The sequence below is a fragment of the Podarcis pityusensis genome (assembly GCF_964106645.2).
Source record: "Podarcis pityusensis genome assembly, chromosome: 10".
Taxonomy (NCBI): Eukaryota; Metazoa; Chordata; class Lepidosauria; order Squamata; family Lacertidae; genus Podarcis; species Podarcis pityusensis.
In genome coordinates, this window is record NC_138035.1 from 71,697,931 (window position 1) to 71,838,558 (window position 140,628).

Sequence of the window (140,628 nt, forward strand, 5' to 3'; positions counted from 1 at the left end):
TTGACCTTCCACTCTATTTCCTGGTTTATCAATTTGGAATATTGTGTTTGATAAAGTTTGATTTCTCTCAGAGTTGGCTGTGACTTCGGGTTTAATCTTAGCTTCTTCTCTAATTCTTTTATTTTGTCCAGAATCTTGTCTTTTTTCTCATTTTGTGTCCTTTTCTTTACAGCATTCTGTTGTATCAAGAATCCCCTCATTACAGCTTTACTTGCGTCCCAGACGATTCTTTTTTCCACCGTAGTATTCATATTTATCTCAAAATAGTCCTTCAAAACTTTTTGGGCCTTCTTGGTAATTTCCTGATCTCTAAGCAAATTGTCATTCATCTTCCATCTAAAAGAGCCGGTTGGTAATAGTGTCATATCCATCTTTACTGCATTATGGTCGGAACAGGTCTTTGGGCAGATTTCCACTTTTCTGGCCTTAGGTGCCAGGCCTCTAGATATCCATATTTGGTCGATTCTTGTCCAGGTCAGTTGGGCTTCAGAAAAGAATGTTCCCTCTCTTCCTAGGGGGTTCTTTGTCCTCCAGATGTCAATCAAATCCATATTGTCTGTCATTTCAAAAAAAGTTTTAGGTAGTCTGCCGTCTTTTGTAACATTTTGACTTTGTGACTTGTCCATGTTAGTTGATACGACCCCATTCATGTCTCCCATCATTATGATGTTGTTATAGTCCAGATAATCCAGCATAGTCTCATGCAACTTCTTGTAGAATTCCGATTTCCCTTCGTTAGGTGCGTAAATTCCTAATATCAAAAGTTTCTCTCCTTGGTGTTGTATCTCAATTGCCAAGATTCTTCCATGTTCATCTTTAAATAAGAATTTGGGTGACAGGCTCTCTTTCGCATATATCACCACACCTCTCTTCTTCACTCTGTCCGAAGATATAAATTCCTGGCCCAATCTTTTATTTATTAACACTTTTCTGTGGAGCCTTGTCACATGTGTTTCCTGTAAACAAATAATGTCCAATTGTTCTTTTTTTAATATATGAAATATTTTCTTCCTTTTTTCCGGAATGTTACAGCCATTTATATTCCAGCTCAACAGTTGCAGAGACATCCTGAATAGATCTGATTATTTTTCAAGGGGTGGTGTCTTATTCACAGGGTCTTCAGGTTCCACAGGTGCCGGTACTGCCGGTACTCCAGGCCCAGAAGGTAGTTCAATTCCTTTTTGGAGGTCCTCTTCGTATGTAGACAGAAATTTGTCTCTCTCTTCCGGTGTTCTAATTTTGACCTTCTTCCCTCTAAAGGTAAAGGATATTCCTTGGGGAAATTCCCACCTAAAAGCAATTGAGTTGCTCCTTAGTAATTTAGCAAGTTCAGAATAGGCGGCTCTGAGGTCCAACAGTTGTCTAGGAATATCTTTGTAGATTTCAATTCTTCTGTCCAAGATGTCCAGTGACTTTCCGTAGTGTAGGCCCAAAATCTTGTCCCTTTCCTCCTTTGATCTCAATGTTATCAGGCAATCTCTGGGCCTCTCCTTTTTTATAAATCTTCCAAGCCTGAAAGCTGACACAATTTTAAAATCCTTTTCCTCTAAATTCCAAAACTTGGAGAATTCTTTAGTTAAGAACTCAGCTAGGTTACCTTCTTCTGCTTCTTGTAGCGACCTAATCCTTAGATTATTCTCACGATTTCGCAGTTCTATCATAGAAAGATAAATCTGATGTTCCCCTACTTGTTTGGTGAGTGGTCTTACCTCTTGTTCTAAGTTTTCTAATTTTTGTCTAGTATCCTCAGCCAATTTCCGATTTTCTGCTGTGGCCTCCGTCAACTGTCCAATTGCCTGTGTGTTCTGTGCAATTTGTTCAGTTAATTTATTTAGGCATTCTGTATTTTGATCAATCTTAGCTGTTTGCTCATCTGCTTTCTTATCCAAAGCTTCCAGTTTTTCATAAATTTTCTCTTCCAATTGTAACTGCTCTATTTCTCCCTCTTTTGCCTGTGGCAGAGCGGCTCCAAGTATTTTCTTTTTCTTTTCCCTATGCCAGAAAAGAGTTAATGTACGGCAGACTCTGATTGGCTGAGGTTCCAGGAAGGGAGTTGAAAAGGAGCGGATTTGGAGAGGCAGGGAGTTTTGGTGGGAGTGTTGGGAGGACGTTTTGGAGCAGGTTGGGATTGAGGTTGGAAGGATAGGTAGGAAGATAGGGAGTGAGAGTTGGTTCTGGGTAGAAATATCCACTCTGAGGAATATATCACAAGCTAGAGAAAGGAGTCTCTGAGCAAGAAGATCAAACCTCTCCAATCTTAAGGAAATCAGCCCTGAGTGCTCACTGGAAGGACAGATCGTGAAGCTGAGGCTCCAATACTTTGGCCACCTCATGAGAAGAGAAGACTCCCTGGAAAAGACCCTGATGTAGGGAAAGATGGAGGGCACAAGGAGAAGGGGATGACAGAGGACGTGATGGTTGGACAGTGTTCTCGAAGCTACCAACATGAGTCTGACCAAACTGCGGAAGGCAGTGGAAGACAGGAGTGCCTGGCGTGCTCTGGTCCAGGGGGTCACGAAGAGTCGGACACGACTAAATGACTAAACAACAACAACAGAAACACCCACTCTGAGGAATATATCACAAACTAGAGAAAGGAGTCTCTGAGCTTAGTGTGAAGGACAGTGTTGTGGTGTCCTGTAAGAATAATTAGGCCAGGAATTAACTGGGAGGCTGAGGTTGAGACAGGAGAAGTAGAAGTTGTAAAGAGACAGTCTACATAGGTCTCATTCCAGTCAGGAGGGGAGAGATTGTTCTAGTAGGAGAAGACTCCCAAACCAGAGATCCCTTGGGTCTGTTACCTGGAAATACTTCAGGAGTAGGGCTGTCTAAGGGGTGTGTAACAGACTGAAAGTACCACCTTATTAAGAACCAAAGTATTAAGTTAAGAACCAAAGTATCAAGTGTGAAACAACTCAGAAAACCTTGAAGTGAAATAACATTGTAAACTGAAGTATCCTCAGTTTTATCCACTTGTGTCATAAACTTCCTTGTTTGACCTGGGAGAAGAGAGGATTGAGGAGGATTGGAAGAAATTTAAGAATTATTTACAAAAACATTGTAATTTGAGCGAATGCTAAATAAGATGCTAGACCAAAATAACTGAGCACCACTAAACTTAGAAGTTTTTTTTTTTAAAGAAAATAAGTAAGACTGTGAAAATTTAACTCCTTTCAAGAACTATAAGATTATGAAACATAGAAGGGATATAAGAATCTAAATAAGATGATAAATTGCTGACAAAATGTTATAACGATGAAAGTGGGAGCGGGACATGTGAGGAAGTCCAAAGAAAATGTGAAACTATGTTAAGACAAATGTTATATTGTTTATTATGTTTATTTCTATTGTAAAACCCAATAAATTGCTTTAAAAAAACAACATAAACTTCCTTGTTAAATAAAACCGTTATTGTTAATTTGAACAAATCCCGCCTGAGACTCCTAATTATTAAGTTTTACCTCATGCAAGTCCCCCACAAGATAATCTGAGGTAGACGGTGGGAATCTTTGGGACTGGTGTTCTGTGAGTTAGGTGCACACTCTATTTTTTTTTAGTGAGAGGACAGGCCCAATGGCGGCAGGGGGAAAAGTGCTGTTGCGCCACCGCAACACCCCCCCCCCAATTCCATGGGCATGTCAAAAGAACCAAAGGTCCCTCGATCCAGAAGATCCAAGCTTCTCCTGATCTGCCCTAGTACACCCTCTTTCTGCCATTACTGCTGTCAGAGCACCCATGGCAGAGCAGCAAGGGTGATGGCGCTTTCTGCAACCGTTATAGGGAAGCTTCCTATCGTCCCTGGAATGCCACCCCCAAGACCATAGGATTGCATTCTTAACTGTTTGCAGTCTATCACATATTGAAAGCCAATATTGCATCTTTCTGCTAGGGAAAACTATGTTCAAAAATAAAAAATGAGCATGAAAATCCATATGAATATTCATGCAAAACTTTTTTAGAGGGTATGCATGGAATTATAATGGGATGAAACAAACATAAGATTGGGAAACTCAGAAATGAAGAGAAACTGAAATCAACAGATGCCACCACCCCTACCTTGCATACAATACCTTACAAGCTATCTCTCAAATGTCTAACACTGCTAAAATCAGCACGTTAGCAAACCCATAATGAAAATGTTTGACTAATCCTTTCCCATCCCTCCTACTATTTTTCCTTTGTTTTGTTGCTGTTGATTTTCATCTTCCATGTTATTGTTCTCTCCCCCCCCCCCTCATCTGTTCTCTTTTCCCCTTCCAGTAAGACTAGTGTCTGGAGCAGAATGGTTGAGCCATAAATGTCAAAATGGGGGGACACGGGTGGCGCTGTGGTCTAAACCACAGAGCCTAGGGCTTGCCGATCAGAAGGTCAGTGGTTCGAATCCCCACAACGGCGTGAGCTGCCGTTGCTCGGTCCCAGCTCCTGCCAACCTAGCAGTTCGAAAGCATGTCAAAGTGCAAGTAGATAAATAGGTACCGCTCCAGCGGGAAGGTAAATGGCATTTCCGTGCGCTGCTCTGGTTCGCCAGAAGCGACTTAGTCATGCTGCCCACATGCCAGCTCCCTCAGACAGCAAAGTGAGATGAGCGCCACAACCCCAGAGTCGTCCGCAACTGGACCTAACAGTCAGGGGGCCCTTTACCTTTAAATGTCAAAATACCTGCCCCCTTCCTACCCTGTCCCCAATTCAACACTTCTCCTGATCCTGGGGCTGCATTTTTCAGATGCATACAGTGAAAACCTATAGGTATCTACTCAGATGTAAGCCCCATTAAATTTAATGGGACTTGCTTCCAGGTAATAATAATAATATCTGTCTCCTGAGAAATCTCTATGTGGGACAAGAAATTACAGTTAGAACTGGATATGGAACAACTGATTGCTTCAAAATTGGGAAAGGAGTACGACAAGGCTGTATATCGTCTCCCTGCTTATTTAACTTATATGCAGAACTCATCATGCGAAAGGCTGGGCTGGATGAATCCCAAACCGGAATTAAGATTGCCGGAAGAAATATCAACAACCTCAGATATGCAGATGACGCAACCTTGATGGCAGAAAGTGAGGAGGAATTAAAGAACCTTTTATTGAGGGTGAAAGAGGAGAGCGCAAAATACGGTCTGAAACTCAACATCAAAAAAACGAAGATCATGGCCACTGGTCCCATCACCTCCTGGCAAATAGAAGGGGAAGAAATGGAGGCAGTGAGAGATTTTACTTTCTTGGGCTCCATGATCACTGCAGATGGTGACAGCAGCCACGAAATTAAAAGACGCCTGCTTCTTGGGAGAAAAGCAATGACAAACCTAGACAGCATCTTAAAAAGTAGAGACATCACCTTGCCAACAAAGATCCATATAGTAAAAACTATGGTTTTCCCAGTAGTGATGTATGGAAGTGAGAGCTGGACCATAAAGAAGGCTGATTGCCGAAGAATTGATGCTTTTGAATTATGGTGCTGGAGGAGACTCTTGAGAGTCCCATGGACTGCAAGAAGATCAAACCTATCTGTTCTTAAGGAAATCAGCCCTGAGTGCTCACTGGAAGGACAGATCGTCAAGCTGAGGCTCCAATACTTTGGCCCCCTCATGAGAAGAGAAGACTCCCTGGAAAAGACCCTGATGTTGGGAAAGATGGAGGGCACAAGGAGAAGGGGACGACGGAGGATGAGATGGTTGGATAGTGTTCTTGAAGCTACCTTGGTTGGATAGTGTTCTTGAAGCTACCTTGGTTGGATAGTGTTCTTGAAGCTACCTTCTTGAAGTTTGACCAAACTGCGGGAGGCAGTGGAAGACAGAAGTGCCTGGCATGCTCTGGTCCATGGGGTCACAAAGAGTCGGACACGACTAAACGACTAAACAACAACAACAACAACAACAACAACAACAACAATAATAATTTATTTATACCCTGCCCATCTGGCTGAGTTTCCCCAGCCACTCTGGGTGGCTCCCAATCGAGTGTTAAAAACAATACAGCATTAAATATTAAAAACTTCCCTAAACAGGGCTGCCTTCAGATGTCTTTTAAAAATAAGACAACTGCTTATTTCCTTGACATCTGAAGGGAGGGTGTTCCACAGGGCGGGCGCCACTACCGAGAAGGCCCTCTGCCTGGTTCCCTGTAACCTGGCTTCTCGCAATGAGGGAACCGCCAGAAGGCCCTCGGAGCTGAACCTCAGTGTCTGGGATGAATGATGGGGGTGGAGATGCTCCTTCAGGTATACAGGACTGAGGTAAAGAATTAAAAAAGAAGTGCAGCCTGAGATTCTCTTGCAAAGGATGACTGAGGCAAAAGCTGAACCATTTGAAATGGGAAAGAAGCACCACAATGAAACAAAATCTGGAAACACTCATCTTAAAACCAAACAGTTCACAATAGGTTTAGGGGAAAGAGGAAGCTGCTATTTTCTTTAATGGTCTGTAAATGAAATGTTTGTAATTTGAAAATCCTGCACTAAGGTGTAAATTACAGAATGACAAAGCAGTCCCTTGAGATATGCAAAGGTCACCATCCTTTTTCATTAGGCGCTCCTATTCTATCAGGAGTTTTTAGGGATGACGTTCCGTCTGTACTTATTGGAGTAACTTCTTTATAAATACACAGCAGCATTGCATCACTCGTACTGGGAGCCAAAATGCGTCTGGGACACAAAAGTGGTTTTCTTTAATGCTTAATTGTTTTACTGTCCCTCATGAAGAAAACCAATGACAGATTACTAAGTATCACTTTTTCAACAGGGAGTCCTTTGTAATCACCATGATCAAAGCATACCATACACACCTTTGGAGAGAGAGAAATTTCTTTCTTTCTTTCTTTCTTTTTCTTTCTTTCTTTCTTTCTTTCTTTCTTTCTTTCTTTCTTTCTTTCTCTCTCTCTCTCTCTCTCTCTCTCTCTCTCTCTTGCTTTCTTGCTTTCTTGCTTGCTTGCTTTGTGTGTGTGTCTATGTATTTATTTATAATCTTTAGACTGAATTAGAGCTGGCAGTAGGTGCTGTGTATGAAACTAAACGTAATGGTATCTGTAATGGTTCTAGGGGTTGCTCGTGCGTAAGCCGGTGCTTATCTCCCCGGCTGGGTGCAAACACCTGGCTGGGTTGCCTAAGTGAACCTTTTCTGTCTGGACAGCCACTCACCCGTGGCTGACTCAATCGCTGGCAGAATCCGTCAGTGGGCGTTTCTTAAACTTCTTCCAGCAAAGAAGCTCTTTGATGCCTAGTCTCCTCCTACTCTCTCTGCGCGAAAGCCTTCTGCACAAGGAGGGCGTGGGCAACGGAGGACCCCTACTCTCCCCGCTGGTCCCAGGCAAGGAGTCATGGGACTGCCTCGCCGCTTCCCCCATCTGCCCCCCTTCTCCACTGGTGCTACGCTGATTCTCTTCCCCCAGAAGATGGGCTGCTTCTCCCAATCCCTGGATGCTCTCTGGAATCCCTCTGGCTTTTGCTCTCTCCCTCCGGCACTGATGGCAGTTCCCTGACAGTATCTGAGGATTCTATTTCAACACTTGTATAAATCTTAAATCACTCTTAAATGAGTGTGCACATGATGCTGTATGGATCATATTTTATGACAGAAACTTTTTGATAAACCAATCCAGTTTACACTTGAAATGATATCAGTTTTCCTAGAAGGTAGCTGAGAGACAAAAATATTTTATAACCACAAGACATTGTACTATGTTTGTGGCAGTGAGGTATCTGATAGCAGGTTGCTTTTTTATTATGTTCAACACCGCACGCATGCATGCATGAGCACACACACAACCCAATGTGTGAATAAATGAATGCATGGTTTCATTATGCACACCTGGTGCAACACTCCCACCTATGTACACTTTGGGACAGATCATCCAATTGACTTTTACACTTGTAAAAATTGTGTGGGATCACTTGGTTGATTTCTTGAAAATCAGTTTTGGGATTCTGTGTGATTTCTACACGTATCCGAGGCAATCATATAACCCATCCTTGTGTAGGTATGGGGAGCTGGGATGAGGGGGAGAAGCTTGTGCACTTCACACATTGGAATGGTTAAGGGAGTAGATATCATCAGAACCAACTCACTGGTTGGCTGAGATGTTGCCTGGTCTTCTCAGTCTAATGACAGAGGGCACAAAGCAATCAGCACAGTTTTGATTATGTGAGAAGGGGCAATTGTTAGTCTGGCTGGTGTTAAGCCTTCCTCCCATGAAGGAGAAGGCAATAGATTGATGGTGAGGGAAGAATCCCAGAAAGAAGGGAACCTATAGAGAGAAATCCCAGTGGAGGTGGGGGGGGGAGGGGGAGAGAGAGAAGGTGCAGAGCATGAACAGAATGATATGCATGAAGCTGCGGAAAGACAGAGATATGAGGGGAAAGACTAATGGATCACAGGCAAGGAAGCAAAAACCAGGCCATTTTTTTCTTAGCTCAAATTGTTTGTTTCCATATGTTGCCATACTTTAGCAAACAGGTCATTAAGGCAAAAATGCAAGCATTATCCTGACAAGAAACAAAATATCTGTATACAATTTAGAAAAGAAGAAATAAAAAAATTAAAGGCACAGGCCTGCTAAGGTTAAGCACTTTGAACTCTAACCAACCGTAACTGGAAAAAGGACGGATGTGTGTAATTCTCCAAGTGAAAGTAGTGAATTTTCTTTTTTTTTAAGTCTAATAAAGCAGATCAGTAGTTGGGTGTCGATTGAGGGTATTTGCTGAGCACCAACATGACAGCGATGGGGGATTGAGGATTGGAGTGATTGTTCTGTGGTATTATGGCACTGGACAAGGCTGTGGTGTAATTCTTGATTTTGTGGGTAAAGTAATGTTATTATTTGTTTTAATATTAAATAAATGTGTTAAGAAAAGAGAAAAGAAAAGAAAAGAAAAGAAAAGAAAAGAAAAGAAAAGAAAAGAAAAGAAAAGAAAGCTTTAACTTTGGCAGAATCATGCGTCAAGTTTAAACAATGGGATAAAATAAATAGGTGCCACACAGGAACTTTGGTCCAGGCTGTCTAGTGACTGAGTCTGGCCGTGTTTGAACAATAATTCACTGTGAAAAGTGAGGGATTTAATCCATTCTTGAAGATGCACTGTGGTGTTGGGACAAAGGTAAGCCAGAGCATTCTCTCCTGCATTGGACAATATTAGGAAAATACATCAGTAAGATGGATGTCTGTCCACTCACACCAATGAGCTACACAAAGGTGCAAGGGTGTGTGTGGAATACGAGTGATTATATCAATAGCTGCAAATGAAAAAGGCCATCAGCAGAAGATTAATTGCTCCACACCCTCTACCCCTAATTGTCCCAAAAAGAAAAGAGAAGAGAGGAACTTCTGTTATTAGTGAAATGCCTGCTAAAGAGTGGGAAAGTTTGGATTCTGCAGCACAACCCAGCATGCCATTGTGAAACCAGGGATTTTCAAAGCTGCAGCTGGGAAGAAAAGGGAGAGGACACCAGAATGCCACTTCGCTGTGTTTCGAGATACACTTTCCCCTGCTGCTGTTCCTACTGGGATTTAGCATTTAGAGTGCCTTTGCCCTGGAGAAAAGTCCATTACATTCCTGCCCCTCTCAACATTCTGATGGTACCTCTACTGCCTGTTCCAATGAGACAATTCAGGAAGAAGTAGGTGCTCCCTGTTCACTTCAGTGAACATTGCACTGGTGCATACCTTTGTGTGCATGGTGCCCGGGGAGGTGCCCCAGTGAGCATGGTGCCCCAGCTCACTGCCATCTCTGCAGCAGGCTCTTCTGTGCTGCCCATGCTGTGAGCCGGAAAGGAGGAATCAGGTCCTGGTAAAAGGTGGTACTTAGGCAAAGGTCAGCCTCTTGCCCCATCAGAGCCAATCGGGGACAGAGCCTGGCAGCAAAGCCGAGGAAGAACTTTAACCCTGTGCTCTCCTCCTAGACTATAAGACTTCAGCACTCAGCTGGTGGGGCTGACAGATTGGGCTGACGGTGATGGGCCTGTAAGCCTGGCAGCTCCATCTTGGTGCCCAGCTTGTGGACTGGGGGTGAGACATCAGTTAGTTAGCAGGTGGGCTGGCCAATAGCCATATCCTTGCACTATGCCATGTCAGACTCTTCTATGCTGTACCCACACGTGGTCATATTCCTTTTGTAAACCACTTTGAGATTTCATTTACAATCAAGCAGGTATATACATTTTATGAAATAAAAGGAATGAATAAATATTTAACCTATCTCATGCCCTGGTGTGTCCACTACTTTTGAACTAATCTCTCATTTGTGTGCAGGGCAGAACACAGGGAGATAAATCAGTATCAACTCCTGTGAACAACCTGTAATTTAGTCTCTAACAGCTATAAAGAAACTCTTTGTTCTAGATCGATTAACATCACTTCCGTTTATGCTTTGGATTCTTTGGAAGAGTACCAGTATATAAGATGTGACAAAGATTCTCTCTTAGTTTTCTTTACAGTGATCTAGTAGAATCATTTTTTCCAGTTTTATCTCTCTGCTTTATGCTCTTCTGAAGAGATGCTAATATCTATGTGGTCAGAATAGTTATTGGGTTAAATCCTCCCCCTGCTGGTACATAGATGCAATTAGCTAATACCAGGCAGCATGGAAACAATGAAATGCCAAACACTCCATCTGTCCCTGTTAATCAGGGCAAGCCCCCGTTGCACAAGTGTCTCTATTTTCATCTGTGAAATACTGGGAGGTATGAAATGCAAAAGGAAAATGAACTTTCTAAAGTATACTTATTTGTCCTTCGGTCATAATTCCTTACTTTTAAGAAGAATGCTGGCAGAGAGTGGGAGTTGGCAGTAGGAATCTTCCTCAGGTGGAGCAGAGATGGCTATGACATGTGCCATAGGAACAGGATAAGGCCCATGATTTATAGCTCACCTTTCAAACCCAGTGGATTTTGCAAGGCAGCTTGCATAAATACCTTCAACAACTTAACATCACTATATTTATTTAAAAGATAAAACTGTTTCATTAGGTTTTGTATCAATCTTTATGTACTTCGTACCTTGCAAAATGAAAAGCAGCACTAATCAAGTTTATCCAGGTTTATCCATCAAAAGTCTTTCTTTGAAAGCATAATAACTGGCTTCTCCTAAAGTCAGAGAGAGGGGAAATTGCTGGGAGGAGCTCCATACCTTTACTGAGGACAAAGTGTTAAACCCAGCTGGGCAGCAGCAAAGCTTACCAGAGTGGTGAAGCCCCTTCTGCACCCACAGCCCCAGTCCTCACTCTGGCCAGGAAAAGCAGGTGCTTTTGGTCTGGAAGCTCCACGCCTGACACAGCAAAGAGGCACTGCTGCAGCTTGTGCATTGCTGGGCTGGCTTAGACTCCAGCGGATCCTTGGCAGTCCTGACTCTGTCCCCTCCCCACTTCCAAGATGGGGGTTTATACTAGCTGCTGGTGGTGATGGCTTCTGCACATCCATGCTTTCAAGGAGCACAGCAGGGATCTCAGTCCCCCTGCCTGCAGAGCCAGGTGCAATCAGGCAAAACTGGGAAGAAGGACCACTTCTTCTCATCCAAATTCCTGACAGTGTTTGGATTGCTTTGCTCTGTGAGTTCATAAGTCACCTGAGATTTGAACCATTGCTTCCTTCAATTCAAGGTCTTGGTTGAAAGACAGAGAAGCTAACATAGCAAAGAATATAGGAAGCTGCCTTATCCCAAGTTGGACCATTGGATTGTCTAGCTCAGTAGCGTCCACACCGACTTGCAGTGGCTCTCTGGAGTTTCAGACAGGGATCTCTTCTAGACTTACCAGGAGATTCCAGGGATTGAACCTGGGACCTTCCACATGCCAAGCCAGGGCTCTACCACTGAGCCACAGCCCTTCCCCACAGCTTCCTTTTCACACTTGTGGAAGGTGACTATGGCAAAGGAGTCACTTATGGCTTTAACTTCCAATGGTGTTTACCCAGCATAACTTCTCAGATGCTTCGGCTGTAGCCACTCCCTTGATGAATATCCATCATCACCACACATTGCAAAGTGGAATTTGGCACAACCATGTAGATACATTTTACCCCATATTGAACATCAAAAAAGGAGCAGTGTGGGGGGACCACACAATGTGAAAGGGCCTTGGTTTCCCTCCCCCCTTCTCCACATTGTCCTTCTGGTTCTTTTGCCCATGCTCCCCTCCACAGACGGTTATGCCTCTACAGTTGTGTGAAACATTACCACCCGGATTCTATGGGTCCCTGGTAAAAATGAGAAAGAACAGGAAAACATTCCCAAAGTATTAGATAGCTGAGGAGAAATAGTGAGAAGGTGCAAAATGCGTAACAGGATTATAGCTCATAATGTGCAAATGCTACACATTCCAGCCTGCTCATTAAACAACCGGCCTCAGAAAGTGGGTGGAAATTATCTTTCTGGGTCAACTCTCCAGTAGCAAGCTGTTGAAGCGGAGAGAGAGAGAGAGCACAGCCTGTGTGAGAATCACAATAATATATATTTATTGTTCATTTTTACAGGGAGAAAAACTTGTCTTGACTTGGAGAGCCCATTTGTTGACCACAGGAAGTGGTGGTTTTGTTGTGCAGGTTTGATGTATGAAAATGTGTGTGTTGGTGACATGGGGTTGAGGCAGGGAGAAGAGCGAGTTTTAGCTATTAAAGCACAACTTGGTATTTCAGTACCCTTTAATGATCCACAAGTGATGGAAGGAATAGTAAAGACTGAGGCAAGTGTTGACATAAATAAACAGAAAACATTAAAATGAATGGACTGTATTAAGAGACTGCAACATTTACATGATCCTCCAAGGCAGATGATCTCCCAGTAACCCAATTCACTAGCCACAGTTCAGCATTTCAGGAGAATCCATCTATTAAGCAGAAGGCTTTCATATATAGCAGGAGTAGCCAACACAGAGCCCTCTAGATTCCACCAACCCTGTCATGCAAGCTGTGACTGATGGAGGCTGGGGCCCAAAAGCGCTGGAGGTTGCCACATTGACTAGCCTTGATGTATGGTAAGGCTGTGCATTGGCAGTGTGTATCCTGAATAATGAAGCAAATTCTGTAGCTATGGAGCAGGCTTTCACATTCTAGAATCAGACTGTTAGCAAGGTGTGTTGAGGCAGACCAGGAAGTCCTCAGTCTTCAGAGTAAACGCCCAACCTGCCCCCCTTTTCTGAGAAATGAACCTAAGATGACTGAGATCAAGGGGGACTGGCTGTAGAGTGGATAGATGGGGGGTGGTGATGATGATGATGATGATGATGATAATTTATACCCTGCCCATCTGGCTGGGTTTCCCAAGCCACTATGCACTGCTCCCAACAGAATTAAAAGCACAATAGAACGTCAAACATTAAAAACTTCCCTAAACAGGGCTGCCTTCAGATGTCTTCTAAAAGTCAGATAGTTGTTTTTTCCCCTGACATCTGTTGGGAGAGCATTCCACAGGGTGGGTGCCACTACCGAGAAGGCCCTCTGCCTGGTTCCCTATAACCTCATTTCTCACAGGGAGGGAACCGCCAGAAGGCCCTCGGAGCTGGACCTCAATGTCTGGGCTGAATGATGGGGGTGGAGATGTTCCTTCATGTATACTGGGCCGAGGCCATTTAGGGCTTTCAAGGTCAGCACCAACACTTTGAATTGTGCTCGGAAATGTACTGGGATCCAATGCAGGTCTTTCAGGACCGGTGTTATGTGGTCTCGGTGGCCGCTCCCAGTCACCAGTCTAGCTGCCGCATTCTGAATTAGTTGTAGTTTCTGGGTCACCTTCAAAGGTAGCCCCACATAGAGCACATTGCAGTAGCCCAAGATTTGAAGCACAGGTCTACCTTTTAATATGAGTGAATTATTTTCCCAGTGTGATCCAATCACAGTAATTTGGAGGAGAGAATTTGAAGTAAATAAGCAGAGTTCTTCATGTGGATTATCATTCTCCTCAACGTTTTGGCTGCAAGAGCAGGGCATAAGTGGTAGTCAGACAATTGAGATGGTCTGCTTCTTTCCCAGCCATTATTTTCCCGAACAAACAGATCAAAGTCATGCCCCTCTTTCTTTTATATTCACAAAGGATAAAGGCAGCTGGTGAGGGGGGGAAACTGACTTTTCCTCTCAATTTTTATAATGAAGGTAAAATAACCTAACACAATAGCACTTACTCCTATTTGTCTGAACTTTGCCAGATTTCTCACCCAGGGGTACCTCCTTCATGCCCTCAGGTTTCAAAGTGATCCCCCAAAATATTAAGGGAGGGAATAGGATTTCTATTTACACAGAGAGAGGCACAGGTAATGTCTGCCCTTGAAGGAGAAATGCTATACCTATCTTTCTGAAATTTAGAAGACTTCATCTTCTCAGAAGGGGTGACTATGGCTGCAATTTGTGTCCAATTCTGGCGGGGGGGGGGGGGACAGAGACTCTTTCTTAAAAAAAAAGAAGATAAATGTCCCCTGCATGAAAATCCTTGGGTGATCTGCCAGAAATTTGGCAGTTTTAACCCTCTCTTAAGGAATCCCTTTGCCTGCAAATTTCAACCACTAGCGTAAAAGGGGAAACAAAAGGCAGAGCCATCTTTACATGCCCATTATAGTCAACAGAGCTTCAGATTTAAGAAATCAGATGGAGACCCAGAAGAGTCAATTGACTCAGAGGAGATGTGAATGCCACAGATATAAGACAACTCTTGTGGTTGCTGCCTACTCATAATATATAGATAATCAACAGCATTTTTTAAGCAGATATTGTAACTAAAAATGCCAATTAGTATATATTATTTATTTTTAAGCATTCTCCATTCATTTCCTGCAATGGGATAAACCAGAGTTATCAAAACATAAGGCCCACAGCATTCATCAAAATACTGAGCCATCTTAAGGACTCAAAAAGTGACGCTCTTAGCAGGAGAAAGGGAATGATTCACCAAAGGCACCAACCTTGTGGTGTAACAGTTAATATCTAGAAATAAAATTGCTTAGGGTCAAAGCCAGCTGGAAGTTGCATCATTCCCTGATTTGAAAGCCCCTCCCTTGATCCCGATATAATTGCAGAGATTAGTCAGTAGGGAACAAAACTGCAAAGTCCTCAAAGCACACCAGTGCAATGTGTGCATGTATGATTAAAAAACACTTCTGGAAGAATAAAAGAGCAGTGAAAGGGAGGTTCCAATTAAATGCAGCTTTTAAAATAAAATAAAATAAAATAAAAAACACTTCTGGTTATCATGCATAAACCTCACTGGGCGTCAGTGCTCTGAAGTAGGCAAAGTAGGCAACTAAGAGAGAACTCGGGGCCAGCTTTAGTATTAGGCAGCATGAAGCAACCACTCCAGGTGGCAGATTCTGGGGGCAGCAGCAGCACCTTGACTGTATTATTCTTTTGGGGGACAGAGTTGTATGTCGTGGGGCGCTCAACGCCATAAGTACCTGCTGCTGTCATATCCAGCAAAGGGCACTACCATACCACCAACATTAAAATAAGATCCAGCTGCCATTCTGGTCAGCTTCTGCACCATGACTGGGGCTCCTTTTTGCCCTTCACCACACATGGAGTCATAACCCAAAGTTGTTGTGACCTTCAGTGAGAAAGAAGCTATGTACATTACCATATGTTCCTTGTAGGAAAGGCACAAAGACAAACAATTATACATTATGACATGCTTCATGCCACCTGTTCAATACATTAGGCATACAAATTCATTAAAAACATTTCCAGCCCATGCAGACTTTTGCCTTCTATGGATTTTCCAGCTGATGAGTTATTGAGGGCGGGGAAAACAAATGGAAATGCTCATCTAACTTTAACAGTCTTGGGATGTTTAGCAATTGCTGGCAAAGTGATTTCCAAAATTGAAGGATTGCTATGTATGTACAACAGCCCTTCAGCTTATGCTTTCCAACCATGCAGCTACAAGCTCAATTACAACTACAGTAGTAAAACACTGAGGAGGAAAACAGTGTCAATTAGCTAAGGCTTGTAACCACCAGGTCATGCATAATGTAGTTTTTTGGATGCATCAGGGGAGAACAAAACCATGCAAGTGCACCCACTTGTGGCAAATCTCATTAAACCGAAAGATGGCTGGAATGAAGTTGCCATTGCCTAGGAAGTCTAACATATTTATTAATTCCTCCCTCTGCGCACAAGCGATGCTGGCATCTCATGACCCCGTAATGACTTAAGTGAGTCTTGCGTTTCTATCACTTTTTAATTCTTATCCAGGAATGCTTCTGATATTGCTTTTGGGCTGTTACAAAGCATTTGCCATTTGTGGCTGGGTGGATTCATTTGTCTTTGTGCTTCCTTTGTTGCGGCTCTCCTTTCTCATTCTGAGATATATCCTGCATTTGAGAAAGTTAGGATCCTTGCCCCAGAAGCATAAGAACAGGAGTAATACCTTCCCGAAACAGCCTAGGGACCAGAGGTGGATTTAGGGTAGTGTGACTAGTTCCTTGGTGCTGAGCTGAGGGAGGAGAGGGCAGTGGTGAGCAGCCAGCCCTCCTGCTTGCCCCTGGGCTCTCCTGCACTGATCGGACCCTCCCCCAGAAAATCCCTTTTATTTGGGACATTTTGGATTGCTGAGCAGCGGATGGCACAGAGCATGCACCCCAATTTGCTTGCACCAATCAGCTTGTTCTGCCATCACTGGAGGAGGAGGCTGCCAGATTTTGTCCTTGCACATATTACCTAAGTCTGCCCCTGTAGGCACCATCTAGTCCAGCCTTCTACTGGGTTGCCAGCTACCTCTGAGCTAGGACAAGCAAGGCATGAAGATGGTGAGAAGGAAGCTGGTTTGTACGAAAAAGGCCATTGAACCACCCAGCCTACCCTAGGAGGAGCCAAAATGGTGCTCTTCACATGCGACTGGATGTCAGCTCCCACCAGCACCAGCTCGCATGGCCAATGGGCAGGGATGTTGGGAGTTGTGGCCTGACACATCAGAGAGCAACCATGTTGGTGACCCCTGGTCTCTGCTGACTGACAGCAGCTGTCTGAGGTTTCAGAAAGGGATGTCTCGCAATGCTACCTAGAGATTAATTGGTTTTATTACAATAGTTGCAGGCCACCTCTTAGGGCTCTCCCTCCCAAGGCAGAATCCAACGTATAAATTCACAATATAAAGATCAACAACAAATCTAAAAGTATAAACCACCGTAAGGATACAATTCATGGACAAGAATCAGCAACGGCACTGATCACAGTCAACCCAGTAAGAACATTAAAACCAAATAAATAATTATAAACTACCTCAGCACTGCATTTACACAGCCACCCAATAAAATCCTGATTTAAGAAGAGGCCCTTGTAAACAAATGGGTCTTTAGGGTCCACTTAAAGGCCTGCAGTGATGGGGTCAGGCATATTTCAAAGAAAATCACCCCTGCTCCTAAGTTGTGATTTGACAAGGGAGGGAGGGAAGCCGCTCTTGGCACCAGGAATTGCTGCTGCTGCTTTACTGCACAAACACACACCCAATTTAAATGACAAAGAAATCATAAATGTTACATGTATATACAGGCATTCAGTATATTAGCTACTTTGCCTATATACACATATGCAGTATGATGGTGCTGAAATATTAAAATTAATTAGTTAATTAATACTCTCCTGGTAGCTCTTCCTTTTCACCATCATTCTTGCTCCCTGAAGCTTTTCTTTAGTGTTGGGGCTGCGAATTCATTGGACTACAGCTTCCATCATCCCTGAAAATTGGCTATGCAGACTGGGGCTGATGGGAGTTGGAGTCAAACAATACTTGCATTGGAGCTGGGTAAATAGATTGCAGTGCTGTGCAAAGAGAAATAGTCTGGTGCAGTGATGGCCAAACTCAGCCCTCCAGATGTTTTGGGGCCACAATTCCCACCATCCCTAACCACTGGTTCTGTTAGCTAGGGATGATGGGAGTTGTAGTCTCAAAACATCTGGAGTTTGGCCACCACTGGTCTAGTGAGACCACTGGTTGAAAGGATAAAGAAAACTTAAGATTTATTAGAATCATAGAATCATAGAGTTGGAAGAGGCCACAAGGGCCATCGAGTCCAACCCCCTGCCAAGCAGGACACACCATCAGAGCACTCCTGACATATGGTTGTCAAGCCTCTGCTTAAAGACCTCCAAAGAAGGAGACTCCACCACACTCCTTGGCAGCAAATTCCACTGTCGAACAGCTCTTACTTGCCATTATTCATGGCAAACAAAGCCATTCTGAATAAAGGTTTTGCAAGATGGAGTCAAGAAGTTAACACCACATGCTAACTCATACTGACTCTGGCTGAGCCTGGAGAAGCAGCAGGAAGGAAGTAAAGCCTGAAATGGCATGATCGACTTTACCACCAAGCAGTTACATATCAGTGAGGATGAAGAACAGGTTGCTTTTCTGTCTGTAGCCCCCTATTGGTTCCGGTAAAGGTACAGGGATCCCTGACCATTAGGTTCAGTCGTGACCGACTCTGGGGTTACGGCGCTCATCTCGCTTTACTGGCTGAGGGAGCCGGCGTACAGCTTCCGGGTCCTGTGGCCAGCATGACTAAGCCGCTTCTGGCGAACCAGAGCAGCGCACGGAAACGCCGTTTACCTTCCCACTGGAGCGGTACCTATTTCTCTACTTGCACTTTGATGTGCTTTCGAACTGCTAGGTGGGCAGGAGCAGGGACCAGGCAATGGGAGTTCACCCCGTCGTGGGGATTCGAACCACCGACCTTCTGATCAGCAAGTCCTAGGCTTTGTGGTTTAACCCACAGCGCCACCCACTGGTTCAGGTAGCTTATTGCAAACATTGTTGCTGTACTCCCAACTATCTGGAGGGCCACAGGTTCCCCACCCCAGCTTTAGTCCTTTGCTTCCTACATGACCTGCCTAAGATTACAAGCGTAGGGCATTCACTCAAAATGCATGCCTTCCTTAAATTTTTGTCCAATCAGATCTAGTTTCTCAGAGCTGCAGGTAGCTAGTATTGAATTGTGGGGAGGGGGGATCTACAAGGTGGTTTGGACAATCCATTTTGGATGAATCGAGCTGTGTCAACTAATTTGATTGTTCTTGATGAGAAACATGCAAGCTGGCAGTTTAAAAAGATTCTGGAAGACCATTTCAAAGGTCTTTGGGCGAGCAAAAAACCCTTTTCATGCAGCAGTAACAGGAATCTATCATCTTGGAACTGTGTAAGGTATTTCCCCTGAGGAAAGGAGTCTAAATTATCTCCAGAGAGGGAGTGTTTCACTTTCAAAAATTATAGCCAAATGGGAAAGTTGACCAAGTTCAAGTAAAACATGGGAGAGGGGCTTGTCTCATCATGTTATCTTGCTTTGTAAAGGTAATGAAAGTTTGCTTGAAATATTTGGCATGCCTAATAGTTAACATGAAACAGAAAGACTGTCAGTTTTTTCTCTTAAAAAAAGAACCTGCTTTGAAGAACAAGTTTCAAGCATTGGATTCCACCTTACAAGGTTCTCATCATCGGTTTGTGGTGTCACCAAAATCATTTTAAAAGGTTTCACTTTGAAAGCACAGGTGTCATTACTCTAACAAATGGCTGTTAACTAAGGAACGGATGGACCCACCTGTTTCTGTTCCATATCAGTTGTGCATGCATTCAAATACGGCCTGTTCCATCCCATTTTGTAGATTTACAAGAGCAGTACACACATGGGTTTTTCTAGTGTACAAAATAAGTGTTAATGGGTTGGGGTGTATGGGGTGTTAGGGGAGAAGTAGTACCCCTGGTGGGGGGCACGTTATGCTCCTTCTGGGGTAGTTTGTCCTCTTTTGGTCCCATCCTGCACTCAGTTCTCACTGTGACTCCTAGAAGCTGGGTGGATCTGTTAATTTCAGCTTCTTTCAATTTCACATTTTGCCAATTCTGTTTCCTGATCATCTTTTGGGTCCTAAAGCATACCCAATCCTTCTCTGGCTTTTCCCTCCTCCTGAGTATTAAAATCCTCTAGCTATCAAGTCAACACATTTCTTTGGCTCTGGACGTCTTGCCAGGCTTAGCCCCACCTCCAGAGGAGCGTCTGCTGGATTCTCTATGTGGGGTAATCAGAGGTGCCATGCAAGGTGTGTTTGGGGCTGGATACTTTGTGCTGTTTGACTATGACAGAGGGGTCCTCAGGGTCCACAGTAGCAATGGAGATCTCTGTGGAGTCCTACACTTCTTCCTCAGATGAGGTTCCCTTGGAGTTATGGTTGGGTTTGACTCTTGCATAGACTGAGGAGCAAATTCCAGAGTCAGAAGTTTTGTAAGACCGAACAGAATCCTCTTGGCCCTTTATGTCCCCTGATCCCTACTGAACTGGTAGTTGCAGTACCACCTTCTAACCATCTGAAGCATCACAGAGAGAAGGCCAGATGTTCTTCCTTCCCACAAACTGTTCAATAAGCATCCCTCAGCTAGGCTCCCCAGCTTAAGACCTTCTGCTACCCAAAAGGGGGGCTTAACATATCTTTCTATTTTTCATCATTTGTATTTTAATTATCAGGATTTGCTGAACATATGAGCATGACTTTCTAATCAACTATGTCTCCCCTCTTTGCCTCATTTGTCATACATAGGTACTTCATTTTGCTACTCACTGAGCTCATTTCTTAGCCCCTACTTGTATACTAAGGCTTAACTTGAACTTTAGAACCTTAGGAGTATTTATTAGCTTTAAGAAGCCATATGTTTTATAACCCCTTCTTGTTAGGTCATACTTTTCCCCCTTAGTACAGATTCTGAGCTGGCCCTCAGATTTAAGATTCCTTACAGCTATCAGATTGCACCCAGAGTGGAAAAAGCCATGCAATTATTGGGTGTTACTCATTAATGGGAATTCAAATGGCGACTGTTAACAGTCTATAACACCAGGAAGTAGGGCGTGTGTTTTTCCATGAGTCATAAAAAGAAAGAGTCTCAGTTACCACACGACTTTCCTTTCACTTCCAGTGTGACAGTTTATGTCTGGGTCAGTTTATTATTGCAAGGAGAATCTGCATACTAGCTGCAAAGTGCTTGACCAAGAGGATTTAGAAAAGGGGAAAAAAATAAACACTTGCAATTAAAAGATTCAGACCCATTAAAGAAGTCATACTACATTATGCATTTAAACAAACAAGCAAAAAATGTTTAAAAGCACTTCAGGGCAAGATTGTGTCCAGTGAAGGCTCTTAGTTCCATTTAAAATGACAGAACACACATGGATTAGTCCAGCGTATAAAATCAGTGTTAATGGGTTGACTACAGGGAACTTGTTCTTTAGCTATTTTAGCCTCCTAAAATGAATGACTTGTTGGATGTCCTTGTCCTCCCCCCCCCCGCCCCCAATGAATGAAAGCACCATTATAGGTTTCTCAAACGGTTTTCATCAAAAAGCATCACAAAGTGTGTGCTATGGAGCTCATTATTCCTACAGCATAGTTACCAGATGCTTCACAAACTTTATCTAGGGATGCATGAATCTGTAGATTTTGGCTTCTCTCAGTTTCTCATTTGGTCCATTCTTCAGTTCTCCAAATTTTCACAGGTTGTTCATTTTAACTATATTTAAAATGATTCATGAAAAGTCATCAACCTTTTATGCATATTTTTGTATTTGCTTTTGCCTAATATACACATTTTCTGCAAATCAGTTTTCCTAATATAGTGCAGTTTTGTATGTTATGTATTTTTATGTATGCTTAACCCCCTAGTGTTTGCTTTTTTGTATACCTTACTTGGCTAGAGAACTGCATTGCAAAGTCCAGAGAACTGTGAGTTTTGAAAGATGGCTGTATTTTGGTTTGTGAAAGTGCAAACTTGGCAGACTTGTCAAACAGATTTCTCCCTCACACCTCTCCTTACCTCACAAACAATCATGTGAAATAGGTAGCTGAAAATTCCATTTTAAAGACTGGACTTGCTCACATCATTTGATCATGGTGACTGGCAAGCAAGGGCCAGCCATCACATAGACATAACATATCAGAGATAAAACTTTCACATGAAGTATGCCAGTTTTTTCACTTCTGACCCGCCCCCCTAAAAAACCCCCTGCTTTGAGAAACAAGCTGCAATCATTCGAATCCACCATATAGGGATCTCATCATCAATTTATGGTGCCACCAAAATCATTTTAAAGCAGTGGCAAAACGAGGGGGATTTAGCTGGAAATTTTGCCCCCGATGAAGCATCCAGTGGGTGCCATTGAAACTCTGAGCTTCCCAGCCAACCTGGGATGAGCCTGGACTGCCCAGCCATGCTGCTCCATAGCTCTAAAGCAATGTGCTTTTGGCTTTCTCAGCTCCCTCATGTGCCTCCTTGGCTGCAGGCAGCGCCCTCTGTCCCTCCAGGGCTCCTTAGCTGGGGCAGCTATTTCTCTCCCTGCACCCCAGAATTGGCACTACTTCAGACTAGTGACATGAATGTGCTAGCCTACTTTCATGGTGGATTAGACCAGGAGTAGGCAACCTAAGGCCTGGGGTCGCCTTCTAAATCTGGCCCACGGACGGTCTGGGAATCAGCAATATAGTCCAAAAATATAGTCCGGCCCACCACATGGTCTGAAGGACGGTGGACCGGCCCATGGCTGAAAAAGGTTGCTGACCCCTGGATTAGACTATTGATCACTGCTACAGTTGGTTTCATATTGTCAGGAAAGGACTTAGGGATATGCTTAAATGGACTAGTGAATTGAGATCCTTTGGAGGGGAAGTCCTGATTTAACTGCTGCATAAATGAGGAAAGAGCAGAATATGGTCTCCAAGAATCCACAAAGTTAGCCACAATATGTAATCTGTTCAGGAAAACCTGTAAATGGGCCCTGGTAAATCCCTTCCAAAGTATAACCAAACTCTTCTGAGTGCAATAGAGAGGGGGGAAATGTGTCGGACTTTTTCAGCTCTGCCAAAGAAACATTTAGAACCGCTTTAGAGTGTATTTACAAGCCAAGGCCAATAGCAAAACTTCCCCACTCTGCAGTGTATACAGACAGCATCATCTGGCCTGAGTTTATGTGTCCAGACAAGTGATGACAGATTGTTACAATTAAACACAAATGGTAGTTAGATGGAGGAGAAAGAAGAGAAAATAGTTGGCCAAATTCTGTAGACGCAAGTAACTCTGCACGTGGGTGGTGGGTGTTGACACAATCACCCCTTGCTAGGATTCAGCTCTGCTTTCTATTGGTTTCCCTTTTCATATCCACATTCTTTCATATCCATCTCTTTGATTTGTAAGTGCTGAGGGCTGCATTTACTTCTCAGCAACCTTCTAGGGAACACAAACCAATAATGGGCAGGACCAGATGGGAACATGGGTAAAGCAGCACATGTGAATTCTACCTTTGTACAGTAGACTAGATTCAACACTCTCTCAGTCCTCCATCCAGGGAAGCAAGCAGCATTCACAGAATTCAGGGACACTTTCCAACCAGGCAAAACCACTCAAAGAGGAGGCAACTGGAAAGGGGATGCAACACAGGAGACTCTCAGGTGCAACAGAGAGAGGTTCCCCACATCTTTAAAAACAAACACACACACACACACCAAAAGAATGCAAATCAGTCATCAATCCAGGACTATACACTGCACCAATTTCCTAATATTGTAAGCCAGGGGTTGGCAACCTAAGGCCCATAGGCCACAAGCGACCCACAGGGGTCGTTTAACCGGCCCCTGAACTGCCCCCGAACCGAGCCACCCACTTGGCAAGTCCCTGCACACTGCGCTAAACCAGCATAGCGCGGTGCGGGGACTTGCTTCTGCGGTGCCAGAAATCGCATCTGCGCAGACGACGGAAATCCAGCCCATGGACGGATCTCCGCTGGAGTGACCCGGCCCAGGCGAGGTAAACCTTGCTGACCCCTGTCGTAAGCTGTTGATCATATCAGAAAGACTGTGAATTTGAGGAAGTCTAGAAAGATAAAAGGAAAAGAATATTAATTTTTTTCCAAGGGACTGATCAAAGAGAGAAGATGATGTTTAAGACCTCACTACTGTGGAATGAAAACTTACAGCTAGAAACAGAATGAAATGTTGTTAAAACTGATGCTCAATCCACTGGGATTCAAATCAGAGGAAATCAATTGCTTTTTGTCAACTGCTATTCTCTTAACTATTGATTTCAGTTCAGTTTTCCCATGTACCACACAATTGAGTGTGATTTCACCATTCAGATTAAATGACTTTAAATGCACCTAAGGGTTGGGACTTAAATGTTTTTGCATACTGAATCACTTTAAAAACTACCAGAACCAGAAGCCACAGAAATATTAGCATGCACTGCATAAATATTACACCTTTGTATACTGTGCAGGTATGAATGTACCTGCTTTTGAGCAGAAACTCTGTTATAAACGAAGGGCTATGTTCACAATTGGCCAACCTTCTTCTGCCCCGCGCTCTCATATGCACATGCAAACGCACAGAAAGAGGCAGGCAGACCCTTCTCTCTGGTTGGATCATAACCCTCTCTCACCCCTGCCTACTCTATTTATTTGTTTTGCTGCCACTGGAAGAATCAATATGGTCTTGCAGTGGGTGGTGGTGGTTTTGGGGGTCTAATAATAATAATAATAATAATAATAATAATAATAATAATAATACTTTATTTATATCCCGCCCTCCCCAGCCAAAGCCGGGTTCAGAGCAGCTAACAACAGTAAAAATAGCACAGTTTACATAAAATCACAGTCAATTAATTGAAATACATTCTAAAATCAATTCAGAATCAAATTAATGGCAACCATTGGACTAGAGTTCTATGAGGATTACAGAAGGAGGGGGTCAGACTGTGCCTTGGCCAGAGGCCTGGTGGAACAGCTCTGTCTTGCAGGCCCTGCAGAAAGATGTCAAATCCCGCAGGGCCCTAATCTCTTGTGACAGAACGTTCCACCAGATCGGGGCCATGGCCGAAAAAGCCCTGGCTCTGTTTGAGGCCAGCCTAACCTCCCTGTGGCCCAGGATCTCCAAGGTCTTTTTATTTGAAGACCGTAAGGTCCTCCGTGGAACATACCAGGAGAGGTGGTCCCGTAGGTATGAGAGTCCTGGCCGCATAGGGCTCTAAAGGTTGAAACTAGCACCTTAAACCTGATCCTGTACTCCACCGGGAGCCAGTGCAGCTGGTATAGCACCGGGTGAATGTGATATATAAAGCCACTCTTGTTGCAAACATTACACTTTTTCCACTGCATTGTTTCTCATATAATTAGCACACCATTGCTTTTCTTCTCATCTGGCTGGCCCAGATGAACTTCATGGCTGAATCCAGACCACATTGGTATGGAGCTAGGCTAGAGGGAAAGTGCCTGAAGCAGTAGATTATGGGGGGGAGGTGTGGGATTATTCAGATCAGCTCACTTGTGCGCTCCTTTTGATATTAAAACCAATCCCCACTTTATATCTGAACTAGACAAATTGTGTCTAGTTTTACCCTTAGCTATACTTTCAAAATTGGTCATGCTGGGAAATGATCTCAGTTATTCAAGGGCCCACTTGGACAGAGTGCTGAAGACATTTCCTCAACCAACAGCTGCCAGTTGGCTTAATCTAAACATTCTGACCTGGAAACACTGTGGGCAGCAAACCATAGAGAGAGCAAGCGCAGATCTCACACAAATCATGATCAAAGTGGAGGACTACATAATTTCTAGTTCTTGTTTATGCTACTTGGTGAATGCAGCATGCAAGATCTTACACTTCCTTGCCTGAAAATGCAATAGTGGTAGAAGAGCCATCTTAAAGCTGACAGAATCTTTCCCCACAGAGGATCACAGGGGTTAAACTGCAACACACATGACTTTGTAGTGGGAAATGATGCTGGCCTTTCTACTGTGAAGAACATGACCTTTAAAGGTGTTTCAACATATTTCAAATAAAGAAACAATACTAAAAAGCAATATAATGGCATTTAAATAAACAATAAAATAAATTGTAATCCATTTTAATTTACACAAATTTTAATATAAATTAAATAATATGCTATGGGTATCATTCAGCTAATAGACACATTGAAATGAATAAATATGACTTAGCTGCATTGATTTCAGTATATGAAATCAGTTGAATACCACCCTATAATTCCCTTGCCATGTCACTGAATATGGAAATCATATTCAGCAAAGGCTTCTGAGATTACCCTAAGCACTACCCTCCCTCTTTCAAGGATATGCTTCCAGCCATAAGAAATAGAAGCATGTTGAGTTCAAAACTGTGTCCCTGAGCAGCTAAGTTCTGCACCTCCTGTGACTCCATCTGTGCTTTTATAAACTCATGGTATACTGTACACATTGTGCTGCCTAAAGATGCAATACAATAAAGTAGCCTTCATATGATTCCTTGTGGAAGATAGCTACTGGAATAGCATTCATGCTGGCTTGCAATAGTTCCACAACAGGACAACTCCAAAGAATTAAGGCCTTCTGTTTAGGCCCTTTTCCAAGGAACTTTTTTTACACTTCTATTCATATAAAGCGGCAATTCCACACATTTTTTTCCTTTCCCAATCCTTCCCAGGCCCTCTTCCAAATGATTTCTTCCATCCGACCCTTCCCACTTCTATAATCAATGCAAAAAAAGTTTCTTTGACTCAACAGGCTTAATCAATTCCTGAAATGAATTTCAAATAGGCAGGAAGGATCATAGTTCAGCAATGCATTATGAACACTGAGCATTGTAGTCTGGCACTGTCTCCCTCGCTTCTCCACTTGAAGGGCCCAGTGGCAAGCTAACCATCTATTTATAAAGAAGAATGCTTTGATATATTTGAACAGCTCAAGTTTTAACACAGTTTTGGCCCATATTCCCCATTAATATGAAATATACTTAGAAAATCTATCCTGACATTTTTATGAATGGAGCCCTTTGTTGAGCTTTAGCTCTGAGACATTATTTATGGATTTTGCTTAACGTTTCTGGGAAGTTGATTGAGCCAGGTATCATTTATTATTTTTTTATTTTTTTAAAAAAACATTCCTTGTGACCAGCAAGATTCCTGGAATGTGACAGTTTATAAATTACTTTCAGCTTTGTAAAACAAATGACATCTTAATTGGAAACAACACTTTTTCCCCAATATATTGTGACGGAATCCTATACATGTATACTCATAAGTACCAATTGGATCTAAGTGCTTTAGGATTTAGGATTACAGCCTCCGTCTCTCTAAGTTTTCTGTTTAAATGTTAGACAATGGAAAATGGCCATGTTGTGCCATTGAAAATACTAGATTATTCCCCTAACCCCAAGAAAGAGATATGCTGCCCCAAGAGAGGTTTAACAGCAGTGATCAGAATATTTCATCTGTTTCTCTTTAACCCCACTACATATCTGAAGTCATAACCAAACTGAAAGGGATATGAAGTAGGAAGAAATCTAAGTCTCACACTCCATGCATACTGCTATGATCAGGAGACCTATTGTTCTATTGTTTTTCAATTCTCCCTCCCATTGTGTGTGTGATTTTAATTTAAAGGCTTCACTAAAAGGGCATTGGGGTCAGCTAGATTCCCCCCCCATAAAAGTGAATTGAGGGGGGACAACGACAATGAACCCTGCGCATTCAACTGTAATTTAATTCCACAACAAGTACTTTCTGTGAGTGAAGAAAGTCAAAATACGGATGTGTTAATGATTGTTGTTGTAATTTTAAAAAATGCCTTGAGGTATTTTTCTAGGGGGGAAATTGTGGGTAAATATCAAGGTATATAAGACCCCCTAGGAATGAACATTAATAATGCTGATTCCAGTAGGCAGCCCTTCAAAGATGGGAGAGACAAAACTCATAAACTGATGAGAGAATTCTCTTAGGCTGCATCCGAACTTTTTGGATATTTAATGCAAAGTGGAAATGGTAGCATTGTGGGCTCTTTCCTGGTCTTGGACCCCTATCAAACACCCATCCTTTCTACCTTCTGACTGTCATGATTACATATCCCAGATACCATTCCTGTATAGTTGTACCCTGTGCTACAAAAATATACCATAATAAAATTTCTTATTTAAAAATGAAAGATTAAATGGAGCTTTTGTCAAGTACACCTCATCAAAAGTACATTTCTTAAAACTTTAATTAAGGTCAGATTGTTTAAATTTGATTACAGTCAGGTTAGCTAAATGCTTTTTTAAAAACAAGTTTAGAAGGCTTAAGATCTTGCATGTCATTAAATTTAGTTGTCAAGACAGTAGCCACCAAATGGTCTTGTCCTGATCTTGAAAAGTAGTCCACAGGGCAGCACCATGGAGAGGTCCAAGTGAGCAGTTCACTCCCATTAATCCTAAAACTGAATTGAAGCATTGTATGCCTCCGGGGCCAGATCTCCCTTTTCAGGCTTAGCCCTTCTCAAGGGATGGAAATCTAAAGGGACAGGACTCTGCCTTGGAGTCTATAACCCTTTGAACTCTTGGACAAGTCTCTCAAACACTTGTTGCCTGTGCTGACAAATGGCAACAGATCCTTGGAAAGTGCAGGCTCTGAGGGCATGGACTTCTGAGGGTTCCAGTTCAAGAGTTCCTGGGTCAAGGGTACGTGATCCAAAAGGCTTGGGTTCTGGTTCATACCTGGTCATGGCGCTGGGGTCTGGGTTGGTTTTCGGAATCTCTGGCTCTTGTGAGGCTGGTCCATAGGATCTGGCTCTCTGCCCATCTGAGACAAATCCCGAATTTTTGCTCAGGGTGGTGACACAAATAAAGGAAAACGTGGAATTTATCCACATGCATACACATGGGTTTCTCTACACTTTTCTGAATCTAGCCCATTGTTCTCACCAGCTGAGCATATGATATGTACTATTGCTGATGTTCCCACTGGTGTTATGGATGCTCAACTCAAGCTGCTGGGTTGGCAGGCAGAAAGTGAATGCAAGGCACCCATCTGAACACTCAGTTTGTGTTGCAGCTAGAGATAATGATGATGTCAGTTTCAGTTTTCTTGGTTTCTAATTTTCCAATCTTAAGTTCTGTTCTCCACAATTCAACTTCAGTTTGCAATTTTTTTTAAAAGGCACCATGAAAATTAACCAGCCTTTTGGTGCAAATATATCTTAATATAAACATTTATGCATGCAATTTCGCCTAATATATGCACTTTTGCAAAGCAATTTCCTGTAATATAATGCATTTGTGTATGTTATTATCACTAATACATGCATTTAAATGCACACTTTATTGTAGCAGATGCTTTTTGTGCACATTGCTTCACTGGAGAAATGCACTGCAGAATTCAGAGAAGTGTGAATTTTGACGGATGGCTGTATTTCACTTCACATTGCTGCAGAAAATATAAATTTGATAAAATGGCCTTTAAATGTGAACTGGATCAAAATTCTCCACCACCCCTACTTACAGCTTGGAATATGTGTATGGAAGCCAGCTTATTGGGGCATGGTGAGGTTGCACACCTGCAGTGTTGGAATAAACATTAGCTCAGTTGGCATGAGATTCTTAATCTCAGGGTTGTGGGTTCAAGGTCCACGTTGGGCAAAAGATTCCTGCATTGCAGAGGGTTGGACTAGATGACCATTGGGATCCCTTCCAACTCTATAATGCTATTATTCTAATACTCCTTGGGGTTGGAGGAAGATACTGAGTCAGGAAACATAAATGGCCATTAGTCCAGCAAACCAGCTTGGGCAACTCTTGACTATGGGCTATGCAACTAATTATTGACATTTTGGAGAAAATTAAATACATCCCTGTTCACCAAGGCTGAAATATATTGTTCCTGGCAACACTGAACTTATTAGTTACAAAATAATAATAATAATAATAATAATTTTTGTTTGTTTGTTTGTATGTATGTATATATATGTGTGTATGTGTGTGTGTATTTTATAAAAAAAATGTATAGTTTGGCTTGTTTATTGTTTTGCAGCCTGCACTTCCTTGGGAAGACTGGTGGGATAGAACACTAACAAATAAATAAATACCTCTTGGAATAAGCTGTGTCTTTAATTTTTTTAGGGTGAATTTAGTTGGGTGTGCATGAAAAGGGCTCAGAGTCAATCTGAAATGTCAGAGGGAAAACACTCGGAATATCAAATTTGCTGCGATAAGATAACCTCGCTGTACAGCCGTGCGAAAATATTTTTTTTAATTCTGGCATTCACCCTTCAATCAGTCTATCTCTGCACACATTTTTATTTAATCATCCCCAGCTGGAAGATTGGCTGTTGCTCCTTGCCTTTCCCCTGCCTCTGCCATTCTCCCCCTGACAAAGACTTTCCTCATACCGTTTGTTATTTCAGTTTAAAATGGCAAGACAGCTATCTTACAGTTAAGCACTTAGGGCCCATGTTCTGTTGACCTCACTCCCCATGTGAGTTGTTCCATGGCTGTGATGTACAGGAACCTACTGGGACTGGTCTCAGAGAACAGTGAGTGCTGAGGTTCAAGCCAGTCCTGTGGGGGTTTTGTTTTCTGGAAGTAAAGGTAAAGGACCCTTGGATGTTTAAGTCTAGTCAAAGACTTAAGACTTATGGGGTTGCAGTGTTCATCTAGCTTCAGGCTGAGGGAGCCAGGAAAGCACCACCTTCTGGGCCATTCAAATCCGCATAATGGTGGTGAGCTCCCATCGCTCTGCCCCAACTTACCTTACCTGCGATGGGAAGGTAAATGGCATTTCCATGCGCTCTGGTTTCCATCACGGTGTCCCATTGCACCAGAAGCAGTTTAGTTAGTTATGTTGGCCACATGACATGGAAAGCTGTCTGTGGACAAACGCCGGCTCCCTCAGCCTGAAAGTGAGATGAGCGCCACATCCCCATAGACGCCTTTGACTGGACTTAACCGCACAGGGGTCCTTTACCTTTCTATTTTTTACCTACGCTTGTGAAACATGGACCAACACCATAAACACCATCTCCAACTCCTCGAAAGATTCCATCAACGTTGTCTCCGAAAAATTCTACATATCACTTGGGAAGACAGGAGAACGAATGTCAGTGTACTGGAAGAAGCACAGATCACGAGTGTTGAAGCAATGATTCTTCAACATCAACTTCGCTGGACTGGTCATGTTGTTTGGATGCCTTATTGTCATCTTCCAAAGCAGCTACTCTATTCCGAACTTAAAAATGGAAAGCGTAATGCTGGTGGTCAACAAAAGGTTTAAAGATTCTCTCAAGGCAAATCTTAAAAAATGTAGTATAAACACAGACAATTGGGAAACACTGGCCTGCAAGCACTCCAATTGGAGAACAGCCGTTACCAAAGATGTCATGGGCTTCGAAGACACTCGAACTCAGGACAAAAGGGATAAACGTGCTAAGAGGAAGGCATGCTTGGCAAACCCTCACCATGATCAACTCCCGCCCGGAAACCTATGTCCCCACTGTAGTGGATCCAGAATTGTGTGGATTGTGTGGATCCAGAATTGGCCTCCACAGTCACCTACAGACTCACTGTTTAGTTGATATGTTTCTTTCTTCTTCTTCTTTGTAGTAAAGTACACTGGTTTATTTAGTTGTACAGACTCACTGTTAAGAAGACACTGTTCATTGAAGACAATCTTACTTGGCTATGAGTGTTAGAGGAGGAGGAGGAGGAGGAGGAGGAGGAGGAGGAGGAGGAGGAGGAAGAAGAAGAAGAAGAAGAAGAAGAAGAAGAAGAAGAAGAAGAAGAAGACACACAATATAAATGGACAACCCCCAATACACAATTCAACTACCACACACAATTTATTGTAGCTTTTCTACAACTAGGAATGAAAATAAGGATGCTTGTACATTCTTTTTTCTGTTAAAGCTCCCCAAACAAAGGTGTAAATTGCCTTGGGAGGTGAGACTGTCTCTTATCAAACTTATTTCTAAACCTATTGAAAGGCTCAGAGGTCAACATCACTCATCCAGAGAACAGAAAAGACTTTCAACTTTAATGTAGAACAACATTGCTGTTAAAAAATAATGGGGTGAACCCAAAGGGTGCATACATTTCTGGAACTAAGAGGTTCAGGAAGAAAAATAATTTGATGCTGTTAGCATCAAAGAAGCAGAGAAACAAAAATGTAACTAAATCATTCAGCAATCTGAATTTCATTGCCACAATGGGAACATATAAAGATTCTTTAATGATTCCCATTACCTTTTCTCTTCCCAATATACTACTGTTATTTCTCTAGGAATTATAGTAGCTGCTTAGATCTGACAGTACTAATAGATCTCAAGATAGAAAGCCTGTTTGCCTATGAGATTTGGGAGCCAAGCTCTGAAAGAAGTTTGGCAGTACTTTTCCGATTGACACAGTCTGGGGCTGGTTACAGCACACGTACCGAACAACAGCATTTAGCCGACAGCTACCACATTCTCCACTGAGTGCAACAATAAGGGAGCCAACTTGAACACTGTGACTGCAACCCGCGAAAATCAATACAGAGATTTCTTTCTCTGTGTGCTTCCACCCCCTGTAACACATGTGGCATGGATGAGATCACCTGCTGCTCGGGAGTGGGAGGTCTCTGCAGGAAACACAAGTCCAGTTGCCTTGTTTGTTTTCCCAGAGAAAGTCATCCTTTGGAATTACAACAAAGCCAGCACAGCGTGGCTTTTACAGCATGCGCCGCACGACACAATAAAAATGCCTGGGAATGTGATCTGCGGGAATAGGCTTGGAGCAGCTTGCGAAAAGCAGTTCAGAGCAGCTAGGCCAAGGGTTGCATTAGCAACCATGAAATGCCAACTTGGGAGGATGAAAGTTGGAATGCAGGCAAGAATGTTTATTCCCACGTTGTCTTATCTTGGCAATGAAGAGCGGCAAAGGTCATTTCGTATCTCCTTTGGCCATCTGGCATTTTAGCACACTGCTGTGGGGCTTGGAACCTCGGTCACCAGCAATCGCTTCATATGTGTTGGGTAGATTCTGTTAAATATTTCTTGGATTGCTCAAGCCCAACCTATACACTCTGCGAGAAGAGTAGTGGAGCCCCTGCTCCAAACCACATCTCCTTGTGAGAGAAAATGTATGACACGTAACATCACTGCAGTCAGCATTTTCCCATCCCATGGCGAGCGGCAGGCAATGAAGCTGTGTGGGAGATGTGATGGAGTCTTTTCACACATCTTCTTCCAGTAGCTGAGGTGGAAGTGATTTAGAACAGAATTGTCAAGTCCGGGCTTGTTTTTCATGCATCCCTAGATGCAGGTACATGAAACAGAAGATGTACAGTATTCTAGAATCATAGAATCGTAGAACTGGAGAGTTGGAAGGGACCCAAGGGTCATCTAGTCCAACCCCCTGCAATGCAGGAATCTCAGCTAAAGCAAGTAGTTTGGCATTTGCCAACCTGGTGCCCTCCATCAGCTCCAATCAGTCCCAGCCCAAAATATCTGGGTAAAAGCAGGTTGGTGAGAGCACAAGGCATTTGGGACTTGCTTTCAATGCTGGTCAGCTGAGGAGTGCTGACTGCAGACCTCATTTGTCAGGGCGCTATGAGGAGCATGCCTTAAGGCTCCAATTGTTTCTTTGCAGCCATGTTGTTTGGATGCCTGATTATCGTCTTCCAAAGCAACTACTCTATTCCCAAATCAAGAATGGAAAGGGAAATACCGGTGGACAACAAAGGAGCTTTAAAGATGATCTCAAATCTAAAAAGATGTAACATAAGCACTGATAACTGGGAAACACTGACCTGTGAGTGCTCCAATTGGAGAACAGCCTTCGCCAAAGGTGTCATGGACTTTGAAGAAGCACAAACTCAACAGAAAAGGGAGAAATGTGCTAAGAGGAAGGCACGTTTGACAAACCCTCACCATGATCAACTCCCGCCTGGAAATCTATGTCCCCACTGTGGAAGGACGTGTGGATCCAGAATTGGCCTCCACAGTCACTTATGGACTCACTGTTAAGATTGTGCTCATGGAAGACAATCCTACTCGGCTATGAGTGATCACCAAAGAAGAAGAAGAACCCCTATGTGTATGTGCATAAGAAAAACCTGGATGCAATCATGCATACGCTGACATCAAGACTGCATTTTTTTAATGCATGTATGAGCAAAGGTAATGTGGAAAGGGGAAAAGATGAAAAAACTGAAAGCTGCGTTACAACACTCAGAAATAAATACATAAATGTGTAAATACGTAGATGAAAATAAACAGCAGCAGAACACTAGAGAATTTGAATGAATCACTTCCACTGAGAACAAGACAAAGTATATCAGTATTCCCAACTCTGGAGAGAATAACTGGGTAATGAGGACATAAAGTAAAGGTCCAACTGCCTTTCTAGCCAGTCTCCTGCTATGAATGTATTTAAACAGTATTTTCTTGCTGATACTGGTTTTAAACAATGCCCTCTTAAAAAAACAAAACATTTTTTCTTCCTGGTGGAGTATAAGGTCAGGTTTAAGGTGCTGCTTTTCTCCTTTAAAGCCCTATGCGGCCTAGGACCCTCGTACTTACGGGACCACCTCTCCTGGTATGTCCCGTAGAGGACCCTAAGGTCCATGAATAATAATAGCTTAAAGGTCCCGGGCCTTAAGGAAGCCAGACTATCCTCCACCAGGGCCAGGGCTTTTTCAGTGACGGCTCCAACCTGGTGGAATGTTCTGTCCCACGAGACTAGGGCCCTGCAGGACTTGATCTCCTTCTGCAGGGCCTGTAAGACAGAGCTATTCCACCTGACCTTCAGTTTGAATTAGCCTGATCCTCTATACCCTTTTCCCTTTCCTCTTCTATGAAGAAACCCTTTCTGGGACCCCAAATTTAAATTCTTATTCACACACCTTCTTGCTGGCCCTAGTAGGACCAACTTGGACAGTTAGCCCTGGTGATCATTCAATGTCTACTGACTGGGTTGTGTTCCCCCCCCCCCCAAAAAAAAATGACCCCTGAATTTTTTAATTTTATTGATATTGATGCTGCATTTTATGTTGTATTCTATGCTGTTTTATGCTGTCTTTAAGTTGCATTTTAATCAATGTTTTATATTTCCTGTTAGCCGCCCTGAGCCTGGTTTTTAAACCGAGAAGGGCGGAGTATAAATAAAAATGTACTATCATCATCATCATGGTCAACATTTGTGGGGGGTTTTCTTCTCAGTTGGACAAGACTTCCATCCATGCACAAGAGACTCGGGGAACCCCCAAGGGTCAAAGATGCACAAAAAGTCTTTAGAAAAGCACAAAGTGAGAGGGAGACCCTCCAAATAGCCAGAGGAGGACTGTTGGAGGGGTAGAAAAGGGGAAAGGGGTGATGGACTATGCTGAATAGCAGCACTTCACACTGGAATATTATGTTGTACTTGTTTTAATAATTACAGTCCACTCTAATCCGAAACCTATCATTTCTCTTTTTAACATTTTAAATATTTCAAAACTGGCTTTACAAATTCACCACATCTGTTTTCCATCTGAGAAGAATCCATTATCCAAAGCACAGTAGTCTGATTTTTATGATGGTTTGTGGAAACTCTTAGCTAAGCTAATTTACTTTTCTATTTCATTTTCTACATTCCTATCCAACAATCTTCCAGTCCCCCCCCCTTAATATTGGTCCCCCACCCTCATTTGCTGTCCATTTACATCAGCAAATCTCACAGTTCAGAAAGATAATTGCATTTTTATCTGAAAGTCTTTGTCAGTCAAATATTTAAAAGTATTTTTAGATTACATGGGCATTATACCATTCTTTCGCATTTAGGAATAGAACAGGAAAAGGAATATTAGAAATAGAAATAACAGAAACAGAAATCGAAAGAAATAGAAATAACTACTGTTAACTCACTGTTCTGTGATGCTTACTGTATTATTGCTGTCTGCAGTAAACTGCACTACAGTAGAAAAAAATGAGAGGGGGGACCACCACCTTGATGTCATCATGAGCACAAATAATCATGGATGAACAATACAAAGGGAGTCTGGAAGGGCCCTCTGAGCTCATGAAGAGCTCATGCAAATGCCTACATTTGTGTGAAGAACGTACAGTATGTGGGAGGAATATTGCCCTGATGCCCTCATAAGCAGAAACCCTCCTGTATGCACATTGAAAAGGACATCTGGAGAGGCCCTAGGTTCTGCTGGTGAAAAATTGAAACCTCTCAAGTTATTTTAAGGGAGAGGAGGAAGAGGGGAGAAATGAACAATCTGAAGCTTGTGAATTCTTCTACACAATAAGCAAGAGAAGTTGTCTCTTGCAATATTATTGTAACCTTATATATTTGTCTCCTGGAATTTTACCCTCCACAGCACTTCTCACTTTTTCAGAAAGGGAAATAGTAAACTCAGTAAGCGAGTGTTATTCTGGTAAGAGCTTGGCTTCTTCGGACGGTTTACTAGAGGGTGAATATACTGCAGATTTTCTATCTTTAGCATATATGGGACAAAGCAGGGACTGAATTTCTATCCAGAATAAACCAATAGTAGTTTTTCAATGTGCTACAGATTTTAATTCCATCTATCATTTACAATTCGAGGAACACGAAACCAGGAAAGCTTTAACATATATATTCCCATGTAATTGCTAGGTTAATGAGATGTAATACTGAATTTGAATGGTAATGGCATATCTGCCGATGTGTTTGTCCTTCCTTTTTATTGGCTGGTCTTTTCACATTAGATTATTTCATCACTGCAGGAGGACCCTGGCAAAGTTCTCCATGCTTGGGATTTGTTTAAAACTTGCCTCAAAGGAGATGTGAGTTTTACAAGCCTTTAAATTATGTTCCAGCTCAGATGCAAATCTGACAAGAAATTTGGCCTTGCCTCCTTGTGGATCCTCTCTGATACCCCAAACACCCCTCTTTCCCGGAAAGCTTTCTATTGTGCGTAGTGGACTTTGTCCAATGAGAGGGGAAAGGGCATTCTGTGCCATCCTCCCGTCCCCCATTGCTGCCCTGCTGTGCTCTGATGCCCAACCTGGTAGCCCATGAGAGTTGTATTATAGTGGCATCATTGCAGCTTTCAGAAGGAGAGCCAATAAGCTTGCAATATCCAATGTCCTGTCGCTGCAGTCAAAGAAAACGGCAGAAAAGCAGTTCATTGGTGGGCAAAATTACATGTGACATTAATCACATGGTTTGTCCTTGAGGCATTTGTCTTGTAAGAATAGGCTGTGGGGGGTGGGGTGGATGAAGTGGGAATGAAGACCCCCCCCCCCCGATCCCAATCTAGATCATTTGTTTTAGTTAATTTATATATTTCCATAATTCATAATTACAGCACTGCTATCAATACAAGACAGTTTCAGATTTTAGAGCAAAGAATTTTTGTCATGGACAGCCGTCAGCTCAAAATGACCCTGAGGCTGAGCACCTGGTCCTTTAGGCACACAGTTACCCTATGGAGAAGCAGGAAGTCCCCCACATTTGCCCTCCCTCGGAAACAGTCCTTTTGTTTTGTCAGGATTCAACCTCAATCTGTTGGCCTCCATCCATGATCCATAAATAGATTTGGCATCAAATCTGGAATTAAGTTGGATAATTCTTCAACATCTCCAAAATCAGTCAGCTCTGCTTAATTTTCAAGTAGATAAGCACAATTTAAAAAAAAAAGTGAGACAACAGTCGCATCTGAACTTTGTGATGGGAAAACAGAAGTTCTCAGCCAAAATAGCACAAGTTGCCTCTGAATTTCTGAAACTCTTTCGTGAATAGTAATGCTTATCCTATTCCTATGTAGACACAAGGAGAGAGGAACCTGTTGAATTAGAACTGCCACAATCTCTGGCTGTGATTGGTGAGACCTGCATTCCAGATGTTGCTTCTATCTGCTAGAGAGAGAGAGAAAGGGAGATCCAGTATTCACTTAGGTTTCTAGAAAATTAATCAACAAGCCTGAGCAATTGCTGTTAAGATCAATACTTTGAATGCACTGAGAAAAAGCACCAGCTCAGCATTTTCAACTCATACCACATACTCAGTTGGTGTCACTCACAGGCCTGGCTACTTTTAGAATTGTTATTCTTTCAAATGCCAGAGGTCAGATTGAATTCTGAAAGCATGGGGATTTGGTCATTGACAGGCACTTCTCCTGGAAAGATAGAAATGCAAGGCAGGGCAAAGACAGGATGAATCCCCTTGAGGATCATACCAGATCAACTGCAACCCAGAAGCACTGGGAGAGCTCAGTCAGGATCACACAACCTCTTCAGACATACTGCTGTCCAATCCTCTTTGCTTCTCTGCCTCATTTTACTTGTGCTCAGTGCAATACACAGGCCAGAGGCTGCCTCAAGCCACACATTTTCAATGCAAGCAGCATCTAGTTCTAAGAGGTTTTATGTGCCGTTTTTATGGAAATCACCATTTGCATTCCATAGAAAAATCCTAGAAAAAACATATATGGAATAGAAGCTAAAGTGTGTGTACATACATGCTAAAGTGGTGAAATATTCAGCATTACTTTAATGAAAAATAAAATGTCTCAATCCTGAATATCATGAAATAATGAAGGAAGCTGGTTAATATTCTACAAAAGTGGCTTATTATGGCATCTCCTGGAAGAGAGAAATACTGCGAACATGTTATTAATATGGTCAATTATGTATTGTTGATACACGGATCACATCCAACCTTTGTGGGATTTGTGGGGATTTATGTGGCTTAAGCAACTGCACATTCTTTTTGATAACTGTAATAAAATTCAGGCACTGCATGAAACTCACGTTTGGTTTACTGGGGTTTCGTATGATGGTTTGATAGATTCACTGCCTAAAGAAAACAGCATGCTCATTACTTTGCTTATATAAAACAAAGGTATTTGAATAACGGCAGGACTTTGTCTTCTAAATATTATCTTTATAAAGAGTAGTTTTAAAAAGGCCCTAAGAAATGCACACATCATTTCCACCCAAAATTCCACGGCTGGAAAAGTTGTTTTTGGAAGCATCCTTACAACTCCCCAGTAAAACCTATGGGAGTTACATACTTCTGTTTGAAAACAGAATGTGGCTGCTTCACTATCAGTTGTACAAAAGGATCAAGGACAGATAGAATTTGCTCAAAATATGCACAATAACGTAGGTCGGGGGGGGGGGACACTTAACCACGCTGACCTCTCTCCATACCTGATGTCCAAGAAAAACCTTCGCCTGCCTCCAATTGCAAAATAGCTCATTCTTGGTAACGTAAGAGAATTACAGTAGATACTTAAAATAAAACCAGAATTCCTTCCAAAAGGAATAATAACCATGCATTTCAATTGTGTGTTCATAGAAACAGATCCAAAACAAGCTAGCAAAGCTAGCAGTTTGAACCAGAGTTCACCACAAAACCTAGTTTCGGTATTGCGACTCCGGCTTGGAGATGCAGAACAGTAGTAAGGGCAGTAGGTAAGCCCATAAAAGGCACCAAAACACCAAAAAAAGAGCTCCAATACCCGTATTGCTTACATTTAGATTATTATTACAATTACTATTACAGTTATTGTTTCCGTTAATTCAGAGGCATAGCATGGGCAGGGCGAGGGGGAACGTTGCCCTGGGCACATGCTTATTATATTTTTTGAGGGCACATTTTGCTTCTCATGCTGCCCTTGCCAGCCCTGCTCTGCTTTGTGAGTCTGATCCCATATCCCAGGCTCGTGAAGCAGCGTGGGGCTGGCAGGGCGCCAGGAGGAGGCAAAAGCTGATTGCAAGGGGGCCTGCCTGCCTGCCTTGCTGTGTCCTTCTCACATTGCCCTCCCAGCCCGCACTGGCAGAGCACTGTGAGGAGGAGGCAACAGCCATGTGCCCTTTGATCCCAGCCTCACAAAGCCAGTCCGTGACAATAAATAAACCCAGGGATCTACTGCCAGCGTAAATCATGTGGAATGTAATCTGCTGGGAACAGTCAAATACCACATTCCTTGTTTTGCTAGAGTGGACATGCAAGGGGATGTTTGGTCCAGCCAGCTGAAACTTCCTGTTCCTCCTGGCTGGAGCATCCTTCCTTGCATGTGACTAGTGGGTGGGCGTGACCTTGCCAGACCTGGTAAAAGGACAAGGCAGGCTGCCACACTCTCTCTTTTCGTCCTGTGAACTGCTGGACTGCTAGCCGGCAGTCACTAGGTAAATCTCCCTTATGGGGTAAACCTGTTTGTATGTGTTTGAAACTTTATTTTTTTTTTTTTTTAAAGAATATTTATTCCAGTTTTAAAGTTACAAAAAAATATATATAGAAAAAACAAACCACACGCATCTTACAAAAAACAGACAATAAAAAAGAAATAAGAAAAAACAAAAAAATCACAGTAAAAAATAACAAAAATCAAATTAGACCTTTACAACCTTTTTCCCTTTTACTTATTTCCAAGACTTCCTCTCACCTCCCTGCTTTGTATTCTAGTTTAAATCGTATCTCCAGCAAATCCTTCTAACCTTCTTTTCTTTTACTTATTTTAACATTCGAAAGTATTTAATTCTCCTCTATCCTCATTTTACGCTTCATATTTACTTATTCCATTGTACCATGTCTGCCAATGCGGCCTAATATTCTTTTCCAACCTTTTTCTAACATTCTTTTATATTACAGTGTTTCTGAAGATATATTTTAAATTTTCTCCAGTCTTCTTCCATCAACCCTTCTTCCTGAACTCGAATTCTGCCGGTCATCTCAGCCAGTTCCATATAGTCCATCACTTTCATCTGCCATTCTTCTCGGGTAGGCAATTCTTGTGTCTTCCAATATTTCCCTATGAGTATTCTTGCCGCTGCTGTCGCATACATAAAAAAATTCCTATCTTCCCTTCGCACCAATTGGCCGACCATGCCCAAGAGGAAGGCCTCTGGTTTCTTCACAAAAGTATATTTCAATACCTTTTTTAATTCATTATATATCATTTCCCAGAAGGCCTTGATCTTTGGGCACGTCCACCAAAGGTGGAAAAAGGTACCTTCATTTTCTTTACATTTCCAACATTTATTATCGGGCAAGTGATATATTTTTGCTAACTTGACTGGGGTTAAGTACCACCTATAAATCATTTTCATTATATTTTCTCTTAAGGCATTACAAGCCGTAAACTTCATACCTGTGGTCCATAACCGTTGTATGTGTTTGAAACTTTAAGCCTAAAGCCTGTCTTCAGGGATCACACTGTGTTTGTTAATTTTGAATAAGACTCTGGTGTCTTTATTCTTTCAGGAGGGATTCAAGGGGTCTTACCAGGAAAATATTAGAATGCATTACAATCTGGACAAGCCAGATTGAATTGCGTACAGTGGTACCTCAGGTTAAGTACTCAATTCGTTCCAGAGGTCCATTCTTAACCTGAAACTGTTCTTAACCTGAAGCACCACTTTACCTAATGGGGCTTCCCGCTGCTGTGCAATTTCTGTTCTCATCCTGAAGCAAAGTTCTTAACCCGAGGTACTATTTCTGGGTTAGCGGAGTCTGTAACCTGAAGCGTCTGTAACCTGAAGCGTCTGTAACCCGAGGTACCACTGTATTGTCTTAAGAAACTCCCACGAGTTTGCAACTAGTTTTCTGCTGTGTAAAGGGGAATGCACTCTGCTAAGTAAAGGAACTTGCTAGCGCACGTTAGGAAGGATATTAATAAACAATATATCCTCTCCTGCCACCCTGAACATTCCCACAAATCAGGGGTGAGGAGCCTCAGGCCATGGGGCCAAATGGGGCCCTCCAGGCCTCTCTGTCTGGACCAAAGGACTCTCCCCAGGGAGTGTCCTCCTCCACAGCAACCCCCCCCACCTCCTCCTTTGCATACTCTTTGGGTGTTTCGGCCTATTTGGAATTTTGTCTCTTGCTTGGCCGCTTGCTTTTCCTGTGATTTGAATGTCACCGTTGCTTGTCCTATTATTTCAGAGCAAGTGAGAGACAAAAGAAAGATAAAGATTTTGGAGTGCTTGGCTCCCAGTAGAACACACACTGTCATTCATCAAAATCATGCTGGTAAAATAATAATCTTTGGACAGGAATTTTCAAACTCAAGAAATTAGAATTGGGGGCCAAGAACATCAGATAAATGTACAAACAGATGCTTGCTATTTCTGAGGTATTAATATCATGCATTTATCCATTTTCAAAAAAGAGAATTCACTCAAAGACAAACAGTATCAAACACTATTTCTTGGAAATATCACATCCTTTCTTTCTTAAGATTCAGCAACATGATAAATGATGTGTTGGATTAACCGAAGGTATGAAAATATTGCCCTAGCCAAAGGCAGATAGAGACAATTAACTATGCCAAGAAGCACACAGAAAAACTTTCATTGACCTTGAGTAACAGCAACATCTGTAGATATGCATCTCTCAGATATTTGCAGATACCCACTGGGTGAGATGTGGTGCCATACCTTGTGCTTCCAGTCTAGCACAGGGTGGTATACTGGAAGCAATGGGGAAGGGAGGTGGGTCTGGTTGTAGTCTATAAGCCACCAGCTGGCTTGATTAAATGAGAGCATGAAATATATGAAATTGGGAAGAGAAACATAATTGTTTTAAAGCGGCTGTGTAAATATACCAAACGAGTTGGGTGGTTTGAAGGCACATGATGCTCCACCTTGCTGAAGCTAAGCGGGTCAGTGTCTGGTTCAGAGATCATCTACAAAACCCCAAGTAAGGTGCCTTGAGTGCCGTGATATGCTAAATAAATCTCAACCTAGCAGAAGCCCCAGGGGCCACAATGTAATTTCCACAATGTCCATTCCATCTCAGTTTGATGAACATCCTTTAGAAGACACTGGGGAACGAGAGAAACAAGCCATTGAAAGAGGATCTACTTCCCGATCTCTGTCTGTAGCAACGCAGAACTAGCCTTCAGTCTTTCAAGTGTCTTTGCTCATCTCCTCCATTTTGCAGAATGCCACTTTTTTTCTCTGTTCTTGGCCAAGTGCTAATAAATGCATTTAAAATGACAAAATAGCATTTTCCTTAAATCTCTGATATGTTGAGACACCCCACACCCCAATTACAACCTTCTATCCCATTTCAAAGAAGCAGTCGGCCTTTCCAAACCGAGAGTGGGTATTAAAACATTGTCATCCTGAACCCAAGTAGGGCTCAAATTCCTGGCCCCACACAGATCTGTTGGACTTGTGTCTCTGACATCAGTGAAGCCAGGTTTTTCCACATGTGCCTTTAACTACAAGCTCTGGGAACTTCACTATTTCCATTATTTTCACCAGATGAATTAAATCATCATGTCCAATTCCATTAGTCACACTGCAGAATGACAATACACACACACATAACCAAATGAACAGCTGTGGACAAACATGTTAATGGATGAGGGCAGGAATTTAAAACCTTAGGGTACATATGTGAGTTTTTTGGGTGGGGGGCTGTATGCCTGAGTCCTTTCTGATTCCTGGATCCAGCAAGGGTTAAAATCCAATGGATGATTCAATTGTTGGAACAGGCCAGGCCAGCTTCTTGGCCGTTTGTATAATAAAGGAAGCTGCTCTGTGCCAGAGGGCAAATGGGTGCCCCCCTCCCTCACCTGGCTGGTGGTGAGAAGACAAAGGTCAGAGGCGTGAGAGAGAGCTAGCCTAGAGGCAGAAGTCTGAGAGTGGTTGTGCCTGGGGGAGAAGCAAGGCCTGCTGGGGTGCTAATGCTGTGAGCCCCTCCAGCATAGGCTCAGGTTGCATAGCTGTGCAAATAAGCCATAAAGAGGCTGCAGTCTCCGCAGTCCCTCATTCCAAGGAAACCAAGCCCTGGGTAAGTGCCCAGAAGATTGGAGTGGCTGCAACAATACTGGCTGTACCCTATTCATGTAACTGTATTTTATTTTAACTGTCCTGGAACTTGCTGGTTAAGGGCAAGTCGCAAATTCTATTGTTGCTGTTGCTGTTGTTGTGAATTATTGTTCACGATTTCTTTCTTTTAGTATGAACCAACTGAAAACTGACCTGCTGAATTCTGCATTTGGGCCTTATTCATGTCTCCTTTCTGAAACATTTCCCAGGCAGTTGGGAAAAGTTTCCTACCATAATACATCATAGGGATGTGCAGGGGAAATGACAGGTAGGCCTTTTTCAATTAATTCGATAGATTGAAAAGCTGCAAATAAACAGAATGACATCTTTATAAAATATACAACCGGGTTGTGTTATGACATCGCCAGAAAGAAAATGGCACCAGATCAGATAATAGAAAAAGGCCAGCGTTTACCCCGTTAATCAGGCTTGTTCTTTTGCAGACCAGAATGTAAACAAGTCATGGAAGTGTGTGTTAGTGATATATGTTTATTATCATATCCTCTCAACCCAAGAACTATTTTGCATCTATAATAATGGATGGCTTGGTTGATTGCTTAAAAACAAAATCCCAACTGCACTCAAGTGTGCAAACATCACTCAACAATATTAAAAAGTTGTGCCCAGTTGATTTATCTTATTGTTTGTCTAAGCATGGTGACCTTTGGTCCATGGGCAGCATGTCATTAAAGGCAAAGCTCTGATTTCACTGGTGAGTAAATTATTATGGCATTTTAAATATATGCTCCATTGGTCTCTATTTACCAGGACTGTCCCTGCTTTCTGGTACTTGCCCCTAGTAAATCACCATACGTCTAATGTCCCAATTTTTGCTTGGGAGAGCCTTTTTTCAAAGTATGTTAGTGAGAGTGACTGAAGTTACCATTCTCTTCTGTTTTCAGCCATTTCTTGAATCTTCTAGAAGTTAAATATCGGGGGGGTTAAACATATCCCCGCCTCCAACAAGACCCCTTTGGAATGATGATACATTATTTCCGAGCATCACTCCCATTGGGCCCCTCTGTGGCAAATTAAAGATGGTGGCAGGCTGTTCTGCCATTGCAAAAAGCCTTTGAACACTCCACCACCTGCTTCCCCAAAATTCCCAGTATTGACCATAATGCCCCCTGTCTCCTGGCTGGTGAAGGGCTATGCCCAGATGGTGGTGATCAGGATGAGCAGTGAAAAAGGTGGGATATAAATGGCAATAAATAAATGGAAAAGGGGAGCTACCACAACACAGGCCTGTTCCCAGTTCACCTGCATCCTACTAGGATGCAGGGGGATGAACAGCTGTGTTAAATGTTATGAAAATTAGTGATTTAATTTTTAGAGGTTTGGAGAAATAAAGAAGAAAAGCAAATAATAATAATAATAATAATAATAATAATAATAATAATGTCCCCCAATCCTATCAAAGGCACCAATGTTATTCTGGCCTTGGCAATTTATTGAACAAATCAAGGGAAAAACACTTCAAAAAAAATCAAGGAAATAAATGAATTTGTATTTGGCAACAAAGCACAAGTATAACAACCACAGAAGCCAGGTAAATAATTCTATGGAAACATTCAAAATGATAACATTACTTTCAATGCCCAAATTCCATAAAAAGACTTCACTATTGACTATTAGATGGTCAGATAGTTTAATCAATATCTTCCCACTTCCAGGTGAATTGTTTGAAAACCATTTTGTCCATACATCTGGGGCTGTCAGACAGAAGAGATGTGAGAAGTGTTGGTAATAGCAGGAAGTAAACATTATATAGTAGAGGTCTTCTGGTTTAGCCACTGGACTTCACCCGTTTTACTGTTAAAGAGGTACTGCAGTCCTGTTGCTAGAGAAGGGAAAAATGACCTGGTCTTAGTATTATTTTTATTTACAAATAAGTAAATATTTATAAATAAGTAAATAGCACTTTTTCAGCACATCCAAGTGTTCCAAGTATGTCCTATACATTATCTTCTTGTAATCTTTATAACACTATTGCAAGGCAAAGCAGTTTTCCCATACAGTCATACCGTGGAAGTTGAACGGACTCTCTTCCGGAAGTCCGTTCGACTTCCAAAGTGTTTGGAAACCAAAGCGCGGCTTCTGATTGGCTGCAGGAAGCTCCTGCAGCCAACTGGAAGCTGCAGAAGCCCCGTCGGACGTTCGGCTTCCAAAAATAGTTCGCAAACCGGAACAGTCTCTTCTGGGTTTTGATCATTTGGGAGCCGATTTGTTTGGGAGCCAAGGCATTTGAGATCCAAGGTACAACTGTATTGAATCACTTATGATTCAGAATGCACTTTCCTCTTCGCAGAATTATAGAATTGGAAAGTTGGAAGACATGCTGAGAGTCCATGACAAATGACCATCCAACCTGTGCTTAAAAACCTCCAGGGAAGGAGAGTCCAGCAGCTTCCAAGGGAGTCTGTTCCACTGCCAAACATCTCTTGCTGTTAGAAAGATCTTCCTTCCCCATTCTTTGGAACTGTTGCAACCTTGTAGACAGGGACTATAGCTGAATACAGTGGAATTATCGTGGAATCTAGCACAAGGTTAGCATTTATTTCCATATTATTTCCAAACATTTTCCTTTTCTGGAAGGAAATAGGATGAAAATGAGCATCAAACATGCAACATATTCCACTATAGTTCCAGAAGTGGCTTCTACATTGCATGAATGCAGAATTTAACAATTAGAGAAAAGTCATGGAAATTGAATAATCTGCTGTGCATGGATGCAGCCCAAATCGTATGAGAAGTGTTTGAAAAAGATGGGCATGATTAGCCTGGAGAAGAAGAGATCAAAGAGAGACATAAGGACCATCACACAGAAGATGGAGCAGACTTGTTCACTGCAGTTCCAGGGGCAGGAGGAGAACAACTGGGTAAGAACCTTCACGGATGTAGATGCTGGCCAGGCTTTAGAAGAACATTCTTAACAGTGAGAACTCTTCAAAAGAACGGGAACAGTCTGTACACTGGGTGATTCATGGTACACTAGCGACACCATGTGGACATGCTTAAAAGGTCTACTGTTTGGATTTGAGTAGTTTTCTCTCGTTTTTATGGCTTCTCTCAAGCAATATTCCATTTTATGCTTCCCATCACAAGAGCTGGAACCTTGATAGACCGATTGCTTTGGGAAGCTGTTAAATTTATTAAACAAAATGAATGTACATAGAATCTGAATTCCAAAATACACAGTGGAACGAAACCTTTATTGGAAGGAAGTGTTCAGAGTTTCCCAAAATGCCAAGTTAACAATATTACTTAACTGACACAAAGCTGATTCGATTTACAGATACCATGAAACAAGACCCCTGGTGTTGGAATCAATAGTTCAGGAACACCTGAAGCAGCCTTAAAACAATTGGTTGGTTTGTTTCTTTAGAATGGCTAATAATGTGCACTTTTGTGAAGGAATAGGTGAGTGAGGAAATCTGAATTCTCTCCTAGGGAAAAACTGATGTGTCAGAATTTTAGCGTTAAACTATTGTGTGTAGATTCAGCTTCAATGCCTTCCATTGTAGACTCTCCATCGTCACCTCCATAATTAGGCAGATATTTTGTGGGCACCAGCTGAAGATGCGTTTCTTCCTTTGGGCTTTGGGGATCAATATGTTGTTGAAGTTCAAAAACTGAGGGTTTTTGTCTGCTGGGTTTTACTATTTTGCTTTTAGATATATAGTTTTAAATATTTTAATCAGGGTTTTTTTGAGAGTCGTTGAATTTAACAGGTTGTCAACCTGCCAGGGCTCTTTTGGGAGGAAAGACAATATATTAACACAGCAGATCATTGCCATCAGTACCACCACCATAGGGAGGGACGGATCCAGAAGAGGCTTGCTGGTGGGGGGGGGGCAGAGCTGCCATGCTAGCCTCCTGGCATGTGGGTCACTGTTGCTTACTAGGAGAGGGAGGGCATGGAGCAAACCCACCAATAGGCACACTTGATAGTTTCCCACATGTGACCTTTGAGAGCTTAAGCCAAATTGATCTCAAGGTGCATATTCTGTGAGATTCAACAAAAGTAAACTTGAAAGTGTACTTTAAAACCCATATTGATATTTACCTGGATCCATTGCACAACCGTCATAAATGATAGAGGGCTGAAAGGAAACATAAATCACTGTCGTTAGCACACCTGTACTCTCAGTGCTTCTGGTCACCATTGACTTTTGAACTAACAGAAGGTATTTTTGTTTATTTTATAGATTTATATGCTGCTTTGCAGCTTGGGGCCATGAAAGCAGTCTACAACAATAGAATTATTATTTTCTAAACAAATTCTATAATGCACTAAAAGCATTTCTATGAAATTCTAAAAACAATGAAACAATTCCTACAGGTGTACAATTAATATTCCATAAAATGACCGATTCGCACTTCAGGGAAAGATTCTTAAACAAAAGTATTTTAGGTAGTGACTTAAACATCAAGATCCAAGCTACCTGTCTAACTTCAGCTGGTAATTGACTCCAGAGGGCTGGAGCTGCAAGACTAAAATGCTGGTTTCTAGCACAAACTAAACCGCTGTTCTAACCACTGTACCTTGACAATCTTTTCCACAGATATAGGCACACCTCAGCCAGTGCAGTATAGTGGTTAGAACAGGGGTGGGAACCCTTTTTTATTTTGAGGGCCACAGCCCCTTCTGGGCATCCTTGGGGGGGGGCACATGCCAGTGGTGGGTGGGACAAGAGGCAAAAGTGGGCAGAGCCATAAATGTGAATGCTCATAGACTCATAGAATGGTAGAGTTGGAAGGGACCACGAGGGTCATCTAGTCCATTGCACGAATCTTTTGCCCAACATGGGGCTTGAACCCACAACCCTGAGATTAAGAGTCTCCTGCTCTACTGACTGAGCTATCCCAGCTGAACAAGACACTTCAAAACTGCCAGAGCTCTCTCTGGGACCTTGAAATAAACCACACCTTTCTCTACACTCAAATATCCCTTTCTACCCTTCGCCCAGACAAGCAGGAAGCTTTGCCAGAGCTCAAGGGCACATTCCAGGCAGGCAAAGGCACAGAAGGAGGATGCAAAGCAAGGCTGGCAAAGGGCTTCAGGAGGGCGTGTCGCTTGAGGAGAGTCTGAAGAGCCAGACAGAATTGCCTGGAGGGCCACATTTCGCCTCTGAGCCCCCCAATCTCTGGCTTAGAGTATCAGGCCAGGGCGGCAGAGACCCTGGTTCAGATTCCCAGTCAGTCATGCAGCGCACTGGGTGACCTTGAGCCAGTTCCTATCTGTCAGCATGACCAGTAGGATAAAATGGGGGCAGACTCAAGCTCCTTAGAAGAAGGGTGGGAAATAAATGTAAAGAAAGAAAGAAAGATCCTTGCCCAGTCCAATGAAAAAGGGGTGAGAGAGGTTCTCAGCTAAGTTCATGGCTGGCAGACAAAACGTGCAGCCTAAAACTTCTTCCCACACCCACATGGAATTTTGACTGGCAGCACAATGAGCAGGGGTGTTTCCGCTTGCAAATAGCAAGTGCAATTCCACTTACTTCGGAGCTCACAGACAGTTTTCTGAATGTCGCATCAGACTGGGGTAGATTCACCATTGGATCCATTTTGCTGGTAGAGAGAAACAGGAAAAGCAGCATTAGACAAGTGTTCCCCACAATGTGTGCAGGGGAGCCACTTGTGAAGCAGGATCAGGCCAGCTGCTAAGAAGCAGGATCTGCTCCTATGTGGTGCCAAATGCTGCTGCTTTGTGACTCTCTTTGAAATACCTCCTAAATACCTGTCTTGCACAAGTGGGATCCACTGGGATCTTTCAAAGTGTGAGCACCGTGGCAGAAGTATTGGCCTCACCAGGCCACCAGCACAGCACTGGCCTCCAGGCCACCTCCCCCTCCCTCCTCTTCTGCTGCTGACAGGAGGCCAAGTGTGTAGTATCTCCTCTCTCTGCCCGTCACTCCTGAGTGAAGCATCTGTGCTGCCATTTATGCACCATCATTTGGCATTGTTCCAGAATGTGGAGAGTTATGGCACGAGTTTCACAGAATCTTAGATGATAATATTCATATTTGAGTGGATACCATCATCTTCTGTGCTCTAAAACAATAATAATCTATTGTCATAAGGCTCAGAAGAACTCATGGTTGTGGATGCAGTACTGCCTGTAACATCAGAAATCCCTTCACAGGAATATTGTCCTTGTAGGTGTTCTACCAGGGATGCGGGTGGCGCTGTGGGTTAAACCACAGAGCCTAGGACTTGCCGATCAGAAGGTCGCGGTTCGAATCCCTTCGACGGGGTGAGCTCGGTCCCTGCTCCTGCCAACCTAGCAGCTCGAAAGCACGTCAAAGTGAAAGTAGATAAATAGGTACCGCTCCGGCAGGAAGGTAAATGGTGTTTCCGTGCGCTGCTCTGGTACGGCAGAAGCGGCTTAGTCATGCTGGCCACATGACCCGGAAGTTGTACGCCAGCTCCCTTGGCCAATAAAGCAAGATGAGCGCCGCAACCCCAGAGTCGGCCACTTTACCTTTACCTTAGGTGTTCTACCAGGAGGCCTTACAAACAGCAGGAGAGAGAAGGCAAGCAAAATGCAAGGGAGATAGTGAAAGATACAGGATATTGAATGCAGATTTCCAAAGAACAGCAAGGAGAGACAAGAGGGCCTTCTTCAACAAGCAATGCAAAGAAATAGAGGAAAACAATAGAATGGGAAAAACCAGAGATCTGTTCAAGAAAATTGGAGATATGAAAGGAACATTTCATGCAAAGATTACCATAATAAAGGACAAAAGGACAACCAACATAAAGAGGTACAAAGCAGCCTTGAATTCCTGCCGATTAAAACATATGCTGCAAGAGATAAATGAAAATCTTGGAGGTTTCCGACAACTCTCTGTGACTCCAAACCACATGGAAGAAATGAGTGCCATTTATATTTTCTGGCAATATTCCTAAACTGGCTACACAATTTGTGCTAAAGTAGCCCGATGAGACACAATGCACATGAGACAGAAAAGGACCCTTACCTTGGAGAACTGGCATGTTTTTCAGCGTTCAGGACTGGCTGTTGGTTTTGGTCGATACAGCACTGTGGAAAGAATCTTCCACATTTGGGAACGCTGTTGAGGGTAAAAATGCCATCTACATTAGAATCACGGGGTGTGTATTGGGGAGCAACACATGGAGAGGTGGAACTTTATTGGAAAGGGCTGGCACAAAATGTATTGTCAGTAATCTTTTGAGGTTGGGGCAAGGGAGATTGTGGGCAGAAGCACCTCCTCTGCTGGCCGTCTTGTCCTGGCCAGGGAAAATGGTGTGCAGGAGGCAGAATCAGGAGAAATATGCACTCCAGGTGCAGGTTGCGCATTCAGCCCCCTCCCCAATCCCAGGGATATATTGGGGAAAGACGAGGGCTTTGGATCCAGATCCTGCAATCTGCACCCCCTTTTGGGTCACTCTCATCAGTGGAGTGGTAAGGTTAGGAGACATTTCCATAACAGGAAGGTTTGTGAGGCCAGACCTTCTTCTCTACCTATGGGCTTCACCCTCTGCAGGAACAGAGGGAGATTCACTCTATTCCATAGCCGCTCAGATTCCCTTCCACAGACCAGAAGACTGCACCCTTAGCTCCTAAGAGATCTGAACAAGGGCACGCAGGAACATCCATGTTACCTGCCACCTACAGAATTCTTGATACACAGATTTGTGTTGCTGTAGTATATGAAATGTGGTGCTTATTTGTATCAAACACAATTCCCTCTTGATGAATAGCAAACCACTTTAAAAACTTCTCTAAGTCTCAGGACTGGTGTCTTGTGAGACATGGGGGGAAATGGGAAACTTCTATTGCAGTGGGTGGAATATCTATCAACTGACTAGTCTAGGTGTACATTTTCACATTCACTGTCTCCTCTGAGCTGTCCCCAAAACTGAAGGAGTCCTTACTCTTTGAAGCAACCCCACACTGCCATATACAAGCACATCAGTAGGAGGGCTGCTGCTATAGTTAGGACAACAGGAAACCAGTTTTCGGGATGCCAGTAATATAAAGTCTGAATCAGCACTGAGGTAGTAGCCTAGAAATAAACAAACAACAGACATTTGCAAATCAGGAATGCATGTCCATTAGATTTTTCAAAATACAATATAATCTGGAAAACAAAATTCAAATTCAAAGTTAATTCCAATTAAATGTGAATATGATTGGGTCCAGAAGGGAAGCATCGTGGTTCATAGAACACCCTGAATAAAAGGCATGTGACATGCTTTCAAAACTTTTTCATAAGCAAAAATGCTCTGAAGAAATCTCAGATTCAGTTAGCCCGGTGTGCTAGTGGAACCCATCGCAAGACCTCTAGCTAGCACAGCGGGCGCTTGTGCTAATGGAATGATTGTATTAGTGCAGGCATAGGCAAAACTCAGCCCTCCAGATGTTTTGGGACTACAATTCCCATCATCCCTGACCACTGGTCCTGTTAGCTAGGGATGATGGGAGTTGTAGTCCCAAAACATCTGGAGGGCCGAGTTTACCTATGCCTGTATTAGCACACTGCTGAATCCCACCACCCTCAGTCTCCATAATGGTGAAAACTATGAAAAACTTGTAGTATGGTTGGGGAACCTGTGGCCCTGCAACTATGGCTAGGTTCCAACTCCCAAATGGAGGATTGAGTCTAACAAAATCTGGGGAGGTCACAGGTTCCCCATCTCTGATCTACATGGTAATGGCGGGAAAGGGCCAAAGATTTCTGGGTGGTTCACAATATAAAAAACAAAAACACAAAAACACAAAATGCATAATAAAACAAGAACAGAACAAACCAATAACCCTCCTCCCACAAACACATTTAAAAGGCCGCAGAATGTTAGTCCGACAAAGGTCTGGTTACAGAGAAACGTAACCAGAGAAACTTGGGGAGAGCATTCCATAAACAGGGAGCCACTGCAGGAAAGGCCCTCTCATGTTATCACCCTCAGAAGATGATCTCCAGGTCTGAATAGGTTCATATGGGGAGAGAGATGGTCCTTGAGGTATTTAAAGCTTTATAGGTCAAAATCAGTGATTTGAATTGGACCTGGAACATAATTGTTTGCCAGTGCAGTCAGGCCAGATTGAAATACGGCCCTCAGCTTGAAAAAGTTCGCCCATCCCTGGATTATGCCCTCTTTTTCCAGTTTTACACCCCTCACTTGCTGTTAGTTTTTTTTTAATGTGGAAAATCCTAACCACAGTTTCCCCACATCCTGTCTTCCTCCATCCTAAACTCACATTAAAAAGGAAGTTTTGAAAAGGCTTAGAAATTAGATTAATTTGTACTAATGACAGACCTATACTTTGTCCAGTAGGTGGCAGTGTTCCTATGTTAAAAGAACAATTGTGCATTGTAGAACATGAAACACTTACTGGAGGGGAAATAAGTGAAAACTTAAGTTACGACATACTCTTGAGAAGTTGCAAAATAAAAGCAGAATATTGTCGTGGGTGTTTTATTTTTCTTTTAAATTTGTGGGTGGTGCAGTATTCTTAGTACCAGAAAAGAAAAGAAAAAACCTAACTAACAGAAAATAGAAGACATTAATTTCAGATTTTAGAAGAGAGAGAAAATGCACTAATTATATAAAATTAAATACAAAAAAAAAGCATTTCCAGAAAACACCAGCAACTGCTGAACCCCCTGAAAAATGTGTTCCTGGCTGTTAAGTCGAGATTGTGGCAAATTCTACACATTGTGTAGACATTAAATAGGCATTGGGTCTATTTAATCATTGTAAAATTATATTATATAAGTATTTTTATGAAAGTGTGACATATATTTTTATAAATAATTATTTTGCATGAGGACCATCTGGACAAAGTATATATGGACAATATTGAGGGCTTCGTGCTCTTGGCTGAGTCGTGAGATATGGAGCCCTCTCACCTTCCCTCAAGCAACAAACAGTGTGCCTTGGATCTAGACGTGTATCAGCCTGGGGTCCCAGAGGGTCCAAGATCTGCCACTATTTCTGCAACAGGGTCTCAGCTGAGTCCCTGTCTACAGCATCCTAGAGCTGCCCCATCAGCATGAATGGGGAGTTTTAAGCCTCTGGGAAGAAGTATTCTCATCTCCTGTACTGATCTGCAGCTAATCAGAGTAAAAGGAGGTAAATCAGCCCCTGAGCCCTGGCTCCTGGGGTCACTCTGAAGAAAAGCACCAAAGAGGATTTGCTCTGGACACTCTTAAGCACCAAAAACGCGACATGATTTCGTTTCAAGAGAATGGTGTGCAAGTTCTGCTACAAAGGAACTTCAAGGAAAGCACAACATGAGTGACCCTGAAAGAAGACACTGGCGCTGTCCAAATCATTTGCACATGTGCGCACACAGAAAATAGGAGATCTGGCCAAAAGGCAAGACATGCAGATCGGCACTGATGGTTGCAAGGCAACCCTAATTATTAATATTGCTTAAATGTAAGATTATTGTATAATCTTAGAAGGGGGGTGGTTATGAGGGGGCCTGGCTGTGACCCTGCACTTCTGAATTTGTCACTCTGCTACTGTTCCCAATTATCTCCAGAGCAGAGTTAGGTGAGCAAGATAATTCTAGAGAAGATCTGGCTAGCTCAACATCCTTATGTCAGTTCCCACCCACCACCACTAATCTTCTCAGCTCTCTTTGAAGAGAGACTACTTCTGAGGATTCCTGCCAGAAAACTGCAGCAAACTTAAGAGGCTGTTTCACTGTGTCTGCTGTGAGTCACTCGGGTCTCTCTCCAACTGTTCTCTTCAGGGCTATCTTTCTAGAAAAAGAGGAGCTGGAACCCGTGACGAACGCCTCCCTCGTTCTCTCTTAGGATGGCAATGGCGCCCACCTGAGAGGTACTGAGTTCCAATGAGTTCCAGCTCTAAAAAAGCCCTGGTTCTCTTTTGACCATCTCTCTTCCTCTTGAGCCTTCTCTCTCTCATCTTCATAGTAACCAGCCCCTCCCTCGGGTTGGACTCTGTCTCAACTGCCCCCCTCCACTACATATGAGATTCACTGTTCAGCCTCTTTAGCACTACAACATGGCTTTGTTGAGGGGCAGCCACCCCGTACTAATCATTATTTCAGATGAAGACAGTGTGGACCTGGGACATGCTTCGAAATTCAAGCCAGTGAAGTACTACTTCCCTTTCATTTTTTAAGTATATTTTAAGATACAGTTCATGAAAGATATCAGCCTTTCCCTTCTTCGTTGACTCCCCTTCCCCAGAGATACCAGACAGATGAGCATGTGCCGATCGTCCTGTGTGATAAAACAGGCTGTCACCAGCCTATGATACAGATATTTTGGGGCTATTGAAGTAAACTGGCTGCTATTGGTCAAGGCACTGAACAAACAAAGGATCTGAATACAGTTTGCATGAGTGTCCGATACTTATCTCAACATTATGTCATTATGTCATCATATGATGAAACTAAAGGATTTAGACAGTTAACATCTGCTGTGTCTGTTTTGCCAGTGGACTCGGGTGTAAAAGTTCCCTATGAGTGTGGCCAGCTAATTTGATTTCCTGGCTTAACATCTTAATGATTCAGCTGGGTATCTTGTTTTAGACTTACATTATTTATATGTATAGGCACAGGATATGCGTATCCATGAACGTGGCTTTCTGCCCCAGGGAAAACATGCGAAATAGAAGATTCTGAGGGGGGCCTCACACCAAGCAATAGAGCTTAGCTATCAGACCAGATGCTCGAAATAACACACAAGGGATTGATCATCATAATCGACATGGGATTTCTACAGCAAGCCCGTAACCATTTGAGGGGATATCCCCCAACAGAAAACCAGTAGGTCCCATGAGGAAGGTCCCCCCTGTCATGGCCACAACTGGCAGAAGACCCAGCAGACCAGCCCTGCCATGCACACGATACCACACACTGACCACACCACCTCTTCTTGCCACTAGGCTGGTGTGGGGCAAAGCACAAGGTCTCACCATTGTTGAATGAGAGCAACACATCGGCTCTCACATGCGCAGTGCTGTCTAACATAAAACTGCAGCTGGGACATTGCATGTTGGATAGTTTTATGATGGGCAGACACCGTTCATGGAAGCTGACAATTCAATTCGCTCCCATTACAAAACACAGACACTGTGTGACTTCACACCCACAGTGCTGACATTTCCATCCTGGCCCCAGATGCTGGATGAGCCAGAAAAGGACTGAGGAAGAGACACACAGCATGACGCAGAGAATCAGCTCCTTTCTGTAATGTAAGCAGGCCTTAATAATATTTATTTTTCAAAAAATATCTGCACCAGTTTTTAACTTGAAAACCTCAAAGTAGATTTACTTGCCTTTAATAAAAATAAGAATCAGGTTGGTTTCCACCAAAAGAGCAAAACCTCCATTGTGTTATTGAGCATATATATAGCAGAGTAGTACAAATTTTAAAAGCAAATGAAACCTCTTAGCAACGGAGGAGTCACAATCCAGATTATCATTAGTGTTTTGAATTTTCAAAAAATACTACTGAAAGCTTTTAAAAATAACCTTATATAGTTATTTAATCACAAACATCTACTTTAGTGACACAGAGGAATAAAGAAAAAGCTAAACAAGATATAAATTCAGTGGAGAGTCTTGTTCATTTTGTTTTATTCCATCTGTTACAGTAGCTGCACTTGTGTTTGGGGGATAAACTAAGGAAATATTGTGTGTGGCATGATATGTGGAGAGAAAAATCATGGGTGGGGATAACTTAATAGTATAGAAGAAATTAGCATATTGACAGTTACCGGTAATTTAACAGGAATTTTACCTGAGTAATGAATCTTTGAGAAACTGATCCAGGGCTGATCTTCCTATTTGACAATAATAGTCATTGTAAACCTATAAAATGTCTCCAACTGCCCAACACTTTACCTGTAACAGTGACCACCAAAATGCCATTGGGAATCTTAAAAGCAACAGAGCATGAGGGAAAGCGCATTCTCTTGCTGGTCCTCAGCAATTGCTAATCCAGAGAGAGAGAGGAGGGGGAAGAGAAGGTGTCCTGGATTGAGGAATGAACTCTGAGAAACAGAGAACGCTGCGGACGGCTCTGTGTGTTGTCATCTCAGGATGTTATGTACTGTACCCACTCCCCCTTTGTAAAAGGGGTAAATGTCTTCTGAGCTTCAAAAAACAAACAGAAAGCAAGCCCATATCACCCATGCTACCCCTAGCATGTATTAGCTCTAAACCTCCCTCAAGCTTACCAGTGCGTCATTCGTGAGCATACAGGGAATGGCACTCACAGCCAGAACATCAGAAATAGAGCAAATAGTGTAGCAAGATTGTCACAAGAGCGCCTGGACTAAAATTGTCTATCAAAAACTTCACTCTTGTGGTTTATCACCACAACAGCTACTCACTCTGGGTTTTAGTAAAGCAAACAGCTTGATTTGTCAGCCCCTAAATGATATTGAGCATCAGAACAACTTGGCCACAATAAGGACATTTTGCCCATGGCATGACTATTTTCCACCCTCCCATTTTGACTCTCTGGCACCTTATCTGCATAACCTAGCAATTCTAAAACATAGACACGCTTTTACTCTTGCAAGATTGAATGTACTGCCTTCAGCTGTACTCAAGGGACGATTCCAACAGATTCCACACGAAAAACGCTTATGTCCGTGTGGAGATGGCAGTGCCGAATCGGTGGCGCATGCCCTTCTGGCTTGCCCTCTTTATAAAGACTTGAGGAATAAGATTATCACCCCTCTTTTATTGTCCATTCTGGGTCGCCGAGCCACTGCCACAGTGTCCCTTCTCTTGGCAGAACAAGATGAGCAGGTGACAGCAAAGGTTTCAAGGTTTTTAGCTGGGGCAATCAGAATAAGATCCACCATTTGACTTCTGATTCAAAATCCTAAAATGTATTTTATATAATTGACTTTTTATTTCTAGTCTTTGTATATCATATTGTTGTTTTATTGCTATGTTTTATTCATTCAGAGCAAATAGTGAGGCACTCTACCTGAGGCAGAAGATTTTGGGGGAAGCTTAAAGCAGTAGCCGTCCGGCGGGTGTTCCAAGGGTGTGACGATGCCGGCACAGTATAAACACACCAGCAGAGCCAGTCCAGTTCTCTCTCCTGCGCATTTGCACCACAGTGACCTGGCTGCCACCCCACCCCTCCCCCTCTCTGTAAGTCAGAGATACCAGAAACATTTTGAACTGTGCTCTCCTCTATCAACTGCCCCAGATGTCTCTTGACGGCCTGAAAAAAAAGTAGCATGCTTGGAAACTTACGGCAGTTGTGGTTCTTTTTGTGGTGGTTGAAGGCCTGGTTGTTCTCCAGGGAACCACATGCAGTATTACAGTTGCTGTTGTGGACAAGCGGTGAGCTAAACTGCCATGCAGTTCATCAGCCACTTCTATCAGTAGCTGAAATGTGGTGGGATCCTGAATTCCTCGAAACACATCATACTGGAAGTTCTGTGTCGTCATCAAAGAAGGTAAGCCAGAGCCTAATCTCTGAAGTTTGAACCGAGAATGGATATTGCCTAGAAAGAATGGGGTTTGAAGTACCATAAAAATAAAAATGGCATCCTATTACAATTCATATCTAGCTCTCCAGCTTTCAGAATCTTGCACTTCAGGTGAATATGGCATCTCTTAATAAATGTCTGAATTGTGCCGGGATGATGCAAAGAGCCTCTTAGGTACTGGTGCAAGAGAACAGCAGCTTTTCTTCCCTTAAAGAAACGTGGGAAGCAAAGGAGATTGCAGTTTAGAGCAGGTTCCTTTCCCAACGCCAGGCCACTGTTCAGAGAAGAGAGGTGTCTCCCTCAAAGCACAGAAGGTGCATATTCATATATAGCTGAGTTGGTTAGAGCGTGGTACTGATAATGCCAAGGTTGCAGGTTCGATTCCGCATATGGGATGGATGCATATTCCTGCAGTGCAGGGGGTTGGATTAGATGTCCCTCAGGGACCTTTCCAATTCTATGATTCTGTGATTTAAGGCCGGATGTGAGGAGCCTGAGGCCCTTCACATGCTGAGGGACTTCAATTCCCCTCAGCCCCACCCAGCATGGCCAACAGTCTGGGATGATGGGACTTGTAGTCCAGGAACATCTAGAGGGTTCCCTATCCTTGATTTCAACAAAACACTCTTGGTGTGTGCTCCTTAGCAACTGACCTACTCCAAGTTGACATATTTCTATGGTTAGAACAATCTCTGGCTTGCTAATATTGTCATAAGGTGTGTGTGTTTTAGGTCCTAATTTCTGGGCAGCTCCCAAATGGCTCACCTTTGAAGGGGAATAGACTTGAAGGTGCTTCACCAATTCTATTCACACAAAAAGAAAGAATGGAAACTAATGAATGGTCATTACAAAAACTAAACTATATATAGTCTTACCTCCCACAATAGTGTAGCTGAGCTGATGAGGGGGAGAATCTTTGTCTGAGCAATTCAACTGCAAGATGGGTGTTTTAATAGTAGAGTATATAGGTTTGCTATAATAGGGTGGCCTACAGACCGGAGGTTCATCGTTCACATTCTGCAAAAGAAGAAAATAGCAGGTCGCTTGAAAACCCTCTGACAAAAAGTTAGGAACAAGAACATCCTAGCAGGGAGAGCCGCAAGCTCCCAGCATTTTCCTACAATCATTACACAGCAACTTCACAAGTCAGTTTCTGCAGACACTGACACATTAAGCCTGATGGTGGCAGAAGCACTTTTCTGATTATTCAGATTATTCCTAGCCTTCTTCGGAAAATTGCAATGTACATATGCACAAAGAATAAAAGTTTGTGTCTTGGGCAACAGGTTTACAGAGTCAATAAACACACAATTATTCAAACTGAACATGCATTACTATATTACAAAACTTTAGTTCCATACTATTGGAAAGCCGATTTGAAGTTCCCTTGTCACACCTCAGAGCAACCTCTGTTGTTGAAAGCCTTCTCTCAAAAAACCACGTGACTTTCCTTTCCCAGGTCCTAGGTATACTGTAACCCAGGTGTGTAATAAAAACATGATGGCCTGCAAAGCAGCACGAGCAGAAGGCAATTTGGAGTGGGGAAGCTGTGGAGAAGTCCCAGTCACCCCCTCCCCACACTGCTTTGCAACAAAGAAACAGGGTATCAAGCTTTTAATAGATATATTGCCATGTAAGTGTGGTTAGACCTGAATGCTGCTGCAGGACACCAGCAGTAGCAAGAGATGAGGGGCACAGATGTTTATGGTCTATGCTATGTGCCTTTAAGTGCTGCTGAGGCATTGCTTTTTTGTAATTAGCTGCAAGTGGGATTGAAGTGGAGGTTCTGCATCTTTATTTATTTAAAGCATTTTGACCCTGGTCTTCAGAAACAAATGGCTCTCACAGGCATGACACAAAAGGAAGGAGGATAGCAAACTTAGGCACTACACCTGTTGAATAGCAGCTGAAGAATTAGTGATGAATAGACTCTTAGCAGTCCCTGACTGTTTCTGTTGGGGGGGGGCATTAATCACTAGTTTCCTTGCATTGTTTTCCCCCTATTGTTATATTCAAATTTATTCATTTAAATGTTAAATCGGGTCCTCCCTTAAAGAGGGCACGTAGTGCAGTGAGCCCTGGAAAACCGACACCCTGTGTTGTGGGTGGGTACGATTGGTCAGCCACAACACCTGACTGGTAGGTGCCTTGAAGCTGGGTGCAATCTGGCCAATGGGACACAGTCCAAATGGTTTGAGGGACCTATTTATGCCCATGCACGTGACCCAGAGCTTCCTCTTTTGGTGCGTGCATTCTCCCCACTTTTACGGCTTTGCACTTGACCTTGCTATGCCGTCATGTGTCATCTGTCATTGGAACAGGGGCACAGCAGGAATTTTCCCCACTTGGCTGATTGGCTGTTGCCATTTGGGTTTCGCCTACCACGTAGCAAATCGTCACAACTTGTAAGGTTGTGGATAGGCTCTGGTTCAGGTGATAGGGATGGGGGAACACTCTTGCCATCCCTATGTGAAGGGTATTCTGTTAAAGGAATCCAGGGACTCAATGGTTTGGTCAACCCCTGAGAGAGGGTTGTGCCTGTGCCTGAGTCCAGGGAAACATTTGGGTGGCGGAGTTAGCCCGTTCCTGGCTTTCTGCTACCCAGGTGTTCACCCTTGGCTGACCTATGCTGGAACCCTGGGTCAGCGCTACCTGCAAGGCAGGGAGCTAGTTGAAGAAGAGCCTATGCAACCAGTCACTTTCTGTAATCAATTAAGTTGTGGCCTAAATTCTGCCAAAAACCAAAGACAAAATTTGAGTCAAGTGTGAATTTATTTGGGGGGAGGTTTCTGGGTCTGAACATGCAAATAGTTTCTATCCCACATGGCCCCCCCAGTGATGACTGTTTTGCTTCTTAAAATGAGAAGGAAGGAAAAAAGAGGACGAGCGATCCTCTGCTAGCATGGAGAAAGTACGCACAGCTTTTAGAAGTGCAAGTTTACCAGTTGCCTATGGAATTACTTGCCTTACCCTTCTAAAGTGAGACAGCCAACACAACACCGGCTCTGTTTTCTGACGGAAAAACCATGCAGTGCTTTATGGAGATAGCATTTTATGCCGCCACTCAGGGCTCAGCTGCAAATCTTATCAATCAGCATGAAGAAAACATGGCTTCTTTTATTGTCCGCTCTCAATTAAAGGAAAATCAATAAATCAGACAGGCTTTGCTCAACATTACATTACAAACAGAAATGGCCCAGACTGTTTATCTTACTAAATGCTCCATTAAATTATTTGATAAGGTATGTAAAGCTTCTGTACACTTCCCCCGAGAGTTATTTTCTTGGGTACAAAATAAGATACCACCAATCCATATTTATTAAGTGGATTGACACAGCTCATAGAAAAGCAGGTGAACCATGAAGCCCTATTAGCTGCAGCAAACATGGTTTATTAGTGAACAAGACACAGAACTGAATGTATGACACACAAAAGGGCAGGGCTTTAGCGACCTCTTCATCATGTAGTGCCCTAGAGAAAAGGCTCCAAATCCAGAACATGGTAGCAGAATTGGGGCCTGGGCCCTCTGGGCTTCCATTTCAGACCTGGACATAATGAAATCACCCAGATCTAAAAGAGGTCCAGTATGTTTGGAGGATTGCTACCCCCTGGCATGAGCTGATAATGTCACTAACATGCGTCAAGACCTGCAGCCTTAAGAACAGACTGAAAAGCAGGGATGAGGATATGATCTCCTTTGCTCAGGTTATCACCTGCTCTCAGCATCACGGAAAATGTAGCTCCTGTTTAAAACACTTGCTTAAATCATATGTTTACCCAAGATTTCCTGGACCTTTTTCATGTTTTGTACACTGCTCAGATGAGGTTGTTGAATTTTCATTGGCTTTATGCAAGTTGATTAAAGATTTTTAAATGAGAATAAGCATAATTCAAGGGTTTAGCACAGGGATGGGAAGGTAAATATGTATCTTTCTGTCCTCTGTTCCACTCCGTCTTGCTCCATTACACGATACAGGGGGATGGAGATTTCCCAACCACTTAGGGCCCTCCCTGCAACGCCTGACAGGCCTCTAACTTGTATTTATAGTTAATTTGAGCCTTGGTGCCTGAATTACAAACTGGAACCATAATTTTAAACCCACACATTTGTACCTGATCATTTCATTCATGTTTTGTTGATAGAAGTTTTATTGCTAAGCCTCCATTCATCAAAAGAAGTCTGATATCCATTTACATAGCTTCTATAAGGAAGGCCAGAGTCTCAGAAGGTCTTTGCTCCCACTCAAAGCATTTTAATAATACTCTCTGATTTTCAAGCCTCCCACAATATGATATAAGACTTTTTGCAGTGTTATTAGCTTGGAGCTAAATTTACATCAAAGCACTATTGCTAAATGCCCACACTGGAAGGATCCACCTGAAATGTTGCTTCTATTACTGCCTTTATCTACATTGCCGTTATTTGTTTTTTCATATTCACTTATGTCTGCATCTTCTTGGAAAAGCAGAGTTGCCCAAATGGAAATGAATTGTGGAGGAGCCTAATAGTTTGTATTGTGTTTGCTATTTCAAGCCTTCATTTCAGGAACAAAAGTGGATGATTTAGGAAGTGGAGTTTTTGGAAAGTTTTAGGAATCACAAGTTTGTTGCGGAAGGTGGAAGTTGTCAGGAGGCTCTGGAGAGCTGGCTGGGAGAAAGTGTGAACAAGAGGACATGGCAAGGAGACCCACCACAGCAGGAACCACCACCACCGCTCTCCAGGTGTTCTCAACTGTACTTCTGCTGTAGTGGGAAATCATAATTCTCCATAGTCAATAGCGGTTTGCAAAGTGATGGGAACCACTGTTGGTGATCCATATGGAGACAATTTGGGACTTCTAGATTCCACAACGCAGCCCTCGAGTTTAAGGAACTCATTATCACCCCCGTGTCCAAAAAACGTGAGATGTGTCCCTCTGCATCACTCAGTTCTCAGAGGTCACTCAGAGGTCACATGGGACATGACACAATGAGAACGAGGCTGCAATACGAAAGGTACATTGTCTCCAATCCAGATAGCGTATGTTTAACTCTTTTCTGCTGTTCTATAATGTAATCATGATTACTTGAGTGAAAGTAGTTATTTGCTGATTGACTTTACTAGAAGTGTTTCAGAGCATTCATTTGCAGCGCTAAAACATCTGCAGCAGCATTGTAGAGCTATAGCATTGCCATATATGTTGACATCACTGGAGAATAATATCCAGTGGTAGATATAGCCAGTGCTTTTTCTAGGGGGACACAGGGGGATCCATACCCCTAAACATGTTGTGAATCTTTGTACTTTTGTTCATTTACTGTATTTATTTCCCCCGATTTGAACTATAAAATGGTGGTTTTTCTTGAGTCAAAATAAGAGTACACCTAAACATTTTTAGAGGGGAAAAAGCACTGGATATAGCCCAGGGCACCCTCATCATAGGTAACTCTCATTCCTCCATTACATTACAGGTGCAGATTCCCAAAAGGTATCCGCAGTAACAATCAGGAAGCTCACATTTGGCTATCTCTGTGCAGATCTAAATTGGCTTAACTTCTAGCAACTCCACTGCAGTCCAGGAGTCTCAGACTATTTATAGAATACAATTCTATAAATTGGACAAGCTTTGAAGGCTGATCTACAGAGAAAGATCGAGATAAGATTTTTGCATCTGAGAGGCAACTTCATTGTGCAAGTGAGCAGGATGATATCATTTTTCTTCTCAACAATTATTGTTTTCCTTCTTAAAATCTAATCAGCATTTTTCTTTTTAGAAAACAATTCCTCTTCCTATTACATTTAACTACGTTTAGTGAAGAAGGCAAAGGTGTTGTTGTCATGACGTAATCCCAAACATGAGAGTTCCTGGATTTCTTCTATAATTACACGGTTTCCAACCTATAAATGCCTTTGTGTTGATTAATGGCATCTGTTTACACAGATAATTAAATAATTTATGTGCCCTGCACCTTATCTTTAAGCAGAACAACACTTTGAGCATCATTTTAATTGTTCTTTGAGGGTTGTGTGATACATGTGGCTACAATTAATGGAAATACAAACAAAGATAAATGATAGCTACTGTAGCTTTTTCTGAGAGGTCTCTCTTAACTTGATAAGGCTATCAATGACTACAAGCCATCATGACTTCAGTATTGGAGGCAGTGTGCAGCTGCATGCCAGTTGCCACAAGCAATTTCCCCTAAGATTTTGTATGCTATTTTCACTAATGTGTGCATTTTATTCACACTTTCCCCTAATATACACATTTTTGTACATATGGATTGGACAACTGCATCACAAAATATGGAGAACTGTGAATTTCGAAGGATTATCATGTTTCAGTTTCCATATTGCTTTGAGAGGTGTGAATTAGCTATTTACTTATTAAAATGCAAACAAAATCAAAATTCTCTCCCATCCCTATTTGGGCATGAGGTAGGTTTACTCTGGGCAGGAAAAAATGCAATAATCATCAGCCTTCTAAAATCTGAAAGAAAGCCGCATTTACAAGGGTGAGTCATTGCAGAGACAGATTAGGAGTGTGCATGTTTTGGATTTTTACTAGCAGGGTTTTGTTATTTAAAGCCATGTTTGGGTATCTGAAAATATTAAAACATAATCTCCAATGGCCACATAATGATCAGTGAATATAAGAAACCTTATTAGGGCCATGGACATTACCCATTACACTAAGAATCCCACTGATGTGGTCTGTTTCATACTTAACGGCTTCTGCTAGAACATAACAAACGGATCTATGGCTGGAGATTTTCTTCCCCCAGCCATTCCACCCCACAAATACGTCCAACCTGTGCCTGAGGCTCTAAGAACATCAATCCCACAGAGACCCTGAGTCAGCATGAGGAACGACGGATGAGTCAGATTCAAAGTCTCACTAGGAATACATCAGGCAATAAACAGTGCTTGTGGGTAACCTGCAAAAACCATTGTGTGACCCCACCAGTACTGTTAGGCTTAGTCCTTTACTGATGCAGGAAAGGAGAACATGAACTATAAACTCGATAGGTTCAAGAGAAACACTACGGCATTAGGAAAACATGACTGAGGTTGGAGCCTCTAACATTTGGAAGAACTATTGGGCTGGACTTCATGTGCCCTAATACTAAGTTGGCCTCCTAAACAAGACTATATTCTTCAGCCTATTAAAAGAAAGAAAAGAAAAGAAATTCCTGGTGGCATTCAGCTGAGGGTGCATTCAGATATACGGATTATTGGGTTAGTTTTCCTTGTTATAAGGCTAGTGTTTCCTTTTGGGTTTCTAATGTTCTTTTTGAATTGCATTATCTCTTGCATTATTGCATTGTATCTTTTTGATCAATATACTGCCATGCCACACTTTTATTCACACCAGTGGGCATAGGATGACACATCAGCAGACCTCATTTGACATGTTGCCAGCCTTTATGTGCATGTGTTTTTCTGTTCCCCCAGGTGGGAAAGAACCGTCTGATGGAATGCCACCCCAAATTTTGCAACACGGCATGATCTATGAAAGCAGTGGGAACATTATACCGCAAAACTCCCATGATTTGCCAAGTTCACAAGGGTGCAAACAGATTTTTGCCTAAGATCCAGGACAAAGTGAAGCCTTTCAGAAATCCCGGTAATGTCCGGAAAAATCCAGACATATGGCAGTCCTAACCATGCCACAGACATAAAAATCAGCAAGAAGATTCAGTGCATGGATCCACAACTCATGCCATACGTTTGTTCATAGTCAGTGATTTCATTGAAATTGCTCCTGGTTTACGTATGAATAAGTGGATTTGATTGCAATACTATGACTTTGAAATTGTTGACAATTTTTTTGATGTCTAGATTTTAAAGATGGGAACAATGTGATGGTGAAGGAGGTTCTACTTTGTGCATCTGCATCTTTTTCTGCCAGTGTGTACAAGTGTGCAAGAGAGAGGGAAGAGATCTTTCTTATAAAAGGTAGAATTCAAGCTTCATTCAAGTGACGGCAGTGACCTCAGCTAGCATCAGTTACTGTTACTGTTCTCAGTTTTAGCCCTTAAATGTACATATGAAATGCAGCAGAGATAACTGTCTCAGGGGGCTGTTACAACCCACATGAAGTCATGCACTTTATATGAAATTCCTGTCATGTAAGATGTATTTGGATCAAGTTCACTAAGAAACATCTCTTTGTTTTAAGAAAGATGAATCTATTACTTGAAACTAAACTAAACTAAATGAGCAAATTACTAGGGTAGAAAATTGACACTGGAACACACTGTGGCATAATTAAGGATCCCATTTTATTGTAGGGAATTATTGATATATAAATGTATTTCTGTGCCACATTGTAAAATATCAAGACAACGTTCACTATGAAACATAAAAGACTATTTCAAGTTTTTTTAAAAAAAAATACAGATGATCATTAAAGTGACTGGTTAATCAGGAATTAAATGGCTGAAAAGCCTGTCTTTGGGTGGATCTACACTCAGGAAAAACTCGCTATAAATAAGTCAGAAATTAAATCATTATAATAAAAGAAAAAAATGCTATGTGACAATCACATAGAAAATGTTTTTGCTGTCTGGCACCACCTGGTGTTGTATGTTTATAATGCATTCAAAACATTGTGTGTGTGTTTTTACTAATGTAGCTGAGTCCTTTAAGAGATGCCTGAAATTCACAAGTGAGAATGTCTGCTGATTCTTTGCTGGAAGAGTGTTCCCCAGCATGTAATCAGTGACTCTAAATGTCCAACTCATTTTTCTGTTCTCACCTAATTGCGTATAATAATCCTTAAAGAATATAATGAAGAATGAACAAACAAGCAAATAAATGAAAAGAGGAGCTGAAGTTATTTGGTATGGGGTGTTGCTTCAATTTGTCATGTAATCAATTAAATCTAATTGGTGCCTTGTGTCTCTGCATAATACTTGGTTATAACTTTTAGGCAAAAGGCTACTTCAGCTGTCAGTTTAGAGTGAGCTGGGCTCCATATCCTCCTCTGACACTGATTTATATTGAGCCATTAACTTCAAATAAGGCGAAAGCTGACTTTAAGCAGACTGATCGTGTGAGCTTAAAAGCAAATCCTTTAACAATGCCATAATTTCCCCTAATGAATATTTCTTGTCTCTAAAATGCTGCTTTCTGTTAAAGGAACAAAGCACACACACCCCAAAGCCTCTGCTGGGTCACTGATGTAGTTTGACACAATAAATTGCCAGTCCCCAATTCCCATATTGTATAATGCAAAAGGAGACATGGTTATTGTCTGTTAAATAAACATTGTAGAATAAATACCCTGCCATATTGCTCACTCGTGCTACAATGTCATCACTGTGTCGGATTCAACGTAAGTACAGTAATGCATTTTCTTAATAGTAGCTTTATTTGGGACATGCAGAAATGGCTGCTGTTTTCTGTTATCGGGAGAAATGGCACCAGGCGCGCAAGATAGGCCTTTTAAGGGCTAACAGTCACAATAATTAAATTGAAACATTACATCCAGAGGTGATATATCTCTATGTATGAGATGCTGAGGACCAATTAAGAGAGGGGTAGCCATTGCTCTCGTACTGTGAGTTTCCTAGAGGCTATTTATTTACTATATTTTTAGGTCGCCCTTCAGCAATGCTGTCAGAATGGCTTATAATCAAATAAGAAAACCCACAATTTGAAAACAATCATCATTAAAACTGGGGGATAACCAGCATCATATAACCAACATGCTTACATCTAATTAATGCATGAAGGGGTTAATAGAGTAAGCTGTCCTCTTCCCATCACCTTGGAACTAGGTAATCATTTGCTCTCTGTCTACCTGATGAACTCACAGGGCTGTCTTAAGCATATGGGGTGCAAAGATCTGCCCAGCGCCTCCCTAGGTTGCCCAGTCCCAGGTGCGCAGGAGGGCGGAGCCGGCCGGCTGTCTCAGCCTCTCGCTGGCTTGGTCGCCCCCGAACCCGCGGCGCAGAGCCACCCGCAGCAGAAGATCCCACCGTGGCACTCCGACAGATGGGTGGGCTCTTCCCCGGACTCAACTCTCGGGCCCTGGACTCTCGGCCTGGTTCCCCTGAAAGCCTGGCGCCCGGGTGCCCTGCTCCTCTAGCGCCTATGGGTAAGACGGCCCTGTGAACTCAGCATGTGAAGAGGTTTCAGCTGGTTGCTCAAGCTTAGCCGTGTGGTTCTCACAAGTCATACTTGTGTCCCTATACCTATCATTTAGGAACTTTCACCATTTTGTAACCAACTAAGTTTTATTGCAGATGCAACTTTTCAGACTGACATACGGGAAAGCAGATGAACCAGACCTCTGAAGCATTTGTAAGCAAACCATTTTTAACCTACCAAACGTTATATTTTTCTACACTAGAGGAAGTGGGAAACTTTGGAAGGAAATTGGAAGGGTATATATTAACAGTCTAACAGCCTGTATTGCTGCACTTTACTGCTTATTTTGTGATTTTAAATCTCTGCTGGGGTCCCTCACCAAAGACTACTTGCCGGAAACCTGGATCTTAGCATCCAGGGAATTCTCCTTTTTATATTATTTCCCCCCCCCAAACAAACAAAAAACAGTAAATCACTATTTTAAAACCCACAATAAAGCAAGACACAGCAGAGAAATTAAAGAAGAAAAATCATTAGACACTTAACCTACTAACATAACCTGTAGCAATGTTAGAGCTTTAATGTCCTGGTACCTAAGGAGGCTTCAGAGAGGCCTCAGTGAGCTTTTGGAAATTTGTTTGATAGTGGGCAGCCTGGTAAATAATGATTCTCTTACCTGGTGATGGTGAGTCTCTCAAATGGAGAGAGGGAGGGGCAAGAGAAGGGTATACTCTGTGGAGGCCAGGTCTCCCTTTCTCAAAGAGCCCAGGATCCATGATGACCATCACAAGCATGCTGGCTGCATGGGGATGGGGGTGGGGAGGTGATGGTAGGTCACCACATTTTCTATCCCTGGTAGAATCCATTATTCTTCTCAGTTTATTCTAGTTGCTGCTAGTTTACAAATAAGCCATGCTCAATATATTATTGTAACTGCTTTACAACAGATACATATAGAATCAAATGCTCCAAACTTCCCCAAACAAACCCTTTACTTACCAGAATGTAGACTGTGACCATAGCAATGCTGGATCTCTGCCGGACGGGGTCTGGTTCAATATCATTGTCCAGGTCAATAGCTTTCACCCAGAGAAAATACTGAGACTCACTTTCTCTATCAAGCATGTTCAAAACTTTTATAATACCTGGCATGGACACACACACCATTAAATCATTTTTTAAAAATACATTTCTATTTTTTTGAGCAGAAAAATACATTAATCAACCTTAATGTACCAATAACGAGATCCTTTAAAACTGTGTTTTGTGAGAACAAAAGAGATGATGCTTGAAAGCTGCTTGAACAGCATCCTCAAATCTCAGTGGATTTTGCATAACTTCACATATTGAAGATTCAAAGTCTTGTACTAATGTAAATTTTCATGAAGGCCTTTTTTATGAAGGGTGAGGGGGCTAGCAGGGCAAAGAGTAGAAGGGGGGCCTATGTGACGCTGGATCCTTCACCACATTTTAGGCAAGGGCATGGCAGGATTCAGCATCTTCCTAAAGCAATAGGATGGCAAATCTCATTGACTGTGGTCAGAGATGAGGAATCTGTGGCTCTTCAGCTCCCATCAGCCCATGGTCAACAATCAAGGGGTGTGGGAGTTGTAGTCCAACCACATCTGGAAAGCCACAGGTTCCCCATCTCTTAACTAGGTAGTGCCAGAAAATCCTGGATCAGATAAAATGGTGTTACAGCATGATAAACATTACGGAACAGCACATACGACAGATTTATTTTCACCCTGCCTTTTCCCCTGACAGGGCTCAAGGTGGCTCAATGATGAAAACAAGAATCACTAAAAACGAAGAAAAAAATCATTAAAATGTGAAACATCAATAGAATTAAAACTATTTAATATATAGAATCTGTTTAAAACATACAAAGAATTCCAATAAAAATCGCATGGCACCAGCCCCACATAGAGCACATTACAGTAATCCAAACATGATGTAACTGAACCGTGTGTCACTTGGCCAAATCGGACATCTCAAGGAATGGGCGCAGCTGGTGCACTAGCTTTAACTGTGCAAATGCCCTCCTTGACACAGCAGAGACCTGGGCATCCCAAACTGCAGAAGCCCAAACTGCAAAGCTGTGTCTTCAGGGGGAGTGTTACTCCATCCAGCACAGGCTGAATCCCTATTCCCTGTTTTGGCTTCTGACTGACCAAGAGCACCTCTGTCTTGTCTGGATTAAGTTTCAATTTGTTCACCCTTATTTGGTCCATGACTGATGACAGACACCAGTTTAGAACCAAGACCATTTTAGTAAGGTCCAGGACTGAATCTTGCCTAAAACCATGTTCTCTTCTTAACTCCAGTACAATGCTGGATGAAAGCTAAGGCAAATTTTCTTCCTGTGGCATTCATTCTTCTTGAGCAGAGAAGCCTTTAAAAGAATTGGCAATACCTGTATCTGGCTCTATATAAAATTTAGGAGGATGTCCTGCACCATCGCCAACAAGTGTGTACTTCAAATTATTGAACGGCCAGTCTTCATCTGTAAAGGCGACTCTTCCAACCACAGTGCCAATGCTGCTATTTTCAAGCACGCGGAATATATTTGTGCCAGTATGAGGATCTATTTCATTAGTACGGGTTACTTTCACAATAACCCTAATTGTTCCTGAAAGGGAGTTTAAAAAAATAGAAGAGCAATAAACAAGTTTCAAAGAATGTTGTTGGAGAACTTTGCCTCATAGATTGTCTTCTGTGTATTGCTATAGGATTATGATCTGGCTGCCATGAAGGTGCCTAGGCTTGGGCAGAAAAGGGATACTGGAATCAGAAGGATTAAAATTCAGCAGCCAGGTGTGTCAGCTAGGTCTTGCCTACCTAATGGGCCAGAGTGGCTGCTGAATGCTTCCCCAAATCAGCTGGATCTTCCTTGAGGGCTTCAAAAGGGGTAAGTGGTATACCTCCCTTCTCTTTTCCCATCTCCCATCCCAGTCTCTCTGCCCAGTCAACAGGAGAACAATAGAAGTTGCACTTTTGCTCTGGACATCTAATCCTGCCAAGGTCTGTTAGTGGCCCTGGCTGGCATCTTAAAAAAACACACCGTGAAAAGCCTTCAGTGGTGATTGCACTACTTAGTAGTCAGGGCACTCCAGTCACAGTGATTTGGGAGAAGGATTGAAAACATTTCCTTTTCATGTGGCTTTATGCCTTTCTATGTCAATGGAGATATTTCTATTGTATCCCCCCAAACCCATGGTGGGTAAGCAGAAGCCTGTCCAGCCCCAGATTCCTGGGGAAACAGGGTCTTTGTTGAGAAGGTGATCTTCCCTCACATGAATCTAGATAAATCTAGGTCTTCCACATGCTCAGGACAACTTACTTGTTTGTGGTGGCTCACCACCATCAGAAACTTGGATCATCAGTGTATGCTTGAACTGCATTGCGGCAAACAGATCAGAATCACAGTTTAGGTGCTGAGGACCAACCTATAGGGAATATATATATATATATAAAATTTAATATTTTTAATGAAACATTAATTCATTTGTGAATTACTGGGAAGGAATTGTATATATCAGTTGTACACAGCTTTTGCTATTGGGCGAACTGAGCCCAAGGTAACAAAATGAATTTCCATAGAGAGAAATGTAAAGTTCTAAATTTAGGCAGGAAGTATCAGCTGTATAAATATAAAATGGGGAACCCCTGGCTTGAGAGCAGTACAGCTTAAGAACAACGAGACTAGGATATATACAAGTTGGGATATCGTGATTTTCCTGCTTTGTCATTTGATGACTGAAGCAAATTATTTCCACATAATTATTTCCACATAAGTGAAAACGTCATTACAGATCTAACACCATAGATGACAGCATCATGTCACCTCCAACCATTTACATTACCCCCCCCCCCCATGGAGATAGTTCACACATTCAATTTCTGAGTGTTATAATAAAATGACAAGTGACCAAACTATGTAGATGCATATCTGGGTCAGATGTTTTGGTGTTGATTTTCAAGAGCTGTTCAGCACAGAATTACTGTCCCAAACCACACCACCGTGATCTCTTAGTTCTGCATCGTTAGGCACCTACCCTTCTGTATTAATATCTATGTCAACACAAATTGTCTTTCAATTAACATTTGCAATTAACAATCAGACTGGAGTTATATTTAAAAAATGTGCATAGTTAAAAGCTACAATCTAGTTGGCTAACACACTCTTGTGCGCAGTAAAGTGTTTTGTGACAGTACATACTTTGATTTCATTGCCAGCTAGCGTGAAAAAATTATTGGAATAATCATCCAGTGTGAAGGTGAGAACATTGTTGGGAGGTGTTCCATCTCTATCTCCACACTCTAAGGTGCACAAGCGAGTCCCAATAGCAGTTGTTTCAGGCACTTCAATGCTATAAATGAGAAAATCCATAGAGAACATGCATGTAACTCTAATTGACATACCTATGATAAAAACAGGACATCAGGCACAGAGGCATAGGAAGGTCAGGTGGTACCCGGTGCGGAAAATTTATTGTCACACCGCCCCCCCCCACACACATTGATTTTTATTTATTTTTTTGCCTGCAAAAATGGTTTGACATTATTTCATATTTTCTTACAAAGGAATGTGGATTCTGGGCCTCTGATAACAAGTAGGCGACTATGGACAGATACTTAAATCTACAGGATGGATTGTGTTTTGGCTTGTGTTATTTTATTTATATTTATTGTTTATTTATTTCATAAAATTTATTTTAAAAAACCTGCAAAGTGGTTTACCAAAACAAAAAACCCCACAGCAGTAAAATCATGAAAAATCGGCTGCATGCAGGGGGTGGGATGAAGGCAAGGCAAGGCATAATCTACTTGGCCTCGTCTCATTTTCTTCACATAGGTTGACTTTCCAGGACCCAGGAAGCCCAGCGGAGGATAGGGCAGTAGGGTGGTTCATAAAGAACTTTTTTTAAAAAAAATGCCTGTTCAAAAGGTCTTATTTTACTAAACTAGGGATTATATAGCTATATCTGAAATTTCATGCATATCAGTTAATATCTTGACCCTGCTCCACTGAATTGAAATTTCAGCCTTCACTACATAGGAAAACGGCCAAGTAAACAGCTGTTTTCATGGAGGAAGGTCAAGATATTAACTGATATGCATGGAATTCCATATATAGCTATATAATTCCTAGTGTAGTAAAATAAGACCTTTGGAGCAGACTTTTTAAAAAAATAATAATAATTATGAACCACCCTAGTAGGGCAGTAATTGTTCCTTGATAATTTGTCACCCCCCTCCATGATGGCACCTGGGGTGGACCGCCCCCCGCCCCCCCTTCCCTACGCCCCTGATCATGCTTTTTTTTTTTTTTAGTAAACATCCTACATTCAGAACTTTGGCTTCACTGAATACTCTTGGACTTGCTTTGATATTTGGGTTTTGCAGTGTCAACTAGTAGCCAATAGTGCTTCCCCCAAATGCCACGCTTGAAATTGGTTTGAAAATGCCAGACAACGCATTCAGATTGAAGAGGTTGAACATTTACAGTATATAAACCATTTTTTTCTGTGGCACCTTTTCTCCTTAGGCTGTTCCTGCTTCCTCCTGTAAAGTGTCAGGGATTTTAAACCCGGATCTCTGCTCCCCACACCACTCTGGAAGCATGCATGTAGGAGCTTTAACCTGATTCCTTGAGTACTACACTATTGCAGATGGTTGAAGGTAGTACTTCAGTGTGCAATCTACCAGAGATCAGGTCACATAATGGATCCAGAAAAACACATCTGGCCTTATAATTCTGTTGGCTCTGGCTAAGATCTTCATTCTGAGGAGGCACAGCTTGATCTGCTTATAGACTTACTCCATTATTGATTCCTTACTGTACTACCCTACTTGCTTGCTTGTTTGCTTCCTTGATTTCCCATTGCGCCATCTGGTCTGCCTCTTTGCTGAATCATTTGGCTGTTTCCTTCTACTTGGAAATCTCCCTTCTGGGTTAATCAACAAGGGTGATTACACTAACCGGACCTCCACGGTGAACAGAATGTCCCAACATTGCATGGCCAGGTCAGACTGCCTGCTGATGTCATGGGGGCAAGAAGGAACATTTGAGAGTAATCAAAATAAGCAAACATTTTAAACTTGGAATTTGTGGAGGGTGTCACATTTTTTTTCTGCGCAGCTGAAAATGTACATGGGGGGGGAAATGACCTCAGCCATGTTCGCAACACCCAGATAAGTCAGAACGGAACTCCTGTTTACTAGATATGATAGGGTTGCCATATTTCAGACAGTGAAAATCCATATTGAGATTTTTTTGGCAAAGTTGTGGATCTTTTTATGGGAAAACGGCACTGCCGATATTTACAGACATATGGCAACCCTTACAATTAAAATTGAGCACTTTTTATTCTATTACTGAAAACAACGACTATAGAAAGTACTTCAGACACTTACATGTAAAGGTCTTGGGTGCAAAATGGAGGATTATCATTTACATCCTGCAGTGTGATAATCAGCAGAACAGTGGAAGAATGCAACCTATCATTGTCAAAAGCTCTGATTTCCAATGCAGTTTTATGGGGGAAAGTGAGGTCTTCATAGTCCAAACGATAGGTGGTTGTAATTTCACCAGTATCTAGGTACCAAAATATATATATATTGGGGGTAGGGGAGAGAATCCTTTGATTGACACTGCAAAACATTTTAAAGTAATGGAAGCAGAAGCAAGATATAAGAGACCAGTTTGGAATGATAATAGAACGTATTGGCTCCCTCTGCAGGTATAAGCTTCCTCTATAGGTGGGTAACTTTATTTTACAGGAATTGTGTTTATATCAGATTGGATTCAAATCCCATTGATCTGCCTATTTGAGCTAGGCATGCTGATAACATTACTACACTGCTATCAATTATGTATAAATAGGCCTAAAAGATGAGCATGAGTCAAATATGCATAATTGCCTTTCAGGTCACAAAGCGGTTTAGATTAAGTTTTAAATACATAAAAATATCAGTTTCAACATAATCATTAATTTTACATCAAAAGCAGCCAAACACGTTGTAGCACAGCATATTAATCAATCAGTTGATTGTATTTTATAGTTTACAGTGGTACCTCGGGTTAGGTACTTAATTTATTCCAGAGGTCTGTACTTAACCTGAAACTGTTCTTAACCTGAAGCACCACTTTAGCTAATGGGGCCTCCTGCTGCTGCCGTGCCGCCGGAGCACGATTTCTGTTCTCACCCTGAAGCAAAGTTCTTAACCCGAGGTAATATTTCTGGGTTAGCGGAGTCTGTAACCTGAAGCGTATGTAACCTGAAGTGTATGTAACCCGATGTGACACTGTAGTATTATATTATAAGTAACATAGTTTATTATCATCTTCAAATAGTCTCTCAAAATCTATTGAGAATGTCCTCTCACAGTATTAAATTAAATACTACAGACCTTTGATGTTTATATTCTTATCCCTTCTATTGTCCATCATAACCCTCCATGCTTAAAACTTCCAGAATTCATGATTAAGGGAACCAAATCTTTGCAGTAAGAAATTGACAATGAAATCATTTCCACTATACAGTCATATCTTGGGTTATTTCCAGGTTTCGGCAGTCGCACATGCTCAGAAGTGCTAAATCGTGCTTTGTGCATGCACAGAAGCGCAGAATCGCAACCCGCGCGTGTGCAGACATACCGATGCGGGTTGCAAACGCTGTAGGTTGCAAACGTGCATCCTGCACGGATCATGTTTGCAACCTGAGCGTCCACTGTATTTGAATCTATGGGCAGGTGCGTAGGAAGGGGAGTATGGTCCGCCCCGGGTGTCATCCTTGACATAAAGGCACACCACGGGGGGCGGCACTTACTGCAGGGCCTGGCCCTCTCCTGGGAGTGATGCTCAGGGCCCCATGCTGTCCAAAATGGCAGTGTGGGGCTTGCTTCTGCCAGGCGGACTCTGTGCTTGGATCACCACGCCGTCCCTGTGTGTGGATCGCCGCGCTGTCCCCATGGGCAGATCGCCCCGCCCCCGCAGCTCTGGGTGCCGGAGCAGCCAGCTACGCCCCTGTCTATGGGGAGAGGCTGAAAGCGAGTGCTGGAGCACAAACATTGTAGGAAAATGTCCCAGGTTAAATCTCTGACATCTGCAGTTCAAAGAATCAGGCATCCAGGTTGGGAGGCACCTCTGCCCTAGACTCTGCAGAGCTGCTCCCGGTCAGAATGGAGAACACTGGGCAAGATGGGCCAATAATGTCACTTTTCTTAAAATATAAGGCAGCCAGTTGGGCAAGATGGGCCAATATTCTCAATTTTAAAAATATATAAGGTAGCTTCCTGTATTCTTCCCACCCTCTTTCAGGACACTGGAGCCTTTTGTTGCAGACTTCAAAGTTAAATGAAACCAGCCATTTTTGGTGGCCGTCCAATGAGACATGATAAAACTCCTGGTTGTGTTGCTTGCTTGCCTAGCACCATGTATGGATGCTGGAGTCTATTTGGCTTAGCGTACCACAGGTTGGGCTGGTCTGGTTGAGTGGATGCATTCTGCTGTTCTTCATAACTTAGATTTGGAAGCATTTTTCCCAGTTGTGAAATGTTTGATGATCCTACCTTACCAGAATCAATAGCAAAACCTCTGTAACTGCCCACAAATTCATAGTAGACTCTGTCGCCTATATCTCTGTCCACTGCAACCAGTCTTGCCACCGATGTCCCAAAAGGCAGATCTTCCAAAATAGTAATATGAATTACAGATGAATTCCTGTGGGAAAAGGAAAGACCCAAATCATCAAGTTGGTTAAAATATGCACAATGTGTAGAGGTGGCCAACGACAGCAGCATTATAAAAACATTATAAAAATTAATTAAAATCAAAATTGATGGCAACCATAAACTAAAGTTTTGTAAAGATTGCCAAAGGAGGGAGTCAGGCTGCGCCCTGACCAAAGGCCTGGTGGAACAGCTCTGTCTTGCAGGCCCTGCGGAAAGATGTCAAGTCCTGCAGGGCCCTTGTCTCTTGTGACAGAGCGTTCCACCAGGTTGGAGCCGCAGCCGAAAAAGCCCTGGCTCTAGTTGAGGCCAGCCTAACCTCTCTGTGGCCTGGGACCTTCAAGATGTTTTTATTTGAAGACCGTAAGTTCCTCTGTGGGGCATACCAGGAGAGGCGGTCCCGTAGGTACGAGGGTCCTAGGCCGTATAGGGCTTTGAAGGTTAAAACCAGCACCTTAAACCTGATCCTGTACTCCACCGGGAGCCAGTGCAGCTGGTATAGCACCGGATGAATGTGATCTCGCAGCGAGGACCCCGTAAGGAGTCTCGCCGCAGCATTCTGCACCCGCTGGAGTTTCTGGGTCAGTCTCAAGGGCAGCCCCACGTAGAGCGAGTTACAATAATCCAGTCTGGAGGTGACCGTCACGTGGATCACCGTGGCTAGGTCAGGGCGAGGGAGGTAAGGAGCCAACTGCTTAGCTTGGCGGAGATGAAAAAATGCTGCCTTTGTTATAGCTGCAATCTGCGCCTCCATGGAGAGGGAGGTATCGAAGATTACACCCAAACTCTTAATGGACGGTGCTGGCACTAATTGCACCCCCGCAAGAGATGGGAGTTGCCCTCTCAATCCCACATCGTCCCGTCCCAGCCAGAGGACCTCTGTCTTCGAAGGATTTAACTTCAACCGGCTCCCACGTAACCATCCAGCCACAGCTTCCAAGCATCTGATCAGTGTGTCTGGGGCCGAGTCAGGATGGCCATCCATCAACAGATAGAGTTGGGTGTCATCAGCATACTGATGGCAGCCCAGCCCAAAACTCCGGACAAGCTGGGCGAGGGGGCGCATAAAGATGTTAAAAAGCATTGGGGAGAGTATCGCACCCTGGGGCACTCCACACACCAAGGAGTGGCGGGATGACAATTCCCCCCCAAGCGCCACCCTCTGTCCCCGACCAGAGAGAAACGAGCACAGCCATTGAAGGACTGTGCCCTGGATCCCCACGTCGGCAAGGCGGTTGTGCAGGAGTTCGTGATCGACCATGTCAAAGGCTGCTGACAGGTCTAGAAGAATCAGCAGCCCCGACCCGCTTCGATCCTGCTGACACAACCATGTGGCCCTGAGCTTGCCACTGCCTCACCTTACTGCAGCCCCATCAAGGTACATAGCAGTAGCGCAGATGCTGGAAAGACATCATTATGTACCACTACCACATATAATGCAGAAACATGTACAATATACCATACTGTTTTTGAGGCATGCAGTAGAGTTGCACAGTTCATAGAAGCTTTCAAATGGGGTGATCTTTGACCATCGTTTTCTCTTAGCCTAACCTTCCTCTTAGACTACCGACCTTAGCCTAGCCTAAAGTGACTGTTATGAGGATAAAAGGCAGGCTCATGTATTGTATGTCACTCCTTAGAGCACGAGTTGCCAGCGTGGTACTCATGGGTGCCCATGAACCCTGGTCCTATTTCTCACGCCTCCCCTGCTGCAACTAGGATTGAAAGAAGCCTTCTCTTAGCCAGTGTGGTTTTTTCCAAGCTTGATTGGCATACAGAGGATTTTTTTTGGTGGGGGTGTTACAGCTGTGACTTCTCTACAGGACACCCACACACATTGGGTTTAAAAAGATTATCCCTTTGGTTCCCAGCTGAGACCTTCCTCACCACATTTGGCTCAAAAGAAGTCTTCCATGATAGCCAACAGACAGGGTAATTGGGGGTGGGAGTCAACTGGAGATCTGTGACCCCATCCAAAAAGAAAGAAATAGCTCGTCCTCCATTGTAATCAGGCTTGAAAATGGCTTTGTGTTGGCTCCAAGCCATATTGGTGGGTAGGAAGGGGGCGTGGAGTGATCACTGTGCCACTGGAGGAGGGAAGGTTAACTCTTGCCTCCTCAGCTGCACTTTCCAAGTCTAATTGCTTGTGGGGAGAATGAGTGTGTTGTGTTCATGGTGCCTGCAGCGGTTCCTATTGTTCATAAATGGTCCCATGAGCCCAAAAGGTTTTCCAGTGCCTGCCTGGGCAGAATGAAAATGCAATGCAATGTAGAAAAAACTCAAAGGCCTCATTTGGCCCCTGTTCTATTTGACCTTCAGGGCTCCTAGCAGGCCATACCTGCTCTCTCCCTTTGCCATCTCTACTCTGCAGCTTCCCTGGGCATTTCTTGCTGCCTGGATTGTGTCCTTGAACTGCAACGATCCTTCTTGCTTGCCGAGATGGAGAGGACGTGTTTGTGTGCAAAGCTGGAATGTGGCCACTGAGCCAAGGTATGTGCCATATCTATTGATCCACCCAATGCTTTTTTCTGGGGGTATGCATATCCCTAAACATTTTGTGATTATAACAGGAAAAGAAACTAAAAAAATTAAAAATTTTAGTTTCTTCTCTAGCACAGTTCTTTTGCTACCCCCAATGGTGGCCTCATTTCCTTTCCCAGTGTTTCCTGAGTCTCAGACGGAAGTGAACATTTAATGTGTGAAGCAGTGTGGAATGTGGATGTGTGGTGTTTTACTGATGAAACCTCATGCCAATGTGGAAGTTACTGTGAGCTGTCAGCTGTGTAATATGAGGTAATGCATGTTCTTTGTACTTTGTATTTATTTCCCCCGATTTGAACTATAAAATGTGATTTTCTTGAATCAAAATGAAAGTACACCTAAACATTTTTTAAAGGAAAAAAAAGCACTGGATCCACCCACGTTTGCCTTTGGCTCTTCTCTCCATTGGTATGTACCGTAGTTCCAAAAGGTTTCTCACAAATCCCTGTTCTAGAACATACTGCAATCTGCATAATACCTTTCATCAATACATAACAAAGTCTGAAATCTGACCTTATTGTATTTTGGTCATGGCATGGACCATTAAGGAAGGCAGCCATCTAAACATACTTACCTGGATATTATTAATCCAAGGTAACTGAAAACGCACCATTCTGATATCAGAACCCCATATTTTCCCAATAAGAATACTGCATCAAAGAATACATTGTTAAAATAGTGGACGAAAGAATATTGCTTCTGAATAGTCCCTTAACATACGTTTGAGATGACAGTTAATCTATCTTGACATCTCTGTCTAGCTGCGAGCAAAATAAATTCTGTCTTTTTTCACTTTCAGAGGAGAGCTGATATCCAAGATATCTCCCTTGACTCTTTTGTTTTGTTTCTAATGCATATTTTATTCATAACCCTCACTCACTTTCTTTTCTTTCAATGACCCACCGGGATTGTAGATGTTCGGAGGGGGATATTGAGGGAACCACACATTTATTCAAAGGGGCTTTGATGTTCTGGAAGGGGGAAGTACCTCTGTTTTAAACAACTGTGACAATTCTTTTTAAAATACTGGTTATTTAATTATTTTAAAAGCAATCAGCATCCCTTTCCTACTCCAATTTTATCATTTAAGGAATACCACAGTAGTTCATATCTTTCAATGTACCACCAGGATTATTTCCCACATGATCAGGCACCAAACCTAACCAAGTCTACATCACAAATGGTACACTTTGCCACCAAGGGTGCAACGGCAGACATCTTTGTTCTCTGGTGAGCGTTCTGGTATGATACTCATGCTTTCAAATGCATTTGTCTTATTCACATGAACATTATTAGGTATAAAGATAAAGGTAAAGGTGAGGAGATTTCACCCCTCCCATATCCAAGAATCTGCTGATGTTCTCTGCTGATTCTCCAGAGAGGAGGGGCGGTTTTCTGCTCTCTACTTATTTCGCTCCAGCCTCATATCAGAGAGAGAGAGAGAGACTGAGTGTTAGAGAGAGATTGTGTGTGTAGATAAGGTTACTGCTAAGAGCAGCTGCAGACACTCAGTGCAGTTCAGCATTTTTCGTTTAGACCTCATTTAGCTCTGTACATAGTTGTGTATTATAGTTGTAGATAGAATAAAAGAAGATATTCTACAGAGCTGCTCTCCGAGTCGTTTATGCTCTGCTATACTCTGCTGTGCGACGACTGTCTTCTTGTTGGAGTGAATCCGGTGCTCACAACTCTAAGCTGTGAGTCCACAGCACTTTGACCTGTTCCTGTGCAGAAGGTGGTCTCTGGAAGTGCTACCCAGCTCGCCTAGCCCAGTCGGGACTGAAGTGTGTGAGTCCAGTTGGTGGCACTGGCTCAAGGGCGATGCTGACAAAAGGGACCCCTGACCATTAGGTCCAGTCGCGGACGACTCTGGGGTTGCGGCGCTCATCTCGCTTTATTGGCTGAGGGAGCCAGCGTACAGCTTCCGGGTCATGTGGCCAGCATGACTAAGCCACTTCTGACGAACCAGAGCAGCACACAGAAACGCTGTTCACCTTCCCGCCGGAGCAGTACCTATTTATCTCCTTGCACTTTGACGTGCTTTCGAACTGCTAGGTTGGCAGGAGCAGGGACCGAGCAACAGGAGCTCAGCCCGTCGTGGGAATTCGAACCACCGACCTTCTGATTGGCAAGCCCTAGGCTCTGTGGTTTAACCCACAGCGCCACCCGCGTCCCATTATTATTAGGTATATACTTTCATAATTCTTACACCTCCAAATGTAACTATGAACTAATTATAAGCCAAAGGAGACAGCTCATAAAAGGCTTACCTAAAAACAGGAGCCTCATCATTTTCATTCTGGATACTGATAGTTATGGTTCCAGTACATGACCCAGGGCTTGCTTTTTCTTTCTCTTTGGCAGCAACCACCATCCGGAAATGCTAAAATCAACGACATTCATAAATTCTTAGTATTCTGCATTTTACATCATTTGTTCCAATCTTTTGTCTTCCAGGTTAGGAAAAGCAGGCAGCTGGATACCTGAATACACATTGTACAAGTGTGATGTAGGGGATAGACAAAGTATTGAACTTGAGCCAGCCAGAACTGGATACAGATCCCTGCTCAGCAGATGTGAAAATCACAAAGTGACCTTTAGCTCACCAGACGTTTCAAGATTTCTGCTGCTCTCTTGTTGAGAGACTGGTGCTGGATCACATACACACTGCTTGGAGTTCATGGGAAGAATAGGTAATATGCAAATGCTATGAACAGTTGATGTGGAATGAACGAATTTCCCTATTTATGCAGGAAATGTATGGGTTGGATCCAGAAATCCCCATCTGTGATTAGATAGACTCCTCCTACTAGCAGAATGGAGTTTGACCCAGCACAGGCTCCCCCTGGGGAGGTGAATTTTACCAGTTTCCCTTCCTACTTTCCCCATGCCACCTCCTTCCAGAGGGGATTTTCAAGAGGATGTAGAAACAATCATTTTGTTTTTGTTTTGATTACGTTTTCTGTGTTTTTATATTGTGATTTTATCTTGTGAACCGCCCTGAGACCTATGGGTATAGGGCAGGACACAAATGTAATAAATCACCATCATCATCAGTGAGAACCACCTCGTTTCTCATCCCATGAGAGAAGTTCTGCTCACGTGAACCAAACCTTTGGGTTCTACGCCAATTGTTTCAAGGTAAAGCTTTGAGCTTTTTTTGTGATGCCTTCACAAAAAAAGGGCATCCCCCAGCACATTACGCTGAATGCAGATTTTTATCACTTAGTCCAGGCATCCCCAAACTCGGCCCTCCAGATGTTTTTGGGACTACAACTCCCATCATCCCTCGCTAACAGGACCAGTGGTCAGGAATGATGGGAATTGTAGTCCCAAAACATCTGGAGGGCCAAGTTTGGGGGTGCCTGACTTAGTCTATGGCTCAATAAAACTCCTGTTTGTGCTGACGGGAAGGGGAGAGCTGTCCAGCCGGCGGCCAACCACAGCATGTGGCTAGTCCATTGTGTGACTTGTCCATTGTGCTTGCTTCCATTCACAAGTTATGCAAGACAATGCTAGGTGATATTCTTCTGGTTCTTTAGGAACATAGGAAGAGCCCTTATACCAGGCATTCCCAAATATGGTCCATGGACCACCAATGGCTCATGAGTTTCATTCAGGTGGTCTGTGGCATGTCTGCATTAAATATTCATATTGATCCTTCATTGTATTTTTATGGCTACTTTTATTTCTGGCATTATATCTTATTGTATTGCAACTTGAATTCCATACACATTAAACTGTAATAAAATAAAATACATTATAATAAATAAAAGCAATAAAATTAAAATTAAAAATCATACAGCATCTAATGAAAATACTACAACAGGCAGAAAAATCAGTAAGTGGTCTGCCTCAGCAATTTTCCAGTGATCCATGGGGGACAGGTTTTGGGAACCATTGCCTTATACAAATCAGACTCATACCGCATCTGTCTCAATAGTAATTACACAGCCTACCAGCAGTGACCCAATGCTTCAGACTGATCTTTCCCAGCCCTTTCTGGGGATGCCAAGGATTGGATTAGAATGCAGGGATAGGCAGGCAGGCAGATGATAGATAGATAGATGATAGATAGATAGATAGATAGATAGATAGATAGATAGATAGATGATAGAATTTTCCCCCATATCACATAGATCAATCTATCTATGTATCTGAGCCAATTAGCACTGTACAATTCATTTGGGGGCAAAAGCTAAAATGGTGGAAAATACACCACCTTAGGACAAACGTCAGTTCTGAGCGTTATGAACGGATCTGTATCTGGGTAAGCTTACTTTAGGGTCTGCTTCATAATCCAGAGCTGCTTCAGCTTTTCGATAAATCCCACCGTTTTCTGGATCCAGTGCAAAATAAGTTGTGGTGTTGGCTGAAGAAGAGATAATAGAAAACTGAGGAAGAAAGGGGGGAAACAGTTAAAAGGTAGAAAAGGACAAAGTAGCCTTGCGTGCTTTTTGTGTGTGACGTTTTAAAGAGCACTCTGAAAAAAACACACTGCAAATTAACATTAATCTGATGAGCACAGTTTATGTAAACTAAGCCTTTCCACTCATCCTATTCCAAACATCAGATGAACTTCATGAGGGTTGTTAAGTCCTCAGTTGTAAGTTTCTAAATTATTTCTTTATACTATCCCATTCATTTTTAATAATGGGCTTTATGTGCATAAGTCATAATATTTTTATGGCTCCCTAAATCCTCAGATTTATTAATAAGGAGAAAATCTGGATCATATTTGTGCCCTCTACTGTTTGAAATTAAATGCCAGTAGATGAAATCTGTTCCCCAGATTTTGAGGGGATGAGAGTTACTACACACCAGGGTCATCCTGGTTAGATGCCGCTGGTCCACAGAACAGAGAAAACTTGGCATGCCTCTTGGCTGTTATGGAACAACCATTGAGTGTTTGCTCTGAAATGGAAAGCGGATGTAATTATACACAGATGGGGGACCTATGTTTATAGTAGTTTCACCTTTGTCAACTGCAGGATTAAAATTTCAGGAGCAGTCAAATGATTATATAACCCATTCCACCTGGCATTTGTCTTCCCTCACCATGCAGAGGGTTCATGAGTCTGCTAGCAGAGAACGTTCTTTGTCAGTGTGAAGAGATCAAGCTTTGATATAGGCCTTGATATAAAACTGGACCAGAAATTATCTCACTGCTGCCTGATTCATATAGTATATTTGCAGCATTGGTTTGTGGAATTAGGGAAACGAATAAGACATCTGAACAGTTTCCACTGCAGCAACATGGATTACCCATTTTTTTTGGGGGGGGGGAGAGGATTGGAGGTGGATTTGGGATTTTAGACAGGAAGAACCCCCCATGGAATTTGGGGGGACCAAGCAACTCATATACAAAGTTCAATTTGTATCCCCTGAGTTTCCCATTGTACCACACATACATGCTTTAAGGACACTTGGGTGGAATCTAGACACACATAAAAAACCCCGCTGTGAAAATGCCTTTTTTTAAAGTGTTTTGAAAACTATATTGGATTTGCCATGAGCTCACCATCTCCATCTAGTGTCACATTTGTATAATGCACTTAAAACACACTTAAAATGTTATATTTGCATCTCTATAGCCGAGCCCTTGGTTTTGGTTTGTGCCAAAGTTCCCATAGTTTAAGATTCAACATTAATTTAAAAGCTAAAAAGCTAGAAACTAAAATTAAAAAAACCAACAGCTGTGCAGTTCCCAGCAGCACTTCACAGCAGTGCTAAAGTACATTTGATGCCCTCACCTCCTGCAACGGAGCCAAGACTCATTAAGGTTTTCCTATTATCTTTTATTGAGAGAGCGCTTTGGTACATCAGCCCTCGAGGCATTCCAGGCATTACGCAAAGATTAGTCCCTATTCTGAAGTGTGTAGTAAAGAACAGGGGCTAATCAGTGTGCATTCCTAATCACCTCTTGTACTACTCCAATTACCAGGCAGTTGAGAGCAGGATGAAAGGGTTCGATCCTGATGGGTCCTGCTTCACCAATGTCTTCACTGTAGGAAACATGCTGACAAGGCAGAACCCTCCTGCCACCTCCCCAGCTTTGGCATCTGGTGTCTGGAGGGGGGGTAAAGATGTGGTCCAGCTGGCCAAAAGGGCTCCCCTCCCCTGTGTAAGGGGGGATGGACTAATGTTAAATATCTAGAAAGCCCTTGTAAACTCTCCTGTGTTCAATACACAACTTAATTTTGTACAGTCAGGACACATTGTCCAGACTACCGTTTAGACTCACAAAGCATATTTGAAACACAAATACAAAAGTTTTTAATCACACCAGGTATTTCAGTTCTCAAGAGAGGCTTTAATTGGCTAGTCAGATAATTTTATTCCTTTCCATTTTCAGGGCTTCTAAAGGAAGTATTTGCAAGAGAAGGAAGAGCACTTGAACAATTCTCCTTCAATTTTGTTTGCTGTTGAGTACTAATGGTTATGCTTATGTAATTAGTTGCAAAATGCAATTTCAGTAGAATCACTGAAATCACTTCTTTTCCTTCTGTTTGCAAAACCAGAACTACTCCCCCCCCCCTCCCCAAATGCATACTTTCAGTTGTTTGAAACAAAAAGAGAATGCTAAGGAATACTTGTGGTGCAAAAACAATGGCTAGGATGTTTATCTTACTCCAACGCATAATTTGTTCCCTATCCTTTTACCCTCTCTTTCAAACACCCTTGACCTTCATGTGATAAAATATTGTGTTCTTAAAACAAATCAGCTTGTGAGAGAAGAGCTAAACAAATCCATTATCTCAGAATAAACAGTTAATTGCCAAACAAGAGGGCTTAATATGGCATATTATCCTATAGTGATGGATGAATGACAATGTCTTTCTATTCAGCTGATACTTTATATCTCAGAATTAGGCTTCTTACAGCCAATAGCAATGGAAAACCTGAGCATGTGAACACAAGGATATAGTCTGACTATAATCAGCATTTCTCTCTCCTTTTCTTGGTGGTGTGGCACTAGAAAGTCTTCAATCATAAGCAGTATGCTTCAGCAGGGATCCATGAAGTCTATTGTTTTGCAGCTTGTCTGCTAAGGTCCCTTGCCCTAAATCACAACACAGAAAGGGGGGGATGGGCTGTAAAAAGTGAATTGGGGTTGCTGCTTTATCAGTGCAGGTGGAACTAAGGAAGAACGTTAGGAAAGCAGGCAGAGAGAATGACGCAGTGACACAGAGGAGAACGGCAATTGGAAGAATCAGAAGACCAAGAGAAGGAGAGCAGAAGGAGCGCAGAAGGTGGGAGGTTCAGCAGAGTGGGTTCATAACAGTAGCTTTAGCTAATTATTGACAGGCATTACTAGTAGCAAGCATTATTTGCAAAATCTCCACAAGTGCCCCAAAGCCCCATTTTGAATATGGGCAAATATTACCCTACAGGCCACTGTTGTGTTGTGTTGTGTTCTCTTCTGAGACTCACAGCTTGTGCTTAGGGTGGCTTTTGTTCCCAAGGTCTTTCAATGATGTTTGGGAAATAGGTCCTTAGTCAGATAATAGTCCCATATATCAATATGAGGGTAGGTATGGGGTCTTATTTTACAGGTGAAAGTACTCTTTTTGAAGGGCTCTCAGAGGTTAGTCTTCCGCTAGAGGTCTACTTCAAATAAAAGGACTCTCCTGCCTACATCCAGTGTGTTGTAATGGTTATAGTATGAGACTAGGACCTGGAAGACTGAGCCATGAAGCTCACCTTGGGCCAGTCACCATCTCTCAGCAAAACCCACAGTACAGCACTGTTGTGAGGCTAAAAGGGGGAGAATCATGTGTGCCACCTTGAACATACTAAATATACCACGGAGGAGAATACTAAATAATTGAAGCAGCTTCAAATGCCCAGAAGGCCACATAAAAAGTAAGAATGGCTATTTGGAGTAACAGTAAAACAAAACAAAAACCACCTGCATTTTAATGGGAATGTCTTGGAGTACAAGGCTGCAAACCACCTTACTTGGCCCAGGAATGTTCCCTATTCTTCATGCTCTGCTTGCAAACTTCCAGAGGCATCTTGCTAGTTACTGCTGGAAAGAAAAGTACTGGGCTACATGGACTGTTGGTCCAATCCAATACAGCTTTTCTTAGGACCAGTTCTTCTTTCACCCAAACCAAATGTTTGAAAATAACAAGAAAAACTTTGAGACCACTTCAAAAAATCCATGATTTTTGCGAAGTATTATTTTACTAGGGCTGCAATCATATGCTCACTTATTTGTGACAAGGGATGGGCAAATATGACAATTTAAGTTTCTTGTTTCCCCAAATTTCTAAATCAGTTTGCAGTTTTTAAAAAAGTTGTGAAAATTCACCAGCATTTTACAGTGAATTTATCCTACTATACACTTTTCTCCATGCAATGTCACCTAATTTACACAGTTTTGAAAATAATGTTCCTTAATATAATGCATGTTGTATGTTGTTTTCATTAATGTATGCATTTATCTGAACATTTTCCCATTGTACATGCACTTTTGTACACATGACTTGGCTGGAAAACTACAGTGCAAAATTCAGAGAAGTGTAAATTTCAAAGGTTAGCTGCATTTTGGTTCACAGGTTGCTTTGGAAAATGCTGATTTGGCAAGTTTACCTTTAAATGTGAAGTGAATTGAATTTCACACATCCTCACCTGAGAGAAACCCCATTAAAGCCAACGAGACTGACTTGTGAATAGTCATGTACTGAACTTGGAAATTCCTTAAGCAAGAGGGGAAATTGCAATCTCAGGTTCTGCATTATGAACCCAGATATATAAAGTTGCATTTGTAGGGTACTGAGAACTTAGTAGAGGCAAGTTCCTACTGTGGCATACGCCATTCACTGACTAAAGCATTTCTGGAACACCCCTTGTCCACATACTTCAATTTCTTCGCCTGGGTCCGGATCTCTTGCCAGAACTGTGTAGACAGCTGGGGCAGCTGGAAATGTTTCAGGAACTGATACAGAAATGCCTGGGCAATAAGAATAACAAACCAGACCCATTAAAATAAGTCAGGCAAACAGAATTTGTGTAACAACCATAAATGGTTTATTTGAATGTAGAAATCGTCTATACCCATTTGCAATGGGGGAGCGGGGAAAACATAGATTCCTTGCAAATAATAGGCCCAGTCTAAGGCTCTGCTGTCCTTGTGTAGGTCAATAGCAGGTGAGCATCCCACTGACATAATAATAAATAAGGAATGCAGAAGCTCTAACTGAAAGGAAAATTGAGCAGAGCTAGGCTATTCTCTAGTGAGACCAAGCTAAATCTCATTGTGAAGCCAGAACTTTAGCACTAAAATTCTACCTCACAAGATTTCCCAGCTAGCCAAGAAAAACAGATGTTTGTACACAGAGCAAGGCTTCAGCATTTTTGCACCCCAGGCAAAATAAAACGCTACTCCTGACCTCCCACCTATACTAGGCCATGAAATGTCCTCTTCTTGGCAGTGATAGTTCAGCATCTTGAGGCATAAATGAGGTTTGTTACATTAGTTTCACTGACTATAAAGGCAGTCCTTTGGTCCCAATTTCTAACATTCTTTTCACACCACAGTGTCTCTTACATTATGGAATTGTGGCTTTTTGAATGATATACCAGCATGTGGCCCTAAATTTCATTTACACCAGTAGAGTGATGTGACACAGCAACGAATGTCATTGGACAAGTCACTACCCCCCTTATCCATTCCTTAAATCTGCCTTTCTCTGCCCCCATGATTCACCCATAAAAGAGCTGTATGCCCATACACCATGTACCCAAATTCCATCTCTTCCACAATTTTCTGGGTTAATGGGTTTGGAAATATTTTTTTTCTGGAAGGAATTAAGGCAGAAATGAATGCTGAACTTTCACTAGATTTGCTTTTATGTTGTGTGAAAATGGAATAATAGGCTATCTGAATGCAGCCTATGTTGGATCACTACAGTCTCTGCTATAACTAACCACTGTCCTCTCAATTGCTGATGAACTTCCCACTTCATATCATTTCTCTCTTTTTGTACAATTAGCTGAATGTTTCCACTATGCTCAAAGACAGCATTAATGCCAAAAAACCCACCTTCTAATGTTGGTCGGATGAATGCAGAGCTAAAGTACGTGTAAATCTACTAATTTTTTTCACAATATGTAATGTTCAAATTACCCACATTAGTTTACATACTTTTAAGTCCCACTGTAGTCAAAGAAGATTAAAAGAGTTTAACTTTGCCCATTGAGAACTGATTTTCAATGACTTTGAGTTAATAGACGCAGTCAACATCAACTTGCCTGTTCCTGTAGAAAAACTTGGATCACACACTGGTTGGTCATTCACATCTTCTACAAATACGATTAGTGTGTAAGAGGCAGTGTGAATGTTTCCATCGTCCCTTGCCTCAATTTCCAGTGGGTAAACTCTGACATGTTTAGTACGGACTGAATCCAAAGGCTCTAAAACAGTAATTGTGCCTCTTTCTGATTGTGGGGGAAAAGGAACAGAAATGAGGAAATTGTGATGGATAGATCATACTGAATGTCACTCTGAAATGTTCCTACAAGAACAGAGAGTATGGTGCAATAGACTAAGTCCTATCACTTGTAACCTTTAAGGTAATTTATTGGGACAAAAGGGACTAGTTCATTGTGTACTCAAGGTACTACACATAGTGGGACCGTAGATGATTGCACAGTGCAATGGCACACATAGAAGCAAGCTGCATCAAGATCACCTGAACTGGTTGTATGAATCATTGAGGCACAAAGAAGTACGGTAGTTAGACACTTGATAGGGAGATTTTGTGTGAATAAAAATTCTAGAAAGGGACACTGAGGAAATTAAACCATTTCACAATTCTTATGAGGCCTATGCTGAAAATGTGCAAAGATATCGCTTACTTTGGTCCAAGCCAAACAGTGCCTGTGGCTTTAGGAATGCATAGGTAATGTTGCTGTTCTCATCTCGATCCACCGCTTTCACTGTGGCAATAATACTTCCCACCGGTACGTTTTCGGTCACATTCACAGAATCTGAAGGAAGGGGTCTAAATGCAGTGGCAAACATGAAAGTAAGATATATTTACTGGTGAAGCTGGGGTCTCGTGATTTCTTATGCCTTGTTCAAAAACCTATGGCTCCATAATGTGCAACACCAGCAAGTAAACGCTTACAATACAATACAAAATGCCCTTCTGCACATTACAAAGCAGCAAACCCAAATACATCTCCAATTGCCCAATTATTGGGACTCTTCAGCCAATCCCAACTCCCTGATGTGTGCATCCTTATTATTAACATTGGGTTGTTCTTCTTGTTACTATTTTTACTTTTACTACTACATTAACAGCCTTTCACCCTAAAATTACAATTACCAAAAAAAATGCAGTCACCTAGAATAGGGTGGGCTCTGAAACGATACATCTCAGGAATCAGGAATGCAAAGATTTGCATCCTCAGCATTCACTGAAAACTGTTCAATGAAGTGGGAAGAAGGATCGCCGTGTGGAGGGAATTCCATGGTTGTGGGCTATACTGCCTTAAACTGAAAATGGAGACACATCTAAAACCTCCATTTTACAAAACCAATTTTTATAGTCTTATTTTAGTCAAACGTCATCAAGCTTTGAGTAAAAGCCAAGGCCATATAAGTCACAAGAGCATATTATCTTTCAAGTGTTTATAAAAATTTCTGTATTCAAGCAAACTTGGATAAAACAGTCCTTTTTTGTTTTATTCCTTGATAAAAAGAAACACATTTCTTACTCAAATTCAGGTTTTTCATCATTTAAGTCTTGAATATTCACGGTTAATGTTCCTTGACAGAAGTTTCCTGTTGTATCTGTGGCTCTCATCAGGAACTGAAATTTCTAGGAGAAAATATTGGTGGAGCAGAACATCACATTTATTACAGCCATAATTACAACCATCTAAAATTTAAAAAATAATCGTCTAAAATTTACAATTACGAATATAGAACATTCATAGGAACAGCTATAGTGGTCTACATCAATCTATTATTATTATTATTATTATTATTATTATTATTTACAAAGAAGGGTGACATTTTGGTTTGTCACTTAATTCCAAATGGTGGCTGGTGTTCAAATATCGATGAAGACCGCTGCCCCCACCTCAGGAACCCAACAGGCATATCTAAACCCATAGAGAACAGATGGACAAGCAAACCACTTTCAGAAATATATAGTAGATATGCATATTTATATACTTCCCTTCATCTTATGGTCACAGGGCAAGAATCCAACAAATACAAACTTAATACTAAATATACTAAATGTTTTATTCTTATTATTACTTAACTGATTTCTGAGCTATCTTTTATAGTGAATACATTTCACCCTTTTGGGAAATTCCAATTTCTCTTCTGGTTTCACTCTATGTGAAATTTGGTGACAGGTCTAACTGAGCAATCTAACATCAGCATTTCATGGAGGAGCATTTTAAAAACAGCAACAGTTGTGTATGGGATATATCCCGCACAGAGTAAACCTACTAAAATCAGTGGACACCTTTAACTTCAGTCCCATGGGTGGTATCCAACAAAGTCATCTGGATGTCACAAAGACTTCCACCAGCACAACAGGACTTCCTCTCCCTCTCCTCTCCTCATGGTTCCACCAACTCTCCAGGGCATGTATGGGAGAGGGACATGGGGAGAAGAAGTTCCATTGCACAAGCAGAAGTCCTTGGGCTAACATGATGACCTCATTAGATACAACTCATTGATTTCGTGGGTCTACGCTAAACCAAACCAGATGCAACCATTTGTTCTGCTGGTGAAGGAGAGGCATGGTAGAGATTTTTGGCCACAACACATGCATAAGGTAGCAATCCTGGCACATCTAGTTATTCTATGCTAGCTAACCTTACTTACATGACCCCTTTCCTCTCCCCTGCCCTGAGTTAAACCACAGATTCATTTATTTTCAAAGAAATCCTTTTCCTGCCACCCTTCAGCATTGCACAGTATTACATCGCAGTGACTCATCATTATTACATGATATCCTTGATCATAGTCCAGGGGCTGGTTTGTATTCCGTCTCAAAACACCGGTATCTGGATCCAGGACAAAAAACTCTCCCCCTTCCTTGGGTGCAGACAATGTTCTCTCCACAGTGAACTGCAAAACAGCATACCTATCATTTGCACGGTGTAGACATATCATAGGTACAGCTGAGATTCAGAAACAATTAATTCAAAAGAGGAGCAAATGCTGTAGTAATTGCAGCAAGAAGGGACCTTTTGGTGACATAGCCAGCAAAATGCAGTCCCTCCCCAAAGAGGAAACTTTTTTTTCTGAAAACCTAGTAGCAGCACTTCAGCTTTTTAAAAACAACATCTATGGAATGTACTCTACTACAACAGGAAAAAGAGAACTATGTACCGTTAGATGATCACCATTTACAAGATCCTCATCTACTGCTTCCATTCTGTAGATTGACGCAAATACTGGCGAGTTTTCATCAACAATTACATTAGCTGTGAAGCAAATAAATAAACAAAAACTAAAATGTGCTTTTACAAGTAGTTTACCTCAGAATACTGATACCAACAGCAAGGCTCTACTGGTGAGATGCTAGAGGCATGGGTTTGGCTGATTGTTAGGAGTTACTTGCAGCATGTGCAGAAGCCCCACGTGATGAAGTATGGAACTACTGGTTGAAACTTCTCAGTGAATAACCTTCTGGTCCTGAAATGACTTTGCCTACTCAGGGTGGCCATTGGATCTTCCGAGAAAGGAAGGAGTATAACAGGATTGGGGGACCTTTGGCATCTCCAGATGTTGCTGATCTACAACTCCCATCAGCCTCAGCAAGCAAGCATGGTGGGGACTGTAATTCAGTAACATCTGGAGGATCCAAGGTTCCCCACCCCTGGAGTATAATAATACTTCCTGTTCCAGTAGAGCATTGCTTGAGCAATGTGGCAGCTCTAATGTATCCTTGGCTGATTTTTTTGCTCTATCCTCCTCTTTTTCCTCTGGTCTAGAACGGGCTTCTCCCACAATTTCTGGTTCCCAGCTCCTGGGTCACCTCAGACTGCTGCTCACAGCTCAGAACCAGCACTAACTTTGCAAGTGGGGGGCTGGAATAGATGGCGCTAGCATTGTTAAGATTAGCACTTTATGCATTCATTTATTGTTGGGGTTTGTTGGGGAACTGAATGAGATGTTTTATTTTTCTGTTATATTTAGTACTGTACTGTATTGGATCAAATTTAGTATTTCTCACCTGTTCCTAAAACAAACTCAGGGTCTGTACAGTTGGGTTTTTCAGGAACATCATGAATGTTGATGATGAGAAGTTTCCTTTTTGCGAGAAGGCCCGACTTAATGAGCAGCTCATAATGTTTGTCATCTCTTTCAAAATTAAATACTTTCGTGTTTTTAATGATGCCTGAAACTTAGAAGAAAGATAGCTGCTTTACAGTTTACCACTGTTGTTTTGTCTTTAGATTAAAACATACACGGACCAATAAACCAGAGCATTTGGGGTGGGGGCAAGCACATTTTATATATCAATTTGTATCAAGTGCATGCACTGTTGTGTGGGAACCTCTGTAGTTGCGACATTAATGGCTACTGTTGTGAATTCAATGATTCTAGATACACCTGCCAAGGCCAAAATAAAGGGCCTTTCAGAAAGGGGTGACTTTGTCTGTGTTCATGATACTGTTATGGTTAAAATAAGTTGGGATTTTTAAAAAAAGAAAATCACTTCTGCTTTTTTAGAAAAAACAACAACACAGGTTTTGGAGGGTTGTACCTGACCAACTTGTTAAATTTTACTGAACCTTGCCCACCCCCCTGAAATGCTGATCCTGGGACCCTCAAGGAGGCGCTGTGACCAATTTGCTAAGGACATGGCAGATAAAATTGCCCCCATCTGTGCTGATCTGGGTGCTGTTGTTGTGACAGAGCAGGAGATGGATGGGATCAGCAAGAGCGGATATCTTCCCGCTTGTTTTGCATGACCATGGAAACAAGCCACTTGAAGCAGTAAGGCTTATGACCTGCTTACTTGACTTTTGACCTTCGGAACTTTTGAGATGAGAAAGATCAGGTCCCACATCAAAACACCGAGAAAAGCCCACTATCTAAAGCATCCAAGCAACTAAAACGGTCTCTGCCTGGTGCTGAAAATATATCAGGCTCTGTGTCAGGTGAGTCTCCCAAGGGAGGAAATTCCAAAGTCAGTAGCCCCATAAAGAAAAAGGAACCAATAGATGGGCAAATCTGTGAAATTTGGCTTCTCTCAGTTTCTCATTTTTCCAATCTTAAGTTCCATCACTTCTATATCAGTTTGTGATTTATTTATTTATTTTTGTTAAAGAGCAATTTCTCATGAAAATTCACGAACATTTTAGTGCAAATTTCTCCTGATATACAGTTTTGTGTGCAATTTTGCCTAATAACCATATTTTTGCAAAACGATTTTCCTTTATATAATGCATTTTTTTATTATTTTCACTGATATGCGACATTTTTTGCACACTTTGTGCTTGTATATTTATTTTTGTACACATTGCTTAGCTGGAGAACTGAACTGCAGAATTCTGAGGAGTGTGGATTTCAAAGGATAGCTGTATTTCAGTTCACTTATTGTTTTGGAAAGGGCAAACGTGAGCCTCCATCCCCAATTGTTCATCATCACTGGGCTCACTTCTTAAGGCAGGAGAATCCATAGAAGAGCCAATGAAAGCAATGGGAGCATCTGGATCTCCAGGCATTATTGGACTATGACTTCCATCATCCTAACCATATGCAATCCTGTCTGAGGATGATGGGAGCGGAAATTTAACAACATCTGGAGTGCTGTAGGTTCCCCATCCTTGGCCTTTCAGGAGGATCTGAATAGTCAGAAATTCATTTTTGCAGAGGATGCAGTTCTCAAGTTACTCTTGTCTCAAGCTGTTTGGGGCTATAAAGCTGCAATCCTAACTCATTTAACTAGGGAATAAGACCAACAGAACATGCATTAATTAGACTTAAGCATGTTGATTATATAAAGCTGGTTATCTAGGGCTGCCATACGTCCGGAATTTCCCGGACATAGCTGGGATTTGGCAGTCGGAAACAGTATCCAGGCGGAAATCACTGAAATGCCCAGGAAAATCTAGGCAACCCATGTCAGAAGTACAAATTTTGGTGAATTTCCTTTAAAAAAGCTCAAGAAACAGGGAGGCACGAACCCGCTGTATCGTCAAGGCTGAGGAATCGGCGGCGGCGGTAACAACAACAACGCCTTCCGGAGTTCCCCTTTCTAGTTCATGCTGTAAGTTACTCCGCTCCTATTTTTCTCTGGAAGTTGGCACGATAATGTTTTGATGATAACACCAGGACCTCACCCTGTGGAAGCTCGCAAAGCCAGTGCCATAAATCTCCTTAATGAGCTTCACTAACAATCTGATTAGCTGTAACTTGGGCAGCCACCGGCCGCACTTCCCTGGCCTTCCACCAGCTCTTGCTTGGCTTTTGAAGGACTTTTAGATAACCGAGCCGCTCAAGGGGTTTAGCATGACGAATCTAAAACGTGGCCGTACCTCTTCTGTGGAAGACTGAACCTAGGTCTAAGGTTTCGAAGCCTACTGGGCTGGATTCACCACCTAAGATCTTAGAGCCTTCTATCTCATCATTGGAGGAGTTTTTCTGCAATCTTGTGCTTCCTTCACCTGTTACTTCCAAGCAGTTAGATTGCCTACATGATCCTGCAATGACTCCAAACAACCTTTTAAACACCTCCAAGCAGATAGACTATCCACATGATCCCGCAACGACTTTAAATACTCCCTTGTCAGGAGACAAATCGCTGTTGGATATGACCTCCAGCCCAGATGGCCTCTCTCCCTACCCCGATCCTCATCGTAAATCTTTATGTGATATAGTACAATCAGTGGAGCTGAGGACTTTGCAGAAATATTGCCTCCACTTGGCTGACGAAATAAAGGTGCTATCAGCTTCCATCAATATGTTAGAGGGAAAACTAAATGCCTTCACCAAAACCCCTGTCTCGATTTTGAACCCGCCATTAAATCATCAGGGACCTGATAATTATGAGGCACAGAGCCTAAGTAGGGGGCAGCAGCTAGTAAACCTCCAACTCACCCCTAACAATATATGCTTGAACATCGCTCACTCCTGCTTCCCCTATTATGCCTGGAGAAATCGTAAAGCTGCTGTGATCTCATTGCGAATGTTGACCAGGTCTTACTTGGCCCAGGGTGGTCTCCTATCATTAGAATGGCTGCCAGAGACCCCAAAATTTAAGCGCTTGTTGCTCAAGTTCGACTCTCCCAGGCTTCCTGCACTTTTGAGCAAACTTCAAAATCGTCTCAACTGGTTTGGAATCTTTCCACAAAGATGCTTCTTTAACAATTGTAGGGGCATTATTGGGAAAATCCCAAATTCAGCAAATTTGGTTAGCCGGCCTACAAGGAGGACTGAGGACCGGAATTCGCAGCAACGGACCCTTCCTATGAACCCCTCCCCACGATTTACTAGCCGACCACCCCACCGGCAAGAAGGGACTGCCTTAAGGGGTAGAGCTTTGACGGGTCCAGCTTTGGCCACTATAGATGCTTCTAAAGAATGGCAGACACAAGCCTATGTGGACCCCCTGCAGCGAAAACGATCTCCAATCCTCAAAATGGCTGCATTCCTTGTGCTGATACCATGACGACGCAAGAGACACTGGGGGATCCAGTAGCCCTTTGGACAAACACTGAGGCAGTGGCAAGGCTAAACAAGCTACTGGAAGCTAACCGAAAAGGATGTCTTTCTTCTGTCTTACATAGTGCTTTCCCATCAACAAGCCTCGATCCTCAAGGCACGACTCCTGCAACTACAGAGCATACGGTAAACGACGAGTCTATGGACTTGTCGGTTAGTAACACCCCCTCGTATCAAGATTTTCTCTCACAGCGATCTGTAAATTCGCCCCAGCCACTGGCTGCTCCTGTGACATGTGACAACTTGAACCCGAAGTGCAAACAAATAAAAATCACTGCCTTTTTTCACCCTACTGCCCCTTCACGCTGCGTGCACCCCCATTTGGATTTTCCAGGATTAACCACGCAAGAGAAATCATGACTTGAGGGAAACACAAAGCGGCCTCTTACACTACTATCATGGAATGTGGCTGGTGTTAAATCCAAACTGACAGATCCATCATTTGTTGCTTATATAAATGGCAGCCACATCCTCCTATTCCAAGAGTCATGGGCCTGTGAGGACTTCTATCTAACAGGATACAAGGGCTTCTACCTGAATGCCACGCAGAATTTGTTATCACATGGTAGACCGCAAGGAGGCTTGGCTACTCTTGTTTCCTTAGCCATAAATCTCCAGGCCGAAAAAATCGACATCCAGTCGTCACTCATGCTGATTATAAAGTTGCAAACAGCAGAGGAAACAATAGTAGTGATCAATATCTACTTATGTCCAATTTATAAGAGAAATTTGGTTGATCTGAGATGGCAGGAAATCCAAGTGACATTGGAAATGCTTTTTGACAAATACCCCGAAGCCACTTTTCTGTTGGCGGGAGATTTTAATGGACGCCTGTCACACACTGACCAAATCTTATTCTCTAAATTTAGCAAGTACCCTTCTTCACCTCTTATGACTACAGATCTTCTACCAAGGAAATTCAAAGATAACATAGCCACTTACGCAGGTTTCAAATGCAGGCAAACCTTGCTGGCCCTCAATTTCCTTCTGCTAAATGGGGCAATCAGCTCGGACTACCCTGCCGAATTCACCTATTGGTCAGGTTCACGTGCATCCACTATTGATTTTGTATGGATATCTCCTGACCTCACCCCAAAAATATCCAGCTTTAAGGTGGCTTCAAGATTGGAGAGTGATCACTTCCCTCTAGAAATTTCCTTGACTCTGGCTGACGATCTTGTTAAGCACTCCTTTGTGCACCTATCAAATGACCATCTGGAGATAAGACCTACAGCCCTTAAATGAACCTCCAATTCGGCCCAGCAGCTGAACGAACTTCTCTGGTCTGACCAGCTCCAAATAAAAAGGGCTTCCCTTATGCAGGCGGATGAGCCTCTACCAATGTATGACGATTTAGTAGAACTTCTAAAACCAACACTAGCTCGGTCCCCCACAAAGCATGGTAAACAGTTTTTCCACAAAAAATGGTTCGATGAGGAATGCAAAAACTTCAAGAATCATCTGTATAATGAATGGTTGGCATACAGAGCATCAAATGACCCCATGCCAAATAACCGTCTTATCACCCTCAGGAGAAGTTATAAAGCCCTACTAAAGGAAAAGAAGCTCGAGGCAGAAAGAAACAATTGGAACAACCTTTTGATAGCTGCAGAGAATAGAAATCCAGCCTCTTTTTGGCAGTTAATTTCCAGATACCTGGGTAGGCCGCTTGCAAGAATAGAACCCCACATCTCAGCGGACACTTGGGAAAGATACTTCGCCGATCTGTATGCAGCTCATGATGCCTGCGGAGATACGGTGGAGCCGGAAGCACTGCCCAATTGGGACCCAGTTACATGCCCTGAAGTTGAAACTCTCATAGATCGATTTAAAGCAGGCAAGGCCCCCGGTGATGACCTTATATCCACTGATGCCATCAAAGCAAATAAAGATTGGTGGATCCCACTTTTAGCAGCACTTTACACGCATATAAACAAAACAGCAAAATTTCCCTCAAGCTGGAGCTCTGCGTTGATTGTATTAATACATAAGAAAGGACCACGTACAGAGCCGAGCAACTTTAGGCCAATCAGCTTGCTAAATGTCATTGGGAAGATTTACTCGGGATACCTGCTAAACAAACTATCAAAATGGATGGAGGACGACAATATCATTGCCAATGAACAGGCGGGCTTTCGCCCTGGAAGATCTACCACAGACCAAATATTAATCTTGAATCACCTGGCGGAAAAGTATGCCGGCAAAGCCCCAAAGGTTCTTCATGTGGCTTTTATTGACCTTAAGCAGGCATTTGATCGAATCTCTAGAAAGCAGCTATGGACAAAACTGGCCGCTACAAAGATCGATCGCCGTCTTCTTCATCTGATTACCAGCCTCCATACAAACACCTTTCTGAGAATCAGGCTAGACAATAAAGGCCTAGTCTCCAACCCGGTTACCACCACTAGAGGGGTAAGACAGGGTTGTTTATTGGCCCCAGCATTGTTTAATTTTTACATTAACTCACTGGTGACTCACATGGCCAATGATGCTTTCCACCCCCCCAAATTAGCAGGCCGATCTCTGAACGTTCTTCTGTATGCGGATGACGCCGCACTTCTTGCCAGATCCCCTATTGGACTGAGGAGAATGTTGCAAGCTCTACATGAATACTGTGATCAGCATGAGCTCCAACCCAACTATGCTAAGACCAAGATCATGGTCTTCTCTGCCCGACCGAGACTCCATCGATGGTCGATGAATGGGATCCCCCTAGAGCAGGTTAACTGCTTTAAATATCTGGGACAAGTAATACGGTCAAATAGGTCTTTTCTGGCCCATAGAGACTATATAACAACTAACGCATCTAAAGCAGCCATCCAGATTAGATCTCTATATGCTAAGAATCAGGCTCAATCAGTCAAGATAGCTTTGAGACTCTTTCAAATGAAAGTCCTCCCCCTTCTTTTGGTGGGCATCTCTTTAGGCTCCCGTAGGGATTTTTTGAAACTGGATTCTATCCAAACGCGATTCCTTAGAGCCATCCTTAGGATTCCCCCCTCGGTAGCGGGTGCGGTTATGAGATTAGAGGTCGGCTGGCAAGCTCTACGGTATGTGGCCTTGAAGACGAAGCTCTGGCTATGGCTCAAGCTTTGTTTTAAACCAGTGGGTATTGCCCCCTTGATATTGAGGGACGATTTCCAATCATCGTGGGAAAGGGAGGTCATTAATGAGGTTCAATCCTGCGGATTGTCTCTCCTTTACTTCGAGTCTATGACGTACAATCAAGCTAGAGCTGTGATCTTCCGGAGACTGAGTGACATTGCCAGACAAGAGGACATAGCCCAGGTAAAACCAGGGATGTTCCTAGGGGACCAGATTTATCGGACCATACCAGCCCCCTACCTTGCAGAAATCCACTATGTGGAATACCGTAGACTTCTTACAGCAGCTAGATTAAATGTCCTTGACTCTGCGATATTGTGGGGAAGGTACAGGGGAGTAACATACGCCCAGAGAACTTGTCATTGTGCCATGGGGGTGGTTGAGTCCACCGAACACATTCTCTTGACTTGCCCTTCTTATGCAGAGCTTAGACAAAATTTTATAGACCCACTCCTATGTCAATTCAGCTTCCTACCCGGAGAAAACCAGGTTTTACACTTGCTGAATAACGCCACTAGAGCTATACCTTCCTTGGTGGCCAAATTTCTCTTCTTAGCTTTTAAGCGTCGCAAGACTATAATTGACTGTATTGATATGGGGCTATCTGTTTAGCCCATTTTAGTGTTGGCTAAGTTTTAAAATCTTCCTGGATGTTTTTAACTGGGTATTGACAAAATGTACTTTTTTCTGACTGACGGTCGAATAAAAAGGATGATGATGATGATGACCAACAGAACAAAGTGGAGCTTAGCCTCTGAGCAAATATGCAGAAGGTTGTGCAGTAAGGTTAAACCAGCCCTCTGAACTGAGCCCAGAAACATTCCAGTAGCCGGTACAACTGCTTTAAGAATGAAATGATATGATCCATACATCTGGTCCAAAGCAGTAACCCACCTGCCTTATTAACTACTAACTATAGCTTCTAAGGGACGCGGGTGGCACTGTGGTCTAAACTGTTGGTTTCTGCTTTCCTTCACTGTGCAGCGAAAGGGCTTGTCACGAGACAGGTGTTTACATTCCACAGTCTGTACTGTTGGAGTTTCTCACGGGAAAGGGAGACTGGATGTGACGTACACTGGAGAGAGGATGTTTTTCTGCTCCGGCAGAGGCAAGATGTCTTTCTGTAATATACCAGCTTTGAACTGTAAATAAAGCAATATAGAGTATGCAGCACGTACTCCTCATCCTTCTGCTGGGCACGAGACTCTGCTTTAAATCAACACGTGGTTATGGGCTCCAGAAGTCGAATCGGAGTGCCGGCAAAGGATCGGAATGCAGAGGGACAGATCGGAACGGAATCTGCTCTGCGCGTAAAAGTGATTGATGAGGTATGTGCTACTGCTCCGGGCAGCCTGCCAGCTTCTAGTTAATGGCTTTATGGCTGGACTTTGAACTTTCAAAGCCGTTTTGCCGGGAATAGGCAAAAGGCTCCCAGGCACAAGTCACTATGCTGGGGAAATCGAAAGTAACTTTTAAGTGCGCTTTTGGAATAAAGCAGCTGCAGCAGTGACGCAGCAAGATTTAAAGCAGCATATATGACGCTGAAGGCTAATGCCAGAGTCATGATGGCCCTTCAGGATGCTTGTGGGATTCCTAAGCTCAACAAGAAAAATTATGCGGACTGGGTTCTGTATGCAGAGGCAATTCTGCGGAAAGAGGGTTTGTTTGAGGTGATTACAGAAACCCCCCCAGTTCCAGTTACAGATGCATGGGAAGCTAAGGATTCCAAAGCAAGGGGAACTCTTACATTGATAGTATCCCCAGAAGAGCTCTGTCTATTGCGTGATAAGACCTCAGCCAGAGAAATTTGGGACGCTTTTAGAGAAGCTCACTTAAGGACAGAAGCTGGGTCCACTATGTTTTACTTTAACAAGCTGCATAATATGGCTCTTGCTGAAGGTGGAGATGTGCGTTTACATCTGATGGAGATGCAAAATCTGAGACATGAGCTGCAACAGAGAGGACTCAACTTTCCAGAGGCTGTGTATTCTTTCATGATAATACAATCTTTGGGTTCAGGTTGGGAGTCTGTTGCAACCCAGATTGCTGTGCAGCCAACCGCTCAGCTAACAGTGGACTATGTAACTGCCGTGATTTTAAATGAAGCAGATCGCCGGGGTGCTAGCTGCATGGGCAAGGGGGAGTCTTCACAGACGTCATCCCATAGTGCAGTGGAACCACCAGATGGCGCCAAAGCTTTGAAGGCAGTGAAATGCTACTCGTGTGGACGTCTAGGCCATATGAAGAGGGAATGCAGATATCCCAGGGCCAAGACAGAACAGCGCAGCGATAGCTCATCGCGCGGAAAAGGCCGAGGCAAAGGCAAAGGTCCGGTGTCTAGGACAACGCAGCACAAGGCTATGGTTTCACGCTTCACTCCAAAGGTTGCAGAGGTCCAGAAGACGTCTAGATCTTTCTTCGTTGTTGATTCAGCGGCGACCCACCACATGTGCAATGATAAGAGACTGTTTGTGTCTTTTACACCGCAGGAAGGTGCGATTCACCAGGCGGATGACCACACTATTCCCAGTAAAGGCTACGGAACTGTTGTTCTTCACAGTTTGGACTTATCGATACAGAATGTGCTTTACGTGCCAGACGCCAAACATAATCTGCTCAGCGTTGGACAGCTGAAAGAGCGGAACATTGACGTTTCCTTCAAGAACAGGAAGTGCATCATCACAAAGAAAAATGATTATGTATTGCATGCTGAATATGTTGATCGTTTGTTTGTTTTGTATTATGATGATGTTGAAAAGGATGACACTTGTTGCATTGCAGGTTCTAACAAAAGTTTGCATGCAGAATGTATTCATGATTTTCACCGAAAATTTGGTCATTTGCATTTTGAGGCAGTATCTAAAATGCCTGCCTTGGTTGAAGGTATGACTATTAAACCCTGCAGGTACCACATGAAGTGCAAAGCATGCGCAGCAAACAAGGTGAAAATAGCTGCGAAAGGCAAGGTGTCTAGTAGGCAAGCTACAGAACCATACCAGGTTGTTCATGCTGATTTGGTTGGACCACTAGCGCCCTCTTTGGGTGGAAATAGGTACTTCATGGTTCTCATTGATGCATTTTCTAGATATATTTTTGTGTACAATCTCAAGCACAAATCAGAGGCTTTTCCTAGGTTCAAGGAATTCTGTGCTTGGTTGGAAAATGTGCACGGTAAGAAGATAAAGACTCTTTTCACTGATCGCGGGGGGGAATTCACTTCTCAGCAGTTTGAAGCTTTTCTGACTGAGAAAGGAATTCAACACGATTTGTCTAGTCCTCGCTCGCCATGGCAGAATGGACTTGCGGAACGGGCAAATCAGACATTGCTTCAAGGGTTAAAAACCTTGCTGCATGATGCCAATCTTCCAGAGAGTTATTGGGCCGAATCTCTCTCGTGTTTTGTTTACAGTTACAATCGCAGGTTATCTTCAGCGATTGGTTGTACCCCCTATGAGAAGATGTTTGGCAAGAAGCCATACATCAAACACATGAAGATTTTTGGTTCTGACATGTGGGTTCGCTCACCACAAAACTCCAAGTTAGACAAGCGTGGATTGCATGGTATCTTTCTAGGTTATCAGAAAGGGTCTTACAGAATAATGATGACTGACTCTAAGACAATTAAGCTCACGAGAAGTGTTGAGTACAATGCAAAGTGGGGGGAGAATGTGGGAATTTTCCAATGTTATCCTGATGACGGTGATGAGACTGAGGATAGTCAAAAGCAACCACAACAACCCACACCCACTGATGAAGGTTCTGAGTCTGAATCTGAAACTGAATCGGGTGATTCAGAGGATTTCAAGAGTGCGAAAGCCTCTATGCGACCCTCTGAAAGCTCTGATCAAGAATTGGAGGAACCATTGTTCACAGTAGGTCGTTTTTCTCCTAAGAAGGAAGAGGAGAGTGTTGAAGACTTAAGGCTAATTCGTAGGTCACAGAGAGCCACAAAAGGCAGACCTCCAAAGAGATTTGCTGATGAGTTTGCTACGATAGCAGTAACAGCTGTTAAAAGCTCCAAGAAGGTATTTGAACCTTCAAGTTTCCAAGAAATCCAGGGTTTGGATTCAAAGGAAGCTGAGCCATGGTTAAATGCCATGAAGGCTGAGCTTGATTCCTTAGAAAGGAACAAAACATGGGAGCTAGTTCCAGTAGTTCCAGGAATGAAACTGCTTGGAAGCAAATGGGTCTTCAAAGCGAAGACAGATCAAAATGGCAAGATAGTCAGACACAAAGCCAGATTGGTAGCCAGAGGTTTTGCACAGGTACCAGGTGAAGACTATCACGAGACCTATTCACCCACAGTGAGATATGAAAGCATTAGGCTTATGCTCAAGCTAGCTGCAGAGGAAAATCTACACATTAGTCACCATGATATTAATACAGCTTTTCTGTACGGATCTCTGGATGAATCACTTTATATGCTTCCACCTGATGGCGTACAGGTAAAACAGGGATTTGTTTGTGCTCTGAAGAAATCCCTTTATGGTCTCAAACAAAGTGCACGGTGTTGGCACACAAAACTCACTGAAGTATTGTTTTCTCTAGGTTTTCAGCAAGGAAAAGCTGATCCATGTGTATTTGTCAAAGAGGAGGGGCAAAAGAAACTGTACTGTTTGTTTTATGTTGATGATTTATTATTCTTTTGGAAAGATGTCGCAATGTACAATAACGCCCTAGCTCAACTGAAAGAGCACTTTGACATGAAAGATCTTGGTGAGGTAAACAACTACCTATCTCTGGAAATAGAGAGAGATCAAGATGGTAACATTCTAGTACACCAGTCACGGAAAATTGCTGATGTGTTAAGCAAACTAAATCTGATGGATGCTAACCCTGTAGACACACCGATGACAACAGGTTATCAGGTAGATGACACTGAAGAAGCATTTTCTGACACTACACTGTACAGAAGTGTGCTAGGCAAGCTAAACTTCATTGCCAGATGTTCAAGACCAGACATTGCTGTTAGCTGTAATTTGCTAAGCAGACAAGTCAACAATCCTAGTGTCAAGGATTGGAAAGCTCTGAAACGCATAGCGCGGTATTTGAAAGGCACTATGCATTACAGACTGAGATTTAACAATCAGAAGTCTGGTGGTCTTGAGATATTTGCAGATGCAAGTTTTGGAAGTGACACTACAGACAGGAAAAGTACGTCTGGAGTTTGCTACATGTACAATCAAGGTCTGTTTGATTGGTCATGCAAGAAGCAAACAACAGTTAGCTTAAGTACTTGTGAAGCCGAACTGAATGCACTGTCTTATTCACTTAAGGATTGTGAATGGTTAGTACAATTGTGCAAAGATATGAAAATTCCTGTCAAATGTCCAATCCAGGTTTACCAGGACAACAAAGCATGTTTGGCTTTGCTGAAGTCTGAAGGTTGTAAGCAAAGCACGAAGCACTTGCAATTAAAGTTGCAGCATGCTAGGGAATGTATTCAGAAGGGACTCGTAACGGTGTCCTATATGCCAGGTAATGAAATTCCTGCTGATGTATTGTCCAAGATTGTATCGAGGGATCAACACTGTACCTATGTGCAGAAGTTGGGTTTGTACTGATATTGTACAAACACGCTGCCCAGTGATGTTCACAGAAAGGGGGAGGATGTTGGTTTCTGCTTTCCTTCACTGTGCAGCGAAAGGGCTTGTCACGAGACAGGTGTTTACATTCCACAGTCTGTACTGTTGGAGTTTCTCACGGGAAAGGGAGACTGGATGTGACGTACACTGGTTTCCTGTTTTTCACTGTGTGATTCTCTCCGAGCTGTCAGGGAGAGAGGATGTTTTTCTGCTCCGGCAGAGGCAAGATGTCTTTCTGTAATATACCAGCTTTGAACTGTAAATAAAGCAATATAGAGTATGCAGCACGTACTCCTCATCCTTCTGCTGGGCACGAGACTCTGCTTTAAATCAACATAAACCACAGAGCCTAGGACTTGCTGATCAGAAGGTCGGCGGTTCGAATCCCCGCAACGGGGTGAGCTCCCGTAGCTCGGTCCCTGCTCCTGCCCACCTAGCAGTTCGAAAGCACGTCAAAGTGCAAGTAGATAAATAGGTACCGCTCCAGCGGGAAGGTAAACGGTGTTTCCATGCACTGCCCTGGTTCGCCAGAAGTGGCTTAGTCATGCTGGCACATGACCCAGAAGCTGTATGCCAGTTCCCTTGGCCAGTAAAGCGAGATGAGCACCGCAACCCCAGAGTCGTCTGCGACTGGCCTTAACTGTCGGGGTCCTTTACCTTTATAGCTTCTAAAGTGTCTTCAAGGGCAGCCCCGCACACCAGATTTTGCAGAATGTTTCCAGAGATCGGCAGTGTGGGATGGCATGGTTTACTACATGGGCAGGCCTTTTTTTAAGCTAAATAATGATAGTGAAGCATTCCTGAAGTTATGGTGCTCTCAGTGAGTTCAGTGTTAGGTCAGGCCCTTGTTGCGATTTTCACTTTTGCCTTGTCTCTCACCTTCTGTAACCTGCACATTTTTAGCTGCTCTCAATAACACCATTGACACTTTCCCTTGCATGTACACACACAGAAGAACTCCAGTCTGCACTCTGCCATGATCTCGTTCCTCCAGTGCCCCTGCCAAAAGCATATCCTGTATATTTGGCATACAATGTGTGTATTTTAATTTCATAATAAGAAATAATAATTCAGTGGCCAGAAATGGCCCATGTTTACCCTGTTCTCATTTCAGGAAATGGTTTTGGTTGCAAAAGATACTTTTGTTTACTGCAAAATTGATTTATGGGATGGGAGTGCATTTGCAGGGAAGCACTGTAAAAAAAAATATTAAGTGAATTGTTCCCAAAGAGTAGACACCGTGTGGTAACCAATTAAGTTCTGCTCAGAGCAGACCCATTGAAATTAATGGATGAAAATTAATGGTATTCAAAAAATTCAGTGGGTCTACTCAGAGTAGGGATAGTATTGCAAAGAACCCATTATGGTTCTTGACCTACCTGAAGTATTTGCTTCCTTTTGCTAGTCTCCTTTAAATTCATTAGGGGGAGGGGGCCTGATACAACTTTGAAGGGAAATTTGGGGCAAAACTATTTTAAAAACCAAAAGGATAAAGAGGCAACACTGCAAAATGAATTGGGAGGAAAGGCTCACCGTTGAGGCCAGGACAACCTCTTACGTCCTGCCCATTTTCTTTTATATTGTCTGTACTTATAAAAATACTTTATAAAGCCATGAAGCACACACTTGTGATTTCACCCTCTTGTTTTTCATTCATTCTTCATCCCAAAATTAAATTACGAAGATACTGAACATGCCCAAATGAAAAAGCATTGCATACTTACCTGGATCAATGCTAAATTTATCCAAGTGATCAGCCGTTATGTAAGTATTTGTAGTGTCATTAACATCAGGGTCAGAAACTTGACTTAGCACCGTTCCTACAGGTGTCAACTCATTCAGATTGACCGGGTTGAAAGTAAATATGAGGTCAGCTGTCATCCTTGAAACTGCTAAAATAGGGAGAAAGGTCAAAGGAAGAAAATCTACTTCTTTCTCTTTGATTTGTCAGATTTCAGGTTTGAACTACAGATACTGCTTACCAAGATCATTATCTGAGAAAGTATTTCTTAATTACAATTTCTCTCAATATATTCACCAGCCTCTGTCATAGTCCAACTCACCTGTACACATTAAAAGGGCAATTAGACTGTTTCTTGCTAATGCCATGACGCACAGATTCTAATATCCAAGATCCATAAAACCAACAGCTCATGGGCAAATGTATGTGCTGCTGCACTTGCGAGAAACTGAGTGCAGATTAAGGAAGCAGCACTCCATAATCATGTTGTTACCAAGCACAAAAGATCAGCATTGTCTTGAGGGTGTGTTGCACGTTCCAAGTTCACATAAACGCTGATAATGTTAAGTTTGCTTCTCTGCCAAATTTCCACAGGCAGGACAAACTCAACCCAAATCCCATTCAAAGTCGTGGAGGCCTTTAAATCAGCCACAGTTGCTAAGGGCCAAGCTACATGTTATACTAATGTAACATGTACTAATGTACTAATGTACTCAGGTTTGCTTCTGAGTACAAGACTTTTCTTCCAAAACAGCCACCATATATGAGCCACCATCTCTAACACAGCAGAGGACAGAGAGATGGAGCTCTTGATCCTCCATGCCAATGTCACAATCCAATTTGCTTCCCTCCTGACCCTCTCCTACATTAGCTATTGGAAAGAAAAATCTTGCACTGAAAGGCAAACTAGATGATTAATGTAGCGTGCAGTTTGGTCCTTAAAGACTTAGGTCCCATCTGCACTATACATTTAAAGCAGTATCATGCCACTTTAAATTGTCATTGCTTCCCCTGAAGAAGCCTGGGAATTGTGGTTTGCTAAGCATGCTCAAAATTGTTGGCACACCCCCATTCCCCTCCTGGAACTACAATTCCCAGAGCTCCCTGGGAAGGATTGCTATTTAAGCCAATCTGAGACATATTTGATTTTCAGTTCAGAAAACATGTCTAGAGTCTAGTCTTCCAAGGCCTTATGTTAGCTTTGTTCCATATAATGGTTCCAGAATGGAGGAAATAACAGCAACACTCTCAAGTCCAAGTGAATTGGACGTTGAAACAGCAAAGCCAGTAGCCTGAAGGAAATATATCTCACAGCAGGGGGAAGACGCCAAGGATCAGCAGCAAATGGACACCCTTGAAGCAAAACTAGAAACCCCTGGGCTGCAAACTGAGGCCTCAGAGCAGCTTAATGAAGATCTCAGAGCCAGCTTGAGCAAATGCAGCAGTCTATGAAGTACATCACCTAGTCAAAATTAACATCACTGCCCATCTACAAACAGGTGGGCCTCCTGAGAGGTTCTGAAAGACCACCATTTTCTAGAGAGACTACAGATTAATTCAACACACCTTAAGGTCAAAACTGGATCATCCCTTATTCCTTTGATGCTCACCTCTTTCTCCTGCTGTTTTCCCCATTGTCTACCTTTGATTGTAAGCTCCTTGTGGGTGGGGACCTGCATATCCTGCCTTTGTAACCCTGTAAGGCGTTATGTATGGAATCAGATTCTTTTGTATTTACTAAGACCTTTTTGATGACTCAGCAGCTGGGATAATAAAAGGGAACTTGCCCATTACATCCAGGTGGCTGTTATCTTTTATGCACACAGGCATACTGTAATTATTATGAACTAATGGCTTATCAACTGAACATCTGCTGCAACGTGTAGAAGTCAAAAATGTGAAAAAGCTATTAAACCATCAACTCATCTCCCAGCAAGGGAGGAGATCAGTTCCAGACAATGGATGAGATGCTCAATTAATGGGCTGGCAGTGGGATTTACAGACATAGAGAAGCACTGTTCATGGACTCTCTATCCTGTTGATGACCGAGTCTCAGTATTATCCAGGGATCAGTGTACGTTATTTGTTTTGTCATTCTGTTACTCCAGTCTCCTACTTCACCCAGACTTTCCTTATTTGTTTTGTTACCTGCAGAAGCTCCAGGTAACCATGTAAGTATAATGCCTAGATACAAAGGAATACACGACTCTCCCTCTCTCCCTCCCTCTGTGCTGGATCTAGTTTTGCAGGGATAAAGATACAAGAATTCATAAGCATCATGTTAGAAGGGGATCTTCAAGAACTCACATAGTCCATCCCCCAGATCAGTGCAGGATCTGCTGTAGAGAATGCAAAAAACAGCATGCCTAGGAGTTAGCCATCCAATTGCTGCTTAAATAGCTAGAGTGAAGGAGTGTCTGCCAACTCCTAGAATCATAGAATCATAGAGCTGGAAGAGACCACAAGGGCCATCGAGTCCAACCCCCTGCCAAGCAGGAAACACCATCAGAGCACTCCTGACATATGGTTGTCAAGCCTCTGCTTAAAGACCTCCAAAGAAGGAGACTCCACCACACTCCTTGGCAGCAAATTCCACTGTTGAACAGCTCTTACTGTCAGGAAGTTCTTCCTAATGTTTAGGTGGAATCTTCTTTCTTGTAAGTTTGGATCCATTGCTCCATGTCCGCTTCTCTGGAGCAGCAGAAAACAACCTTTCTCCCTCCTCTATGTGACATCCTTTTATATATTTGAACATGGCTATCATATCTCCCCTTAACCTCCTCTTCTCCAGGCTAAACATGCCCAGCTCCCTTAGCCGTTCCTCATAAGGCATCGTTTCCAGGCCTTGGACCATTTTGGTTGCCCTCCTCTGGACACGTTCCAGTTTGTCAGCGTCCTTCTTGAACTGTGGTGCCCAGAACTGGACACAGTACTCCAGGTGAGGTCTGACCAGAGCAGAATACAGTGGCACTATTACTTCCCTTGATCTAGATGCTATACTCCTATTGATGCAGCCCAGAATTGCATTGGCTTTTTTAGCTGCCGCGTCACACTGTTGGCTCATGTCAAGTTTGTGGTCAACCAAGACTCCTAGATCCTTTTCACATGTACTGCTCTCAAGCCAGGTGTCACCCATCTTGTATTTGTGCCTCTCATTTTTTTTGCCCAAGTGCAAGACTTTACATTTCTCCCTGTTAAAATTCATCTTGTTTGTTTTGGCCCAGTTCTCTAATCTCTCAAGGTCGTTTTGAAGTGTGATCCTGTCCTCTGGGGTGTTAGCCACCCCTCCCAGTTTGGTGTCATCTGCAAATTTGATCAGGATGCCCTTGAGTCCATCATCCAAGACGTTGATAAAAATGTTGAATAAGACCGGGCCCAAGACAGAACCCTGTGGCACCCCACTAGTCACTCTTCTCCAGGATGAAGAGGAACCATTGATGAGCACCCTTTGGGTTCGGTCAGTCAGCCAGTTACAAATCCACTGAGTGGTAGCATAGTCAAGACCGCATTTTACCAGCTTCTTTACAAGAATATCATGGGGCACCTTGTCAAATGCCTTGCTGAAATCAAGGTAGGCTACATCCACTGCTTTCCCTTCATCTACCAGGCTTGTAATTCTGTCAAAAAACGAGATCAGGTTAGTCTGACATGACTTATTTTTCAGAAATCCATGCTGACTATTGGTGATCACAGCATTCCTTTCTAGGTGCTCACAGACTGTTTGCTTAATGATCTGCTCCAGAATCTTCCCTGGTATTGATGTCAGACTGACTGGGCGGTAATTATTTGGGTCCTCTCTTTTCCCCTTTTTGAAAATAGGGACAACATTTGCCCTCCTCCAGTCTGCCGGGACTTCGCCTGTTCTCCAGGAATTCTCAAAGATGACTGCCAGTGGTTCTGAGATCACATCTGCCAGTTCTTTTAATACTCTTGGATGCAGTTCATCTGGCCCTGGAGACTTGAATACATCTAAACTAGCCAAGTATTCTTGTACTATCTCCTTAGTTATTCTGGGCTGTGTTTCCTCTGCTGAATCATTTGCTCCAAATTCTTCAGGTCGGGCATTGTTTTCTTTATCGGAGAAGACTGAGGCAAAGAAGGCATTGAGGAGTTCAGCCCTTTCTGTGTCCCCTGTTTGCATTTCACCATCTTCTCCTCTGAGTGACCCCACTGTTTCTTTGTTCTTCCTTTTGCTACGAACATACCCATAAAAGCCTTTTTTGTTGCTTTTAACCTCTCTAGCAAGCCTGAGTTCATTCTGTGCTTTAGCTTTTCTGACTTTGTGTCTACACGTGCTGGCTATTTGTTTGAATTCCTCTTTGGTGGTTTCCCCCCTTTTCCATTTTTTGTACACATCCTTTTTTAATCTTAACTCAGTTAAAAGTTCTTTAGATAGCCACCCTGGCTTCTTTAGGCACCTTCCATGTTTCCGTCTCATTGGTATTGCCTGAAGTTGTGCTTTTACTATCTCCCTCTTAACAAACTCCCAGCCATCATGAACTCCCTTTCCTTTTAGTATTACTGTCCATGGGATCTCACCCAGCACTTCCCTAAGTTTTATGAAGTCGGCTTTCTTAAAGTCAAGAAATTGAGTCCTAGTATGCTTGGCTGCTCCTTTCCGCTGTATAGTAAACTTCAGAAGAGCATGATCACTCGCGCCTAATGATCCTTCCACTTCTACCCCACTAACCAGGTCATCAACATTGGTTAGGACCAGATCTAAAATGGCTGTTCCTCTTGTTGCTTCTCCCACTTTCTGGACAATGAAGTTGTCTGCAAGGCCAGTGAGGAATCTGTTTGACCTTATGCTCTTGGCTGAGTTTGACATCCAACAAATATCCGGGTAATTGAAGTCCCCCATTACTACTATCTCCCTTCCTTTTGCATGCTTGGCCATCTGTTCCAGGAAGGCATCATCTATGTCCTCCGTTTGGCTTGGGGATCTATAGTAAACTCCCACAATGAGGTCACTGTTATTCTTCTCTCCCTTAATTTTGACCCAAATGCTCTCACTTTGGCTTTGAGGTTCTAAATCTTGGATCTATTCACAGGTATACACATCCCTGACATATAACGCCACTCCTCCTCCTTTCTTGTCTGGTCTGTTTCTCTGAAATAGATTGTATCCCTCCATTATTACATTCCAATCGTGGGACTTATCCCACCAGGTTTCAGTGATGCCTATTATGTCATATTTAGTTTGCTGTACCAAGAGCTCAAGCTCATCTTGTTTATTTCCCATGCTTTGCGCATTAGTGTACAGACATTGAAGTCCATTAATCATTCCCCCGTGCCTCTTATTTAAGGATTTTTTCCTCCCACCACTAGGTCTGCGTGCTGTTTGCTCCATTTGGTCTATGACATTTGGATGATCATCTTCATCAATTGATAGACTTCTACCTTCAGGAGCACTGTCTCCCTCCCCCACATTAGTCAGTTTAAAGCCCTCCTGATGAGGTTTCTGAGTTTTTTGGCAAAAACATTCCTCCCAACTGTTGTGAGGTGCAGCCCATCGCTTGCCAGAAGTCCATCTTCAAGAAACTGCAGTCCGTGATCTAAGAATCCAAACCGTTCCTGTTTACACCATTTGCGAAGCCAGCTGTTCACTTCCACCATTTTTCCCTCTCTCCCTGGGCCACGTCGTTCAACTGGGAGGACAGATGAGATGACAATTTGTGCATTTAGTTGCTTCAATTTCCTGCCCAGAGCCTCGTAGTCTCTTTTGATCTTCTGGAGGCTATTGCTTGCAGTGTCATTGGTTCCCACATGAACCAAGAGGAAGGGGTATTTGTCAGTGGGTTTTATGATTCCTTGCAGTCGTTCAGTTGCATCTTGGATCTTAGCCCCGGGGAGACAGCACACTTCCCGAGACATCTTGTCAGGCCCACAGATCACTGCTTCTGTTCCCCTCAGTAGGGAATCCCCTATCACCACTACACGCCTCCTCTTAGGTTTGGTCGGGGTTCTTCCGTGAGCTGTCCGTTCCAAGGTCGCCTGCACATTCCCTGAGGACTGACTTTGCTGCTCGTCTTCATATACCTGATCGACTGTAATGAGGGAGAGATCCTCAAATGGAGTCTGCTCCTGATACAGTCTCCCAGATATCCAATGCCTTTCGCCATTAGGAAATTTAGCCCAATGGTGCTTTCCTACTCTTTCCACCCATTGGTCTTAGTCCTACCAGTCTGTTTCATTTTCTTGTTTGTCAGCACTTGCCATCGAGCAAGCTCAAATATAAACACATGAAGCTGTCTTCCATCGATCGTCAGGCCATTGGTCCTTCTCTTCTAGTTGGCCATGCTCTATGGCCAAGGGCCTTTCTCAGGCCCACTACTAAGCATCTTTTTAATGACACTGCCAGGATTGAACCAAATTACCAAAGACACTGTTTTACCACAAAGCTATGGCCCATATCCAGACCATCAATTCAAGGCCAAACCAGGCATGTCCTCAGAAATGCACAAATTTATCTCCAAAAACTTTGTGTGTGTTTGCTTAAAAAAAGCAAAAAACAAAAACAAAAACAAAAACAAAACCTGAAGGAAATTTGGATCAAGCTTATGGCAAAGGGGGCGGCAAGTTTAACCCTTTGCCCCTGGCCAATTTCCTGACATAAAGTAAGTCCCATCTAGATCTGTTCCTAGTTATGCAGGAGAAAAACAGGCAGGCATCTGCATTGTCCCTTTATATATATATATATTTCTTCCATAGCTAATAGGGGGTCAGGGAGCAACTGTCGTGATTTGGGGCTGGGGCTGGACCACAACCCTGATACCAATCAGCACACCCAAAGCTGCACACATTAAAGGAGACAAAGACATCAGAGATGAATTCATGTATCTCCAAGGCCACAACTAGCTTTGTCCTCATAGGAGTTTAAAAAGCAAAATTATGCTGCCCATGTCATCTACTTCAGGGATGAAGAACCTGTGGCCCTCCAGAGGTTGCTGGACTCCTATCTCCCATCAATCCCAGCCACTAATAGTGTTGGGTTGCCAGTGGGACTGGTAGGCCAGAAGGCAGGGCACCAGAGCCACCCCCTGGCTAGTTGTAAGTAAGAAGGCAGACAGGTTGGGACTTGCTGAGGGAAGAATGAGGTTGGTGGGGCAGCTCTAACTGTCATCCACTGCCAGCCAGCATGGACAGTGGACACGAATGATTGGAGCTGTGCTCCAACATCTGATCTACTGCCTGTAGTGCCTGTTGGAGCTCCAAAACCCAGCCACCATTTTAATTATATGTTCACTATCGAAGAAACAAGTGAAGAGCACCAGCAGCCAGCAGAAGATTTGGAGAAAGGCACGGTGCAGTGGTGATAAGGAGAAAAGAGACCGTCTTGGCAGGCCACCTGAGGAGAGTTTTCTCTTTAGTGGTAAGCGGAGCTGGCTGAAGAAAACCCTATTAAAAGCAGATGTCCCACTATTTTGTGCAACTCCTCATGCCCCAAGTACTTCACTAGGTATTGTTCAAAAATGAACAATGAGCTCATTTTTGCTCATTGTTCATCCACACACTTGATTTGCATGGTTTAGATTTTGATGTTTTGCATGACCTTTGTCCAGGTGCACTGCCAAAGAATCAGCATCAAGATGTTCTAAAAGGAATGCAAAAGCAAAATAATAATAATTTTTGTGGGGACTTGTTTTAAATGGGCCTGGACAGAACAGATGATTCTTTTAACCTTAGATATCTTCTAAATTTCACTCTCTTCAAGTACTGGCCCTTCCAAAAATTTCATGATGGATTGGATTTAAGATCTGCCTACAAATATAATATAAAGGTGTAATACTGTGTAGACACAGGAAGCAGAGGGGTGTGGTCTCTCTTGCCACCTATATGACCTCTCTTGTCAGATTCTTGAATCTCGCTTTTACCTAGGCACCAGTGTGGGGCTCCCCTTGAGTATTTGGTGAAGAATATCAGCAGTAAGCGAGCATTTCTGAAAGGAAAGGAAAACTGTAAAAGAGGACTTAGAGTCCTGCATGGAATGGAGATATGGGGAGAATGGGGTGTGGTCCATTTTAGCACCAATGTGAATCTCCTGATGGACTCATAATTCTCATTTTTCCTCATCTGCAGTTGTGCAGCTGGTCTTAAGTGTTTGGTGAAGCAGACTGGCTCTGCGTGAGTATTTCTGGGTCAACTGAATAACATATAGTATTGAGGCAAGAGAACAGTTATGAAAGAAGACTTAGGGTGCTGGATGATGTGCCACCAGAGGAGTACAACTAGAAGGGTGAGCTCCTTTGGTGGCCCCTTTGGTGCTTACAAAGGTGAAGAACCATGGTCAGTTGAAGAAAAGACTGATCAATTATTGCGCTCTGATCTTTTTTCCAAGAAACAGTTTACTGTTGTGATATAATTAAGAGAGAGAGAGAGAGAGAGAGAGAGAGAGAGAGAGAGAGAGGTGTATTATGCTTAGACATTGTGCAATACTGAGTGTAGATACTTTTTACTGTAATATTATGCAAGGTGATAGCAGTATAAATAAATTTGAAGAGGGCTTGTGAATTACACAAACAGTGGTATAGTTCATTAATGCTCAAGTCTAGTGAAATCTATTCAGGGCTTAAGGGTAATTTAATAATGGGGTGGTGGAATGCATAATTAGTTAATAAAAATTGTGAATGTTCTAATGCAATTGATGAAGCTAAAATGCACACACACATATATACATGGATATTGTGTGGCTATGAAGAGAATATTCATGAATATATTTTAGAATATTAATACTGAAGCTTTTGAAAAAATAACACAATGCAAAAGAAAGGCAGACTCAGAATTTTAAAAATTAAAACTTTCTGATGAAGATTTGAAAATCTAACCAAGGGAAAATAAGTAAGGAATTACAAACAGCAGAGGAAGTACACAGAAAACTCAAGACAAGTGGAAAGGACAGAATCTGACTTATCGATGTGATTAGCAAGATCAATGTTACAAAAGACAGATTAGTTAGAAAGTCATAAAGATATTATTAATGATAAAAAGAGTCGTGCTAGCATTAAGGTCAAAGGTATTAAAGAGAAAGCAAATGATTTAAAGATGTTTCTATAAGAGTTCTTTGTTACAATCCTAGGAAGAAATGCAGACAATGTGGTGATCAAATCAGTATGTAGAATTAACTCAGCCCTTTCATGAAAGAAAAAATTAGATAGAGACATCTTGATAGTCTTTTCTGACATTAATTCAAGAGCTATAGTAATGAGATCTGTTCAAGAAAACCCCAACATAGAAATTGATGAGGAAATTATCTGCTCTCTGGCAGATTTATTGCATATTATTTTATGGGAAATAAAAAATATATCAAAGTATACAAAAGAAGAATATAATTCATAAACGGGGATTTCTTTTTAAGTTAACTTTTAAACTTAGACAAAATAAAATAAATAGTGTGAGAAAATAGAAATCAGAGTCTGTGAGGCAAAGAAAAATAACTATCTCTTGCCATTGCAGAAGAACTCAGTTGTGAAATGACAAGCTCCAGCCCTGCATCTCTGGTGTCTATGCCTCCAGAGAAGGAGCTTCATATGAGCAAGACCTTCAGTGCACAAAAGAAGCTTCATATGAGCCAGGGTTAAGGCAAAAAAGATATATTAAAAAAATAAAGGGAACACTTCACAAAGATAATTGTCCTTTCGTGGAGACCTTTTTGTTCTCCAAGATCCATCATAGTTCCATTAAAAGTTCAATGTGGAACTTTCAACCCATCTCTAAATAGAACAGCAACACAGCCAATTCGTTTATTTCCTTATGAGATCCTGGAAGACTGCTCAACTAAGGAATGGAGAACATGAAGCACACACTCAAAGCAGAATGAAAATATATGGAACAAAAAACCAGCCAGGTGTCTGGGGAAAGAAGAACTCACTTTAGTATGGAAACTTCTTCCTAAATTATATTACTTTTTGTTTGTTTGCTCTGCAGTGTTTTTTGGCCCCATGAAATACCCAGCATAAACTATGAGTTTACTTTTTTTTTGACACACTCCAGAAATGTTTGTGCTCTTAGTGACTAATTTCATTTCCTTAATATGTCACAAGATCCTCTTGGCGAGGCTGACAAATGGCAGTGAAGTTACAATGCAACAAAATGTGTTAGAGATAATTAAATGTATAACAATCACAAGTCATTATCCAAAATGACATCCAACCATCTCCCCCTATTTTTAATACTACACCCTGACCTAGTGAAGTTACAGCTAACCACCACCACCCCCACTGCATAATGAAGAACCATGACATAGAACATCTTGGTCCCGTGCACATGTTAAATCTCAGGCTTACCTTGGCACTGCCTTCAAACAACTCAATGGCTTTGAACTAGCTCCACTGAAAAGCTATGACTATGAACCGCCACAGCAAGGAGGATCCAATAGAATTATGGAATTGTCAAGACATCAACAGGTGATACAACTCTGAACATTATTTGGTTCTCATTATTTGGGAATCATAGTTTGTCAAGGGTGCTAAGAATTATTAGGTCACCATTGTTCTCATGGAGCTACAATTCTTAGAGCTTCCTGGGAAGAGGGATTGACTGTTAAGGAAAACTGGGAAATGTAAGATCTGTGAGGGGAATGGGGGATCTCCTCACACCTCTCAGCACCCTTCACAAACTTCAATTGCTAGGAGTCTTTGAGGGAAGTCATGACCATTTATAGTGGGGTCATAATGATCTAAATGTTTGCTGCAGACAAGACCTATAAAAGAAAGACAGAAACAGAGCTTCATGTTGTGTACGTAGCAAATGCGTAGTTAAGCCCTTAGTGCCATGAGGCGATTGATGGCAGTATGAAAAAATATCATCTAAACAGTCCATCATAATCAGCTAAGATCTGAAAGCAATTCCTAATGAAATGAAATGAAATGCAGTGCATTGTATTTTTTTTATTATTTTAAGGAACCTGGAATGCATTTAATGTGTTGGCCCATGATGGTAAATAGGTGACATCATTTCTTTTTGAACAACAAAACAGAAAAGAAATATAATTTCTTCCTGATGTTAGGTGTAGTAAGCGGTGAAGAAATGGGTTTTCTTCCTTTCACATTAAGCTTCCTCACCCACACAAACAGACCATTCAGAAAAGCAGAATGTGACCTTATTAGCTTCATCCTGTAGAAGGAGCTTGGGCAGAATGAGTAACAGCACAAGCAAATGTTTCATTAGGATGTTCCAGGACAAAAACGAAGCCACTGAGCTCTTTGTCATGTTCATAAAACTAGCCTATTAATGAGTTAAGATGCTAGAGCATCCAGTTCATCCTAAATTGATGTTAGGATGGACCTCTGGTCCAATCCAGGAAGACACTTTTCATGTTTTTAAAATTGGGTGTCATGGGCAAGGCTTCAACTCAGCTTTTTTCCTGACATGCTATTTTTCTACAATCCAATAGGTCTCTTTCATGGGGGAACATGGAAATATTAATCTCTATCCCCTCAAGTGGACAGTCCAGGAAGATAGTTAGGATTTGATTACGCTGTTTGTATAATTTGTGCCAAGGTTTGGTGGGGGGCTTGAGCTATTTTTTACAGGGGTAGCTAATGTGTTGCCCTCCACATGTTTTTGGACTTCAGTTCTCATCAGCTGCAGCCAGCATGATTAGTGGTCAGAGATGGTGGGCTGGAGTCTGACAACAGTGAGAGACTATCATGTTGGTTATCCCAGTTTCCTTAACACTTATGTACAGCTCTTGTACATAATTTGTATTATAGATGTACATGCTGCTTTCTGGCACATGTGACCTCACAACAGTTTATAGATAACAATCAAACAATATCAATACAAAACACAATCAAAGCATCAGTGATAAAACAATTGCATTCAATTCCACAGTGCAAAAGGAGAGTAAAGGCTAAAATGATTGACACGTGGCCATCAGAAGCTTTAGAAAAGAGAGGTAACTTTATCATGTGATAAAACCCCATCAAAGTTGCACCCATCCATGCCCCTCAGCCATCCATGCTCTATAACGGGGGGCCAGTACAAGAAAGGCCCTCCTCCAGGTCCCCACACGATGGGCTTCTGTTCTTGGTGGGGCTGTAAGCATCTCAGGGCTTGGGCTGCTCAGAATGGGAAGGGGTGACATGTGGAAAAGTGTTGGTCATGCAGCAGGATTTTTCTTTCTTTCACTTCAGCAGTGACGGTGGCAATTGTGGCCACACCAGTGGCATTCAAGCCAGCCAGTGGCAGCTGGCCCCCACCATTTAACACACACTGTCCCCCCCCCCACCTAGTGCAATGATGTGATGTTGGTTGAGAGGAATTGGGGTGCACGGCAGATGCCAACCAGCCCTCATTGGCTAGAACACTGTTTCAGCAGTAGAAGGAGCGAGGAAAGACATCCTAACCCTGTTATACTTTCGCCATGATAATGAAAAGGGGGCTCAGCTGGGGGTTGCTGGCCGAAACAACTCACCTTCCGGGAACAGGGTGGGTATTAGTCATTGGGTCTACCAGGGTACTAGGCTCTGGCAATGGCCTGAGGTTGCCCCCTATCACACCCCTGCCTTTGAGCCCCTTCTTCTGTAGGAACCGCCTCTGGCAAATGCTTTCACCCATGTTTAAAACACCATGCTGATGACCTGGCTGCTGTTTTCCGATCAGGTGTATTGCAAAACGTGGATGAGATGCTCCCTGCCTCCACTGGGCTGGTCTTCTTTAGCTTGTCTGTACAAAGATCTATCCCAATGGTTAGATCTGCTCCTTTACTATTTCTCTCAACTGAAGCATTCCCCTCACCCCCACTCCCCTGCTCACCCCTCCCCTTTATCACAGGAAAAATCCTAGACAAAAGAGATGACAGCTATAAAAAGTACAGATTGCTGTAACTTTTGGATGACAAATACGATGATGGAACAGGAGGGATTTCCAACAAAAATAAACCACACGTCAACTTGCAGCTATGATTTCAGCCCCTCTCTCGGCAAAGGAAAGCATGCCTCAGTTATAGATCATGGCGTAAACACTGGGCTACTTTTCTCCAAGCCATCGGTAGAGAAACAAACAGAAATATAAGAGCTAAAGCTAAGGAAAAGAATAAACAGAAGACAGTGCCAAGAGCAGGTCACCACATGCCTCTTTCCATTGTACCTCCCTGAAAGGAACAAACCAACATGTCTCCATGCCCTCGGCAAGGCTTAATTTGTTTACACCAACACTATAGATCTTCAGATTAGATTTTGCTTGGCTGCTCTGGCTCTTTTGCTACCACAATTGAGGCCACAATTGAGAGTTAGCATTCAACCGTGGTCTTTGTCACATCCAGAAATCCTTCCCCGTTTCAAGTACATTCACTGCTGGATCCATGCCAAAGTAGATGGAGGAATAAAACCTGGATGAAATGAACCAATTTATTATACAGAGATCAAGAGGGGATAAACAGTTTGAAAACTGGCCCTTGTTACCCGGAAAGCTAGCTTGTAAGCAAAGATTTAGAGCCCTGTCCCTGCAGATAAGAACCAGTACATAAGGATTAAACTAGCATTGCTGGTTTCACATGATTGCTAAATTAGAAAGTTAGCTTTCTTGAGAAGTATTTGAATGTTACATCAGATGACAAGTGCCCATAATTTGATACAATGAATACAAGCCTGCAAAATAATTAATGTACTTTCCATTACCAAATTAACCAGAGGCAAGACGTGGTAAATAACAGCATGTTATGGATTGACATTGATCAAGAGTGATGTAGTGGTTTAAGTGTAGGACTATGACCTGGGAGGCTCAAATCCCCACTAAACCATGAAGCTGATTCAGTGATATTGAGACGGCCACTCAAATAAGGAGATCCATGGACACCATCTTATGCTCCTTGGAAGAAAGCTGAGTTATAAATCATAAAGCAAAATAAATAGTGGATCCATATTTTGTCAGTGTTTTCAAAAGAGATGTTTTTTAAAAGGAGCATATTGGGGCAGAAGCGACCGTAAGACAAGCCTGCTAGATCAAGCCAATGGCCCATCTAGTCAGTGGCCAACCAGATGCCTATGGGAAGCCAAAATCTGTCTCATTCTTTTTAAACCCACCCACGTTGGTGGGCCATCACTGCCTCCTGAGGAAGCAAGGTCCTCTGCCAGTTGTGAGGGGAAGAGATTGGAAGCTTCCATTTTCAGCTTTGAATGAACCATCGCTTTCTGCTAGATCTGAACTTTGTGGTTTATTCTAACTTTCTAAGCCTAAGCAAAGTTTATTCTGAACCAATAGGAAGCTTTGGGGTTATTCTCCTTGTGCACAAAGGAATAGGAAAGAAGAGAGGGAAGTGGTCGAGGCTTCCCGACATCACACTAAACCATTTTTCATATTCTATCTGAATGCTATTATATCATTCCACACATCATTACATGTGGCGATCTATATTCAGGTCACTTTCTTTATTTTTTCACATGAGTATTTGAAGTATTTCTCACTAGCTAACAAAAGAGGCCTTGAGATTCATGGTTGGTGGAGTACCATGATCCTAAAGAAAAGCTCACATCATTCTACACGTTTGTGTGTGAGAGCTGAATAAGTGAAGTGGGGAGGCTATTAAGGTGGGGGGAGGAGAAAGCCCTTGACACTCCTCTAATTCCAGCAAAATAAATGTGTCAATGAGAAAGAAAACAGGGTTTTCAAAGGCATTCCCCAGAAGCAATAAATAAGCACTCCCAGGCTGATTCCTTTTTTAAAAAGGGGGGAAGAGAAAAAAACCCTTATGCTTTAGAAATATAAATGCAGTTAAGTTCCACATTAGCATGGCTCAGTTTTTTTTAGATGATTAATTCTGTTAACAGTTTTAGGCACCCACCACTTTTGCCCATATGCCCGCTTACTCATAGTGCTTTCCAGGAAGGTAGATGATTTAGATATACTTTTACATTTTAAGAGATGTTGTTTGGAATTCGAGATGCTCTATTGGTCCTTTAAAATCAACAACACACAACTAGCTCACTCCTTCTTCTTATTTGGATTACTCATGTTCTTTTTCTAGCCCCATTTTAGATACTCCTAAATATTTACATTGTGAATAGGATTGTGTACAAGCAGAGCATGCAGAAGGGAATGCCTCCATCCCAGAGTTCCTCGAGTTTTCTTTAATGATACTTGAATCCGTGGTGCTATGAGTAATCACCTGTGGAGTCATCAGATGGACCGGGTTTAGGAAGCCTTCAGTTACACAAAACTGAAGAGCCAGTGTGGTGTAGTGGTTAAGAGTGGTAGTCTCGTAATCTGGGAAACCGGGTTCGCGTCTCCGCTCCTCCACATGCAGCTGCTGGGTGACCTTGGGCCAGTCACACTTCTCTGAAGCCTCTCAGCCCCACTCACCTCACAGAGTGTTTGTTGTGGGGGAGGAAGGGAAAGGAGAATGTTAGCCGCTTTGAGACTCCTTAAAGGGAGTGAAAGGCGGGATATCAAATCCAAACTCTTCTTCTTCTTCTTCTTCTTCTTCTTCTTCTTCTTCTTCTTCAGTCTTCACAGTACTCCACAACAATTAGTCAATTTGCCTCCAGTGGGGATGTGTGGCTCATATCATTGGGAAGTGCTGGTTGAGTCCAGCACAGTGCAGCCGGCTGAAGGGGCAGGGCTGCAAGGTGAAAGCACTTACTAGAATGTCCTTAGATAGGAAGGGGGGATAAATTCAGTTTAGTTTGGAATTTAATGTGAACCTACCAAATTCTTGCTTTCTGAACTTTAAAACACAGGTATCCCTCCAAATATGTACAAAAGTGCATCTGCTGGGGGAAAGTGTAGCTAAAATGCATATATTCATGGAAATAGCATACGATGATGAATTTTTGTCAGGACTTCTCTTTAAAAAGAATCAGAAACTGATTGGGAAAATGAGGAACTGAAAGGGGCAGATTCACCCATCCTGCCTTTAGGGATTTCCCTGTGCACACAATGGGACAGGGTACACTGCTTCCCAGGGAAGCAGATCCACAGAAACCATTCGCCGGATAAATGTAAATACCCCTTTTTTGTAAATAACAGCTTAGTAATAATTCACAAGTAGGAACAGAACCAAAGTTTCAGTTTAGAACTTCACTGGATCCTTGAAACCTCGGCCTGGATGAGTTGTCTTTCTTGTGTGGTAACTTGCTTTTCCTAAAACCGTATGGGGTAATGAGGAGAATAATGATGAATGTATTGACGGATGGCTTCCTGTTCTAAATGACTTTACGAACCTTCTGGGATTCCCTCCCCCTCCCTTTTTGTACATCTGGTAGATTGTGATTAATGCAGGATAATCAAATTAGAAATCATTCAGACAGCAAAAGGTCTAGTGACCACAGCATGGTCCACTGCTTACAATGAGATTAGAAGCCTGCATGTGTAAATCACAACCAATTCTAATAAAGTCCAGATGTATGAATTCAGATAGGTCATTTTGAGGAAGATGTTAGAAAAGATTAGCAAATAACCAAGTGGCTAAAAATAATGAAATATGATCTATCTTGGACTGAAAATAACTAGTCAAGGTTGTACAAATCTTGAATAATCTCAAATTGGACAATAAAAGTTTTTGGCTCATTAAAAAAGCAATAGAACATTGCTCTCCAAACACTTAGCAAAAACCCTACAATTATTCACTGCACTATTCAGACAATGATTGTCACAAATTGTGTGAAAGCTACAGGTGTAAAAAGCCTTCATATCTTCATTTTATTAGTCTGGATCAAATCTATAAGGGGCATGTGTGTATTTCTAATCTCTAGAAAATCCATGCTGCAGTCAGCACTTTTATGCTTGGGGAGGTGGTGTAGCCTAGTTACTAAGGACAAACAATGTTACGTTAAATGTCCAGTTGTATTTAATGTATCTGTTTGCTTGCTTTATTTAGAAGGGGTGGGGTTTTTTTTTTGGGGGGGGGGACAAATCTAGCAACTGGAGCAGCAGATCAGCATTGGCCTGCATGGAGGTGGAATAGCCCTTTCCCCAATGTTGTAGTCCTGACAAAAAATCACTGCCTGAGATGGAAGTTGCTGTTGAATTTTAAGGGTTCAGCTCACCTGCTTAACTGTGATCTAGTTGCTCCTGTTTTATTTGACTCTTTCACACCGCTCTAGATAGTTCTGAATGTTGCTCTGAACAGGTTCGCAAACCCAGCAGGAAAGGGGGACATTTTTCCAGCCTAGGGGCAATCTTTTGGGGGCCACTTGCCAGTGGGGGGTGACGGTGGGAGGCAAAAGTTGACAGAGCAGAAAATGACAAATTTCACTTTTGGACAGTAGTCTTCTTCCTTCCCACTCACACGGCCCTCTATTCCAGTCAGGCAAAAAAGCCAAGGAGGGGGCCAAGCAGGGCTGGTTAGGGCTGTGCCCAGGGGCCATTTTGAGAAGGCTGCATTTGGCCCCAAGCCTGAGGTTTCTTATCCCTGTTGTACAGAGACCACAAAGAAGAAGAATTAGGGAGAAATCTGAAACTGCTATCAATGAAAACAAAATGTTATTATTAGGTTCAGCCAACTCTAGCACCAAAGTTGAAGCTTCAACTCTCATTTAACTTTCTTTACTCTTTGGCTCACAATTAACAAGGGAGAGTCTCTTTATTTCAAGACTCATTCATGCATGTAAGTAGGCACAGGCTCAACAACCAGAACACTGGGAGGCCAACACCCAGCCTTCCTCTGTTTTAAATTTAATAAAAATCTCCTTATAAATAGTAAGTGAAGCCTTGTGAATATTTGATGTCCCTGAAGTTATTGCAGTCCATTCCACAATCCTATTGATTATACATCTGGAGAAGTTGTATTTCTGGCCAACAGGAGTTGTAATGATGTAGTGAATATGATTTTAAACAATTCAATGAGTGATAGATATACATACCGAAAGGTACAAATCTGTTTGCCTCCCACCCATCCAAAGAGGTTGACCCAAAGAGTGAAATATGAATGAAAGGAATGAAAGACAAACAGAAGGAACCATGGAAGGAGAAAGAGGGAAGTCGCTGGATATTTAACAGTATGTAAAATGTTTATTCTGAGATGTATAATTGAAAACTTAATAAACATTATTATAAACAAAAAACAAAGAGGTGACTGTCCTATATTGCTGCAGCCATTATTGCATGAAAAAGCATGAAAAATGAAAAACACAATCAGGGCTTGTTTTGCAACAGTCCTCACCAGTATGGTGAACTCTGATCATGCTTCTCGCTTGTCTGGACAGAGGACAGAGATGGGTCTGTGAGTGTGAGTAGGAACTAGCCAACTGGATGCAGGTAACATGTTCATTGGTTGTGGAGCCCACTTTTTCCTTTGGCTATATCCACAACTCACATGTGGCCTTCAGAAGATTTTCCATCCCTGCTATGGATAAATGAATGCAAGGGGCCTAATTAAGGCCAATAAAGCAAGTTACTTAAAATAGCTGGCCATGATAATGAGTCACTATTGTGAGTCACATGGTATTTCTGCTTTCAGTAAAGACTTTTCTCTGTAGGTATGTGTGTTAGATTTATGTAGTCTTGTGAAATGCTATCAACAAGCATTCAAAAAATTGATGTTCTGGACCCCTAGTTTACAGCAACCCATATAGTGGGATTGGGCCAACCACAGTTGTCCACAGAACATGAATCCACAGTCTTGTAAATTCACTCCCAAATGTTACGTCGCCAACATTGTTTACTCCTCTGTATTTTACTCATAAGGGAGTCTAGTGGAGGGTGAAAACAGGTCCACTCTCTTTGCCAGCCCCTGTTTTGAGTAAAAAGCAATGTACTAAAAAAGAAAAGAAAAGAATGACAGGCTAGAAACACAGCAGACTGGTGGAGTAAGCATTGAGTACTCCCTACCTCCTACCCCTTGGGAGGGATCCACACTGTACATTGAAGGCACTCTTATATCACCTCAACAGTCATGGAGAATCCTGGAGACTGCAATTTGTTAAGGGTGCTAGCAGAGAGCCACGGTGAACCACTGAAGATAAAATTTAAGTCTGTTTTAGGTGTTGATAATGAAGGCCTTTCTGCCCATTTCAGCATTAATCTTCCTTAAAAGAAAAATTCCACTTGAAAATTTCACTCAACATACATAATTCTACAATGCATTTTAATAAGTTATTTGAGCCAAGAACTGGCCCATTCAGGAAGTATGCAAGCAGGCAGAGAATGAAGACCCCAACCACACATTAGGCCAGCAGCTGTGGCTCAGATCAGCTGATGCTGAAACTCACAAAGCTCAAGTTCTTCAAGTATCCCATTCCTAAGAAGATAAGAGGAGCCTGCTGGATCAGGCCAATGGCCCATCTAGTCCAGCATCCTGTTCTCAAGGTGGCCAACCAGATGCCCATGGGAAACCTGGAAGCAGGATTCGACCGCAACAGCATTCTCCCCTCCTGTGGTTTCCAGCACAGAAAGGTTGCTGCCTCCCACTGTGGTTCCTATCAGGACGCTGTTTCTTTTCCAAAGTGAAACAGCCTTGTGATTCTATAATAAGCCAAATATTGGCTTTGAGTACAAATACCTCCCCCCAAAAAAACTTCTTTATCACTTTGAAACCTGTCAGGTGAGCTTATTTTTATGTCCACTGAAACCAAAGGAAAGGACATGAGATATCTAAGGAAAACAAAAGATATCCCATAAACATTTCACTGTTCTTTTCATTCCCAGTCTAAGGATATTTCCCAGTTAGCACTCTAGAGAAATACACTAGACCAATAAAAAGAAATAAAGTTAATGTATTAATTTATAGCTTCTGTCTAACTCATTCCTACGCATCAGGTATTTTCAATAGCCCCAAATGACAAGAAAGTAAGTAACTCACATGATATACTGCAAAGTCCGGGATCAAAGCAACACCCCCTTAGTGTGAATGTGCAGCTTGCTGAGAATTAACTAGATGGTTGCATAATAGTAGCCAGCATGATTTAGAAGGCTGCTGGAGAGCAACAATACAAATTGTGTAAAGAAATGCAAATATACAATTAAAACACAGCTGGCTATTGAGCCTTGGGTGGCAGTTTTGAATAGGATCAAGAGACTTTTATTTCTCCAACCACCATTTCAAAGATATAACCCCACATACACTGAGTAATGGAGGAAAGAACAAGAAAATTCACAGTACGGGGTTGCCAAGAAGGACAGGTCTGCGTCCCGCTCTTACTTGCCACATAACCTACCTGTGTTATGATATCACCACACTTTGCTTCTCCATTCCCAACCCACATGATTACCTGCTCCAACATGGGCATTTGTTTCTAAGCATTACAAGATGGAAGAATTCAGGACAAAGCTTTGATTTTAGCAGTGGTTCCAGGCCAACTGTCACATTTATTTCTACCCTGAGCATTGACCGTGGCTGAATTCTGAAACTGCCACCTTGATCTGATGTCTAGGGAGGGAAAGAAACAAGGAAAGAGGCTGCTGAAGGCTATTTGCCTTAGGCAAAGGCTGACGCATTATGAGCGGCACCAAATTTGAGGCCTACCACTTTACATCCTGAAAATTAGGGTGGGCTATAAATCTAAATTACCATTCCAAATTTAATTTCCCATTGGATCAAGGCAAATTACAAAGTATTTTAAAACACACAAAAAAGCAAGATTCAAAGTGGGGGTAGAACCCCCCTCCCACCTCGTCCCCAAATGAATTACAAATAAAACATCGGTGGAATTCATCTGATGAGCCCTTAGAGGAAGATTTGCCACCCACAAAATGAATTACCATGCCAGACATAAATCCTGTAAGTTTCAATAACGGCAATTGCTTAACAAAAGCCTGATGTTTTCCAATGGAGTTTCTCCCAGCTAGTGTGTGAACCTACCAGATCCCAGAAGTTGACCCCTGTCTGAACAATGCAGTTCAGTTTTGCTGGTAGCGTGCTAGTGACCTGCGCTAATCAGACGTGCCTGCTGATAAAACACCATTTGAAATGTGATGCCTGAAAATCACTAATAGGTCTGTTTTGCAGCTGTCACTGGACATCTGGAATTTCTCTGCTCTCCTAGTTTTTTGGGGGTGGTTAGCTGCTCTGCAACGATGTGTACCAGAAAGACTTCGGACTTCATTCCTCTTGTAAAACTCATATTCTATGTTCTCAGCAGGAGAAATGCAGGTACAATTGCATGCCTTCAGCATTTCTTTTCTGAATGTCCAAAAATCAGTCATTTGAGGTTGATAAAGCATAAAACACGGCCAGAGTTGAAGAGTAGCCACTGCTTCATGGTGACTCTCCATGCCCTGTTCAAAAGCCAGCCCTAAGTCAGAGTTCAGTTGTCCCGCCTGAGGCAGTATACGCTGATAACTATTGAAGGATAGCAAATGCTTAATTATTTTCATTTATTATTATATACAAGATCATTATTTTCAAGATTATTAGCAAGATACTGGGGATGGGGGCAGCAGACATGGGTGGTATAGGAAGGGCAGCAATTCACTTCCAAAACATGTTCCATTTCCCTAGCCAATGAACAGAAGTCCAACTGCTCAGTTGGGGCTGCGTTGGAATTGAAGCAGAGTTCATATGCTGGAGCTGCTTGCACTGTGACAAGCCCAAATGGCAATATAGTGTTTGTAGACAAGAAGGGCATGTAGCAAAGAATTATCAAGGATGCATTAATTCAACTATGCAACAGCTAAAAGCAAAGGGACGCGGGTGGTGCTGGTCTAAACCACTGAGCCTAGGGCTTGCCGATCGGACCGGCAGAAAGGTAAATGGCATTTCTGTGTGCTGCTCTGGTTCGCCAGAAGCGGCTTAGTCATGCTGGCCCCATGACCCGGAAAAACTGTCTGCGGACAAACGCCAGCTCCCTCGGCCAGTAAAGTGAGATGAGCGCCGCAACCCCAGAGTTGTCCGCAACTGGACTTAACTGTCAGGGGTCCTTTACCTTTACTTTTACCTTTACCTTAAAAGCAAAGCAATAAAGTGTGCCAGATTGGCCTTTAGGGGTGGGAAGGGGCTAGCTTATATATGTTTGGAAATAAACCAAGCCATTCTCCACTTTTGTGAAAACAGCATGGCTCATTTCTCAGCCAATTTGACATGAGCATCTCTAAAAAGAATTTAAAACCAGACAGATTTGAACCAGAATTTCTGTAGATAGCGGCTGTTTTTCCTGCAGCAAAGTTCTGAAACTAAAGCACAGCACTGTTTATATAAAATTGACAACTCCTAATTCAGTGTATCTGCTCCATCCATTCATCTGATTTCACCAAGGAGGAAAAGGTGAAGGGAGACTTGCCATGCCTTGGAAAGCTTTCAGCCGCAGAACTGTTTACTGCAGTCCAATTAGATGGATCTGTTCAAATTCATCTCATGGACCAGGCTGAGTCTACTGGGATGAAAATTAGAAAAAGGTTCTTGTTTGAAACATGAAATACTTAAAATGTATTGAGCTGCTACACTAGACATATTTACCTAGGAGCAAGTCCCACTGAATTCAGTGGGCTTACTTCTGTGTAAACATGCAGAAGTATTAAAGCATTTTAAATTAAAAGAAAGTCACCTAAATTTTGACCATGTTAATTTACTCTTGTTTTTTTAAAATCATTAACAAATATTTGCATTATTACAGAATGTGGGCATGAAGAAAAAACTTGATATTATGATTGTATACTATAAAAATCAAATAAGTTTCTTTCCTTACAGTTGCACAAGAGCAGGCTATATTATTTAAAAGGGGATCAGAAATAGATGCCATCTTTAGGAGGATCAGAAATATGATTGGTCTGATTTTGCAAAGTATATCTCACAATTCTGGTGTCCTTTACCACTTAGACAGCAAATATTCCATCCTAAGTCATTTCTACACCTGCAGCAATCTCTCAGACTTCTGCACTCCCTGGGAAGGAGTTACCCACATTTTGATTTTATTTAATATTGGTATTCTGCTTTTCCAACAACACAGCAGCTCACAGTTAGAATGAGATTTAAAATGAGCAGACCATACAGTCACTATAATCATATGAAAAGCACAAGGCAGAAAATGAAGAAATTCACCCAACAATTAATGTAACAGTACCAACCCATTAGGGACGCGGGTGGCGCTGTGGGTTAAACCACAGAGCCTAGGACTTGCTGATCAGAAGGTTGGCGGTTCGAATCCCCGCGACGGGGTGAGCTCCCGTTGTTCGGTCCCTGCTCCTGCCAAACTAGCAGTTCAAAAGCACGTCAAAGTGCAAGTAGATAAATAGGTACCGCTCCGGCGGGAAGGTAAACGGCGTTTCCGTGCGCTGCTCTGGTTCGCCAGAAGCGGCTTGGTCATGCTGGCCACATGACCTGGAAGCTGTATGCCGGCTCCCTCGGCCAGTAAAGCGAGATGAGCACCGCAACCCCAGAGTTGGTCACGACTGGACCTAATGGTCAGGGGTCCCTTTACCTTTACCTTTACCTTTACCAACCCATTGTGATTCAAAATATCAGAAATAGCTGCTGGCAGCGGCACTGACTTGGGCCCCAGACCGTGGGTGCCCAGTGCAGCACCGTGTAGTGACATCATGACAGCGATGTGTGCCATGATGGCATGTGGCGGGTGTGTGCATGTTCCGGCGCCACAGTGATGACTCAGCCGGAGCCTGCGCCTCCACCGTGGGGCCTCTGTCTGGGAGAGGCAGCTGCGCACGCACCCCAAAAGCACATCCATGACTGCAATGGGCCCCAACAGAGGCCCTGCTGTGGAGGCCCCGGCTGCTGCTGTGCCAGAGCACCAGAGGCAAGGAGGTGGCCAGTGGCAGTGGACAATGGAGGTTGGGCACCCAAAACAATTTGTGTGTGTGTGTGTGTGTGTCCAGGCCCCTGGGGCCCCCTGGAGTTGGCACCACCGGCTGCTGAGTGTCACCCCTGTGTTAGCTGACACACACTATCTGGAATGTATACAGGATTAGTTATTTAAATACATATTTAAAAGTGATTTTGTGTATGTGTGTGTGTGCAGATTAATGCAGAAACAAGACATTGTGGATTTAAGAATTCATGTATGTGGAAGTGACATGGATTAGATATAGACTCATGCAACTTGGGATGTTGTAATGGAGCAACAATTCGTCCACCCACTTCTATATTCATTTTGTTTTATACTGGAAACTGCAAGATTATGTTGTTTGATTTAGTATTATCAAACTAAATGCAATAACTACACTGGAAAGCCTTCAAAAATGCATTTCATTTTTGCATTACAAGCCTGATAATCAAGCCAAGTTGACTAAAAAGGTTCACTCTGTTGGGCTCTATTTCAAGAAAAATCTGGCTGGCTTTAAGTAGAAATGAATTAAGGCTCAGTCACAATTTTTTCATCAGATTAGATCCAATATATGACTTTGGATAGAATCTTCAGTTTGTACACAGCATCATTTAGCAGGAAATCCTTGGTTGAATGTTTACATGTTATTTGCCACTGTGGGGAACTTGAAAAATCAATAAGCAGCATTCTGTTTCTCCTTAGTGTGTGTCATGTCATTTCCTTACATTCAAATTATTCCATTTGCTTCAGTAGAGGCCATCTGTCCAGATATGTGAAAAATGAACTAAAACAACAACAACATGGTCCAAATACAAGGAATCTGAAAATGTATCATTGATTCATCATTGATTTGGTTAGATTTTCTGCCCTTTACTCTCAATTGGCATCAGTCCATTGCAAGCTGTGCAGTACTCAAACCAATGTAGGTTGTTCTGTGACAACCAAATTCATGTCATACAGTCCCAGTCAGTAACATAGTGGGGGCTGCCGGTGCCCAGGGCCACACAGAGGGAGGGTGGGAGCAAGGGAAACAGAGGGAGGACACACGCATATGCAGCTAACCTGCTGAGAGCCTGAGGTTCCTCCCTCTCTCCACCTGGCCCAGGGCGGAGCCTGACTGGCCTCAGAAGGACTGCTGTTTCTGCTGCTGCCCAGCAAGGCCTGGGGTATTTTAGGGGAAGTTTTGTCGGGAGTTTTTGCTGTTATTGATATTAATTTCTTTATTTTAATGTGGAAATTGTTCAATTTGGTTATGTAGTTTTTGGTGTGTTTTATTTATTTTTATGACTGTTTTGCTATGTTTGTAACTAAGTAAATATTGTAAGCTGCCTTGAGCATTGTTTTAACTGTGGAAAGGAAGCATACAAATAAAATGACAATGACGACCACAACAATGAACTGCCTAATGGCATCCGCATCACCCAGGAGACTGCAGCCACAGAGATAAGAAGAATCATTCCATTGCATGGAGACATCACTTCCTGGGGCTTATGGAGAAGCCCAGGAAAGGAAGTGCACAGCTTATGCCCCTAACAATTTTGCACCCAGGGCGACCATCCCTGTCTCCCCCACATACACACACACACTACGCCACTGGCCCCATCTACCTTTGTGGAATGTTATAGGTAATTAGTCATGCACATTTCACCAATGAAATTAACATGCCTTGCATAGAGTTGAACCAAAATGGGTTGCCTCATTTTCAGTGATGAGAGAGTGTTATCTATTTTCTGAAATGTTCTGAACATATTTATATAAATATGTTCTGAACATATTTATATTTCATAAATATATTTCAGATATTTCAGGCTCATCTCAGCTATCTGCCAATCTCCCATTCCCACTACCCTTCTGAGTAATACCCCTCCCCACCTTCTCACTATATAGAAGGATCTGGCAACTTCTGTTTCAGTGTATCTGAAGAAGTGTGCTTGCACACGAAAGCTCATACCAAGAACTAACTTAGTTGGTCTTAAAGGTTCTACTGGAAGAATTTTTTTTATATTTCAGAAATTAGTATTTCCATGTTGCTACACCCCTTTGAATGTCATTTTCTTCCTCCTTTGTCACTGTCCTTGGTCTCCTTTACCAACACTGCCAGATTGTTGCCATGATCCACACAACTTTGTTGATAGTCTCATGGCACTATATTTGATATGATATCATGGATTATGTGTTGTTGTTTTGTTGTTGTTTTAAAAAAATCACCTTAGGCAACTGTACAGTGGTACTTTGGGTTACATACACTTCAGGTTACATACACTTCATGTTACACACTCCGCTAACCTAGAAATAGTGCTTCAGGTTAAGAACTTTGCTTCAGGATAAGAACAGAAACCGGGCTCCGGCAGCGCGGTGGCAGCAGGAGGCCCCATTAGCTAAAGTGGTGCTTCAGGTTAAGAACAGTTTCAGGTTAAGAACCGACCTCTGGAACAAATTAAGTACTTAACCCGAGGTACCACTGTATATGAAGAAATATGGGTTAAGCTTTGAAAAGTCTGTCTGGATTTTGGTGGCCTTTCGAAGGAAAGTCTGTCTCAAATTCAGGTGAGGATGGCCTATGAATTGGAGGAGGCGATTTACCAGAGCTCCCTCACAACTTTGTTGGGCTTCCCCCCACCCAACACCCTAGACTGGGGGTTGCCATAATGGGCCAGGGAGGGATAGCAGCCACAAACCCAACAGAGCTGTGAGGGAACTGGTGCAATATTTGTCAATCTCTCCCAAATATTCCCAGCACCTGTCCCCAAAGCCAACCCGCTGCCTTATTTGGGTCCTATGAATGGGGCTGCAAAAGCAGACCATACCCCCCCTCCCCCGGATTGAGCAGTGGTATGCAGACAAAATAGATGGAAAATGATGCTGAAAAGAGCAGCCAAATGTGTACAAGATTGCCAAACAGGATTTAAACAATGTGAAATGAGTATTTTTGTTGGCTATTTTTTCAGCGGCTTGGAAGGTGCTACTTTTCAAGAAAATAGAGGGTGATACCCAATGTTAATCATACACAGAGTAGATTCATTGAAATAAATGTATTGAAGTAACTTAAGTTCACTGATTTCTACTCTGATCTAGTCTGAGGATGAATAACACTTGATACAGTGGTGCCCCGCAAGACGAAGGCCTTGCAAGACGGAAAACTCGCTAGACGAAAGGGTTTTCCGTTTTTTGAGCTGCTTCGCAAGACGAATTTCCCTATGGGCTTGCTTCGCAAGACGAAAATGTCTTGCAAGTTTGTTTCCTTTTTCTTAACACCGTTAATACAGTTGCGACTTGACTTCGAGGAGCAACTCATACAACGCAGTGTACATAGTAGCCTTTTTTGAGGTTTTTAAAGACTTTGGTGATTTTTGAAGCTTTTCCAAAACTTCTTTTGCAGCCATTTGGTAAGTTAAGCTTTTAAAACTTTTTGGGGGGGTTTTGGATTTTGGGTTGGGGTGTTTGGAATTCAAGGACTTGGTGTTGGGGAGGGGTTTGCAAGAATCTGGAAGCTTGTGTGGTTTTTTTCCTGCATTTTTATGATTTTCTGTGACCATTGGGGCACTCTGCTGTTTTTTTAAAAAAATTCTGGATTTGAATTTCTGTGTGCTGGGTGGCTGGGGGAACAGTTGAGGAGGGGTTTGCAAGAATCTGGAAGCTTGTGTGTTTTTTTCTGCATTTTTATGATTTTCTGTGACCATTGTGCCACTCTGCTGTTTTTTAAAAAAAATTCTGGATTTGAATTTCTGTGTGCTGGGTGGCTGGGGGAACAGTTGGGGAGGGGTTTGCAAGAATCTGGAAGCTTGTGTGTTTTTTTCTGCATTTTTATGATTTTCTGTGACCATTGGGCAACTCTGCTGTTTTTTAAAAAAAATTCTGGGTTTGAATTTTGAAATGCTCTTTACAGTATGTGTGACTTTAAAGAACACTTAATAAACTCTTGTTGTACCAAATTTGGCTTTGTGTGGACTTTTTTTGACCATAGGAACGCATTAATTGATTTTCAATGCATTCCTATGGGATTTCGTGCTTCGCAAGACGAAAAATTCGCTAGACGAAAAAATTCGCGGAACGAATTAATTTCGTCTTGCGAGGCACCACTGTATAACCCATAGGAATTGCAGAATACTCTGTAGCTCTGTAACCTTTGCCCTGCACAGTTTTGCTACATTTATGAAGCGCCCCTTCTTTAAGTCAGCTTAAGCACTCCATAGATATGAGGCATAATTAGGAATGTGCTATTTTGCATTACTTGGAGTCAAAATTCAGTGAAGCCTATTTTACAAAATGGAGAAGTTCAGTGGCCTGGTCTTTTCAGGAATAGCTCAGTGCTGTTCCTAATACCAAACTTTTCAGCCTTCTCATTGGGAACAAAAAGAAGCAATAGTAAACCACTCAGCGTTTATACGGGGACAATGACAGCATAGTGATCACTCAGGTCTTAAATTGGGAACAAGGGCAAGTCATAACAACTGGCCAGCGGAATTTTGAATGGGGAATTATGCAAACTTACAGAAGAGCACTAGCATGCAAACTAAGCATTTAGAAAATTCTAGCCTTGAAAAACAAATCTCTTTATTTGCCAACCAGTGTCCTTCAGTTGCAATGTCACTTTTTGGACAAGGCTGGCTAAAATATCAGCTAATATCAACAATAAGCAAGGTTTTGCACAGCCCTAGCAGAAAAGCATACAGAACAAACTCAGAAACAAAGGCTTATTTGTTCTTACTTCATAAATGCATTTAGGCACCTGGTCCATGCCACACATCAGAGCAGAAACATTATTTGTTTGTGCCAGGTACAAACCCGTCACTCAAGGGCTCTGGCTCTGCTGTAACTGTCCAGGTGTTGTTTCACTCCAGCTCCACCCAGCATGGCCAATGATTGGGGATTATATGGGAGTTGTTGTCCAAATGCCCCACCTTTGACCTGCGCACCATGGAGACCAGAGGCCCAATTCATCAACTCTCTCACCTATGGCATGGGTCCTATAGATCCTGCCTGGTTCTTTGAGATCTTGATGATCCTGACTTATTAAGGTGCTTCTCCCTTGTCTACCAACCAGCTTCTGCGTCCTAATGGCTTCCCTTCTTGCTAGCAGGAAGTGAAAACTATTGAACTTGTAGCTCTGAAGGAAGCATGTCACATAGTGGAGCACTACTGTCTTCTCTCAAATGACAATTCTAGAGTTTTCTCCACAAGGACTCCCTCTCTACCTCCCTCTCAGAGCGCACTTTCCCACCACACACTTGGGGATCATGTGTCTATAGCAGGACACGGTCCAGAGTGACTCGGAGCAACTCTGACCGTCTACAGTAATTCTAGCCTTTCTTTACCAGAGATATTTAAAACAAAAGTCTTTTAGATAACATTACAATATTTTATTTTATTTTTAAAAAGCTAATTGTCAGGATGATATGCAGCCTGCTGAATTAATACAGGTTGTCACCAATTAGAAAAGTCTCCTGCACCCACTCTGCTGAAATTCATAGTCTGATAGTTTTTTTCTGATTTTTGATACACTTTTTCTCTCTCTACGGCTTTCCTTTATTATATGACATTTTTACTGATGTCTTGTTTCATTTTTATGGTAAACCAATTTAAGAGGTTGCTCATGCCTCAAAAGTAGTATATAAATAATTGCAGTAATACTAAGAACAACCATAATAGCCCCTCTGCTAGGCGAATGTAACAGCAGAGCCTTTACTCATACTCAGAGGTCCCATCTGCCTAACTAATGAATGGTGTTTTTCTACATACATCAAGTGACTGCAGGCCTTCATAGTCTCCCTATATTTTGGCAAGAACAACAAAAGGAGTATTAGACAAGGTAACGTTCTTCCACAAGCACAAATGTATTGTCCTTGCCATCATATGGAAATAACAGATCTGCAGAGATTATAATGTTGAGCATAATGGAGTTGACGGTTTCTCAGCTATGGTCATGTGAATGTAGCAAGAGTCCTAAGCACGCTCTTAAATGGGCAACTGTGGGAGTCAAACAGCTTTGCCAGGCCAAGTTTTCCTTACAGAGCTTCTTGGTTCATGTAGCTGGGTTTTAAAACTGTTCTGGGCCCCGTTAAATTGTATTCCAGACACCACAGAGCATCTTACCCAAATTTATTCTGTGGCCTCTGCTCCGCTTGCTACCAACAGCTGCTTCTAGTTTGAGATTTTTAGATGGAGAAGTGGGGGTGGGGGAGAAAAAATAGTTCTAATAGTACAAAGACAATTTGCTCTCAGGGTTTATCCCAACATATTAAAGGCTAGATTAAGAGATGCTGGTTCATCTGCTTCAAAAGAGAGAAGATTACATGTAACCATAAAATGTCCTATTTAACGTTAAAAGGCCTGGTTTTATGAGGCCATTGGGGTGCATCTGCTGAAGCAAAGCTTGCAGCCTTGGCTTCCAGAACTTGATTTTATTAGAAATGCATGGCCAGTCTTAATGGGGGAGAGGACACAGCACACAAGCATAATCAGAAGATAATTTGAAGCCACTGAATTAAATTAACAAAGAATGGTCTAACTCCACAAACAGAACATCCTCTGGGGCATATCACAAACTGGTGCAGGTTGTGGCCTTAAACCTTGGTGACACGATTGGGAGCAAATTGTCTAATCCAATTGGACTGAAACCCTGGTTAGCCTTGGCTGTGATCAACATTACTACCACTGAAACACAGCCTGGTGCAAATGTTGTCATCTTTGAAGTGCAAGCTTAAGAATTTTTATTCTCTGAGGCATTTTAAATAAAATACCTCGTTTTCACAGATCTGATGGAAAAAGGAAGCTATATTGCAAATTTTATTATGTATATTTGTTCTAAATCTGTTGAGTTTATTTCCATTTTCATCAATTTTATTAGGTCTAAAACAAGCAGACATATGAAATTTATTGATATATAGATAAAATCAACAGTTTTATTGTTTGTAGTGGTATTTCATTATGAAAATTTTATATTGTTTTATGTAAAACACTTAAGAGTTTTTTCTCTCCATCAAGTACAGTAGTATATAAAGGTAAAGGTAAAGGTACCCCTGCCCGTACGGGCCAGTCTTGACAGACTCTAGGATTGTGCGCCCATCTCACTTAAGAGCGGGGGCCAGCGCTGTCCGCAGACACTTCCGGGTCACGTGGCCAGCATGACGAAGCTACTCTGGCGAGCCAGAGCCGCACACGGAAACGCCATTTACCTTCCCGCTAGTAAGCGGTCCCTATTGATCTAGTCGCACCCAAGGGTGCTTTCGAACTGCTAGGTTGGCAGGCGCTGGGACCGAGCAACGGGAGTGCACCCCGCCGCGGGGATTCGAACCGCCAACCATACGATCGGCAAGTCCTAGGCGCTGAGGTTTTACCCACAGCGCCACCCGCGTCCCACAGTAGTATATAAATCTTGTTAAATAAATAAAATTAAACTGTAACAACCTATTAGACTCACATTTCTGCTTGCCTACCCAAGATTGCTGTGTGGTCCATAGTTCAGTAGGCTACAGCAGGAATGGGGAGACTTTTTCAGCAAGAGGGCCACATTCCCTATTGGGTAATCTTCGGGGGGGGGGGTCACATAGCAGTAGTGGGTGGGGCCACAAGCAAAAGTGAGTGAAGTAATTACCAATAAAAGTTATTCTTGCACAAAGGCTTGCAAGAGAGGTTAAAAATTATTTTTAAAGTTTCTTTGTCTATGTTCGAAGCAACAGGAAGAACAAGCAATTGGTAGGTCCTCTGTGTGGAGAAAACAGATAAATGTTATTGGGTAAAAGAGAGAAGGCGGAACTGCTCAACACATGCTTTGCCTCTGTATTCACCCAAAAGGAAAACAATGCCCAACCTGGTGATAAGAAAATAATTTCTGTAAGGAGTGATAGGAAAAGAGGTAGTAAGGGAACACCTAGCTCTTTTAAATGAATTCAGATATCCAGGGCCTGATGAGCTAAACCCAGTGGTGGAGCGACAGGCTCTGGCACCCGCAGCAGTGAACAGGTGGAGGCGTGGCTGGTGCGCATCACAGGGGAGTGTGGCGCACGTTGCGGGGGGCACGCATCGTGCTTCCCGGAGGTGCGCGGCGAGCGTCCCGGGGGTGTGCGGCGAGTAACACACATCCCAGGGGCAGCCGCAATGGCACCCCCCTCCCCGGGAAAGCACCCGGGCCGGGCTGCTCCCCCCACCCCGCCTTCGTCCGCCAATGGCTGAACCCAAGGATACTAAAGGAACTTGCAGATGCAAACTCAGAGCCTTTGTCTGTGATCTTTGAGAATTCTTGGAGAACAGGTGAGCTCCCTGCAGACTGGAGGCAAGCAAATGTTGTCACCATCTTCAAAAGGGGGGGAGAGAAGACTCAGGTAGCTACTGACGGGTGAGCTTGACATCGTTACCGAGAAAGGTCCTAGAACAGATAATTCAACAGTCAGTCTGTGAGCACTTAGAAGAAGAGGGCAACCTAGATGATCAAGGGTCCGGAAATCAAGCTGTTAAGTTGTGGGTTGACATAGCAGACGACACAGCGATTTCTCCAAAGCAGCTCTTTATTTTGTAAGCTGGAACAGAACTAAGCTGAGGAGCTCAGTCAGCCTGCTTATATAGAGCTCCACAACAATGTAACTGTTGCCATTTTCTAAAACTATCCGATCACTGAATGTCACTTTTCGATCCTTCATTTGCATACAAAACTATCCAATCACTGAATGTCACTTTTCGATCCTTCATTTGCATAACTATCTACAGTATCCCCCTGCTGGCCCAGGGTGAGAACTTCAGTACATAACACAAGCCTTATGAGGAACGGTTGAAGGAACTGGGCATGTTTAGAAAAGAGGAGACTGAGAGAAGTCACATGGAAGATGGAGCAAGCTTGTTTACTCCTGCTCTGGAGGGTATGACTTGAACCAATGGCTTCAAGTTACAAGAAAGGAGATTCCAGCTAAACATCAGGAAGAACTTCCTGACAATAGGGGCTGTTTGAGAGTTGAATGGTCTCCCTCAGGAGGTTGCTGACTTTCCTTCCTTGGAGGTTTAAAAGCAGGGGTTGGGTGGCCATCTGTCATTGATGCTTTAGCTGAGGTTCCTGCATTGCAGGAGGGGGGTGAACTAGATGACTCTTGGGTCCCTTCCAACACTACAATTCTAGGATTCTAGGATTTCTACACCCACCCACCACTCTCCATCAATCCAGGAAAGCAAAAGGCGTTATCAGAATTCAAGGAATTAATTCTATCCAGACCAAAGCACTCAAGGGGGGAGTGAAGCAAGCCAGTGAAGGCTACAGCCTGGGAGGGAAGACGGTGATTATGGGAGGAGTGTGGCCTGGAGAGAGTCCCAAGAGTGAGAGGAGCACGGAGGGTTGCATTTTGCCTCTCAGCCTCTTGGCATCCCATCCCTGAGCTATAAGCAACAAAGCACCACAAGGCACACTGTGGGGAGGGCAGCATTTGTATCGCAACATGCAGCCATGTGGTTGGAATCTCTACTGTAGATTTGACTTGTGGCATACCTGCCAGCAGGAGAAAACTTTTCACCCA

General features: G+C 42.6%; 1 protein-coding gene across 1 annotated transcript; it reads right to left on the bottom strand.

The window, feature by feature from the left end:
- Positions 1-45,077: 45,077 nt before the first annotated feature.
- LOC308457795 (cadherin-related family member 4-like) lies at positions 45,078-95,050 on the bottom strand (the record flags this gene model as incomplete). Its single annotated transcript, XM_080971969.1, has 23 exons — positions 45,078-45,355; positions 47,582-47,618; positions 49,017-49,086; positions 50,499-50,591; positions 51,418-51,548; positions 57,743-57,996; positions 58,857-58,998; positions 69,059-69,204; positions 70,476-70,691; positions 71,403-71,508; positions 72,282-72,432; positions 74,480-74,660; positions 76,642-76,787; positions 81,607-81,719; positions 83,617-83,730; positions 88,204-88,295; positions 89,597-89,782; positions 90,203-90,348; positions 91,067-91,170; positions 92,319-92,441; positions 92,706-92,800; positions 93,553-93,717; positions 94,984-95,050. 23 exons carry the CDS (start codon positions 95,048-95,050, stop codon positions 45,279-45,281), a joined length of 2,955 nt encoding a protein of 984 aa, XP_080828095.1. The 3' UTR covers positions 45,078-45,278.
- Positions 95,051-140,628: the final 45,578 nt, after the last annotated feature.